The 115,688-nt window shown below is 36.5% G+C and overlaps 23 protein-coding genes and 1 pseudogene across 31 annotated transcripts; 12 read left to right on the top strand and 12 right to left on the bottom strand.

Annotated features, from left to right (window-relative positions):
* Positions 3,660-5,977, top strand: LOC18588272 (RING-box protein 1a). The gene is made up of 5 exons (XM_018126488.1): positions 3,660-3,943; positions 4,044-4,094; positions 4,207-4,266; positions 5,479-5,550; positions 5,656-5,977. The coding sequence occupies exons 1-5, from the start codon at positions 3,808-3,810 to the stop codon at positions 5,691-5,693; spliced, it is 357 nt and encodes a 118-aa protein (XP_017981977.1). The 5' UTR covers positions 3,660-3,807; the 3' UTR covers positions 5,694-5,977.
* LOC18588271 (subtilisin-like protease SBT1.8) lies at positions 11,693-15,304 on the top strand. The gene is made up of 2 exons (XM_007012563.2): positions 11,693-13,471; positions 14,250-15,304. The coding sequence occupies exons 1-2, from the start codon at positions 11,857-11,859 to the stop codon at positions 14,912-14,914; spliced, it is 2,280 nt and encodes a 759-aa protein (XP_007012625.2). The 5' UTR covers positions 11,693-11,856; the 3' UTR covers positions 14,915-15,304.
* Positions 16,407-20,221, bottom strand: LOC18588270 (guanine nucleotide-binding protein subunit gamma 3). 2 transcript variants are annotated; one of them, XM_018127669.1, is made up of 6 exons: positions 20,116-20,221; positions 19,022-19,283; positions 17,691-17,743; positions 17,440-17,484; positions 17,290-17,334; positions 16,407-17,053 (listed from the first exon to the last, which is right to left on the bottom strand). In XM_018127669.1, exons 2-6 carry the CDS (start codon positions 19,166-19,168, stop codon positions 16,462-16,464), a joined length of 882 nt encoding a protein of 293 aa, XP_017983158.1. In that variant the 5' UTR covers positions 19,169-19,283; positions 20,116-20,221; the 3' UTR covers positions 16,407-16,461. The 2 variants fall into 2 exon arrangements, with proteins under 2 accessions (XP_017983158.1, XP_007012624.2); XM_007012562.2 differs by lacking the exon at positions 20,116-20,221 and adding an exon at positions 19,861-20,066.
* LOC18588268 (protein LURP-one-related 6) lies at positions 23,974-25,794 on the top strand. Its single transcript, XM_007012560.2, has 3 exons — positions 23,974-24,382; positions 25,106-25,339; positions 25,469-25,794. Exons 1-3 carry the CDS (start codon positions 24,146-24,148, stop codon positions 25,610-25,612), a joined length of 615 nt encoding a protein of 204 aa, XP_007012622.2. The 5' UTR covers positions 23,974-24,145; the 3' UTR covers positions 25,613-25,794.
* On the bottom strand, positions 26,601-27,341 carry LOC18588267 (copper transporter 5). The gene has a single exon (XM_007012559.2). It carries the CDS (start codon positions 27,173-27,175, stop codon positions 26,753-26,755), a length of 423 nt encoding a protein of 140 aa, XP_007012621.1. The 5' UTR covers positions 27,176-27,341; the 3' UTR covers positions 26,601-26,752.
* On the bottom strand, positions 28,065-30,378 carry LOC18588266 (cation/calcium exchanger 4). Its single transcript, XM_007012558.2, has one exon. It carries the CDS (start codon positions 30,207-30,209, stop codon positions 28,293-28,295), a length of 1,917 nt encoding a protein of 638 aa, XP_007012620.2. The 5' UTR covers positions 30,210-30,378; the 3' UTR covers positions 28,065-28,292.
* LOC18588265 lies at positions 30,991-35,378 on the top strand (annotated as a pseudogene).
* Positions 35,292-36,766, top strand: LOC108663443 (aldehyde dehydrogenase family 7 member A1-like). Of its 3 annotated transcripts, none has more exons than XM_018127384.1 (4): positions 35,292-35,379; positions 35,580-35,677; positions 35,990-36,112; positions 36,192-36,766. In XM_018127384.1, exons 2-4 carry the CDS (start codon positions 35,601-35,603, stop codon positions 36,247-36,249), a joined length of 258 nt encoding a protein of 85 aa, XP_017982873.1. In that variant the 5' UTR covers positions 35,292-35,379; positions 35,580-35,600; the 3' UTR covers positions 36,250-36,766. The 3 variants fall into 3 exon arrangements, with proteins under 3 accessions (XP_017982873.1, XP_017982874.1, XP_017982872.1); XM_018127383.1 differs by having other exon boundaries at positions 35,363-35,448; XM_018127385.1 differs by lacking the exon at positions 35,580-35,677 and having other exon boundaries at positions 35,296-35,379.
* LOC18588264 lies at positions 38,091-39,182 on the bottom strand. The gene has a single exon (XM_007012556.2). It carries the CDS (start codon positions 38,692-38,694, stop codon positions 38,248-38,250), a length of 447 nt encoding a protein of 148 aa, XP_007012618.1. The 5' UTR covers positions 38,695-39,182; the 3' UTR covers positions 38,091-38,247.
* On the top strand, positions 39,650-42,816 carry LOC18588263 (protein STRICTOSIDINE SYNTHASE-LIKE 4). The gene is made up of 6 exons (XM_018127382.1): positions 39,650-40,146; positions 40,281-40,493; positions 40,582-40,649; positions 41,693-41,929; positions 42,085-42,217; positions 42,320-42,816. The coding sequence occupies exons 1-6, from the start codon at positions 39,985-39,987 to the stop codon at positions 42,584-42,586; spliced, it is 1,080 nt and encodes a 359-aa protein (XP_017982871.1). The 5' UTR covers positions 39,650-39,984; the 3' UTR covers positions 42,587-42,816.
* LOC18588262 (proteasome subunit alpha type-6) lies at positions 43,049-46,786 on the bottom strand. The gene is made up of 9 exons (XM_007012553.2): positions 46,567-46,786; positions 46,369-46,463; positions 46,148-46,229; positions 45,445-45,541; positions 44,968-45,026; positions 44,677-44,759; positions 43,988-44,083; positions 43,827-43,886; positions 43,049-43,485 (listed from the first exon to the last, which is right to left on the bottom strand). Exons 1-9 carry the CDS (start codon positions 46,640-46,642, stop codon positions 43,393-43,395), a joined length of 741 nt encoding a protein of 246 aa, XP_007012615.1. The 5' UTR covers positions 46,643-46,786; the 3' UTR covers positions 43,049-43,392.
* On the bottom strand, positions 47,402-50,510 carry LOC18588261 (methylthioribose-1-phosphate isomerase). Its single transcript, XM_007012551.2, has 9 exons — positions 50,260-50,510; positions 50,077-50,132; positions 49,820-49,978; positions 49,516-49,615; positions 49,157-49,299; positions 48,921-49,026; positions 48,438-48,576; positions 48,081-48,349; positions 47,402-47,723 (listed from the first exon to the last, which is right to left on the bottom strand). The coding sequence occupies exons 1-9, from the start codon at positions 50,482-50,484 to the stop codon at positions 47,646-47,648; spliced, it is 1,275 nt and encodes a 424-aa protein (XP_007012613.2). The 5' UTR covers positions 50,485-50,510; the 3' UTR covers positions 47,402-47,645.
* On the top strand, positions 54,211-59,294 carry LOC18588260 (protein trichome birefringence-like 16). Of its 2 annotated transcripts, none has more exons than XM_018127596.1 (6): positions 54,211-54,299; positions 55,384-55,544; positions 56,098-56,247; positions 56,749-56,901; positions 57,393-57,588; positions 57,915-59,294. In XM_018127596.1, exons 1-6 carry the CDS (start codon positions 54,289-54,291, stop codon positions 58,741-58,743), a joined length of 1,500 nt encoding a protein of 499 aa, XP_017983085.1. In that variant the 5' UTR covers positions 54,211-54,288; the 3' UTR covers positions 58,744-59,294. The 2 variants fall into 2 exon arrangements, with proteins under 2 accessions (XP_017983085.1, XP_017983086.1); XM_018127597.1 differs by lacking the exon at positions 54,211-54,299 and adding an exon at positions 54,345-54,864.
* Positions 60,458-66,512, top strand: LOC18588259 (inter alpha-trypsin inhibitor, heavy chain 4). The gene is made up of 13 exons (XM_007012548.2): positions 60,458-61,086; positions 61,625-61,777; positions 61,866-62,078; positions 62,191-62,280; positions 62,468-62,584; positions 62,671-62,940; positions 63,113-63,269; positions 63,450-63,527; positions 64,288-64,388; positions 64,723-64,893; positions 65,362-65,436; positions 65,837-65,944; positions 66,080-66,512. Exons 1-13 carry the CDS (start codon positions 60,694-60,696, stop codon positions 66,428-66,430), a joined length of 2,277 nt encoding a protein of 758 aa, XP_007012610.2. The 5' UTR covers positions 60,458-60,693; the 3' UTR covers positions 66,431-66,512.
* On the bottom strand, positions 66,615-69,826 carry LOC18588258 (protein LAZ1 homolog 2). Of its 2 annotated transcripts, XM_007012547.2 has the most exons (10): positions 69,741-69,826; positions 69,459-69,653; positions 69,238-69,294; positions 68,949-69,057; positions 68,455-68,639; positions 68,283-68,371; positions 67,801-68,050; positions 67,247-67,480; positions 66,965-67,161; positions 66,615-66,842 (listed from the first exon to the last, which is right to left on the bottom strand). In XM_007012547.2, the coding sequence occupies exons 2-9, from the start codon at positions 69,609-69,611 to the stop codon at positions 66,967-66,969; spliced, it is 1,272 nt and encodes a 423-aa protein (XP_007012609.2). In that variant the 5' UTR covers positions 69,612-69,653; positions 69,741-69,826; the 3' UTR covers positions 66,615-66,842; positions 66,965-66,966. The 2 variants fall into 2 exon arrangements, with proteins under 2 accessions (XP_007012609.2, XP_017983087.1); XM_018127598.1 differs by having other exon boundaries at positions 69,459-69,742.
* On the top strand, positions 73,437-75,527 carry LOC18588257. The gene is made up of 5 exons (XM_018127065.1): positions 73,437-74,169; positions 74,299-74,359; positions 74,591-75,123; positions 75,221-75,386; positions 75,472-75,527. Exons 1-5 carry the CDS (start codon positions 74,164-74,166, stop codon positions 75,489-75,491), a joined length of 786 nt encoding a protein of 261 aa, XP_017982554.1. The 5' UTR covers positions 73,437-74,163; the 3' UTR covers positions 75,492-75,527.
* On the top strand, positions 76,686-79,803 carry LOC18588256 (sm-like protein LSM1B). Its single transcript, XM_007012542.2, has 5 exons — positions 76,686-77,101; positions 77,998-78,066; positions 78,195-78,310; positions 78,424-78,486; positions 79,194-79,803. The coding sequence occupies exons 1-5, from the start codon at positions 77,041-77,043 to the stop codon at positions 79,269-79,271; spliced, it is 387 nt and encodes a 128-aa protein (XP_007012604.1). The 5' UTR covers positions 76,686-77,040; the 3' UTR covers positions 79,272-79,803.
* LOC18588255 lies at positions 80,041-82,149 on the bottom strand. The gene is made up of 3 exons (XM_007012541.2): positions 81,733-82,149; positions 80,869-80,990; positions 80,041-80,594 (listed from the first exon to the last, which is right to left on the bottom strand). Exons 1-3 carry the CDS (start codon positions 81,854-81,856, stop codon positions 80,277-80,279), a joined length of 564 nt encoding a protein of 187 aa, XP_007012603.1. The 5' UTR covers positions 81,857-82,149; the 3' UTR covers positions 80,041-80,276.
* LOC18588254 (actin-104) lies at positions 82,425-84,410 on the bottom strand. Its single transcript, XM_018127877.1, has 5 exons — positions 84,116-84,410; positions 83,852-83,948; positions 83,384-83,777; positions 82,698-83,311; positions 82,425-82,602 (listed from the first exon to the last, which is right to left on the bottom strand). Exons 2-5 carry the CDS (start codon positions 83,906-83,908, stop codon positions 82,537-82,539), a joined length of 1,131 nt encoding a protein of 376 aa, XP_017983366.1. The 5' UTR covers positions 83,909-83,948; positions 84,116-84,410; the 3' UTR covers positions 82,425-82,536.
* On the bottom strand, positions 84,509-86,625 carry LOC18588253 (ubiquinone biosynthesis protein COQ9, mitochondrial). The gene is given in 7 exon segments (XM_018127092.1): positions 84,509-84,909; positions 85,009-85,082; positions 85,206-85,377; positions 85,475-85,522; positions 85,525-85,638; positions 86,255-86,361; positions 86,451-86,625. Coding segments are annotated over 6 exon segments (582 nt in total). The 5' UTR covers positions 86,351-86,361; positions 86,451-86,625; the 3' UTR covers positions 84,509-84,831.
* On the bottom strand, positions 87,034-89,790 carry LOC18588252 (pollen receptor-like kinase 3). Its single transcript, XM_007012537.2, has 2 exons — positions 88,308-89,790; positions 87,034-88,031 (listed from the first exon to the last, which is right to left on the bottom strand). Exons 1-2 carry the CDS (start codon positions 89,626-89,628, stop codon positions 87,463-87,465), a joined length of 1,890 nt encoding a protein of 629 aa, XP_007012599.2. The 5' UTR covers positions 89,629-89,790; the 3' UTR covers positions 87,034-87,462.
* Positions 90,131-92,380, bottom strand: LOC18588251 (photosystem I chlorophyll a/b-binding protein 6, chloroplastic). Of its 4 annotated transcripts, none has more exons than XR_001929157.1 (6): positions 92,220-92,376; positions 91,953-92,114; positions 91,592-91,629; positions 90,656-91,170; positions 90,415-90,485; positions 90,131-90,271 (listed from the first exon to the last, which is right to left on the bottom strand). XR_001929157.1 is itself a non-coding variant. In XM_018126521.1 (5 exons), the coding sequence occupies exons 1-5, from the start codon at positions 92,264-92,266 to the stop codon at positions 90,468-90,470; spliced, it is 780 nt and encodes a 259-aa protein (XP_017982010.1). In that variant the 5' UTR covers positions 92,267-92,376; the 3' UTR covers positions 90,147-90,467. The 4 variants fall into 4 exon arrangements, 2 of the variants coding, with proteins under 2 accessions (XP_017982010.1, XP_017982009.1); XR_001929156.1 differs by having other exon boundaries at positions 90,198-90,271; positions 90,601-91,170; positions 92,220-92,380; XM_018126521.1 differs by having other exon boundaries at positions 90,147-90,485.
* On the top strand, positions 93,385-98,937 carry LOC18588250 (probable polygalacturonase). The gene is made up of 5 exons (XM_007012533.2): positions 93,385-94,084; positions 94,628-94,748; positions 95,832-96,080; positions 96,798-96,951; positions 98,031-98,937. The coding sequence occupies exons 1-5, from the start codon at positions 93,647-93,649 to the stop codon at positions 98,554-98,556; spliced, it is 1,488 nt and encodes a 495-aa protein (XP_007012595.2). The 5' UTR covers positions 93,385-93,646; the 3' UTR covers positions 98,557-98,937.
* Positions 106,701-109,359, top strand: LOC18588249 (protein TIFY 10A). The gene is made up of 4 exons (XM_007012532.2): positions 106,701-107,139; positions 107,931-108,434; positions 108,549-108,606; positions 109,018-109,359. The coding sequence occupies exons 1-4, from the start codon at positions 106,983-106,985 to the stop codon at positions 109,121-109,123; spliced, it is 825 nt and encodes a 274-aa protein (XP_007012594.2). The 5' UTR covers positions 106,701-106,982; the 3' UTR covers positions 109,124-109,359.

The following is a 115,688-nucleotide window of genomic DNA, read 5'->3' as shown; positions in this document are numbered from 1 at the left end:
TATTTTAGGAAATAATTATTTTATTTTTAATAATTAATTATTATTTTTTATTAATTAAATTTTAAACTAATTAAATGAAATTGACATGATTAAGATATGATTTATTTGTGACATGATTAATATATAGAATAAGATTAATCTAAATCCAAAATCGTTTAAGTTCATAGTTTACCGTATGCAAAATTACCTTATCTAATTGTAGAAAGGATTTGTCACGTTACAAAGGAGCAACCAAAATCGAATATCATTGGTTGAATAGTCTGCAGATCCAACTTGCCCACACATTTGCTTTTCAGCGGGAAGCAATGGCGGCATTTTTTCCACGTTTTTAATTTGACTCAATTTCAACGAAGTCCCGACAGAAAGCTTAAGCATCACCCCTTGCGAAACAATTATCCAAGTTCGTGGAATTCCCCGTTGTCTTGCACTTCAATATTTGTATTTACCCAAAATTAAAAAAAATTAAAATATTGTTTTATAATTAGACTCAACTTTTGAAATTTGACCCCAAGGCCTAAGTAATTAAATTGGTAAACTTTTTAGGGAGTTTATAAAACGTGGAATAATAAGATGCAATGTTTAGATTTCTTGACTTTCAACTTAAATTAGGTGGTAGCAATTGACGATTTGATCAATAAGACCTCATCGGTTGAACTTTTCATCGTCGATTTGAGAAATAAAACCTAATTATTATCATCATTAATTAATTTTTTTTTTTGCATTTTATTGAAGCTACCCAATCGTTTTATGTTTCTCTATGACAAACCAATAGCAGCCAATCTTAATTAATTCTTAACCAAAAATATCAATGTTTTCTCCAATAGGTGGGTTTAGACCAAAATCAATGATTAGAACCTTTGAAGTAACCTTGTAAAGCGCCCTGCTACATTGTGACTTGTACCTAAACTGCTAAACAATTGACTCCTTCAAATTATGTCCTGCTTCCTATTGCTTCTACATTATATATATATATATATATATATATATATATATNCTCGTCTTCCTTACTTAGTCTTCTACTATATATATATATATATATATATATATATATATATGGCATGGTTGAAACCTCTGTTTTCCGGCTAAAACTTAACCAAAACCTAAGCCAAAGACTTGATGGTAAGAATTCACACGAGGAAGAAGATGTATTAAATATATGCGTTCAGACTTGAAAACGCCTTGAAAGCGTTGGTCAACTCTCAAATCATAAGCTGAGTAAAGTGTAAACCACTTTAAAGGAACCGGTTCCCCTTTAATTAAATTCCTGGAACCAAGCATGGATTCCATTTTTCTCGTACGTACATTCATCATATATAATTAGACTTAATTGGACGACTTAAGGTTTAAAGGTTGTGAAATTGCTTGGTACTTGCTATGAAACTACCTCCAATCAAAATCCATAACTCGCTAGGAAGGGAAAAAAAAGAGAAAATAAATTAAAATTTGTAAAAAATATAAAAGGAAATATTGATACTGTATAAAAGCTGACACCCATCACAATCCCCAGCCTTCTGTTCAATTTGACCAAGTTTACAAGACTCGGTCCTCAAACTCTTAAATTTTGCAGCTACGGGTATCAGCACTCTTAAACTTATATGCAGCGTTGCATAATTATTGCTGTGGAGGGAAAAACAAAGAAACCACATGCCAAGAGACAAAGAGATTGACAAACCCATGCGACCGCTTCGACGTCGCAGGAGAGGGGACAAAGGTGGCAACAACAACAACAGCAAGAACCCTAACCAGGAAGTTGCCCTCTGTTTCTTTCTTCTGGCTGTCATTTTGTTCGCCGTAACCTTGTTCTTCTTCATTCGTCTTTTGATGTACTTCCTTTAACTTTTGAAATTTTTTTGTAGGATGTTAATACTAGGTGGATCGAGTTCCATCCACCTCGATGCTTAAACAAAATCAGGGGAGGAGATCTTCAGATATATATATGGATCAGGGAAGGGCGTTTGTAGGAACAGGCGGATGGAACTCGATCCACCCAGTTGTTGTATTAGCATCAAGTTTACGTAGTTTACAATGTTTAAGTTTATCGTATAGAGGAACAAACAAACATCAGCTTCCATTAACAAGTTAAACTCCCTCGACAGCCGATGAGATTTACGTGTTACTGTTACTAAATATTATAACTATGCATTTGGCTTTGGTGGTTTCAAGTATATTTTGTTACTTACCTCTCCCTCATCTCAAGCAATAAAACTTCTGGTATTTTGTTTCAAGGGGATGAATGAATACAGTTCTTTTTCTTTTCTCTTCTTTTTTTGCACGGATTTGTGATAAAAAAAACAAAAGACAGGTGAAGAATTGAAAAAGGTAAAGAGACTGGCATTCATCTGCCAACTGGTGACTTATCGAAGCAGCATGGAAATGCTCGGTGGTCACCCTTCTCAGTCAACCTGGTTTGCGAAATCGATTTCTCGTTGATTGGCAAGGCATATATTTGATTTTATTCTCCAACCATGAATAATTACCAAAACAGCATCTTCTCCCATTATAGATTATTTTGGGTTCATAAATTTTGTCATGTTAATTTATGACTAAATGTTTAAATTGAGATTAAGCGATTTTGGGTTATTTTTTAATTAAAGATCAAACATTTCAATTATAATAATTAAAAATCAAACGTTTTTGATTTTTTATAATTAAATGTTTAAGTAGAAGCGTTTGGTATGTATAGGACAAGCGTATGACTTAGATACTGAATTTTCAACATGACATATAACAGCTAAATTTTTAACATGAAATATAATATATAAATTTTCAACATTGTGTATAACAATTACATTTTTCAATATGACGTGTAATAATTATATTTTCAACATAACGTGTAACAATAATTTCTAACATGACATTTAACAACTAAATTTTAAAATATGATATGTAACATTACATTTTTTAAAACTGTCATGTCATTAACTCAAACGATTTTCTGTTGTATATGATATATGCTACATCTACTTATCAATTTAACCCTTAACTGTGAAAAATTAAAAATATTTAACTTTTGATTATTATAAATTAAAAAAGTACTTGAATATTTAACTCAAATTTGACCATTTAGCTCTTGTTTTCCTGCCTCAACTTTTTTATATTAAAAAAAAGAGAGAAACAAAGGCTGTTGGGTTGGCTGAATATAGGGCTTCATTGGGCCTTCATATATATATATACATTCCCATACCAACGGATGCTGTTAATTATATGCGAAGTTGCAGACAATTGCTAATTGATAAAAGGCCCAAAGGCATTGCTGAAAAGCCTATTCCAACGAAAAATAATATATTTTTTCCCCCAGAAAAACATATTCAAACTCTTTTATTTTTTGCTTTATTATTTTATATATAATTAATAAAGCATATTGAAACCTAATTTAAATAAAACACATTTTTTATAAATACATAAGCATTTGATTCATTAATTAATGCATTGATTTAACTTTTTCTCTAAATCCAAAAAAAAAAGTCTTTTATAACATAATTTATATAATTTTTTCCCAAAAAATAACAACTCAGTCAATTTAAAAACTCAATCAGTATGGAGATTGGAATAAAAGGAAAGAGGTTTTATTGTTTTCTCATTGTTTGTTTTTTACTCCTTCATTCATAGGACTCTGACCCAAAGCCTATTTGTACAACCTTGTCGAAACCCAAATCCAATACCAACTTTATTTGTTCCCAAATTATATATATATATATATATATATATATATTTGTGCTTATTTTCTTTATTGCTCCTGCTGCGTCCGACTCTGCCCCAAAACAAAAGCAAAAAGATCTTGTGCCCTTTCGGTTCACGATCGCAGCCATGGCTACTCTAGACTCCGATGTTCCGATGGTTCCAGTTGGCGAGGCTTCCAGCAGCACCGCCCCTTCCTCCTCCACTAAGAAGCCCAAGCGCTTCGAGATCAAAAAGTGGAGTGCCGTTGCGCTCTGGGCCTGGGGTACCTAACCCTAACCGTTCCCTAGTTTACTTCCTCTATGTATGTAACTAATGCTTTGGAATTAATTTGTTTTTGGCTCTGATTTTTTTGATAAATGCAGATATTGTCGTGGATAATTGTGCAATTTGCAGGAATCACATCATGGATCTATGTGAGTCTTTCTGTCTTGATTTTAATCTTTTAACTACTTTTTTTTGTTCGAGTAATGATTTTGCCCTTTGGGTTTATTAATTCTGATTGTTTGCTTTAATTTGGTTGTTTAGGTATCGAATGTCAAGCCAACCAAGCCAGCGCCACCAGTGAGGAATGCACTGTTGCTTGGGGTATGTTTTTCTTCACTCACCGAACCTTAACGCTTAGTTCATATACTGTATGCTAATGTCGTAGGCATGTTTTAATGTTGGGATTATAATTGAGTTTTCTAGATATGCTTAACAGTTGTATCTCGGTGTTTTGAGTCGGGAATTCTTAAAAGGTCTGTTAGGATTAAAGGTTACTGGAAAGTGCTCTTAGAACATGTAGCAGTTGTTTATTTTGCATTGTATATGCATTTATTACCTTGTGGAGTAGTCTAGGTTGTTTGGTTTCAATAAACTTAAATCCAAATCCAAGTGTTGAGATTTTAGAACTCAATTTTGAACTTGTAGTTAATTTTACAAAGCCGTGGACTGAGTGTTTGTCTGGTGTAGAAGAGAGCAAATTAGAAAGTTTAAAGTAATTATGGCGACTCTTTTATGTTTTTATTAAGAAGAACATATCCAATAACTATAGCTTTTAATATGCTAATGGTGATGAAATCAATTAAGTTGACGGGGGCTATCCAATCTTGATTTCTAATGCTTTATTGCTTTGCTTTGTTATTGTACACCTGTGGCACCCAGCTGCATTATTTTGTAGGCTGTAATGTAGGCTGATTTACTCAAGCAAGTTGACCAGTGGTGGTTTGATTTATTGCATTCGATGTTTGTGCAGTTTTAGCACAATGTCAGATTATTTTGTATCCAAAATATCTGATTATTCTTTCACTTTTGGGCTGGCCAAGTGGTATGAACTATGTTGGTTGCTCTTCTTTTGTTGTCTATGTATACTTGGCCAAAATGGTTGATCCCTACATTCTATTAGCATCAAATTTGCATGGATTTGCATGACCAAGCTAAGTGAAGTGCACAAGAAGAAATTAGTGGTTAAATTGCTGTTGAGTTTACTTGTTTGTTCAAGTATTCTAAAGATTCATATATAGTTTGGATTGAAGAATGTGGATGATACATAAAGAACAGGATAGCCTTCTTAAACAGCACTAATATATCTGCTTGTCAATTGATATTGTTTTGGCTGATCTTGGAACTTTTATGTCCTTGTCTGTAACAGTGGTCTCATCTTACATATAAATGTCTGTATGTTGTTGAAAAGAGAATGCCTAAACTCATCTACGATTGCCTTTCTTTTTAAGAAAATGCTGAAAGTATAATGTTCTAGACCTGATCTCTAGCTTCAGATTGCTTGATCCAACGTATAATTGCTTTCTGTGTATGTAGGGGTCTGCAACCATGCATTTCACTTCCACTGCATCAGCCGATGGCTCAAGACTCGGCAAGTGTGTCCACTGGGTATGCTATTTGTGTCACAGTGCCTTATCTTGCTTGGATATTTTGCTCCATCTTATTTTTCTAACTGCTTTAGTGTCTGTTTGTTTCATGTTATTGCTTCTGCAGATAACAGTGAGTGGGAGTTCCAAAAGTATGGTCACTAGATCTTTTGGGTAGTTGAACCACCTTGGCCTTGTCACGTGGTGGAAGAAGACTGCCCATTTCTTCAGCTTTCTGTTTATTCGACTGGAGTTACTTTTAATTTTTTATAAAAACATTTGGCTTATATAACTTAGGAATCTGAATTTGATATGCACCGAGTGCAATATGTTAAATGCTATGAGCTTTATTATCTTTTGTGTGTTAATCTCTCCTCTTCTCTTTCTGGTTGTGGGTGCCGATGAATGTCTTTTCATGTGAATAATATTCTTGGCAATCACTTTGTGCATGAAAGGGGACCATGCTGTTTAGTCTGTTTTGTTGCAACATTGTATAAATGGTTTGCCATCATATGCATATACAACAACATAATTTGCTATGGGATGAAGGTGTGTTCTAAACTTTATGCTCGTGAAATTTCTTTTGGTTTCCATCTACTTAAGGCCTGGCCCAAAGGAAGAAAAATACTACTAATGATAGCAATTAATCCCAGATCAAATTCCTTCACGAAGTATTGTAAAGGATATAAATGGGTGGTTAGGCACTAAAAATCCTGGTTGATCTGTTTAAAAACCAGAATCTTCTTTTCTCGGCCAGTTAAACAAGTTTCGTTTTAGACATGAGTCAGTGGCCAGGAGCTTTTATCTAGGTTCGAGATGTTATTGAGCTGGTTCCTCCTTCTGGGCCAACTCGACCATGTACAACGCGCAGAAAGCTCAATTGAAATTGCTAAAAAAAACATGTTGGAAAATTTTGTCGCCAGAGAGATTCAGACTCTCACGGGGAGCCCCCATGTACTTAGCAGGCACACTCCGTAACCACTCGGCCTAAGCGATACTAATGATGCATTTTTATATTTATAATATATCTAACATTGTTTTTCCTTATAATGGTCCCTTTCGTTTCATTCATAGTAATAGCATCCTATATATTTCCTATGCGCCATGGCATGGAGCTCTAATCTGCAACAACAAATTCCCCATCAATGTTAAAAGTCTTCGCCAAACTTCTTGCGGTGCCTGCGCCACTCGACTGATTAGTACCTTTTCCCACTTCGCCGTAAATGATAGTTTGGTGCCGATACTCTATGGTCCATGACTCCATATATCGCCAACTATAGATGTGGCATTGCTTCTGCATTGTTCAGCTCAGGCTCAGCTCCCCCCTCTCCATTACTTAATTGTCAGGATCCAGGCGGAGACAACTTCGTGTTTTTGGGTGCAGCACAAATTCTTAACTCTCATTATGATACCTAAGTTAATTCTCTATCATCAACAGTATTTCATGACAAAATAAAGAAGAAGATAAATAAATAATGAAAACAGCAAATGCTGTTTAGATTAGGTGCAAAGTGAATTTTGAGAAGACAGCTTTCAACTACCAATGCTTTTTGCTGGGCGAGAGAAAAGCATCTCTCCATGTGCAAGTCGCAAGAAAACAAGAGGAAACATGAAGGGAACTTTCTGATTCGTACACATCCTCCCAAGGGATATGGTTAATGTGTTTTTTTATAACCCACACACACTCTGAAATGCTCACTTTCCCCCATAAATATATCAACGAAATACTGCTAGTTGTGTTTCCTTTTGTACTCCAATTAAAGATGTGTCTTATTGTAGTCTTCATATATAAAAAATAAATGTAGTATCCATCACGTTCTAAGTATCGTCCTTGATCTCAAGATGGTGTGGAAAAGCTTGTGCGCACTAGACGCTAGTTGATTGATCTTGTAATCTTATCTCCTCCTTCCCTCTCAATTTTCATCCAACACCCAAATCTTGAAATAATCCTTACATCATCTCTCATATGGATGAATTTGCAAAAATTTTCATCATTTTTAAATGTTACGTTTATGTCATGCTTGAGATACAATCTACATCGCCTACACATAGTTCAAATAGAACTGTCACTATAACTGCAACTGCTTTGAACTTTTCTTCTTAATTAAAGCAAGTAAAGTGCCACGGCTATAGTAGTTGAGTAGGAATGGACAGAAGGAAATATAGGAACTATCCCATTAATTTTAGCAGAACAAACAAGCACATGTGAGCAGGCATTAATTTAATAAACTACCTGCATCAGCTTCAGCAGTAATCCCGGATATAGCCCGAGCTCATATCCGAAATGGCTTGATCCCCCATCTGGCATGGTGGTAGCCTTCATTTCTTCGTTAGTGTTTGTATGGTAGGCAGCCACTGAAAAACTAACACTATGTGCAGGCAATGATGCAAGAGTCTTTTGGGGAGCATATTTTGCCTACTGCAAAAAAGTGAATAGGTCCGGGGCCCCCTATCTCTTTTCCTTCCAGAAGCCAGCATCAATCAATTAGAAAGTGCCATGTTACGTTAAGAGTGCTGAATGGTTTCTGCACATGGGTATTAAGATAATAGAGTTGCTGCTGCACTAGGAGCTGTGCCACTGGCCATGGCCCTCTGCCCCTCTCCTCAAATGCTGCTCAACTTCTTTTCTAATCCGCTTAGCTTTTCTTTCCTTCTTTCTTTCTTTATTCGTCTCTCAATAATTATCCAAAGACCCCATAAGATTAATCCCCTCCCTGGCTGGGCCACCTGCATTGGATGCAGAGTAATTGGGACCACCTCTTCCCACCAAACCTAGACCTTCTTCCAAGTGATACTAGCTAGCCGTTGTTCTTGCGATTGCAGACACCATGCTTCTTCTTAATTAGAAACTCTTGTAAATTGTCACGCCATTGACTTCAAAGCAATCTAGTGCCTGTTCAAGGTTAAATTATTGACCATTATCCTTCTTTTATACCTAATTTGACACATGACCATTTTTTTTTTATCTTCTTTGTAAACAGTTTCTAAAGTAAGTGGGTCTCCGTTACTTTGTCACTATATTAGTTCTTTTCTTTTGCTAAACAGGTCAGCCTCTATGACCGTTAGTAATGCAAATAAAAGATAACTCATTCTCTAATTTCTTAATTCGAGTTAGGATCTCAAACATTCTTTAAAATGGGATATTAGTATTCTAAAAACTTTCGTCAAATGGTCCAAAAGGACAGTATTCTGTAAGCACATTGAACATTTACTGGAACAGAGGTGGGCAGTGAGTACCCCATTCAAACTCCATAAAGTCATGAATGCAACTTTTCTTGACTTGTAATTCACCCACGCTTTTCAAAAAAATCTTACATGTCAATCAAAATCAACTCCCTGTGTTTGTTTTTTACTGTGATTATATATGTTGCCGACGTGTTAAATTTGTTATCGAAACACTCAATTTCATATTCCACCCTGCATAGAAATCACCATAACGGATTAATTTCTCTTTGACAGGATGATGAGTTTGTATGATTATCTTGCACTCAAGCTTTTACATTTTCTTTTTCCTTCTTTAATCCAAAGTTGTTGGCCTTTTGAAAGGAGCCTTGTCCCATCTATCATCGGGATTTCCAAAGCATGCTTTAAGGTTAAAAAAACAGATCAAATTGCGATAATGGCAGACTTTAACTTAAGTTACTGGCTGAGGAAGGTTTTTGGCTTATTGCCAAACTTTAGTTATCCATGGTTTTATATTAGGTGATATTTCATTGCGTGTAATCTTTCTATGCCTCTTGCTTACCACTCCCATGTCTCTCTGTCTCTCAATTCACATGTGCTGTACCATCACTAACTTGCAAAGGCCCTATAAAAAGAGAGAACATATTTTCTACAAGCTGGTCAGATAAAAGCGTTAAAAGCAGTCACACTTTGACTGCTTGAACACAGATGATTGTTTCTTTTTCAAGGCGAGGAGAGCAAATTTATCTGATACAAGAGCAGGTGAGAGAAACTAAAAAGAAAGAGAAAGATGCTTTATAAAGAGCAGAAAACGCGTGGGACATTGGTGAGAAAAAAATGGAAGAAAGCAGTGTGGGCGTGCGTTATTTCGGCAGATTGTTTCAGATTTCATGGGGAGAGTCTTTGTTGCCTCGATTGACGCCATCATCTGCGGCTATGTTAGACTGGGCACCCACAGTTCATGTGGCCCTTTTAATTAGCTTAAGACAATGAGGTACAAGTATCGCTATATTACAAAGAAAATTGATCAGCTCCTGGCATTCCTGCCCCTGCCTTGTTAGTTTACTGTAGTCATAGACGGTTTTTAAAGAGAAAAATTGAAGATTATGTGCCATCGGATTAGTTAATTCCTGTTGTTCAGAAAATAGCACTTTGAAAAGAAAAGAAAAGAAAATGGATAACAAGTGAAGCTGACAATAGCTAGACAGGCAAGTACAAGAAATCTGGTAATTCTGCCTTACTTTGCCAGTTTCATTTCGTACTGTAACAAAGGTAAAGCCAGGGAGATACGCACCAAAAATTAAAAGAAAAAAACAATTAGCCGTTAGCGTTGGATGGACGGCTGGGACATGGACTGCATACTGCAATAATGTCACCCAAGCCTAGCCTTTTGTCTTTTGGTACATGCCAGAATTTGTTGAGTCATTCATTAGTAGTTGCAATTATCTTTTTTTATAGCAACATTATATGTTCTTAGGGAAAACAAAAAACAAACAAATTTGACAAATTCAAACTCTTAAACGTATAGGAAATCTCATTCTTGCCTTGTCTGATACGTGCTTTTGAATCTGGTGAAAATCTTTTGTACCAGAAAAAGAGACACTTAGATAAAGATGGCATTGAATATTTTTGTATTACTTAATTCGATTAAATAAGATTAATATATTTTACAATCAAGTTTGAATACAAATTAGATGGTAGAATATTATCATAATTTTGGAGAATGATCATAAAGAATTTATTATCCAAATGTAAATATAAATAATAATTTTTAATATTAAATTTTAATTTTATAAATTATTTATAAATAATGAAATATTATCAAAATTATTTATTTTTTTAATATAAATATAATTTTTAAATTTTTTTATGAGTTAATTTTAATTTCTTAATTTATTTTTTATTAATAATATATGTAAAGTTTGATATTAAATATATTTTTTTATCTCAAAAGTCATTATTTTTTTGCGAGTATTAATAGTTGAAGTCTAATATTTGGTGTTGGTTTTTTATATAAATTGTTAATAATTAATTTTTAATTAGATTCAGATTGGAGGATCTCATAATTAGTAAGTACTCTACCCACCGACGTCTCTCAATTCAAATTTCCTCCAACTTGTATCTAATAAATTTCATATTTCATATTCAATATTCCCATCTAGTTCTAGTTTGGAGGTACACACTGTTTAAATTAAAATATATACGTCAACTTGGAAGTAATTCCCCAAGAAACTAGTAATTGGATAGCAATGAATAATGACATTAATTTCCCCAACCAAATCATGCAATTCATACTATTTTAATTAACTCTGCAACCTCCTTGTAATGCTGGTTTTCAACTCAACCACAGTATGGCTACCCAATGGCCAATACCAGGTCACTAACACCGCACTCATTTTGCGTAGTCCGTACCCCCAATGATTCCACAAACCTTTCACACCTACCGCTCTGCTGCCCCGTGCCGTCTATCATGTCAGTTGAAGCATAGAGCTGCTAGCCAGTAGGGGGTAGCCAGTTGATTTAGCGAATGCTTGAAAGAGTTACTGTGGTGGAAGACAAGCAGTAAAATACCTCGACATTTGATGAAACAACAGAGAAGATTCAACGACGACCAAGATGGTTGACAGGGAAGCGTGCATTTCCTATGACGTGTCTACTGCGGTACCTGGTCCCTTTTTGCATTCGGTAAAAGACAAATATCTGTAACAATTTCAGTTACATACCATTGCCATTTAGTAGCCGAATACAATAACCATACAAAAAGTAACAATCCTTCACTCTAAATGCATCAAATTACATTTTTGAAAAGCAATAAAAAAAAAAAAACAAACCATTGTTTTCGTTTTTAAAATTCATTTGGGAGAAATAGAGAAGAGTGCAGAGATTGCCAATTATTGGAAGACTAAGCAATTTGAGAACACCGACGAAGTGGCATTGATGTAATACACCAAAAGAATAAGCCCAATTAGAAATGCAAGAGGGTTATAAATCCGACACGAGTCTAATGTTTCCTTCTATCCTTTTCTGACAGTCGCATCTGGTTGTAGCGACTGTCCCTTCTTCATCCACTGTTGTTTCACTCCTCCGTTTTAGTACTACAAATAATCAAATTTTAACACCTCTGTTTTCTCTGTAATCCGCAGCCATGGCTTCTTCTACGTTCTTACTCGGCTTCCTCTTCCTCGTTCTTTCTCTCACAATCACCGCCAAGAAAACCTACATTGTTCACATGAAACATCATGACAAGCCCCTTTCTTTCGAAACTCACCATGATTGGTACAGTTCCAGCTTGCAAGCACTCTCCGCCGCCCCTGACTCCCTTCTCTATTCCTACACCACCGCATTCAATGGCTTCGCAGCCTCTCTCGATCCAGAACAAGTTGAATTGCTTAGGAAATCAGATTCCGTTCTGGGTGTTTACGAAGACACACTATACACTCTCCACACTACTCGTACCCCGCAATTCCTCGGCCTTGACACTGAATTCGGGCTCTGGGCTGGCCATAACACCCAGCAACTCGAACAAGCTTCTCGGGATGTGATCATTGGAGTTTTGGACACTGGAGTTTGGCCAGAATCTAAGAGCTTCGATGATTCCGACATGCCTGACCTTCCTTCTAAGTGGCGTGGCGAGTGCGAATCAGCTCCTGATTTTAGCCCCAAGTTTTGCAACAAAAAACTCATTGGAGCACGAAGCTTTTCGAAAGGTTACCATATGGCCAATGGTGGTGGTGGAATTTACAAGAAACCCAGAGAGGTCGAGTCCCCACGTGACAAAGATGGTCATGGAACCCACACTGCCAGCACCGCCGCGGGTGCTCACGTCGCTAACGCTAGCCTCCTCGGATACGCCAGCGGAACTGCTCGTGGGATGGCAACTCACGCGCGCGTCGCCTCGTACAAGGTTTGCTGGGAAACTGGTTGCTTCGGAGCCGACATTCTCGCGGGTATGGATCGGGCCATCCAAGACGGCGTCGACGTCCTCTCATTATCCCTCGGCGGCGGATCTGCACCGTATTACCGCGACACCATCGCTATTGGAGCCTTCGCGGCGATGGAGAAAGGCATTTTTGTTTCTTGCTCTGCTGGCAACAGCGGGCCCACGAAGGCCACTCTTGCCAACGTGGCACCATGGATTATGACGGTCGGCGCCGGGACTTTAGATCGAGATTTCCCCGCTTATGCCGTTTTAGGAAACAAAATCCGTTATAACGGCGTTTCTCTCTATAGCGGTCAAGGAATGGGAAATAAACCGGTTGGTTTGGTTTACAACAAAGGTAACATGTCGAGTAATCTATGTTTGCCTGGTTCACTCGACCCTGCTTTCGTACGTGGAAAAGTAGTAATTTGCGATAGAGGAACGAACGCCCGTGTGGAAAAAGGAGCAGTCGTGCGCGACGCTGGCGGGGTGGGGATGATCTTAGCGAACACGCCGGTTAGCGGTGAGGAATTGGTGGCCGACAGTCACTTGTTACCGGCCGTGGCGGTGGGGAGGAAAGTTGGTGATCTAATTAGGGAATACGCACGGTCCGATCCTAAGCCGACGGCTGTTTTAGTTTTTGGTGGGACGGTGTTAAATGTGCGTCCTTCACCGGTTGTTGCGGCGTTTAGTTCACGGGGCCCCAATATGGTGACGCCGCAGATCTTGAAGCCGGACGTGATTGGGCCTGGTGTTAACATTCTGGCTGCTTGGTCAGAGGCTATTGGGCCCACTGGGTTAGCGAAGGACACGAGGAAGACCAAGTTCAACATTATGTCAGGTACGTTATAACGGCTATATTTTTGCCCGTTTTCAGTCATTTTATGACATAAGACATTTCAGTAAGCTTACATATCTGTCTGTCTTGCCCCTTTTTGAGTTTAGTGTAACATAGTTGTTCAGAAAAACTAAAAAAAGGCATTGCTGGAAGTAGGGAAGGAAATTACCTAAGGATCTAGTTTGGACTAGAAAATGGTGATTTACATATAATAGTCAACAAAAAAAAAAAAAGCAATTAAGGTCTTTGGCTGCAAATCAATGTTAAAAATAGGATAAATTGACATTAAAAGTTTATTCTTTGAATGTGTGATAAGTTCATTGACATCTACAAAGGGATGATTAGTTCACCTCATGGAGTGATGTTTGTAAAATGCCCATATCTCTAAGGTTTGAAAATTCGCTTCAAATGTTTGGCAGAAATGGTCATTAGTGTTAATTGTGTATAATAATTTATGTGTACCAAGTGGAGTTATCATGTTATCAAGAAATATGATATTTTGCCTAACCTTCATGTGAAGGATTGGATTAGGATAAGCTTTTTCTAATACTAAAATACTCGGTAACTCGTTAATGTGGTAAGATGAATCCAATTTTTGATTGGCGAGCTGTTAAGCATGTGAATGATTTATATAACATTAGAAGAAGCATATGCTCTTTTCCTTTCACCATTTAAACCGTGATCCACATGCCTCCATGTTGTTGCATCTTTACCCATGTTCAGCTGTTCACTTTACCTAAAACTCGGTCCTGTCTTTATCTTTCTGCTTTTAAAAATGTAGGTACATCCATGTCCTGCCCGCACATCAGTGGGCTAGCAGCTCTGCTCAAGGCAGCTCATCCCGAATGGAGCACAAGTGCAATCAAATCGGCTCTCATGACCACTGCTTACACCGAGGATAACACCAATTCTTCTCTCAGGGATGCTGCCGATGGTTCCTTGTCTAACCCATGGGCTCATGGGGCTGGCCATGTCGACCCCCAGAAGGCTCTTTCTCCAGGCCTGGTGTACGATATCTCTACAGAAGAATACATATCATTCTTGTGCTCATTGGGCTACACCATCGACCACGTCAAGACCATAGTGAAGCGTCCGAATGTTACATGTTCCACGAAATTCAAAGACCCTGGCGAACTCAATTACCCATCATTTTCAGTCTTGTTTGGGGACAAAAGGGTTGTTCGATACACTCGGGAATTGACAAATGTAGGCCCCTCAAGGTCCATATACAAAGTCACAGTGAATGGCCCATCAACCGTTGGGATCTCAGTTAGGCCCACGACACTCATCTTTAGGAGCGCAGGAGAGAAGAAGAGATACACGGTTACTTTTGTAGCCAAAAGAGGGACAAGCCCGATGGCTAGATCTGAATTCGGTTCAATAGTCTGGAGTAATGCCCAAAACCAAGTTAAGAGCCCAGTTTCTTTCTCATGGACATTATTGTGATGGTCCTACAGTTTAATTCTGGGTTTTTTCTCATTACGAGCCGAGTACAACCCAAGTTTGCATTTGAAGAGAACCGGCGCAAAAGGCCCTCATCCAGCTAAAACAACCACAGTACATGGACCCTCCAGTCCTGAAGAAAAGGTGGAGTTGGATGGAGTTTGAAGTTTGCAAATTTCGTGTGTTGGTTTAATTTGATTGACATAATACAAATTTCAAGATAGAGCTTTGACTTCTTAATTTGTTCGTGAACTAAGCTTATCCTGATTATTGATGGATATCAGGGATTCGCTTACCCCAGCTTGCCTTTCTTTCTTTACCTAATCTTTGCTATCGTTTTCCATACCTTATTCATTAGCTAAGAATGAAGAGGGCCCAAATGATTTCTTCTTAGCTAACAGACTCCCTCCACTGGAGCCCCCTTTACTGTTGTTTGATGACTCACTGGCAACCATTGACACATATTCATGGTCTATTTACGGGTGAATTCGACAAACAAGCACACAACACAAGGAAAAACAAAAGAAGGGGACAAGGATGGACCCTAGGAGATCTTTTTAAGTGCAGCAAGTCCAACCAATTTCACCAAAGTGAATAGCTTCACTGTTTTATGCCACGGCAAATGTCACAGTCAGTCTCAGAAATCATTTTAAGTTTGATGCTCATATAGAAACTAGGGTCTTTGCCCGAGATTATGGGCCTCTTTTATCCTGACTCAATTATTCGGAAACGATTTAGGAAAGAAAAGAACGACTGAAGGAGGGTGGCAATAACCTGCAACTTGAATGGCTACAGTTTAGAAAAACCATACTGATCGAAAAGACATCTCACCACATAATTTGGTTAAGATTTTGCAGAAAGGATTGCAGAAACCATAAAACCATTCGGAACTTGGCCTCCCAAATTCAATTATTTGCGTCCATGATTGTCAGGTAGTAGGTCCACTGGTTTGAAATTTGGACCTGGAAAAGGTCCATCATCTACTCTCACTGTCAGCAAAGACTGGTGATGCTAACGAGTGATGTCTTATAAAAACTTCTACTGCTGTGCTGCATACTTCGTACGCAATTCTAGCCTAACTCCTAAGCCTAGCTTTGATAAGCCTTGTATTCGCAAAAGTTGTTCACACGTAACCTAGACGATCATTAACCTCATCACTAGCTGATAACGTTCAGAATTCTAAGATCCAACAAATTATTGATTATTTGCAAATTACTCAAATGACTTGGCTGTTTTCTGTGTAATTTTGTGATCCTTGCATCATTTCTACACTTGTTCAAACCAACCATGTCTACTAATTCCATGGGAAATTTTCTGTAAAAGGGAAAAAAAATTACTTCCCCAGTATGACCGCGGCATTGATGGGATGATAGCAAGACAATTCCTTCAATCAGGAAGGTTCCAAAACTGAATCTTCCCTTCCCCATTGTAAACTTTTCTTTTTTATCCAACGAAAGAAAATTCACTAGTTCCACACTTCATAAAAACTATTGCGAAAATTGAATGACATTTTTAGGATTGAGGATTCCATAAGGAATTGCATTAATATGTTAGAATAATAGGCAGCATGGGTTACAACAGGTTTTTGTACAACTGCAGCAAAGGCGTACCTTCGGACATTTAGGGCGAGAGCATCGCCATGTGCAACAACAGCAATCTGTGCATGAAGGAAATCGACAAATGCAACAGTTTCGGCTGCATGAGATCTTTCTGCAGCAATTGGATTTAGGACAAGAGCAACACAGCCACTTTGGCATGGCGCAGCAGCTTAAACATGAATTGCAGTTACATGAATAGCATTTACATGAACTACAGGCACAAGAGCTGCATTTACATGAACTGCATTTACATGAACCGCATTTACATGAACTGCAGCTAGATGGGCAGCAGTTGCATGAACTGCAGTCACATGAGGTGCAATTAGATGGGCAGCAGTTGCATGAACTGCAGTCACATGAGGTGCAGTTGCAGGACCTGCTGTTACGTGAGCTGTAAATGCATGAGCTGCAGTCAAAGGAGCTGCAGTTGCATAAATTGCAGTCACACAGATTACAGTCACTGCAACGTGGGCATTTCAGATGGCAAGAGCACCCAGAATAGCAACAACAGCAGATCCAAGACAAGTTAAAGCAGGGCATTCCACTGCAAAAGAATGAAATTTATGTTATTAAGCAGGACATGTAGAAAAGTGAAATACTTCACAAAAAAAAATTTGGTTCAAATGTAAACTGAAGTTTGCATTAGGCAAAAATGTATAAACAAGCAATTCGATTTCTGTATAATAAATATAATTATTGGGAGTATATCTTCTTGTATTTTAAATATATATACTAACTGATATTGAATAAATATAAAACAAAAGCACAAGAAATTGGTACCAAAGCCACTTCCAAAAGCGACATGACTTTCGATTCTTCCGGCTTCTGCTTGAAGGGACAAGAAAGTAAATAAATGAAGTGTAAGGATTACGTCCCCTTCTAAACCTTATATAAAAATTGGCGAGAAATGAAAACATTTTTAATTCTTACGTTGGTATTAGAGGGTCTGAGTTTGCCATCACAAAATCTGTAACCCTGAAAGGAGGAAAAAATCCCATTTCTATATAAAATAGAATCTTTGGCTAAGGTATAATTTTAGCAATAGACAAAACCAAAATTTCAAAACGCATGGATAAACTACATTTCTGATAGAAATTTTGATTAAGTAGATGCTGTACAAGGTAATCGAAAAACCATGCATACTCTCTTGCCCAAAAATCAAGAAATAAAATTGTGCATACTCTTTGCAGCATCTGGAAGCAGGTTGGAGGCCTTCAACAGATTTTAACTCCTCCTGCTTAAAAATGAAATTGTCAGCAACATATTAGACTGCAATAGAAAGACTTCATACAAAAATTTACTTGAATAAAAAAAAATAGGATTTGTATAATATGCTTAATTTTAATTTGCAGTTGGACCACACAGCATACAGTGGCAAGGGAACATGATTTGATCGTAACATCATCTCTTGTTAAAATAAAACAGGAAGCTCTCTAGCATCGATAAATCCTGGTCTCTTCATTCAGACCATACTATATCTGTAACCACATACTGGTTGTACCATTTTTTCAAACATAAAATTATTGTGCACATTTTTAAAAGTATAACGATAATGCATTTGACAAAAATCCATAGATTGGTGCATATTAGTCGACAGGAACAAACCACCTACAACAAAAGAAAAGGGATGTCACTGCTGCATTCTGTACTGTGCTTCCACCTTCCGGCTTCTGGCTTCGAACATTACTAGTTAAGCTGATTGGAAAGATTTACATAATTTAAAGATCAACCAATACAAATGAATGGCAGGTTATTAGAATCAAGGTGGCTGGCGGGGAGATTTGAGTGTTTGATGAGCCAAAACAGGGGAATCAATGTTGTGGTTGCATCAATAAATAATACTTAAAACTCTATACAGTGGTATGCAGATCAAGAGGCAAACTCCACCAACCAAGTGGCAAGGTGATCTGAACCAGGTCAGTGGTAATGCATGCTTCAGCTTTCTAAAGATGACATTCTGAAAACCATTTTAATTGTTTGCCGTGATAAGCTAATTGTCAGGGGACTACAGTCTCCACCAAAATTTACTAACCTGAGAAAATTTTATGCTTTTCTAGCTGAACGAACACAACTACATTAGGTCTGCTCTTTTTCATGTTTGGAATTTAATGTTAACCGACACCTTTCCTTTTGATCCCATAAAATTCTCACCAATCCAGATATATACAATATCATTTACCCGCAAAAACCTTTTTTTGGGGGGGAATTTGAAATAAAATTGTTCCAATACAGAGAAATTCTTTATGTTGTGTTTGGACCTTTTTGAATTGCAAAGGGAGAGAATTCGATTTTAACACCTAGTTCAAAAGTCTTCGTATCCAAACGCGCCGTTAACCTTCCGTGGAAAACAGGAAACTTGTCATCTTACAATTTGCAGCAGCAAGTTACAACATTTCAAGTTCATCTTTTTCATCCTAATCCATTCAAAAACATAACACGAAGCAATTTACGCATACTAATATCTAGTAGTTAATTTAGAGCAAAACACAAAGCAATCCAAAATAAAACACACCTCAAGAAAACTGATCTCTCTCTCGAGCACCTGAACCTTAGCCGCTTCCCTTCGCTTCCCATACAAATCCGGATAGTCTGGCGGGGATTTCGGACATGGTGGAGGCAGAGACCGCACAGAGGAAGAACCTCCTGCCCTTGCAGCCATCTCCTAGTGCAACAACTATTGACTCTCCGGTCGGAGAGAAAAATGCTGGCTTTGATTTTTCACAATATCACCCTCCCCCTTTCCCCAAGAAAACAAAGCAAGAAGCAGCGGAGTCCTAGAAGCAGTAAGTAAACACAGGAAGGCAGTTACCTCTTTTGTATAGTTAAAGAGCTAGCAAGAGACAAACAAGAAGCGGCAAGTAATGTTAGGTGTGAAAGCTAATACGAAAGAAAAGAAAAAAAAGAAAGGTTTTTTGGGTGTGGCAGTGGCAGTGGCAGAGGCAGTAATTAACGCTTCTGACAAGGATAATTACGACCCAGAACTAAAAAGACTCGGCAGGAGCTGAACACAGCAACAGCAACGGCTGCAGCTGTGCAAGAAATGAAAGTAAATGGGGGTTGGGGGGGTCCGGTTTTAAAACCAAAAAAATAAAACACAGTTAAAGTCTTTGCTGTTGTTGAAGTCGCAGCAGAAGAAGAGATTAAATGGGGATTTAAAGCAGAGACAAAGGAAGATAAATATAATGAGGCTAAAAAGGGCGTCATTATTATTAGATGAAGTCACAGAGAGTGCGTGGAGAGAGGAAGAAAGATCTGATCTTTCTCGAGACACAACCTTTGTGCATGGTAATAATGATAATAGTAATAATGGTAAAGACGGCTGTGAAAAAGCCTGCAAGTGTTTGTACCAACCCATCTAAGCCAAAGTTTCAGTCTTTCCCCAGAGAGATATTTTTCTTTTTTTCTCCCCTGCTCTGTGTTTTTGGGTGGTGAAAATTTTCAGGTTTTGTTTCATAAAACAGTAATAGAATAACTGTTTTAACACCTAAAACACCCTCCCAGCTCTATAAATTTGTATATTTCGTTGTATTATTTGGTCTGAGTCCCTCTGCTGGGTGGGGATGCAGAATTGCAGAAGGCAGAGAAGCGAAAAGCACGATGTAGTACCTCAGATCGCACGTGACATCTGCGTAGGAGAGAGACACAGAGAAAAATAGTTTAAAAAATATAAAAGCTGTGCTTTTTTGGGGTTTTTGCATTGTTCAACGACGAATCAGCCCTCACTTTGAGAGAGTATGTAAAAAAATAAAAATAAAAGAGAGTGGGGAACAATAACTAGTCCAGTCCACTAAGGAGAGATGGTAAAAGTTTCAAGTAATGTAAAATTATTTTTTTTTGGTTTTTCATGGCCTTTTCTTTTTTTTTTAAATAGTATGGCAAGTTTACCTTTTACAAAAGATGTTGAAATTTGGGAAAAACAAACCTTTGAATCACTTGAACCAGAGGGGAAAAACGAGGGGTAACTCTCTCTCTCTCTGACTATCAAAGGAAGAAAATGAAGTTGATAGTGATCTTAGGTAAATTCCAAAACTTTATTCTTTGGTACAATCACTCTGAAATTATTACCTTTACGTCATGTTAATTCTTTCCACTTCCATACTCTTTTCTTTTTTCTAATTCAAAATGAATGCTCTCTCCTTTCCTCAATCTGATTTCCCCTGTACCTGATTTACTTTTTCTTTTTTTTTTTGGTATTTTCCAACGGGATATTTGGCTATCAAGTCTACATGACATTGATGAGAGCAAATTATGGGAGAGGCATTTCTTTATCAGACTTGTATTGATTGATTATTGTTGAAGAAGAAAAGGGTGTGCCGGTGGAAGTGGGATCTAGTTTGTGGAAAATTTTTCTGTCTTTTTTGATCATTGCCCTCCTTAATAGTATTCAGTTCATCTAACTAAAATACATAAATCTTGCTTATTTGTTTGTGATTAAAACTATGGAAATTGATCGTTGCCATTGAAAGTTCAAAATTATTGGTCCTAAACAAGCTTTTGAAGGGAAAGCGTGGATGGAGCTCTCCGGCTGCAACTCAAAAATTATTTCAAAATTCTCATGATGGGATAGGCCCCAACGCTGGCTCTACACGGATATTGGCTGATGGTGCAGGCAGTACATGAACAGTGACCTTTTTCCATAGCGCTCTCGTGCCTAAACTATTTTTCTGAGACTGTGTCTCTGCAGTCTCTGCTCTGCCTCCTCCCTGCTAGATCATATCCAATCCCCATGGCAATGCCGATCTCCTAACAGGGTTTTGATTCAATGTGAACAGTTGGAAAATTTTGCAAGATAAAAAAAGTCAACTCGGCAAAGGAAGATAAAAGGAAAAAAAAAACCAGCAGTGAATTTCAGAGGTACTACAGCTTAATTAACCAATTTTTACTTTTTAATCCTAAATTCGATCACTTCCCATTATTTCATCACCAAATAAGAAAGACCAACAACTTGATCAATATTCTGAATTCGAGCATGTGACTCTTTTCTAGTTCCATTACAACTGTACAAGGTCATTATCAATAGGATTGTCCCTGGAATGAATTTTGAATCTGAGATACAAGCAAAATGATAAGCGTTGTCCCAAAAATCAAGAGTAGGTTTCAATGTTTGAGGGGGAGGGGGCAGTTCCCTTGTCTCCCAATACCTACACACCTACTTTCCTCTCCATTCCACAGTTAGTAGGTATAGCACATCAGGTCTTCCACCACACCCCTGTAAAAACTCGTGGTTGGGGTTCCCATCCCACTCTAACCTCGCTTTCGAATTTATAGCCTTTTTGTTTTAGGCCTAGACTGCCTGGGTTGGTCTCTCTAGGCTTGAATGCATAACCAACCTTTCACTGAATACGCAGGCATTGAAACCTTTCAACCAAAATAGTTTAACCCTTACACAATTCACGTGCATTGGTGTGTATCTAAATCATCCAACAGTCTTTATTTGCATTTATAGCAAATGAAGTCGTAACAAAGTAAATTGCATAACTGTGTTTAACAGCATTACAATATGCAATGCAAGGTTGCTTTCCTTCACGTCCCTTGCTTCATGCAATTTATTCAACAAACAAACTCCATAATCTTTCTTCGTAACAAAGCAAAATCTATGGGACTGCACCCCCCCCCCCCCCCCCTCCGATTTTACGTTTTACTTCCGTACAGGTCTCAACTCAGCCCCCAGCCATTTTTGAGAGAAGTTCGGATAGGCCACGCGCACTCGGGTGGCGTGAGAGCACTCAGCTCGAGGCAGAGGGTCCCACCCGCCCCCACTCGTGGGGTCCTGAATCCTGCCTGGATGAGTGGGCCCGACATTTGGGAAGACAAGTCATTTCACTTCGATGCCTACCTGCCGCTCTTTTCCAAAGTACAACACCAACCGCGTTAATGGAAGAAAATTATAAAATTACTATTGGGGTGATCTAAATCTGTCAAGTTGGCGGTGCATGTTAGAAATTGACAGTGGGGTGAAATTAGCTTGAGCTGGTGTGGGTGTCGTGGTGCTCCAGAAATGAAAAAAGACTCCAAAGAACAATCATTGTCCGATTACTCTTTTCAGACAGTGATGCTAAGCGTACGATTACGACACGTGCATTCAGAGCGAAGCTGTTTTTGGTTATTAGCTTAATAGTATTCGACAAGCCCAAGGATGTGGCCTGCTTCTTCCTTGGGCTGTGCCCATAGGCTGCCTCTGATGTGATCATCTACAGCTAGACTCTTTTGGTCTTTTCTTTTCGAACTTTTAGGACTCAATTATAATTTATTCTTTCTTCTTTTTTCCCTGTGAACCAGCTCAAGTCTTGTTAATTTTGATGCCTCTGATCTCATTTGGGGACGCTATTAACTCAAAAGTTTTAGTATTTGAACGTTCAAAGATATGCTTAAACACAAATTTTAACCAGGTTTAGTGCTCTGTCTTTGAGCCTGAACTTTCTTAGTAGTTTGCAAACTCTAAATTTCAAAGTATCAAATATAATTCCAATCTTTATGACAAGCTTCGAATAATCGGGTCGACTTCTTAGAAGCCAAGCTCTTACCACCACTAAAATTCTTCGACCAACACTCAAATTGAAGTCAGCAGCAGCAAAGTTTTCCGCTGAACTGGAGTCAAGGCAGTCAGGTAAAATCGTGTATGCGAAGCCATGGCCAAACCATTGGCTCTGGAGACAACCTTTTGCATGCAGTAAGTAACCCATTTATTGCCAGCCACGTTAGTTGATTAGCATCTAACTAGACAGCCTTTTCATTCAAGTCAAAAGCAGATCAGATCATACGCACGATGCATGCAATTTTGTAGTAATCCAAACGTTAGTCTAAATCAACTTCAAGAAGACACCTTTAAGTACAGGAAGAAATGGTCCATGAAGTCCTCTTTTATCAATAATAGCACTATGGAAGGCTACTTCATATAAGTATTCAAGATTCCTATTCTGGCTACCAACCTGCCAAAATTTTCAAAAGACTCAAAGCCCTTTTTGAAAATCTTCACTCGACTCAAAAAGCAAGGTAAGGTTCTTTTAATTAAAATTAAGTTCCTAAAGTAATCTATTACAAGCGATTGAATAAAAATTCAAATCCATATAATTGAAAAATCTTGTTACATAAATTAAATGTACAAAATTCGAAAAAAATTTTAATACTCTTTTGTACTTTTGCTAAAAATTGTAAATAATTTCTATTAGATTTTGAATATAAATAGTATGTTAATAAAATTTTTATATATTATTGATTTTTATTGAATTTTATTAATTTATAAATTTTTATATATCAATATTATTATATAAATTCTCTCCCATAAACATATGCGCAATATGCAACATGGAAATCCTCCATGGAGAACTACATAAGACACGTGCTTCACCCTTTCCACGCTCTCAGGTGATTGGCTTGTAGAGTGGCGCGTGAGATTGCAATCCTCATCTTCGACAAGCAAACCACACAAGCCACACCGTTTGCCACATATTCTTGCATGTTCTGTGAATGGCAATAGTCAAACAACTTGCCAAATCTTTCAACATAAAAAGTTTTATTGTTCTTCCTCTAACACTACTTTCTTGAAACTCAGCGTTGTATAAATATATATAATTGTCTCAGACTTGAGAAACCAAAATTCACAACTGAGAATTCTTCTTTGAGAGATTAGGAAGAAATGGCAGCAGCAAAAGCAAGCGCAATGCCGCTTATCAGTAAGCTCTACTGTTCTTCTTCTCAGGTAGTGCTTGTGGTTAGGAGGAGGCCACATGTAGTGAATGGAGGTGGTTTCGTGGTCACCGATTGTAGCCAGAAGGTTGTTTTCAGGATTGACGGTTGTGGGGTTCTTGGTACTAAAGGGGAGCTGGTTCTGAGAGATGGAAATGGGGATGCTTTGCTTCTCATACGTCGAAAGGTAATATTCCTTTTTACCCCGTTAGAAGAGAATTAAGCTCATAGTTAATCATTACCATATACCATACACACACACACCAAGCAAGCATGTATATATAAGAGGCTGTTATAGTCCATGAATTGATTTTTGATGTACAAAAGGGTGAATGACGTGAAGGTGGTGGATCAGGGTTGTTCTGATCAATTTAGAAACAGCTATTGATAAACTGCATCATGATATTATGTCAATTTCTTAATTACATGTATAATACATCATGCATTCATGCCTATATGAATTAATTAATTTCAAAGAATAATTATGCTTGAACTTCCTGGAGTAGTCTATATGAAAACTTGCATATGTGCTAGGAGGAAAGACACAAGAGGAACACGATAGCAGGATAAAATGGGATTGTAAGTGATCGTGGGAATACCTGTTCCCTGAAATAGTTTCCAATTTATGGAGATGGCAATTGGTTCAAGTAACTTTTGTACAGCCGGGAAGCTGGTGGATGAGATGAATCCAAGTATATAGCCATTATATTTGAGATCTCTCATTTCTCCACCAAAGGGTTCATGTCCCCGCGTCAATTATTTTTTTAAGAAGGCGAGGAAGGGAGATGATATTTTATGCATAGTGTTTTTAATTATTGAGTAGGCATATATAGGGGCATGCAAGGGCACCCACAAGCACAAATTTGGTTGCTATGGGCTAAGCCTATGGTTGTTGATTCTTATATTCCAGGGAGGGATGGTTGAGGCCCTAAGCATACATAAAAGATGGAAAGGTTACACTTTTGACTACGAAGGATCACAAAAGTTGGTATTCACCTTGAAGGAGCCCCGGTCCAGTTGTTTAGCAAAAAACAATGCCATCAGAATCGCCACGGAGCCAAAAGGAAGCAGCTTTGAGATTAAAGGCTATTTCCCAGATAGAAACTGCAGCATCATTGATTCTATAGGCAACATTGTCGCTCAGGTAGTTTATATCTATCCTTATTTCCTTTGTTTCCTATTTTTCTCTTTTCAATTAAAATAGAAATGTATATAAAGTTGGCCATAGGCGTCCTAAGTTTGCTCTAAATCATATTAATTCATGTGATGACAGATTGGAGTGATGAAGGAAGTAGACGAGTTGATGGCGAGTAAAGATCTTTATCATGTCGTGGTAAATCCTGGAATCGATCAAGCTTTTGTTTTTGGAGTCATTTCTGTTCTTGATTACATATATGGTGAATCTACCAGGTGCTGAATGACAGAATGAGCAAAGCCTAACTAAGCAGATTTTCCTTTTTGTAACCAAAATGAAAAAAAAAAAAAGAGTCTAAATTTATATGGATAAGCTGATCCTATAATAATGCTTTTAGTTTTGTTCCTTTGGTCAGACTTGTATAACTAGATTGGGAATCAATTAAGCTGCACATTTCAATTGCATTTTCTTTTTCATTTTTCTATGACAATAAGTTGTAAATCTAAGCATCACGACTATTAACAAAGATACTTGGTTGAATTAACTACGCAACAAAATGACTTAAAACCCAAGTCCATTAGCAGACATTCCTGCATTAATTTGCTTGACATTCAAGTTAGTTGGAGAAAGCCCGTAATCAGAAATTGAACCAACATCTCGTATAATTGAAGCAACAATGTTTTAGCCGCCATTAACGCGACACATCTGGGTTGGGTTCCTCGGGCCTTTCTCGATACGGTCTAGAGGTGTATGCCTTGTTCGACCCATTAAAAAGAAACCGAGCAGCGTTTTCGAGAATTTGTACTCTTGTCGTTTTTCTTCTCCGTTTTCTGGCCCTTATTACAATATTGGCTACCGGCTAGAGCCTAGAAATGCAGTGACAATCAACAAAAGGCTACGTTAAAGTAAAAATTAATGATGGGTATTTCCATAAAACAAAGATTAATGAAAGAACCCTAATTTTGTTTGCTTCACAGGTTCGCTGTTCACCAAACAGTCACATAGTTTGAAATTGTTTGCGCAACTGAGCAAACTACCGAATTTTGGGCTTCGTCTCTCTTTCAATCTGTCTCTTCTTGGCCCAACCATTGCGAATATCTCATGTGGCAGTGCCGAAGCAGACTCTGTCTACATTGCATAGCACGCCATTATGGCTAGTTCCCAAGTTTCCTTGCTTCCTTCAATCAAACGCAACTTGATGTTTTCAAAAACAAAAGGCAAAGAAGAAGGCTTCCTCGACAATATCTAAAGAGTTAAAAATGATCAGATCTGAGAAATTTAACAGAAGAATAATTCATTCACGAACTACAAAGAAAATCATATAATTCAAGAAAGAAATATTGATAATTCGTACAGAAAATTCTGGTACAGTATACAACAGTAAAGGAAAATATAGAACTAGAATTGTCGAAAAAGATAGCGTCAAGCACAAGCGCAAGCGTTGTCCACAATCACGGTGTCCTCATCGGCGCACCTGAAGAACAGGTACCCAACAGCGAGTCCCGAAACGACGGCCAAGAAAACGCCTGCGTTGAACGACATGATGGCCAACATCAGGAGATATCCGATCGCCGAGTTGATTCCAAAAAGCACGGCCGTCGCGAATTTAGCAGAGCGGCGCGATTTGGAGAGGAGAGGTACGGCGGCGCCGGTGGAGGAGGGCTGGGATGGGTTAGAGGAAGCGAGGGTATTGAAACGGAGGCGTCGATCTTCCATGTACTGGTAAAAGGAAGAGAAGAGGAAGCAAGCGACTAGAGTGAGGAGGTAACTCAGCCATGAATCGGTTTTCCAGGAGTCGATGAGGAGAGTTACGTCTTTTCCCCAATATAAGGTCATGTGCATCATCTTCGATCTCGTTGAAGGATTTCCAAAGACAAAACAGAATAAAGATGAAGCAAGAAGAGGAAAGTTCGTTGTGTCTTGCTTGAGACAGAAATCTTAAAATTTGACAGAGCGCTTTGGTTTGGACAGGGAATTCTTAACCAATCTAGTTCTAGGAATGCCCTTTGGAGTTTCGATTTACAATTATGCCCTTAATAATAATAGGATATGCTACTATGCTTACCCAAGCCTGAAATAAAGGTTGAAAAGGACTAAAAGGGAATGGGCAACTGCAAAGTTGGTTTTGGGGTTAAATTCTCACCCCAATTTTGATCCAACAAAGGGAAAGAGACAAGGAATAAGAGTGAAATGGTACCTTAATGCATGAAATAAAGTTTGAGAATGAGGGTTCTAGACATAGGTTAAGGGTGAGAAATTGAGAGCTGAAGCAAACTCCAGCTTTCCAAGTCTCGTTTCAGTTTTGGGGCAGAGTTACAGCAAAATGGTTCGGCTGTTGCATTTAATTCTGGTAAAAAGAACAGAATGGTTACTAAATTTGGCTAAGGAACTAACTAGTAACTACTAAGCAGCATTTTTGAGATAAAAACGGTTTGGATGAGTTCAGAATCAAACCCAAAACATGTATTCATATGCTCTATATTCACCAGATGAGCAGACAGAAGAATTCAGTTCATTAGCAAGGAACTAAATCTAATTCCTTATTCACACAGTTTGAATAGCAGAAAAAGAGAGACTGATGAAAAGACAATGCCGGAGAAATATCATATCAGAGGCTTATATCGTATTAAAGGTATGCACTCCATAATTGTCAAACCATGTGGGGGAAAGAGAATGCTGGTAAGATAATCACAATTTTTAATGCCAGCTAAAAAAGCCAACTAAAGAGCAGGGGCAGTCAGTAACACAAATAATTAAATCAAGTCAGAGGGCACACATATGCTGCTTTGCAACTATTGTTATAGACTTGCTGTTAATGTAGAAGATTGACAAGTACAATTTACATGACTATTCCAACCCAATGCTATACAAGAATCTAAGTAAAACTTATCCTCCTATCTCTTTGCTCATTCTTTAGAATGGAATGTGCTAACCACCAGGAGACTGAACTCCGTTGTCAGGCTCAACCTAAACCTACTGATAGAACACCCATGGATGTGCTCACCCGAACAACCAGAAATGTCAAGTAGATCGCTATAAGGCCAACCCCCAGTGTCTTGTTTGGGCGCATATCATTCTGGGGCAACACAATGAAGGACCAAAGAAGCCCTATAGCTAGAAATCCCATTGTACAAAACAAGCTACTATCTCTTGGAACTATGTATGGAGCAGGTTTCTTGTACCAAGCACCAAGCACCAATGAGATCCCTAAACCAGCAAGGGTATTGAACATAGGTCCTGCATAGCATCCTGACATGGCAATCTGTACACTATCCCCACCATTCATTGCCAGTGCAACATTCGACATCAAATCACCCATCGAGTTGCCCCATGCCAATACGGTCAGACCAAGGATTGACGGGTTAATCCCAAAGATCACACCAAATGCCATCAACAAAGCAACAAGCTCATTTGCGATAATATAAAACCAAACAATACTCATAAAAAATCCTCCAACAACCCATGGAAGCAAAAACTGGAGAGGTGGCTGATCAGATGTGGTGTACAGGTATGCAGGAACACCAAGTATACCACCAAAGGTAACACCAATAAAGTATATAATTTCCTTACTCAAACGACCTGCATCATCTTTAATATTCCACAAAAAAGCCAGAAGAATCGGTGCCAATGTAGCACTAGCCACAGCATACCCCTTTGACCATCTCTCCTCTTCAACAATCGGAATTGTCAACCGTCGGGGAAGTGCCAATGGCAACTCCAGAAATGAAAGGAATTTAGAACAAGGAAAGGAAGACTGATCTTTCAGTGTTTCCTCATCATTCCAACCCCATATAGATTTTGTACTGTCTATAGACTCACTCGAATAAATTGCCACCTGAGAAGCCCACATCCAGTGAGGTAAACTATTTTCAAGACATGGTACATCACTTTTCGAGTCAGATGCAAGCAGTGAGGCATAGATAGAATCCCCCTCTTCATTTCCATTAGAAAATGTACCCCCTTTAACAGGTAGCAATGGTGTTAGATAACCCAATTTTAACACCCGAACATTTGTCCTAGCAATCTCATTGAGAGCAACCGCAAGTACATAAATCACATAAAGTAAAACAAATAGCAGTGCAGTTCCAACAGTCACCTCTCCAACAGTTAAAAACAGAAAAAGCCATATTAAACTAAACAGAAAGAAGCCTATATCCCTAACAAAGGAATTCCTATCAATCTGAACCCTTTTCTCAGTTATACAAAGAGAAACAATCCCAACAACAACACAAGTAACAAAAACAGCTCCTCCCAACACACTATTAATACCCACCTCACCTGCATCCCTCCCCACAAAAGCAGCAACGCTAGCAAATACATCAGGAGCTCCATTCCCTAATGGCAACAAAGTAACCCCAGCGACAGTAGGTGACATTTTCAATAAACTCGAAAGCTTTTCCAAAGAACAACAGAAGTAATCGGCTGCAGTGTTTCCCAATAAATAAAACAATGCAACCAACCATAGAGTCAACACAGCAAATCCCAAAAAGCTAAATTTCTCACAACCACAATACAAGAACTTAATATAGTTGAAAAACCCACCAGCAGTACACTCCGGGTGGGCAACCAAGTACTCACATCGGGTTGGATAACCCTTGTGTTCAAACAATCCAGAGCAAAATTTGGGATCGCTAGCTGTCAAATTATTTGCAGCCAAGTCATCAACTTTGACATTGGTATCATTAGTTTCTATAATTCTTCTATGGATAACTCTAACATGATCAACAAACCCAACTCTGGGTTTAATAGAAAATGACTTTCCTAGAACATTTTCATGATTGTAGAACAAGAAAAGTAACACCAAGGCACAAATAGAATGAAATGCTCCACGAAACTTGGAGCTTCTTTTACCCCCCAAAACAAGGCGTTTGGGTTCCATCACTTTTTGGATGCCAAGGTTTAATTGGGAAATCAGATAAAAGAAGGGAAACTTGAAGGGGGTCTTTTGTTACAGGGTTTCAAAAGATGAGGTATTCAAAAGAAATGGGAATTGGAGAGGTGTTACAAAAAACAGGGGTTGGAGAGATGGAAATCGAATTACCTGGAGAGGGAAACAAGAGAGGAAGCTTCAAGGAGGTTTCATTGGAGGAACTGCTTTGCCTGATGGTGGTATTACGGGAAAGGCAAAGAACACTAATAATTAGGAGCTGCAAATTTTGCAAATTTGATGGGAAAAGAAATTGAATTTGCGCAAAACGATAAGCCGTAGTGCATGTGTGGGGGCGGGGAGAAGGCCGCAGGGGTGTGTCGCTTTTCAGTTATCACGCGTTGCGTAATAGGGCCCGGACTGGACCATTGCGATTGGACACCGTCAGAAATCTAGTCCGCAACTGCTTTGGGCTGTCGCCCTTCACGACATGTGATAGGGAAAATAAAAAATAGAAGATTTGACGTATGCATGTGATTATTCTTTCTTTCGTCCTTTGTTTTTATGTCAAAAAACTAGCAGTAATACTTCTTTCTCTGCTCTTTATATTCCTCCTCTAAAGTAACCATAGAGATGCAAGTTCCCAAATGGACTAACCATTTATGAACTATTTACTAGCAGCATTTATGTTATTGTGTATATATATGATGCTTTTAAACCAATTAAACAAAATTTTAACCGATAGCACTTAAAAAATGACACTCAAGATGCGTAAACCATCACGTGCTAATACAACATGCTTGGCAAATATGTATAGAACACGTACGTAGACAATCAAAAGTTGTTCATCAAGTAAACTTTGTCTTTCAAGTACTTATTAATCAGAATTGGCTTTTATTTTCTTTTCCTTTTTTTTTTATTTTTTTCTTTTTTGAAGCCATGAAAAGGGACCCCAAAAAGCCACCTGAAAAGATGTAGAGTTTGAAGCGAATGATCCAAGAATCTGAATCACCTCAGTGTGACACATGATGACATGAAAATCTTGGGATGATGAGTTGGTGACACTGACACTCCCTTCTAATCATTCTCCAACGCCACACTCGCCTTGCCGTCTCTTTTAACTACACCTGGAGTTTCCGACTCAACCCCTTTATCTGCTTTAATTTTTGCCTGAAAGCTTTCTTCTTATCTGTACTTCATTCCTGGTTTGACGATTTACTTTTTACGTAGAATACTTTTTTTATTTTCTGGGTTCATGCTTTCATCGGGTGATCAGCACTTTTTTTTACTCTGCAGGTGATCAACACTTAACAGCTATTGCTTTGCAGAGATGGGATTTGATAGGAAAGAATACGAGTTTCTTGGGGAAATAGGTTTGGGTCCTACTAACATTGGCTGTTTCATAAATGGCATGTGGAAGGCTAGTGGTTCAGAGGTTTCTTCTGTGAATCCTTCAAACAATCAGGTTCAAATTTTTCACCTCTTTGAATATTTTTGCAGATAGCTTATCATGGAATTTGGATTAGTCATAGCATGTGTTATTCTCTGGTTGAAAATAAAAAAATTTATTGAAAGTTCTGAACCTATTAATTTTGTTGACTTAAAAAAACTGGGAATTATGATCATGTGTAATGTTGAATATTAACAAGAACCCTGTGGATGTTAAGAAATGTTTAATCAAGAATGCTTTATTAGCTAATAATTAATCAGAAACTCTCTCACAAGGGTACTCAGTGACTTGGATTTTCTTGTTAGTTTTCGATTAATTTTTCATTAATACTTTCCTTCATCTCGTAATTCTCAATGTAGGCCATGGCAAAAGTTGCAGAGGCATCTATTGGTGATTATGAGGAGGGAATGCGTGCTTGCAGTGAAGCTACAAAGACATGGATGAATGTGAGTTCTTTATTTTTCATATATTTACTGTTTATGTTGGATGCCAACAATAAAATTTTTCATGAAAGTGTATCTATTTAAGAGAATCCAACACCAAAAAGAGGTGAGATTGTAGACAGATAGGGAAAGCATCCAGAGCCAAATTGGAGTATTTGGGCAGGCTTGTATCTCTAGAGATGGGAAAGATACTTGCTCAAGGAATAGGAGAGGTTCAAGTATGTGATTCTATTTCTTCATACGCTGGCTTACAAATACATTTGGAATATATTGTCTTATTGTAGGCAATTCTCCTAACATTTTGAATCAGTCCGATAGGCCTTTCAATGTCTATGTTAGCCGCTCCATGTAATATAATGAAAGTCTCTTGCCTCTTTAGTGTATTTCTTGGTTCCTGTTGTATAGCCTGAACCTGGATGCACTCTGGTTTTATTTCTTTCTGAAAGGTGTACTGCAGTTATATTGCTTGCAGAGCATCAAATAAGCTTAGCAGCTTTCCTTTTTTCCATGTTTAATCTTAGATTAACCTTTTAAGGTTAGTTTTTCTCACTCTATCTCTATCCTTTAATAAAACTCTAAAGTCTTACATTTTGCTGGAAATTATTGATATGTGTGATTATGTTGTGGGATTAAGCCGGCAACTGAACGGATCCATTGTACATTCAGAACGTGAGCCCAAACATCTCTGAGGCATTCTAAAGATAGTTTAACAAACTACTAGAACATGTTAGGAATAATCAAGAAAACTGATCTTGCCATCAAGATAGTTAATTGGGACTTAACTTTGCCCTTGTTCTTCACAGCTCAACCAAAAATTGTTTTATGTACTGGTGTATTTCTCTCTCAAGGGAGTTAGAAGTGTCAGATCTGATGCTTTCCTGTTTTCTGTTCTGTTTTGCAGGTCCAGAGCATATGATGTTTGAGGTGTCCTAATAATCAGATAACTGCATGGGATAATTTGGACTGAGCTACTCTTACCTTTGACCATATTTTTAATTGTTATGTGCATGTTTTATGTGTCACAGGTGTGGAATCCCCTGGGGATCGTTGGTGTAATTACTGCTTTCAACTTCCCATGTGCTGTTCTTGGTAGGTTTGATTGTGTAAGACTTTAGTAGCTATCCACTCTTTTGTGTAAAAGCACCATTAGTAAATGGTAATCTAACACTGTTGCATCTGCAATATGCTATCTGAGCCTGTTGTAATTTTATATCTAGATGACTGGACAGTAATATGTTAATTTTATCTACTATTTCTTATTTCACTGTGTTGTAAACAATTGTATGGAATCTTTTTAAATGTAAATTTTCATACTCTTGAAATTGTTGTTTTGATTAAATTTATGAACATCTACTCTGAGATCTGAGGTTTCTGACTTCTATTAGTCTTATGTTTTGCTCTTTAGGGTGGAATACCTGCATCGCACTCGTATGCGGTAATTCTGTTGTATGGTAAGTCTGTCTCTTGTAAGCATCATCTATTAGATCATCAGATTATTCCACGTCTTCATTCTACTATTTTTCAAGTACATAGAGTATGGTTTTTCATACAAGTTTTCCTCTGATGTTGGGTTGTCTTTGGGAGTATGATAATTCTTTTCCTAATTTTGGTCAGTTTTTTTACTGACATTAATTGCTCAGAGAGAAGGAAAGAAAAGAAAAAAAAAAGTTAGGTTCTGTTTTAGAGAATCAAATAATTTCAAAATCAGTTTGCTGCAGAGTAACACATTCTTATACTTTGAAGATTATGTGTGATATTTCATCAGCTTTTGAGCACTTCGACAATTTCATATTTTTAAATACAATTATAGTTCTCTCTTAGGAGGCAGCTACTTACCATGTTAATCCACTGTAGGAAGGGTGCTCCAACAACTCCATTGGTTACTATTGCAGTGACAAAGCTTGTGTCTGACGTTCTAGAGAAAAACAACTTGCCTGGTGCAATGTTCACCGCCTTCTGTGGAGGTGCTGAAATTGGTCAAGCTATTGCAACAGATACACGCATCGCCCTGGTTTCATTTACTGGAAGCTCAAAGGTAAATTCCAATGTATCACTATATTATCTGCTTGAAGGCATGCGGTCATTATCAATGTAAAGAATGTTTATATGTCTATGATCTGCTTACTTGATAGAAAGATACTCCTCCATGAACGTTCAAAACCAAAATAATTTAGCTCTTTATAATTGGATGAAGCTGAGGGGTCATGATTCATGACTCATGAGACTGTGTTTAAATTTATTGGTGACCCTTTGTTATTTGATGCCCACTTCATAACGACTGTAGTATATTGGTCCCACCTTCCGAGTTCTGATGCCATAGAGTCAGTTATATGAGTTTGTTTCTGAGTTTGATTGGTATCAGTTATACTGGTACCAGAGCATATATGTATCTGGAGATATTTGCAAAATTTGTATGCATGCACATATTTTTGGTTATACTTCTTGTCTGTGTTTCTATTACCATGACTCCAGGCATATCTGCGCTGCATTCCAAATTGTAGGTGGGTTTGATGGTTCAGCAAACTGTTAGTCAAAGGTTTGGTAAATGCTTGCTCGAGTTGAGTGGAAACAAAGCTATGATTGTCATGGATGATGCTGATATTTCGCTAGCTGTGCGTTCTATATTGTTTGCAGCTGTTGGTACAGCTGGTCAGTGGTGCACGACATGGTCGTAGATTAGTATGTACCTCTCTTTACAATTTTAACTTCAGAACTGCAATGGTGAAGTCAAATCTAAGAATTGTCCTTTTTCCATATTTCTTCATGTAGTATCTTCATGAAAGCATATATGAAAATGTGCTGGATCAACTAATTGAGGTATACAAGCAATTCAGAGTTAAAGACCCTCTGGAAAAAGGGACTTTACTTGGGCCCTTACATGCCCTTGCTTCACGAGAGAGCTTTGAGAAGGGGATAGGAATCATAAAATCTCAGGCATGTATTCTGTCTGTTTATAGCTCTCTTTCTCTCTCTTCATCTGTGAATTTGTGCGTGATGGGCACGTCTTATACCATTGTGCAATTACTAGCATTATACATTTGTTGTAATGGTCTTTATCAATAGGATAAAATCTCAGGCATGTTTGCACGTTTTTCCTCTTTCTGAAAAAGGACCCTGCTCACATGTGATATTCTATTATTGAACGTTAAGATATATCTTAACTGCTTTTATCTTTTATCTTTTTTTGTTTCTGTTATGTAGACTTGTTAAGCTGTATGATCTAAATGCTCAAGCTGATACTTCTAGGGAGGGAAGATTCTTACTGGTGGAACTGTTATAGAGTCAGACGGTAGTTTTGTGCAGCCAACAATTGTTGAGATTTATCCAGATGTCTCTGTTGTGAAAGAAGAATTATTTGGTCCAGTACTATATGTTATGAAATTTCAGATATATATTCAATTTACAATGTCCTTGTTGATTCATATTGCCAGTCTTTTTAAATAGATTACTCTTCCTGTGTTTGAACTTTGGAATGTACCATTTGTGCAGAGTCTAGAAGAAGCAATAGAAATGAACAACTCTGTACCTCTAGGACTAAGTAGTTCTATCTTTACACGCAGACCCGAAGTTATATTCAAGTGGATTGGGTGAGTTCTCGGATGTTTTTAGTTAATGCTAGGTGGTCATGGGCTTGAATTTCCACACAAGAAGATTTGTTAGATCTTGGATGATAGTTACCAACTGCATAGCTTACCATCTGTCTTTTTGGAGTCCACTAGTTGATCCTTTAAAGATTTGTTGTGATCAGCTGACCTTTTTCTTTACAAATTCGGAGAACATATCTGCTATCCATCGAATAGCTACCCCATGAAATGATATGTTTGATGAGCATGTTGCTCTTCTTTCCGTGACAAATAATTTTCATGTTACGTGCTCATGCATTTGAGTATTTTATGCAGTCCATGCGGAAGTGATTGTGGCATTGTCAATGTAAATATACCAACCAATGGAGCTGAGATCGGTGGTGCCTTTGGTGGAGAAAAAGCAACTGGTGGTGGTCGCGAAGCAGGAAGCGACTCATGGTAATTTTCATTCTTCTTGCATAGTTGTATTCATGTGCTATTCTTCATAATGACTCAAACCGATTATTGTCCATGGCAGTGAGATCAATTATGGAAAGGAACTGCCATTGGCTCAAGGGATAAATTTTGTCCAATAAATTGGCTTGTTGTGAGGTGTGCATGTTCTGTCATTTTGTGTATCCCTGATCCACGTAATTGGTCAAGATTACCCTGTAAAATCTGCTGTAAAGATTGTGCTTCCGCTGTGCTGAACCAAAAACCATAGGCTCCAATGTTGAAACCATGGGTGGTTTTATTTCCAGTTCCAAATAAATACAAACAGTTAAAGCAAAATTGATACGAATAGACATGTCAATTATGGCCGCTGTTTCTTTCTGTTTTGTTTTCGTTTCTTTCAATTTGTAAAAGCTCAACTGGGGCCATAGGAATGATCCATGATGACTCGAGATAAGGGAAGAAACAAACACTTGCAACCTGCTAGTTTCATTGATTCAAAGTTGTCAAATCCATATCCTGACATGCCCACACTCCTTGGGTGAGGGAGAGTTTGGACTTGATAGGGTGGTGCATCTAAAGCAAATGCTCCAACCTCAGGAAAAAATCTTGCCTACGAGTCACTTTGGTGCCGATAGGGACTCTAGCTCATTAGTCCAACTTTTGACCTTTGAAACTAAAAAAACTATATAAAAGATAATTTATCATATTCCTTTCATATATGTCTTGAATCTATGTTGTTCGTCTCCATTGCTTTCAATGTGGGTTCCCTTAAAATGCAGAATGACCAGGAAGAGAATTCTAGCTAAGCTCTACATCTCAATCAGAGTTCCTACAGGCTTTACTTTCGATAATAATTTCATTGATGGGTAGAAGCCGAATTTATTATAGGGTGGGTAAAACTACTACTAAAAAAGTGCGAGGGATTCCTTGATCCATCAATTTAGGGAACTGCAGAAAGCAATTCCAAGTCCAACAGAGCTGACTAGCCGAATCAGCAGCAGTTACCTGGCCGAATGCTCTTCTGCCACACATTAATACCCTTGGTCTTGGGGCAAAGATATTTCAAAAATGTCAGGCAAAACTCTGGATATCTTTTTGAGGGGAGGGTTCAAATTGTTGCCAAAGAAAAAGAGAAGAAAAGGGTAGGCCTGGATATTTTTTATTTGATTGTACATTTTGCTAATTGAGACTGCAAGCTACTGTACCAGCTGGCTAACTGCGCTGTTCCAGGTTATAATATGACAGGAAACCTTGGCCTAATCTACTCAAATCGAATGGGCGTCAAGGGAGCCTGTCCCACCTTTGGTTTTTTCATCAGGTTTGATAATGTTTTAAGAGTTCAAACCAATGTTGGCTCGACATGTCTGGAAACTTCTTTGTTCTAGCACATTGCTAGAATCTGTTTAATCAGCAACCAAGATTTGTACTAGGACTGTTATAGGGCGAGACTCAATACCCCCAAATTAAGAAAATAAAAAAAAAAAAAAAAGGAAAGAGGAGAAAATCAGCAGATGAGTCTAAGCATGGTCCAATCCTTCCTTTGTTTCTAGGAATTTTCCTTGCACGTTCATGTCTTGTCTTCATATTCTTTTGTAATTACCTTTAATGCCACAATTTCTTTATCTGCATACCCCTTCCATCTAGGGCATTTTTCACAGCTGGCCAGGCTGGTATTTGACTCAAAACCAGCACAAACGCCACCATTTTCATAAAAAGCTCACATGCTGTAAGATTCTTTTCTCCTAAACGTGCAAAATTAAGACAAATCAAACCACCGTTCATTACTCAAGAAAAGTGCCACTATTCTCTTTTAACTGTTATCGGCTTCAGCTGCCAGAGTCATTGTAAACTGAAGGAGGCATTAAGTTATAAATATGCCTGGATTATACTCACAAAAAAAATGCATAAAAAAGTTTGAAAGAACACACGCTAAATATAAAAAAAAATTAAAACTTGAAGCAGTTCATCAGATATATATATATATATATGCTATATTCACTGGAAGGTCCATAAATTCAGATAGCTAAACATTAGAGCAACAAAGACCCTATATATAGTCTATATAACAATCTGACATTGAAACAGAGTTCCCCTGTTTTCTTCTTTCATATTTACCTTTAAACTCGACAAGAAATAATTCAGCCAGAAAGAGCAGGGAAACAACTCTCAGATCGAGGAAGAGTAGAACCCTTAACTTCTCCAAATGCTGGCAAGACACTACTTGAATTAGACCTAAGAGCTCGCGGTGAATCCAGGCTTCGGCGAAGAATCCTGCCCATGACAGAGATGGGGTGCTCCGTTTCATCCGAAGGACTCGACGCCCTAAACTTCTTGCAGAAGCTGATGTGTCGGTCCAGTGCTTCCTCCGTGGAGATAAGCGTATCCGATCTCAGAGCCTCATCTTTGACCGCCTCGATGCAGAGTCCACAAATCCAACGGCCCTGGTAACGTTCCCTGACACGCAGGATATAAGTAGTGGTGCATTCCTCTGTGAAGCCGCACGACTCACATTTGACGCAGTGGATTTCAATCGGAGTAGTCACTTTGCTCGATGGGGTTTGAGTATCTGAGCCTGAAATTGCCATTGCATGGAAACAAACATTGAATATTCGGTCTTTTGCTCTGTTTTCTCTGCTTTTAAACTCTGTTTTTTATGTTTTCTGTTTGTGTTCTGTAGTATGGTGAGGAGCAGGGGAGTGACAGAGATTTATGTCATGTGGGTGTGATAAAAAGAGACAAATAAAAATTGAAGAAAAAGGAATACAGTGGCTGTGTCATGGATTTTATGTTAAACCAGGGTTAAGCTGTGGGGTTCCTAAACTTTTGGCTTTGACGTGGATGATGACAGGGTTTAGATTTATGGGGGTGTGTGAGACTGGGGGTAATTAAATTAAAGTCCTCTCCATTTTGGCATGGTTGCTATGACTCCCAATGATTGATGCCTGGGTTTTGTGTGTTTGTTAGGCATATCTAATATCTGGCATAGAAATAATGAAATCCTGCGGCTGCTAAAATTGCTGTCGCTAATACAGAGGAGAGGAGACCGGCCAGATGCGACTCTAGAAAGGATAAAGAAGAATATTCTTCAAAATAATAATAATAATAATAAAATAAAGATAGAATAGAGTCTCATTATTCATAACCAAATCCATAGAACTTGCATTAACTCAGTGATGAGATACTTAAACTTTATGAAACTGAGTTCAACACTGGATTAAACGCAATGATTAGAGAAGGGAAATATACTCATATAACAACAATAAAAGAAATAAATACATGAGTATTCGATTTATTGATGGATTCATAATTTTTTATTTAAAAAATAAATTTTAAATTTTTTCTTTGAATTATAAAAAAAAATATTAAAAAAGTAATAGTCCTTTATAAAATTCTCATATAAGCTGACATGTTTTGCTGATTTACAAGTTAAAAAGGGAAAAAAGACTCGAACAATGCAGATTTCGTATAAAGTTTTCTTATCAATGAAGCTCAAATTGCTCATTTAAAAAAAACAAATTGAATATTTTGCTTGAGTTATTTGTTGGAATTCAAAGGTTTTTTTTTCTTTTTTGGGTGCATTTATTCCATGATTGTGATGCCGCTTATCTTCTCCCAATGCTGCAGACATTTTTCTATTCTTTGGCCGACATACTGCTGACATTTAATGCAATGTCGTTTGTTATGATTTTGAAGCTTGATCTTTGATTGATTGGAGCCAAGTGCAAGTCCCATACTCTCTTCCGACTTCTTTCCTTAGTAATCCGGTTGAAAATTCAAAGTATAGCATTTACAGCCATTCACAATCACATTATCTCTTATCAGATTGGTTTTTCTCCCAACCAAACAACCTTTCTGAAGCAGCATTTTCCAACTTAATGGCTCTCAGGATTCTCCTGCAAATTTGCTGGGCGTGTTGCTTGGGTTTGCTGATAGCCACGGCACTTCAAATCATCTTCTTCTCACCGATATCTCCAGACTTACTTGAACTGCCACCGGCATCTTCTTCTTCTGTTTCTCCACCGAACAACCAGTTGCAGGTAAAAAATACAGCTCTCTTTTTATACATATTTTTGAATGGGAAAGAGAAATACAAGAGCTCGGGAAATCCACCTCCTAAGGGAAGGCGAAGGCCAAGCCCCAGGTTCTTTACTTGGTTTGTTTCTTTTTGTAGAGGGTGACTAAACTTGGAGAAGGATTGTTGAAAGGCCCGGAGGACGTTGTTGTGGGTGAACATGGTGTGTTGTACACAGCAACAAGAGACGGCTGGATCAGAAGATTGCATAGCAATGGCTCCTGGGAGAACTGGAAGAGACTGCATAGCGAAACTTTGCTTGGAATCACAGCAGCAAAAGGAGGTGGCCTTATTGTCTGTGATTGCGACAAGGTAAAGGAACCCACTTGCCCTGCCATGCCATACAGCCATGCATGATTAATTTACAGCTTGAACTCTCCAAACTACCATTTTTCCTCAGGGCTTGCTTAAGATTACAGAAGACGGTATAACAGTTCTTGCATCACACTTCGCTGGATCCCAAATCAGGTAACAATATTTCAAATCAGCTAATTGTTACTTCTAGGCACAGTTCCTCAAGCTTCCTCATTTTTGTTTCTCTTCCAATCCAACATGATGGAGGGCTATAGACATACCTAGAACTAAAAAACGTGATGAGCACGTATTATAGGCAATACCCTTCAATTAATAAGCAATAATAACTTAATTAAGAAAAAAGAAATGATCAAGAAGAAGCTAATAACCAGTTTTTTAAGTAGTTTAATTGAGATTTCGTGTATTCAATCTTGTTCATGCGAAAAGACAGAATGCGACGTCAGTTAAGGTCAGAAAGAGACGTCTCTGTTAAGGCATCATCACTTAAAATGAGCCATGTGCAAGATTTGTTTACTCTTCTGATGCGACAAAGAGTGCTCGGCGCGTACCGCCGAGAGGGAGGTGTGGCAGCTTCCTTGTGAAAGGAAGACCACTCCTCAGTCCTTTTAGGCGTTTAAGAAGGAGCTACCGCAAGGGAATCTTTATTTCTCTTGCTGTTGGGACCCGATAACTACAGTTGATGCCTCATGGTTTGGTGGCATGTGATACTAAAGAGATAGATACGTAACTGTTGCTATCTAATTCTTGTTTTCTGTTTTTGCTCTTCTTTTTATAAACGTTTTAATCCGAATTTGTTTCTTTCTCTGTTGTTCTTTTCTGTTTGGGTATATCCATAGAACAAAGAGAAAAACTGCAACCTGTTTGTTGTCGTGAGAGGAAAAACAAGACCAACCGGCCACCACCAGGCCACTTGACCATCATTATTAATGGCCCAATAAACATATTATAGGACAAACAACGGTATTTTCAGGAAACGTTAACAACGACTGGAGGCGGTGCATTTAGACACTCTGCCACCAAGGTTCATCCAAAACGATGGATCGCTGTGATTCTCTCTGCCCATTAAACACATGCAAGTAAATCTGGAAGCTGCTACAGGACAAGAATACTAATCCTTTTCAACTAATGACAAAAAGAAGAAGACGTGTAATTACCACCACTGATCTTTTTCATAAATGTTGTTGAATTTTTACTAGGTTTGCAGATGATGTGATTGAAGCATCAGATGGCAGTTTGTATTTCAGTGTAGGAAGCACCAAATTTAATCTCAACGACTGGTATCTTGACGTGCTGGAGGCAAAACCTCATGGGCAGCTGCTAAAGTATGACCCATCAACGGGGGAGACGTCGATGGTGCTAGATGGTTTGTGCTTTGCCAACGGTGTCGCACTCTCAAAAGATGAAGATTATCTCGTGGTGTGTGAAACGTGGAGGTAATTTAGTCTAGCCATTGTCATGCTATGAGATTCATATAATAATTCGCTGACAGTGAAAGAGGGTCGGATTTGATGTGTTGATGTCTGTCTAACCTCATTTTGCGACCTAATTGCTGGCCCCCCATCCTCTATATGTTCTTCTGGTGGGGCAGATTCAGGTGCCTGAAATACTGGTTGAAGGGTGAGACAAAAGGACAAACAGAGATTTTCATTGACAACCTTCCCGCTGGACCTGATAACATTAACCTGGCCCCGGATGGTTCTTTCTGGATCGCCTTAATCCGGGTATTTTAACTCATGCAAAATAAAAAAAACCAGGAACATGTTTGATCAGGTAAAACCGCATGAGACTACCTGGACCTAAATAATTTCCATAATTTGCTGCAGATGAATTCTGAGGGAATGGAGTTCGTGCACACCTCCAAGGCTTTGAAACATGTTATAGCAAATTTTCCGAGACTGACCAAGCTAGTAAATGGGGCAAGCAAAAGGGCAACAGTCATCAATGTGGATGCTGATGGCAACATAAACAAGAGGTTTGATGATCCCAATGGATTAGTTATATCCTTTGTGACATCGGCTGTGGAGTTTGAAGACCATCTATACTTGGGTAGTCTCAGCGCCGACTTCATCGGAAAATTGCCACTGAAATGATGTACGGTAATAAAGGGGATGCAAAGGGAAAAAAAAAAGGTCAGCCAGGACATTCAGGTCTAAGTGGAATTTGCTTAAGATTGACGGAGAATCAAAGCGTAATCGAATTAACCAACAACTACGTATATTTTTAAGTCGTTCAATTGATTCAATAATAGAATCAGTTATATTGTTAATTTTATGTCATTTACTATTAAATTGAAGTAATTACATCAATTTTCGCAACTTAAGTTGATGAAAATACAAGTTTCCATGTTTGACTGAACCAAATAAAATTTCAATTACTTGAGTGCGCATTAAAATTTTTTTTGAAAAAAATTGATGACTACAGGTTGGCTACGACAGAAATAGGCAGTATGCTACAGCAGCAAATGCTCGTTCTACCAGCAAGATTATGGCAGAGCTAGAAACATTGGGAATTCACCTTTCAGCCTCCTCCAAAATCAAAGCAACCGTTCCAAATGTCAAATAAGATTTGGGTGCATGCCCTTGTAGAGTTACCTGATGATAATTTAAATAGTAATTCGCAGACATGCAACATTTTTGGACAATTTTAATGTAAATAGTCGCTGCTGACATAGTTTCTTCAAACAACTATCCCGTAACATTTTGATTCATCTTGGAGAAACTCAATCCCAGAAATAACAAGAATTCAATTTAAAGTCTTATGCAGTAATAGGAGACAACATAATTTGAAGCTAAAACCCTCTCCCATCTCTCTCAAACTTGATGATCAACTAAAGCACGCTTGTTGTTTCAAATGATAACAGAAAGGTTCTGCAGCAGCTATTGTTAGTCCATGCTCACTAGTCACGCTCACTAATAGCTGTCAAATGTTCATCTATTTCTGCAGTTGACAACGCTCTGAAAACTGGATTATCAGCTTTCACCACTCCCACCTGCCAAACATCAAAAGATTAATGTCAATTACATTTGGAAGCGAGGGAAAACAACAATAATTTCAGCTCTTGCCATGATTGGGAATATATCTCTGTGATTATATTAAGAGAAACAGAACCAATAAGATTAGAGTGAGGATACACTATATGCAGCCTCTGGAAACTAACACAGGATATCACAGATTATCTACAGCTTGTCTTTAGGGAAAAGCTATTATATATGGCAGGAGCACCAAAAATATTTAATCCATTCAAACATTTAGAAGAAGCAAACTCACAACGGCAAGATATCTAAATGCTATAATCACCAACAACTAAGGAGATCAGCTGATGTATTATACCTCTATCTCAGTGGCCTTGAAATCCTCTTGAAGAACAGATTGCAGAGCAGAAATAGCAGTCTGCATAAACATTAGACAAAGGTGATTATTTTAACTCACGTCAAACATGTAGTCTTTAGCAATATTCTTTACCATGCATAATGAAATGCAGATATATATACCTGCACTGTTTCCTCATAAGTAAAAGCAGGGTCATTCTTCATCTTCTTTTCCAAGAAGTTAATTGCCTCTTGTTCTTTAGATCCAGCACTGGTTGCCTGCAGCATATTATGTCAAAATTCATTCCAGAAACAAAATGCTTAACCTAAAATTGGTCAAAAGAATTTTGAATCCATGTTCATTGCACCAATACTGATCAGAGAACAAACAAGCTACTTTCATTCCTAAAGGGATGGATAAAGAAAACGAAATAGTTAATATAATTAAAATTTACATATGCTATTCATTTACTAATCCAAAATAAATAAAAAAATATGGCATTGCTTTGTGGTAGCAAGGAGTCATAATATATGGTTGGTAGCAGGTACTGGAAATTATTGGATCATTTTTTTCCCATTCTCACAACTTTTTCTTTGGGTGAGCCACCTTCTGAAATTCCTGGTAATTATAGTGGTTTTTCATGATCATAAGCACATTGTAAACAAAAGGAAAAATCACCAGCAATTGTATTTTTAAACCCATAATGTAAATAAAGGTTTTGTAAATAATATGGTCAAAGAGAACTATTAGAAAAAAACCAGAGATGTATCATAACTATAATAATAATATATGGCTTGCAGAACCAGGTATTTAGAAACCAGAATCAAGAATCTTCAGCGCAATGAGCAATAACAATTAATTTGCAAACTACCTTGTGACCGTAAAAATGGCCAGCTGGATCACACTTGTAGAGTTGGGGTCCCTTCTCTTCATCAATACCCAAAACCATAGCAACTACACAAAAAGAAAAAATAAAAAAGATAGGAAAGACATTAATGGGAGAATAGGGTAATATTAGTGACAATTAGTCGAAACATACAGTAGCATATGTATGCATGAATGTCTTAACAAAATAAAAAATCTAAATCTACTATGAGAATACAAATACAAATAACTAAAAAGAAAATTATATTTGTAACATTTTGAAGAATTATAGACTTACCAACTCCAAGAGGTCTCATATATGCATGTTGAGTATAAACCTGTGATTTGTCTGCAATCCTAAATCAATAAAGCATGTCATGCTAAATTAGTTATATAATCATCAAAATGCACAAGAATCCCAAATATCGAAGAAAAATCAATGAAAATAATAGTAACATAAAATGTGGTCAATTGGATTTATTAATTTTGAACCAAGATTATATCCGTGAACTAGAAAATAAAGAAAACATTGACTCTGATCTTGATTTTAGGAAGAGCAGTAAAAAATCTGGGTCATCTAACTTTTCCAATTCCTAGTGGCAAACTAACAAGTGCATAAACTTACACCTAGATTACATCCAAATGACTAGTCCCTTGAAGTCTCTAAACTTGTTCAAACATTATCCACATGAGCTCTATAGATACACAATTAACAGCCATCAAATGAATCCAACTAAACATGAAGTTCCACTGAATAAGATATAAAAAACCATACCATTTGGCCAAAACATCCACAGGCAACTCATATCCATATCTGAACCGAAACTCGGCTGCTTCATTCCTTGCTTGCTGGACCAAGGTCCTTGCATCAGCTGAAGAGTGACATACCAATCTTATCAAAGCATCCCTCATAAAGTATTTTCATAACAGTAAATTGGATCAAACTTCCAGCTTTAATCTAATGAAATCAAGTTAACCAAATTCAAGCTCTATGCTAAAGTTAGACAAGTAATTAAAGCAGCCAAACATAAAGTTTCTTTTCATCTTTTCACTTCTCTTTTGGAGCTTTCTTGATATTTGTTAATAAGCATAATTTGTGATTTGGTAACGAAGAATGACGGTTACTATGCTGAATGTCAGCATCAATAAGAACAAAATTATAAAGAAAACCATTCTGTTTTATCCGATATTTCCAGCACTTGTATACCCTAGCATGCAGATTAGGCATTTTTTCAACCCTGATTTTGACTGATTATAAGTGTGAAATGAGGTAAATTATCATAACTCAAAATTGGTAGTATCCTTAAAACCCTAGTTTTTGACTGATTACAAGTGTGAAATGAGGTACATTATCATAACCCAGAAAACTTAATATCCTTGAAACCCTAGTTCACTGGCGAACACGGCAAAATCTTCATAATTCGAATATATAACATCAAAGAAAAATATAAAAAAGGGTTTATTGAACAAAAAGTAACCTGTCATGCCAGTAGCCAACAATCCAAGGAACTTGGTAATAGGAAAAAGGTGAGTGACACTAGTCTGATCCAAAAGCTTGTCCTGCATCGCATTATTCAAATATTAAATACCCAAATCGAGCAAAACCCTTAAATCAATTGTCAATACCCAAAAAAAAAAAAGAAATGAAAGAAAGAAAAGACACCCAGATGAATAAAGTAAGTTAAAGAAGAGCACGGACGGGAACTTTCTTCTGTGTAACAACGCAGACGGAGTCTTTTCCTCGAACACCAATCGATGTAATCCCAGCTGCTTTCACTGCCTTAAACGCATACTCTGCTCATATCATTCAAAAATCAAAATTGAGTGAAATAAATAATAATAATTCTTTAGGAACAAAAAATGAAAAAGGGAGAGGTGGGAGAGTGAATATACATACCGACTTGGAAGAGACGACCTTCGGGAGAGAAGATGGTGATGTGGCGATCGTAGCCGCCTCCACTTCCTCTGCTCATTTTTTCTTGTTTTTTGGAATTAGTTTTTTAGGTGTTTCGAATGCAGAGATTTGATGTAGAGAAGAGAGAGCTTTCTCTCCAAGACACCAGATGCAAAGCGCTTTATGACTCCCACGAGCTAACTCGCGGAGGAAGAAAACTGAGTGACTTGTCCAAAATACCCTTTCTTTTTTACTTATTTTTTGTTGGTTTTTTCTCCCCTCCCACAACGCTTCGTTTCGGGCAGGTTATGCCAAAAAGGTGCGCTTGCTTTATAGGATAGGTTTTGGGCCAAATCGAGAAAACAAAGATAGGGTTTGGGGTTTTTCTATTATTATTTTCTTGGGAAAAATACGTTTGGAACCTCGTGGTTTAATGCCTGTTTCAAATCAAACCCTGAATTTCAAGTTGTTGCAAAATTCTGTATACGGTGCTTTTGGTAGGAAGGGATTTATAATTTAATGATCAGTAAATTAACTATTGGATGAGACAATTTTTCTTTCTTGATGCTACAATTTTGATACAAAACCGTTCCCAAATATTTAAGGTCTATTTAGTTAAGTATGGCTTTAAATTCTTGCTGTCTTGTCAAGAATGTTAGCTTGGCTCAGGTTTGGATTCGGGTGCTTAATCTGTGCATTGCCGCTTTTTTGGAGGTAATATGGCGTATGCACAGATGCATTGGTTATGTACTTGTGTATACGTAAGAACATTGTCCACCATGTATATCGAGATAACCTGAAAGCATTGCTGCTCCTGCATCTTAAACCCAAAAAGAGGTATTGCCAAAAGGGCTGAGTTTGCCATCAAAGCCCAACCAACTCCGTGATGTTGCTTTATTTAATTATATTATTGTACTTTTACAACCTCAGAAAGTCAGTAGTACAACAATTTGGCATCAAAAAAGCAGAAATGATTCCCACAAGTCTTATGACATAAGGCTCAGTCGGCTCACATTTTCACTTACATATCAATAACCTCCATTTTTTGAGGCTGGAATCTTTTCCACCTGGAGATACCTTCTTCACACAGTAGACTTGCCCGTTGCCTTCTCTATGAAATTCTTAATGTCAAAAGCATCAGTATTCTTTGTAATGACACCCTGCTCAAATAAAAAGTAATCATCAGAATGTAGTACAACTGCGTATTTTATCATTTTTTATTTCTTTTTTCCGGGTACATCAAAATTTTCTCATTAATGACAGATGTAAATCCATTGGAAAATTGAAAATTACATACAGGATGAAATAATTTTTAGTATCCTCTCTAATAATGAATCATTTATTTGACAAAACTACTAATAAGATGGATAGATCCTTCTCTTCAGTTTTCACCTTAGGTTGATGGCTTTCACACCTGCTAAAGCTAGTAGAATACGGCACAAAAACAAATAGATTCATATGCACGGGTGTGATGTGTATTTCTATGCACACACACCAAAAGAGAGAGAGAGAGAGACCTTTTCTGTTATGATACCAGCTATTAGATTGGCAGGGGTAACATCAAAAGCTGGGTTCCAGACAGAGATCCCAGATGCAGCAACTTGCTCTCCCAGTCCTCCCCGTGTGTGCAATAACTCCTTTGCAGATCTTTCCTCGATGATAATTTCTTGTCCAGAAGAGAGAGATAAATCAATGGAAGTAAGTGGTGCAGCAACATAAAACGGAATGTGATGATACATTGCACATATGGCAAGGCTATAGGTTCCAATCTTATTAGCAGTATCACCTGCGATTCAATGAATGACATGACATTAGTTAAATTTACTTCATATAAAGCATTAAAGGGAAATGCATCAGTAACAGCCGTGGAGTACCATTTGCTGCCACACGATCTGCTCCAACAATAACAGCACTCACACGGCCTTCTTTCATTAAAGCAGCTGCAGCAGAATCTGCTATTAGAGTAGCAGGTATCTTTTCATGCACCAGCTCGAAAGCTGTGAGTCTGGATCCCTGTAGTCAGAATCATATATACAACTAAAAACATAGTTTATAAATAAAAGCTAGAAGTAAATAAATCAATGGCTAACGTCAAGAAGCTCGATGACCTATTCAGGTTTAACAAAGCCATCATCCCAACCACAAATAGCATATAGCATAAAAGCTAAACAGGTACGTAAGTATGTAGAAGGAATCAACACTCAGCCATTTTTTTTTTTTGGAAGATTTAACACTCAGCCATTTTTCATACAACTAGTTCACTGAATTCCAGTACCATAGATGTCCTTATGTTGGTTAGTTGGACCAAGTTTGAGACAACTACTTAAATACTCAAATAACTTCAACAGAAAGATTACCTGATTGAATGGACGTGTTTCTGTGCAATATGCTCTTTCCAACACTCCTTCAGCATGAAGTGCACGGATTACACCAAGCGCAGTACCATATCCAGCTGTTGCAAGACTGCAAGACAGAGTAAATGACTATTATAATAGTATTATATGCAATTAGACCAAGAATGAACTCAAACTCTTTCTTGCTGATGTTACTGTTACTACAACAAAAATAATAGCAGGTAGAAAGACTAACAGACCTGCCAGTGTTGCAGTGGGTCAAAACAGAAAATCTCTTTGAATTTTTCTGTTGGTGCTGGAGAAAACTTGCTCCAGAAGACCCAATGGCTTTATTTGAAGCAACATCATCCTCAAGCATAACTTCAGCAGCTTCTATGTAAGCCTATAAAGATTGACACCAAAGCAACATATAGGGAGGACAAACAAGACATGCTTCAATATCCAGAGAGAATGAGCTAAGAATTAAAATAAAATATGAGAAATAAAAGAAGGTTACTGTGAGCTTGAGACATTATGCATGTCAGCAAACTTTAAGGAAGAGCCACATTCATACAAGTCAACTACAAATTGTTTGAAGAATAACCATATGAATACCCACCTGGAAAACATTCCCGGGCACTGTAGCAGTAGTAGCAGCCTTTGAAATAATTTTTCTAAGTTTTGTAGCAGCATCTGAAAGATTCACCGCTGTTGGTCGACTGAAAAGGAAATAAAAGACAATCATGTAATCAGCTACACTTCAAAAAAAGGCAAGAAAATACAGTTAATTTCGGTCTAAAATACCCCTGGCAAAATACAGAGTACTGCAATTTTTAGTACATACAAAAAGAATGCTAAAGTCCCAGATAATAGCAGCTGCCATGACCAGAAATATTAAGGAAAATAAATGAATAGATAAAAACCTTGAGACAAGATATTCCAATTTCATTTCAAGGAAAGAAGCAGCATCTTCACATGTCCCGTTAAAGTCCTTTAAGTTGGCAACTTCTACCGCCAGGGAAAGCGCTGCCGCAATGGCAATAGCAGGCGCTCCTCGAACCACCATATCCCGAATTGCGTTCCTGAAATCATCAAAGAAGTTATTCAAGTTGACTTGCACATTTCAATGCAAATCAAAAAGTGAAAACACACTTCACAAGAAGACAGAACTACTCATTACCATCCATCTGTTGCATCTTGAATATCTAAGTACACAGTTTGCAGAGGAAGTTTTCTCTGTTCAACAACCAATCACATTTAAATAAACAGAACAAAAACCAACAACTAGAAAATTCCTAATAATATAGTATCGAGATAATCAAACTTCAAAGATCTTCGGCTTTATTAAGAATAAAAACTAGACCTGGTCGAGCAGCTGGAGCGAGCCGCATTTGTAGCAGATAGACTGGAGAGTGTTGTCAACTACGAGCCCGTCACTCGACTTAGAATCGGGCGCCATCGATTGGGTTTTTGAGAAAGCAAGATATTTCTGAGGTTTATGAAATGAATGGAATGGGGCTCCGCCTTTTGAGCTGGCTGCAGTTACTGTGTTTTCGTTCCTTGCGGCTGCGCCACGCGAGTGACACATAGGGCGTGAGGCATGGATAGTGGAGCGTGGAATGAGCCGCCACAAATTTGATAATTAACTTTTGGTCCCTTGGTTACGTATTATTTGCGCAAAAAGCACCTGCTCTTGTGAACCTTTTCTATTGAGACCTCTCTTTTAAAAAATATTAAAATTAGATAAAAACTGAAGCATAAAAATAAATAGGGTTTTACTAATTAGTTGCGATACTCAACATCTCATATTTGATGTAAATATGATTATTAAAATTTATATAACAATTCAAGTCCACCACTATTAGCAATTTAAATTTAAACTTTTGAAAATCACGTGATTTAAATAAAAAAAAACTATTGGATCAGTCATTACATTAGTGTTTTAGAAATACATTTTACGATTACTTAAAATAGTATTTATAGTTATATTTTTTAATTACATACCATAATTGATAATTAATATGATGATTTTTAATATATTATAAGAAAATATTACATAATATAACAATTTTACAAAATATCTTAAGCCACTTGTTGGTAAAATCTTAATAAATAATAATTAACATATTATTCATATATTTTCGACACAATTTTGGTCATTTTCATGGATATTTCTTTTCATTTTTAGGAATGCACGCGGTCAGCAATTAGGTGGGACTGTACGTTGTTGGCAGTGCTGATACGAAGTTGAAGAATGGTTCAATTCAAAGTAATTTATTGTATTGAAATGAAATTTAATATAATAATTATTAGAAGTTTTATTGTGTTTTGAATTAAACGATAAAAACTATAGATTTTATTGTATTTTTTATTGAAACAATATTGTATTGACAATTACTAGTCTGTTATGATTATAATAGATTTTATTTTAGTTTAAATGAAATAGTTACTATTGGGTTTTTTTGTGTTAACAGTTATGAGTTTGTAACCATTAAAAGTTTATTGTGTTTTGAATTAAATAATAACTATAATGTTGATGGTTATGAGGTTTTATTATGGTGATGGTTACAAATTTTTGTTGTGTACAAATACCTTTTTTATTGTATTTATAATTTTTACTTAAATAAGATGTCACGTGGTACACATCACTTTAAAATGTTACTAGACTCATAATTAATTGACATTTTTTGAACTCGTGACTAGATATAATTTTGGCGATTTTATAAAACTGGTTGAGTAGAATAATTTCTATTATTTAACCTTTTTAAATACTTTTTTGATACCTTTTAATGTAATTTTTAGTAATAAGTAAATGAAACATTGCATACAATATATGAAATTCTTGATCCTTATTTCGTCTTTTTAAATAATTTTCAAATAACTTTTTATGTGATTTTAATAAATTAAAGTTACTCATAAGTATGATATTTAAAAAAATTATTAAATTAAAATTTAAAATAAGTTTTTATATTTTTATTATGTTTAATCAGATTTTTATATTTTTATTTTTGAACAAAATAAGTTCTTATATTTTTATTTTGAGTTAAATAAACCTTCATTACTAATAATTTACTTAATCAAAATACTATTTGTCATTGTATAAAATGTGACGCTAATTTACATGCTAACATATCATAATTGATATTGATATGACATGATATATTAATACGATATGATAATATGATCATGTGATATTTTTATTATTCATATTAATATTATATTAATGTTATGTCTGTGCTATATGAATGTAAAATGACAATTGACATTTTAAATAATGACAATAAAATAATAAAAAATTATTTAAATAGTTTAAGAGCTTATTTGAACATTATATTATTATTGAAATACACATACAAGTCTTAAGTACTTTAACCTTTTAAATATTATTTTAAGTACATTTTCAAAAAATTTCATGTGATTTTGTTAATTTAAAGTCATTAAAATTTTAGATAATATTTCAAAAGTATAATGTTTTGAAAAAGATCTAAACTATTTAAAATTTGTAAATAAACTCTTATTAAATACTATTTCAAGTATATTTTCAAAAACTTTCATGTGATTTTAGTAATTTAAAGTCATTCAAATTTTATATATATTATTTCAAAGGTATAATGTTTTGAAAAGCCTCTAAATTATTTAAAAAATTCAAATAAACTCTTACATTATTGCATTCAATTAAACTCTTATACTTTTATTTTGACTAATAGTTAACTAATCGTCATTAATTAAAATGTCAATTGTTATTTTATATCAACGTGATACTATCATATCATTAATATAAAAAGTGAAAATACTAAGTAATAATGCCATCATACCACATCTACATATTAGTTTATCATTCATCTTGATATGTCAAGTGTCATGTACATCAAATGATAAATACCCCGTTTTGATTAACATTGTTACTCTCAACTATTATAGATAAGAGTTTATTAAGTTTAAAATAAAAGAATAAAGACTTTATTGAATGTAATAAAACATATTTTTTAAAAATCAAATAGTTTAATGATTTTTTAAATATTATATCTATTTTAAATATATTAATAATTTTATGTGATTTTCACAATTCAAATTAATGAAGTATTATATACAAATTATTGAAACTTTGAATACTTTTTAAATTTTAAATATTATTTTAATAACTTAAATGATTAAAAGTCTTAGGTGCTTTTAAATATAATTTTTTTTAAATACTTCTTTAATCTTTTAAAGAATTATTGGTTATTGAGAATTTGAGAAGGCCAATGTCATTGATGTTTTCTACACTTTTATAGATACTTGATTACATCATTCTTTAAAAAGAAAATGATTACATTATAAATTGCGAAATCAACATTGTTTTATTGTAACTAATCCTACAATTAGCTTCATCATTGGAAAAGGATTTAGTACTAATTTTTATTGTCAACTTGCTCATACAATTTCGTTACTTTTCCCCCTGACCTCACAATTTTTTTTACACTAAATATGGAAAAAACAAATTATCCAAAAAAATACTTAATAATTTAAATTTCCACAATATTCGCAAAGCTCCCTTCTCCGTATGGTCTCCATGTCTTACATTGGTCAATGCCATATAGGCTGTGTTTGTTATGATTCCCTGTAATTTAATTAGATGTAATTACTTTACAATGAGACGAAGAGCTTATCACCATAAAGCAGCAAGGATGGAGACAAAAATGAAAATAAAAAGAAGAAGAGCCCACTGGAAGAAATAAGAGAAAAAAATGAAAGAAAGAAAGCGGTGAATTGTGTGACAACTTAATTAATTAATTAATATGTTTATAAAATAATTTAAAATAATTTAATTATTTTTTAAAATTTAACTAATTTATTAAAAATAAATATTTAATAATTATATATCTTTCAATATTTAAATAATTAATATTCAAATATTATATTATTTTTATTATGCTATTATTTATAAATTTTTAAAAATAAATTAAAAAAATAAAATATTTACATTAAAAAAGAATGTAAATTATTTAATTTTATATTTTCATAAATAAAAATAATTTTATCAATTTATTTTATATTCTTAATAAAATATTTTTAAATCAAACATTACAATATAATTACTTTCTGTACAATTATTATTTTTTTACATTCTACTAAATACTATAAAATTATCTTCTTTAACAATTTCTGGTAATCGTATCCTCAACAATAATCACACTCCAGTTAAATATCAATCACAACCTTAATGCCGACACGTCCCATGTCCCACAAACCACCTTTTTTCCCTCTACTTTTTTATTTTTTTTATTTACTTATTTTACTCCCCCACTAACCTTTTTATTTTATTTTTCAATTTCTTTGTGTTTCTTCTTCTTTCATCACAATAAAAATAATAAAAAGAAAAACTAAAAACATTCGTTTCTTTCAGATATTCATGCGCTTCAGGTACTTCTCTCTCTAATCAAAGCTTTTCAATTCAATTTTCCATAAACATTTTCAAATTTAACTATAGATCAGAACCGTTGGATTTTTTTCTGCGTTTGGATCAGAATCGTTCATACTCAATCGTAGATTGCAATTTTGTTCATGTTTAATTTCGTTTTCTCGTGTTTTTGTTTAGCTGACTGTGACTTCAATGACGTTGCCTGTTTTCGTTTTCAATTATATTGTTGCCTTTAAATGTTCTTTCATTTTCATTCATTTGATCTGATGTGCGCGAAGATTGTTAATTTCGCTTTGAGTTCACGAGGAAAATTGATTTTAAAACTTAGCATTACGATTAGAAAATAAGGAAATCCGTGGTTAATTTTGGTTATGATAATTTAATTGTTGAAATTTGATTCTAGCGTAAAATTTAACATTATGTTTAGAACTGTGCTGCTCCTGTTTAGTAATGTTGGTTGTGAGTTAGAATAGGATCTGTTGGCTTCCAAGCATGCGATGGAATCAAGCTTGTTTGGCTTAGCTATTTGGAATTTCTATGCAGATGGCGTGGGAATCTCTGTTGTGTGTAAGTTTGATCGTATGGTTTTCGAATGTTTGTCATTGAATGGCTTAGATAAGGGAGTCTTCTATCCCCTAACAATGGGTTTAGCATGTTTCGGGTGCTCTGAAGTCAAACATTTATGTTCATAACTTGATTAAGCTTATCCTTTTGTGAATTTCATGCTCACTCCGCGGATTTAGCAGTTGTAATAGATGGCTGCATAAATTTGCAGAAATAGGATCTCTGGCATATAACTTTTGTTAAGTAAATCAGCATAAAGTAAGCAAAGAGTTTCTGAAATAGCTTTTCTAATAATTGCGTCATGGTTAGTTGTTTTGGATGCAGGAACTGCATTTTTTTCTTTCAACCTTAATTCTTGGTAGCTATATTTTTAATTTGCTCAAAGAGAGAGCTGCAAATCGACCTGAAATTTTGTTTCTTTTAATTTCCTTGAGTTTTGAGCCTCTCTGCTCTCTCTCCCTGTGCTAATTGTTTTCTGCCTTTAGTGAAATTTTGACAACCTTACTTTTCATGTTTATGTAGGATGAAAGGAGGCCCCTACAGATTAAGATGGAGGGGTAAAGAACTGTCTCTCATTCTCATTGTTCTTGTCTGTGCAACCATTCTTGTTTGGACATGGGACAGAAGTCCAGTACTTACTTCCTCACTACCATCTAAAAATCAGTTATTGCAGCTCTCTCCAGGTTTGCGTGAAGCTATCTTATTTCTTCACTGTGCTATATATCAGTTTTTCACTCTGGTTATTGTGGTAACTAAAGCATTTTTCTTCTATTCATATTTTGGCTGTGTCTTGGTTCATAGGCTTACACAACTAGGCCTAATATGAAGTTATATTCATATGTCATGTTTTCCTTTCCCATGCTACTTTTATCTTCTGCATTCTGTTAATATTCCTGGTTAATGCTATACATGTACATTTTAATGTCAAAGGAGTCAGTTAGTTGGGGTTATCAAAAGTGCATTGTCTGGCCTAGTAACTTTCTGCATAGGATTACAACATTGTTTGGCATACTGGAAGACAATATAATTATCAGCATCTGTTACTGCTGTTAATGCCAATTGCCAAGTAATAATGATATTTGTTTTTTATTCTGGACATGGCTTTTTAAACCTTCTAGAAAATAGAGATATTTGACAAGCATTTGAATTTAGAAATGTAGAAAGCATGTCTGGATAAGAGTACTGCTACTTACATGCTCACGAGAGCTTTCCTTCCTCTCATAATATCTGGTGCAGAACACAAAAGCCATGTGAGAGAAGATATTTCCACATCGATACAGAGGGAAGTCATAAATAACGAAGAGGAACATCATGTGGATAAAATGCCTTCTACTGATACCGCCGAAAGTTCTTCAGAATTTGAAACATTTCCTATTCAGAAGAAAGGCAAGCTACTTTTCTGTCTGTCTCAAGAATAGAGATCAAATTTGTGAATATTGCAGTGGCTAATGTTTTAGAATACTTTAATGGTAAATCCTGTTTTTGTGAGCATTACCTATACTTTCATTGCCTCATGGTTTAATATTTTGGCCTCAAGCTGACGTATCCAGCTTCCAATCTCAATACTCTTTCTCTTTCATAGATCTCTCTGATTTTTATGAGCATTTGGCTGGTTAGATGAAGCATTTTCATTGGCATGGGAGATCCCTTGTTTCCCTGCTTCCTATCTGTCTGATTGTGAAGTCATCAGTGATTATTAGAGCAAGATTTTCTATTCTGTTTTCTTGAGTTCTAATGTTATTACTATGCTGAATGGTTTTGTCTCTCAAGTACACTTGTTTTACCATGAATATTATTAGGATCTTGCTGCAGCCTATTTCTTCATTTTACTCTTAGAGGTCATGGTATTTTGGGAATTGACCTTTGTAATTTGTTATGGTGGCACAGAAGAAGAAACAGAAAAACACAAATACAGTCCAAAAAGAGAGAAAACTGGTGTTGTTAAAAGTGGATCAAGTTCAACACAGATAGAAGAAACAAACAATGTAATTTTAGGAGAAAAAGCTTCAGAACAAGAAGACAAGAAAGTGGAGAATCAAGGTAGAATCTATGCATGATAAGAATTATTCATCTTTTGCACATTCAAATTTCTGTAGGAGTTCACTTATGGAAATTTCAGAGCAGAAATTCTGCTGATAGTATTTTGTTGTTATATATATTATGCTTGGGGAGAAAATGCATTCGTCAATGTGACTGATATGACCTTGTCTGACCAATCTATGTTGATCAAGGTTTTTAAAGCAAATGTTGGAAATCTCAGCTATTTTGCTTTTGCTACCTCTTCCAAACCTCACACATTTGTTTTGCATGCTATTACATGGATGTAATATCATCTATTCCTTGTAACAATTTCTATTGTGCACTTCATTATTTAGTCATTTTCCTAGTGATGTAGTGGGTGTTGTGCAAGCTAAGTGTGGTTATGATGTTAATGCTCTCTCTTTCTCACACCTGTAGATTTTGGATCTGTAAGTTCCATTTGTGATAATATTAATGAGTATTGATTTTCATTTCATCTGATCCTTCTCCAGCCTGTAATTATGCAAAAGGAAAATGGGTTATAGATGATAGACGGCCTTTATATTCTGGGTTTGGTTGTAAACAGTGGCTAGCACCAATGTGGGCTTGCCGGTTGATGCAGCGTCAAGATTTTGCCTTTGAGAAGCTAAGATGGCAGCCAAAAGATTGTGAAATGGAAGAATTTGAAGGGTCAAAGTTCTTTAAACGGTATTAATATCTTGTCCTTGAATATTTTTTAAATAATTGGTTAGCCCATATATTGTTTGAAAATGATTATAGCTCTTCACTTGGTCCTTCCAACTTCACCTTAATCAGAAGAACTGACATTTTGACTGTTCTTAAGTTCTAAGGCTTGGGTTTTCATAGATTTGGCATTTGACTTTCTCCTCAATAACTATGCACTCTCTTTTCCTTGCAGAAGTTGTGTTTTTCTTTTTGGTCAGAGTTTATATGAGTGGTCTTCTTATTTTTACTTGTTCAAATATGATCAATATTTGTGGGACCATTTACATATTCTTCTGATGCATTTCCAGGATGCAAGACAAAACTCTGGCTTTTGTTGGAGATTCACTGGGTAGGCAGCAGTTCCAGTCTCTAATGTGCATGATCACAGCTGGTAAGGATAGCCCAAATGTCCAAGATGTGGGCAAAGAGTATGGCCTTGTCAAACCACCTGGTGGTAAGCGTCCTAATGGTTGGGCGTATCGATTTCCCAGCACCAATACTACTGTCCTTTACTATTGGTCTGCAAGCCTCTGTGATTTGGAGCCTCTTAATGTCAGAGACCCACACACTGAATATGCAATGCATCTTGATCGACCTCCAGCATTTTTGCGCCAATTTCTCCACAAAATTGATGTCTTGGTTCTAAACACCGGGCACCACTGGAATAGAGGGAAGCTTAAGGCCAACAGATGGGTCATGTATGTTGGGGGTGTTCCCAACAACAACAGGAAGATAGCAGATATGGGAGGTGCCAAGAACTTCACAATCCACAGCACTATTAAATGGATAAACTCACAGCTCCCAAAGCATCCTCATCTGAAAGCCTTCTATCGGAGCATCTCCCCTAGGCACTTTGTAAATGGGGACTGGAACACAGGAGGTAGCTGTGACAATACTTCTCCTATGTCCATAGGTAAAGAAGTATTACAAGAAGAGTCTAGTGATTATAGTGCTGCCAGCGCTGTGAGGGGGACAGGGGTTGAGCTTCTAGACGTAACAGCTTTGTCTCAGGTGAGAGATGAGGGTCACATATCCCGGTTCAGTATCACAGCCTCTCCAGGAGTCCAGGACTGCTTGCATTGGTGTTTGCCTGGTGTTCCTGACACATGGAACGAAATCCTCTTTGCACAAATTTAGTCACACGTTGTTGTTGCTGAATGAAGAATTCTTGCAGCATGCTCTGAGACGCAAAAGTGGCGCCTCTGCCTAGCATTGGTTGAGTATACTTTTGATGGCAGCCTTGATCATGATCTTGGAGAAGAATTCCATGTCGCAACTATGTCAATCATGGGCTCATTCTTGTGTTATGGAGCCACATATATTTTTGTGGTTACTGTATTTGTAGATTTAGTCTCTAGACTTTTTTGTAGCTTAGTTGGCCATAGTTTTTTCATACATTTTGATCTTACACTCTCTGAACATTGCTGGAGGAAGCACCCGGAATAAAAGTTGGCCTGAATCTGGCCATCTCTGCAGCCTCCTATGAAAAAAAAATGCTTACAATGGAGGGAAAACAGCAGGAAAAAGAAAAAAGAAAGAAAAGAAAAGTTTGTAATACAGGGAACAATGTAGCGTTAAGAATTGGAGAAGCGGTGAGTGAACAGGAAGAATATATGAAATTACAGATTTTATTCGCTTTGCAATGTACAACCAAATCCTCATAAAACGGTATACATTCTTTTCCTATATTTTCCGAAGTGCGTTTGTTTGATCGTGTCACCACCAAAATTTGTCGAGATTAATTGTTTTTTTCTTCGTGCACATATGCTTCTTGCTTACTCCTGTACTCTCAATGGCTGCTTCGTGTTTGGACCACTGCCCGTGACGCTAACAATGTCAGCGGCATCCAGACAGCTATGGGCTTTCCAAGTCTTCATCATTAATTAATCTAGTTACTCCCACGCAGCTATGGGTTCCGCATGGACCCCATAGGAAAGTGAAAGTCGCTTTTCTGCTAGTATTATGAGATTTGGATGAGACTTCGTAAGAATAAAAGAGAAAGGACAAACCGACAACCTGCCCTCATTAAAGTTAGCTTAATCTTTTTTTTTTGTTTGTTTGTTGATGTACATACTCTGGTCACCCCATTTCCAATGTGAACCCAAAAATGAGAATTCCCGTTAGGAAAATAACCCCATATCTTCTTGAGTTTTAACTCCATATTTGGAGTACTTTGACGGACCGAAAACAAACCTTTATCATTACTCTGGCAAAAGTCCAAATAATATCATGGCTTTTGGTTCCATTTCCATTGCAAAAAAGTTGTGGATGAAGTTGGATTCGCCTTCAAGCCAATCGTCACATCATCAGGGGTAATCTATTAACTGACGATTGGGACATATCCGAATTCCAATATGCCAAATCCATGGTAACTGCTTTCTTATTGCTTTTATTACATTTCTTTCTTCCTTGCTTGGATTTATCTTATACTGTAGTCGCCTTTTCCAGGTTTTTAACTGCATTCAGGTCAGCGAAATCTGCTGACTTTTCCAAAAATTAACTGTCAAATGCCACGTGGAAGAGCCGGCAGCGCCTGGGTCCCATCTTCACATAGCCAGTAAACCGATCCAGAGAGCCGTTGGTCAACTGACCGTTGGAGATTTACTATTCTGTGCTTCGCGGGAGCATCGTAAATCTCCTTTCCCACTTGCTGGTAGACGTCCATTAACTGAAGGAACGAACCCACCATTGCCTACGAACCAGGCGATCATTCCTCCACGTCGGCAATCTTTCATGTTATTCAATCACGTGCCACCACGTACCCATCGGGCAATCTCCCATCTTCTTCGACCCTAACGCAACGAAACATTTACAGCATGCATTATACTATTAAAAAAAAAACATACGCGTCCCTCTCTCTATCCCAAAAATAAAAAAGTAATTTTTAATTAAAAAACCCGAGATTAATTGACCGAAACGAAAAGCAGGTGCTGACGCCAATTGCAAGAATCCGATCACGGAAGTAATCCCATCCCTCCAAAATTGCTCCTTGTCTGATTCTCTAAATAATCTGTTTCTTGTCTTACAAAAAGAAGAAAAAAGAACTAAAAAAGTGACTCTTTTTTTTATCGGTTTTTTACTTTTCAAATGGCGGAGGATTTTGCTCAGGCGGTGGAGGACGGGCTAAAGCTAGCGAAACGGATATACTTAGGGAAAGACAGGGGAGCGGTGGGGCCGCCAAAGCCACCACCGCCTATGGAGAGGTCACCGTATAGGTACTTGCCATCGGCGCCGATGGTTTATGCGGTTATATCCGACCCGAGGATTGTCGACAACCCGGATATTCCGAGTTACCAGCCTCACGTGCATGGCAGGTGCGATCCACCCGCTTTGATTCCTCTCCAGATGAACGGGGTGGACCTCGACGTCGATTGTTACGCCGATACCGCTTTTATTCAAGTTTCCGGATCGTGGAGAGTCCATTGCGTTATGGGTAGCCGTTCCTGTGATTGTCGCATTGCTGTTCCTACGGGCCCGCAGGTTAGTTCTCAAAATTTTACTCATATATAAAAAAAAATTGGAAAAAAGCTTATTTTTGTAAAGAATTTTTTACTATTTTTGAAGTCTTTATCTTAGTTTAAAATTCTCCACTCTTCAGCTCAAGAAGTTTTATTTACTATTTGATTCTAAAATTTTTGTTTTTTTTCTTTTAATCATTTGAGAACTGAAAAATCATGTGATATAATTTTTGTTTTTATTTGACTTGTACCGAAACAAAGAATATTAGATTAGTTCCGATCAAACTGCATCAATGAAGCTGTAAACTTTAACTAAGAATTATAAGGGGGACAAGAATAACTTAAGAAAACTCTAAAATGGGTTCTTTTTGTTGACATTTTGAAGAAAAAATGATTTTGTTGTCTTTTTAATCATCTCAAGTCTTGATGGCATTAAAAAGGGATGTGCTCTTTTGAAAAGAGAAAAGTAACGAGTGTTTGGTTAGCTTGATTATGTGTTTGATTTGTTGGAATTGTGATTATTAATGGTCTCAAGCAATAATATATTATTTGGCTAACAGGGTTCAATTCTAGGTGTTGAGGTTGACCTTCCTACAAAATCATATTCTACTGAACTGATTGGAGTGGAAGACAGTAAGGGTATTGAAAAAATAGCGCTTCCAGAAGATGGATGGTTTTTGAAGCCTCACATATTTACTTTAACAATACCACAGGTAAACCGATGTCTTAAAGTTATAATGATTTAACTGGATATACTTAAGTCAATTGTATCTAATAAATGTTTTTGTTTTATTTTTCCAGATCGATGGGGGTACTAATATTTCAATTAAGCTTCGTTGGTCTCAGAAATTGTCATATAATGATGGCCAGTTCTCCTTGACTGTGCCCTTTACTTTTCCTGAATATGTTACTCCTGCTATAAAGAAAATCTCAAAAAAAGAAAAGATACAGTTGAATGTGAACTCTGTTATTGCAACTGGAATTTTGAGCAAGGCAACTAGTCATCCTTTGAAGGTGCATATCTTGATTAAGGACCATTATGCTTGTTTTGTTTGACTTAATGAATGAAATTACTTAGTTCCTTGTCTTATCCTACTTACTGTTCTTTTCACCTCAAATTTTGCAGGAAATAAGACGCAGTGCAGGGAAGTTCGGTTTCTTATATGAAGTAGAAGTTCTGACATGGTCCAATACTGACTTCAGTTTCTCATATAGTGTAAGAATCAGACTTATCTTACTGTCACGCTATCTTTTCTTTAGAACTATAAAATTACAGTTTATACAACATGAATATTACTAAAGTTTTAATTGAACTAGAGATTAATTGATATTTTTATGTGGAATACCTCAATTTGTTATGATCAGGATACTTATAATTGCATCTTGTCTACACTTTTTTATAGGTTTCTGCCAGTAACATATTTGGAGGGGTCCTTTTGCAGTCACCATCTTTATATGATTATGATCAAAGGGATATGTTCTGTGTATATCTTTTTCCTGGGAGTCAGCAGAGTAGGAAGGTTAGTCTGGCATTTATTCAACCTGTAAAGTTCTTCTAATTTGGTTCTTTGTTTGGTATGTATACTCATCTTATTGAATTTGATAGGTGTTCAAAAAGGAGATCATATTTGTTGTTGATATAAGTGACAGCATGGAAGGGAGGCCACTTGAGAGTACCAAGAATGCAATATCTGCAGCACTTTCTAAGCTTAATCCTGAAGATTCGTTTAACATTATAGCTTTTAGTAGTGAGACTTTTCTATTTTCAACATCCATGGAGTTGGCTTCCGAGGAAGCAATTGAAAGGGCCAGTGAATGGATTAGCACGAAACATAGTGAGGGAGGCGGTACAAATATTTTTATTCCACTAGAAAAGGTGTGTACTCATTTCCTTTGTTTTGGTTAAACTTCTCATGTTTTCTGTATTGATTTAACAAATATAATAAGGCTAGCAGCAAGCTTTCACTTTGTCATGACAAGATGATTTGAGATAGTATTCTTTTCTCATGATCTATTGCACGTTATTAACTTTTGCTTATTTCTGTCAGGCAACTGAGATGCTGTCAAACACACATGGTTCAATTCCTATGATTTTTCTTGTTACTGATGGGGCTGTTGAAGATGAGAGGAACATTTGTGACTGGATAAAAAAGCGTCTAACAAATGGAGGATCATTATGTCCACGTATACATACTTTTGGCATAGGTACAATTCTAGGTGTTTAAGCCCCATTTATTTTCAGTTATTAGCATATTGTTCGATTGCTTTTAATACCATTGAATTTATTTCTTATCATTGGTGAGGGATGCTAAACCTGGCTAGTCATGAACTCAGGATTATGTAAATAGTGATGGCTAGTTAACTTGTTGTGTGGAAATGTTGCAGGTTCTTTCTGTAATCATTATTTCCTGCGCATGCTTGCTATGATTGGACGGGGGCAATATGATGCTGCTTTTGATTTAGGTCTGTATGTTATGTTTGAACCTCAAGCCAAAGAATTGTGTTATATGAGGAAATTTTTGGTGCATTAAATATGGATTGCTACCCTTTAATAGAATTCTTTTGATTTTGCTTTCTTTACTTTTAAAGGAAGGGGGGGGGGGGGGGGGGGGTTGTGGGCCTTTCTTTAGAGCCATCTTTTTAAGCATTTTTGCCTACAATAGCAGCATGTCATTGTTTTGGTTCTTTTTCCCACAGCATCAAGGGAAAGTTTATGAAAGGTGTAGGAACTAAGCTAGAATTTGGAATTTGTACTAGATCTATGGTTAATATGGGAACTTGAATGGTTGTGTGTTGGGCTAAGTCAAGTTTTAGTTTTGTGCAAATATGCTGTGAATGGTTTAATGATGTTGCTTTAAAGCATAATTTGGTGGTCAGTGACTTAGTTTATCTTTCTCGTGCTCTTAAGTTGAGTTAATATAGTTTCATGTAGTTCCTTTCCTCAAATCTTTAGGCTCTTTGTAAGGTTATGAGTGTTTTCTTATCCAGGTTTTCTTAGAAACAATAGGAGCCTTCTTCGGGTTCTCCTTGCTTAGACAGCCTCCTTACAAGTCCTTTAACCTATTTCTATTTCCCAAATTCTACCTTGAGTTCTGAAACCTAAGCTCATCAAGTAATCTATGAAAAAAAGTAAAAGCTATTCTTTTTCTGTTAGGATATGTGAAAGTTTGTGGTCCTAATATCCATTATTCTTACTCTTTTTTTTCTTTCTGTTTCTTGTCAGATTCAATTGAGGTTCAGATGCAAAAATTATTTAGCAGAGGTTTATCTACCATTCTTGCAAATATAACCTTTGATGCATTTGATGATCACGAACAAATAGAGGTATGTTTGTCTGAACTCCTGTACCAGGTTCATCTATGATATCTTATTTTCCTTATCTCTCCTACCTTTCTATGTTTTATTTCCGAATTGTTTAGTTATTTCTATTTGTCTATCTATTCTTGTGATTTTAAGGGACCTCGTTATATGATATCATCATATATAGTGACATATAGCATCAGTTGAAGTTGCCTGAATATCACAACAAACATCTTACAGTGCTTATCTTGTCTGTTGTTTTCTTTCATTCATGTTTTTTCCACCTGGATAGTGATCATCCTGTTCCAGTCTTTGAATACTGACTTGACTTGAGTTTCTTCTACAATGTCCCTGATAGGTGTACTCTTCATTTATTCCTGACCTTTCATCTGAAAGCCCGTTGACAATATGCGGGAGGTACCAAGGTAGTTTTCCTGACACTCTTAAAGCTAAAGGTGTCTTAGGAGATCTGAGTAGCAATGTTACAGACTTGAAGATAGAAAGGGCCAAGGATATACTTCTTGACAGAGTAAGGCATCTACTATTCAATAATTTTTTCCCAATTTTTAATTTTACAATCCAGTTAGGCTGTACTCTCTTTATTTTTTCCTCTGGGAAGGGGGGGGGGGGGGGGGGGTGAGAGGGGCGTTTGGTGTATCTGGTGGTTTCACAATGCTTTTGGGATATTCTAATCAACAAAAAAGTTTACCTGTTGTATTTGAACTTAGATGTCTATGTAACTTTAGAATTCTTTTGTGGGTTAAGATTTTTGTATTTGGAATATTGTGCTAATGCTATATCTTGTTTCACCCAGTTGTTTATAATTACTGGTTGCACTTTTTATTCTAATTGCATTTTTCATAGATGGTGTATCTCCTCCTGGGATTCTTCTCTTTAGCTTTTATTTTGCTTCATTGCTCTTAACATCTAAATGTTTACCTGTATACCCCAATGATTTACACCTGGAGTATTTTATAGTTTCCCTTTTCTCTAATAGGTGTTAGCAAGGCAGCAGATTGATTTACTCACAGCTCAGGCATGGCTTTCAGAAAATAAACAGCTTGAGGAAAAGGTTTGTTTCATTGTATTCTGACGTTCTTTTTTCCAAAAATAAGTGGGACAGCAAGGTTCCATACTACTACATCTTATACTTGAATGTTTGCAATAATTAAGCCGGCACAGGTGTAGCAGAATGGGCTTTGCCCACGCATTCAAGTGGGTATAGATTTCCCTGGTCCACTACTCCTTACTTCCACTTTGTATTTATGAAATGGGAATAATGGTAATTACCATATCCTTGCTGTGGGGATATGGAATAGCTATGATGGACCTATCTTTTCCAAATTGCTCAGTGGCCACGTTAGCTGGACTGCTTGATATGGAATGTGTTGGATCTTTTTCGCTTGTCCTGACCTCACCACATTTCCTAGTGGTAAAAACCATTGTTGATGCTATTGATTTGTTATTGGCAGGTTGCAAAATTGAGCATACAGACTTGCAATATCTCTGAGTATACCCGTATGGTCCTGCTTGAGAAAAATAAAATATACCAAGCCTCAGAATCTTCTGGTTCTCTGAAGGTATGCTATATTGTTTACTTTAATAATGCCACTAGGTCCAACTAAGTCATACTGTTTTTTGTTTAAGAATGCACTTAGGATCTTTTCGCTTGAAACATTGCTGAGGCAGCCTAAAGTTGGCTTCTCTGAATACAGGTTCCGTATAAAGGTGATCCACACGAAATTGGGGACTCCGGAGCGCCCAAAAAGATGTTGCTTCAAAGCCTCACAGTTGGCTTTGGTGACCTGATTGCAACTGCCGAAAACATCCGTCCAGGATCTCAAGAACCAAAATTGCCTGAAGTTGCCGAAATTCTTGTGAAGGCAACTTCAAATTGCTGTGGTCAGATATGTAATCAATGCTGTTGCATGCTCTGCATCCAGTGTTGTTCAAAGATGAATAATCAATGTGCCACTGTATTAGCACAGCTATGCACTGCTCTGGCATGCTTTGGCTGCCTTGATTGTTGCTTACAATTATGCTGTCCTGGACAAGATGGTCGATAAACGCATTCCAGAATTTGATCCGGTTGGTGTATATTATTGTTTTTAGTGTATAAAATTGATATATTATTTACATTCGTTCTCAGTTGAATTTGCTTGTTTGCTCAAGCTAGTTTGAACTTTGAACTGCCCAACATACACAGCTACAGCCTTTGCAATTGTTAACCTATAAAACTGCGTTATGGCATCCCAAGATTTTAATCTCATACATAAAGATCCGGAAATTTGTTCTTAACTACTTGGTACATGCCAACATCACGACATGTCAAATAGAAAAAGAAGAACGGCGGTGATATTCCTCTGTTATTGATCTTCCAGAAGAGGTACATTCTTCATTCCATACTATGAAGAGCTGCACTTCGCCCAGAAAACGTACAACTTCCAGCCACTTCCAACAATGCCCAGCACAGTGCACCTAGATGATGCAAGTATCATGCACAATCACAAACCAAACAGCAATAAAGTCATTGACTGGAAACATGATAAAGATTTGGATTACTTCAAATGCTATTTTCATCACTACTATTAACTAGCAACCTTTAGACCTGGAGCTCTGGGTGACTATCATTTTCTGAGAGATGCTGCTCAACATGTTTCTCCACTTCCAACTCTGACTCTTCATGATCGTCATCTGAATCTGTTTTCTTGAGGTGGAAGGTCTCCTGGATTTTTGTCACTCCTTTCTCCATTGGTCCTACTGCTTGATTTATAGTTAATACAACATCCTCCACAACCTGTTTATCCAATACCATTTCCATGGATGTTTGAAGTACTAAAATGTTAATGTGAAATGCAGTGTACTAGTGGGACATGACTTACCCGTTGACCACCTTCAAGAACTATGTCTTGAACACTCTCCGTGATTCTTGTTCCAGGAGCCTTAACCTGTGTTTCTGTTTTTTCTAGCACAGCTGGTTTCTCCTCATTGCCTTCCTCTACCGTCAGTGTTTCTTTGGTTGTTTCAGTGGTGACCTTTCCGTATTCAGAAACAGGGAGAAAATGATATGATTCCGCAGAGAAGACAAATATATGAGCAACAGCTGCAATGGCCATCTGCCAAACCACATACAGAAAACCTTTATGCTCATGGCTATGGAACTTACAGCCTATCATCATAATGCTTTTCAGGCTATGATTGGTAAAAAAAATTCATAATATCTTCATCCTTAGAAAACAAACCACTAGTTGAAAAAAAAAAAAAAGGCTTTGGAAAAGTAGTAGTAGGCTAAAAAGATTTGCATTTTGAGCATTCACTGCACGAAAAATGCCAAAAAGACTTCATCCATTGATCAACAAATTAGATTTCATGCCCAGTCTTGTCTGAAGGTGTCCAAAGTCCAAACAGAGATGTTGATCACAAACAAGCAACTTACTTCACTACAAATCAGAAAGTCCTGCAATGCAGTCTGCAGTTTCCCTTCTTTAGGCAGAACTCCAAATGCACAAAGCAGAGCAATGCCTACCCCTTGCCACCAAGTGGCAAAGACAATGGCCTTGAAGCTGATAAACTTTGCAAGTGGCTTTATAGGTTCAAGCCTTTCATGAGTTACATTATAGAACTGCACAAGGCAAAAAAGTGCCCACATTTGGCTGAAGTTTATAACTACTGTTATGTATGGATACCTGCAAGAGAGCAGGATTAGCAACTATCATTAGAAAAAAGAGGCAGAAGCAGTAAAAACTTTAAATTCTCATTTAACGGGTTAAACAAAATAGAAGTACTTTTTCATAAACACAGCATTCTAAATATGAGAAGATTCAAATATGGACATAACAGCATCTATTAAGAGCTTAGACTTCGTTAGGCTTTATACCAAGGCATATACAAGATTGCACAAAAAACCATCGTACATACCCGTAGTACCATTTGAATTCTCCATCACCATAAACACCAAAGACCTCCAACAATAGTGCTAAGAATGCACAGAATGTCTTCAGAATCATCTGATTTAACTATCAGACATCAGAATGCAAGGAAATGATCACAACCAAAATCAAATGATGGGATCATATTAGTTTTTTCTTACATATTGCACAAGACCAAATTTTTCTATTGTGAGCAGGTCTTTTCCAATAACACGTGGACGGAAGAAGAAGTTGCTGAATGACTTTTGATGTACTTGTTGGTCTTCTTCTGCTCCGTCTAGGAATGGCTTAGCCAGCTGATTTCTAGATTCATTTTCAAGAAGCTCAACAACCCTTCTTTCTCCACCTGGCACAAATTTTCTTCTGCTGAATGAAGCATGTTTCGCCGTGTATGAAGTATATAAGCTAATGGAGTTCTAACTTGCTTGAAACATCTATCAAGTATCATAGTTGAGTCAACATGAACTGTGCTAATAATTATCTTGAAGCAGTAGTCTTACATTTTCCCAAATTTCTTTCAATTCCATGGAAGCATTTAAAGTTAGTACATTTGATTACTGCAGAACTGCGTGCAACCATGGCATAAAAAATTCAATGTATATCGAATAATAAATGTCCTCAGGAGTCAAGACAAGTCATAAAAATGTTGCTTTACCTAGACAAGCAATCAAATAGCTCCCAAAGGAATATAAGGCGAAGGCTTCATAGCAATTTCTCAAAATGTCACAGACAAGGGAAAGTCTTGGGTTCCCCAATGATATGATCTGTGGAAGTCAAACAAAAGCTACCTCAAATTCCCACCAAAGTAAGCAAGGATCAAAAGAAAGGAGTAGAGATGGGCTACATATGAGATATGAAAGTAGAATAGTATGTATACTTTCTGAGTTTGTAATAAGAAAACAAATTAAACATAGATTAGTTGTTCCAGAGAGATAGAACCGTACTGACTCAGCAGCATAGACAGGAACCATGAACAAAACCGCAACAATCCATTTTTGTTCCTGGGAAAGCAATTAGCATTCGACACTAAGTAACATTTCCCCATATATTTAATTAGCTTCACAAAAGGTCAGCAAAATTTTGCATTCCCTAATTTCTTTTTCCAAATTAGCACACACCCTTTAGCAAGACAAGAGAGGATTTCCAAATGAGAAACGAAACTAACATGAGGATTCGTATATGATCTGAGATGTTGAAGAATGAGATAAAGAGAGAGAACCACTGCTACAAGTGCAAAGGAGCCTGCTATGATAACTGCTGGATGGTGAAGATCTCTATACGTGTCTCCGTAGGCTAAAACGACATCGCTGGCTGCCATTCCCCCAGCATCTTAAAAACCTTACTGCATATGTTTGCTCATCTTGAAACCAAATAAGTAAATCCCCACTTAAGTATCAAACAGATATATCCATATCCTGGGAAACTAACAAAAGAAAGAGAGAAAAACCTTTGCCTGCAATGCTGAACAAGTTTATCTTGGTTCAAAGTTGAACAGAACAGCCTTGCTTCGTAGATTACTAGCAGGATGGGGATGGCCGCGTCAGTTGCGAGTGGGGACTTACATATCCTTGCCCCGAAAGTTGCCACGTAACAGTTTACACCGAGGTAGTCGTTAATCCGAAGACACGTTGCGCGGGAATATCTACCACTTCCAAGTTTTCCAAATTTGATTTTTAACCCCAACTATCTTTCTTTCTTTTCGTTTGGGGTGATTGATCATGGGCTGGCATTACTCGTAATTTTTCATGATTATTATACGATCATCATCTCATGCCGCAATGTAAAACCTGAGGTTTGGATCTGAGTGGGCAAGAAACCAAGGCTTATGTTTGCCCTAGTACGAGTATCATGGAGAAGTGTGTTCCTAGGCCTAGCAGGCAGGCTAGCATACCCACATTCTTGACCTAAATTAAATTTTGAAAAAACCAAACCAAAATAGTAATAAAAAAAAAGGGGGGGGGTAACACAATTTGGCTACTTGTTACGTATCGAATATGGGTACTTGTACTTTCACATATAAGCTTGATGTGATTGGAAGACTTGTTTATATATGTCTCAGCTCTCAATCACATGTCCACATGTTTCGGGTTTAAGTTATCAATTCAGGTAATGTGGGTTACTTTCCATTTTAGGTAAGCCTCACGAAGCTTTCCAAGTATGGCATGGAAGATTAAACAAATAGCCAACATCGTTAACTGAGTTGAAATTTTTGGATTGGGATTTTTCTTTCTTTGCATGGTTCAATTGTGAACCTTTCGAGGTGAGTCCTCGTGCTTGCCTTCCACTTTGCATCACCAAGGTTTTGGTTGGGGATTTATCAGGCATGTGGATCTTCATCGAGGCTTACTATCCTACATATAAATAATTTAACACTATTTTTATGCTTTTAATTTTTGCTGTTCATGGCGTCTGAAATGCAGCTATAAATGGCTACAATCATAATTCACTACCGTATTAAACGGTGGCAATTTTATTCAATTGTTCTTAATAGTATTGTAGAAGAAAAAAAAAAGAGACCAAACCCTTAGAGACACGTGTTGGTCGGTACGGTCGAAACTGCAGTGACCAAGGTCTTGTGTTGACATCTGGCAGGGCCCACTCACTTTGGTTTGGCATGGGCTGATGCCGGATGGGCGATGGACATTGGGCATGGACTCACGTGATCAACAGGGACAACTTCACGTGCCTGGGATGTTTTCCCACGTATGAATATCTAATCTTGACCAAAGCTAAAATCATCATTTCTTTTTCTTAAATAATTAAAAAAAATTCTTGAATTATGATAATTTACATAAACTAAACTTTTATTTTTAATTATAACTAACGAGTTCTTATTTTTGATTTGTATCTAAATAAATTTAGTATAATATCTAAAATATATATTTTAAATTTTTTTAAAAAATTATTTTTTAATTATGTTCAATCAAGTCTTTATATTTTTATTTTTAATTAAATAGATTTTTATGATAATGGTTAATTAACTATCATTAATTAAAATAAAAAATTATTTTATGTCATGTAACATTAATATGTTAATATATTATAGTAGATAACGATATAACAAATTGATATGACATGATGATATAATCATATTAATATTTATACTTTTCATATTAACATTACTCGAGTATAAAAATGACAAATGTTATTTTACTTATTGATAATTAATCAATTATTAATTATAAAAATATATTTAACACAAAATAAAATATAAGAGTTTGATTGAATGTAATAAAAAAAATTTATTTAAATTTTCTTAAATAACTCTATAATTTTTTAAAATATTATACTATTAAATAACTCTAATAAAAAATTAACCATTCAAACCTAATATTAATTAATATTTTTTATTCGTAAAACTTAACATGATAATATGTACAGCTTAAGACTTCCAATTTTCTTCTTCCTACTCCACTTTCTACCTTCCTTCTCATTGTCTCTCTTTAGGATCTACCAAAATTTTTTTTTTCTATTTTTTGGTTCCTTATGCCTCTCTCTATATATCTTTAATTGGTTTAGTTTTCCCAAATAACTCTCTTTCTTTCTTTTTTTTTTTTTCTGAAAAAATAAAACCTAAATTTAGTAGTCGTGGGATTTTACTGCAATCAATCTACTTTATTTTCTTCCTCTCTTTTTTCTCTACATTTTCATTGATTGATTTTCACCAAATTTCAAAAATGAAACCTAAATCTAGAATATTTTAAATCTTCAATTTTTTTTTTATATTTGAAGAAAAAAAGGGAGGAGATTTTTGAAAAATTACTATAATTAAAAGAAAAAGAAAAGAAAAATTTAATTTAATTTTTGTTATGATTCTAAGTTGGTAGAGGTAACGATTAGTGATTGACAACAACAGAAACAATGAATGTGGTTCGTTAAATTTTAAGTTTTAAATTCTATTACGTTAATTGAACACATGGTAACATAATTAAGTCCAGTAGACAAAAAATATTAGATACTATTGAGTCTAATAATTATTAATTTTTTATTAAAATTAAGAATTTATTTAAATACAAATCAAAAATTAAAAGTTCGTTTATTGTGCAAAGTTAAGAGATTTTTCATTATTTAAGCCTTTCCTTTTCTTAATTCTTGCACATGCCTCCCTGCCTCTGCTTGATCTGCTGATTAATTCCAGCTGTAGCATTTTGCTTTTATATTAAAAGGGAGAGACTAAGATTTATAGAAAATACTAGAAAACAATTTGACTACTACATTTGCGTTAAGTACCATGTAACAACAGAATGCAAAACATAGAAATGCATGCAGAAAGATTAGCACCTTAAAGGGTTGGCAAGAGTTTAAGACGATTGGGAGCGAGTTGTCCTAAACTAGTCCTTGTCCCGGTGAACGGTTTCCCAGGATTGTTTGGGCACAGTGGTCCGAGCTGATTTCTTGTTTCTTAAATCACGTATGATCCAGAATTCAGGGATTTGCATGGCAAATTTGTCATAAGATCTTGTAAATTGTCCCAGAACAGCTCTAGAGTTTTTTTTCCCCCATCTGTTCCTTCTTTAACATAAGCAACACATTTCAAGAGAGACAGACTTGATTTCCTTGACCCTCGTAAATTGTAGATCAGCATCCAGGTTTGACTTCAGTTTCAATCTTTTGATAGTTTAGTTGCATGGGATAAAACTCTCGATTGACGATAAATAATTAAATTGGTTTAATCACATAGTTTGGCTCTAATATAGCCAAATCTTCAGTTATGTCATGGTCATGGAGAATCAATATATCTGATTTTCTCTGAGTACGTGAGGTGGAAAATAAGTCAAGTATGAGTAATTATGACGAGTTTTAGAGGATTTTGTGGGGAACGTGGGTGGCCTAAATCAAGTATTCTAGCGGTGGAGGTGCTGCTGCCGGTGGTTGCGAGATGGAGCAGGTGCTTGGTGGTTCGGTTAGTGAGAGACATAACCACGCGAACATGGCTTGTATGCCCCCTGTTCTGCCCCTCTGGCCCATCTCCTCTCAGCTCCTCTTTTGATCTCTCCTCCCATTTTGTCCTCCACCAAAGTTGTTTTCTTTCCATCCTTTAATATTCAATTATAAATTTGGATATAATCAAATATAAAATCCGATGGTTGTAATCTAATAATGCAACTCAATTACAATGCCAAACAGGCTTCGGTATATTAATTGTTTCTTATACATTGAAAAGCACTCATCTTGGTGCAAACGAACCAAAAATATAGGTACAGACAGTGTTTTCTGTTACCGACACTCTCTTCATTTGATACGGGCGGTGAAAATGCAACTGCCATTGAGGGTAATTGACGGAGCGAAAACTCTCCTTTCGTGCATGCCATTGTCTCTGAATTAATGAAGAAACTGCTATATATGAAGGAGCTAAATCAGGGATGAAATATCGAGGAGGAATAATGTCATAGACTCATGTTATTAATCACTAGTTTCAAGGGGCAGTGCCGGCAGGTCTAGAGATGCTCGAGATTCAAAAGGCTTTGTGACTATAGGTAGTACTACATGGTGATTTGTATATGGGGAGACAAAGGTGCCATTTTTACTTTGTGTTGATTACAAAGGAAGAAATATGGAATTAAACTAGTGGGGACAAAGACATGGTAGTTGGAAAAAAAGGTGACAGAGAAGAGAGAGGGAAGAGAGGCGGTAAAGTCCGTGTTTGGGAACTTGAACCATGTAGCAAGTAGCATCCACACCAGCTTGATATGATATGGAATTTCTCAAACTCCACTCTATTTAACTCTTTATGCAGCAAAGCTTTCACTGGCTTATAGGATTTCTTTGTTTGCATCTCTTCAAGTCCAAATTCAATACCATCATCAATCGCCTGCCATCTGCATTTTGCTGTTTCTGAAAGCTGCAGTTTTGCAATATTATTTCACCAAATGAAGGTGAGAACTAAGAAACTGATAATTCAAAAGCTAGATATATAGTAAAGGAATTAAGAGAATGGATTTCTTGGTCAGTTTTTATACTTTGTTAAGGTGTTTTTTTTTTTTTGGTCTTGTTTGATATTCCAGATATTCAGCTGGGTGCAAAACAAGCTCACTAGCAAGAAATCCAACTCGATTCCAGCTAATTGTAAGTGTGTTCGTATCTTTTCTTGACTTCTACTTTTCAAGGTTTCAATGAACTTTTAAGCTTTTCTCCCCTTCCGGCCTCTCCAGAATCCTCGTAGTAATAAAAAGCTATCCTGTTAACGGAGTGTAACGTGTTTGATCTTCAGACGGCATATGTTTTGTTTGCATACATTTGTTGGTTTTCTAATGAAGTTATCATCACTGATTCTAAATTTTCATTCCTCTGATCTAGATCATATCCAACAGCCTTGCAAAGAAGAGTTCAGCGACTGGCCTCATGGACTGCTAACAATTGGAACGTTTGGAAATAAGATAAAGCAAGAACCAGATCAGAAGGCAAATCTTCAAGAAAATTTCCCTTCGGCACAAGATCATCTACATGGTCTGACGCCTGAAGAAGTCGGAAAGCTTCAAAAAGAGTTAAACTTAATATTTCAGGAACATGTTGGAGTTGGACCGACATCAGATAACCTGGAAGCTCCTAATCTTCCATTTGAAAAATTTCTCGACACCAACTCAAGCACGGAAGCTGAAGAAAGGAATTGCAGCGCATGCTCCCATGATTCAAACAAGAAAAACGACCACATTCAATGTAGCACCAGTTTAGTTCACAGTAGAGGGAAAGATATCTGTTTTGATAATTCTAAAGGCGCCATTGGCAAAAAATCATTGTCATTTCTTCTCAAGAAGATGTTTGTTTGCAGAAGTGGATTTTCACCTGCCCCAAGTTTAAGGGATCCAAACCTGGAATCACGAATGGAGAAGGTACGTATATACATCAATGAACACACACAGAATTTCACTAATTATATATTTATTAAGTAAACATGTTGTTAAAATATTTTGATATTGGGACTTGCAGTTGTTGAGGACTATACTTCACAAGAAAATATATCCACAAAGTTCTAGTCCGAAATTGTCTACCAATAAATCCCTGGAGAGCAGCTATACCCCCAAGACTGCCAATGGGGATGAAAAGGTTGAAAAAGCAGATGATGGAAGTAAATGGGTAAAAACAGACTCCGAATGTAAGTTCATATGGTATCAATCTCCATGTTTATATGCAGGCATATTGACAATGAATGTTTAACTTGATTTGTTTCTTCATTGCAGATATTGTTTTGGAAATATGAAGTACCTTATCTTGCTTGGATGACCGGCTATGAAGATACATGGTAACTTTTTTGTGTGCATATACACATGTTTAATACTATTAATTAATGTACACTTTGCCACTATAACTCATAGGAAGTGAACTTCAGTCTAGAAGTGAATCAAAGTTGAATTGGCTGATACGTAATCTAAACTTGATTAATTGATAATAACTTATACTAAACTTTACATGATGTTTTTGCAGAAAAAATATATGCAATACGATTATATATATATATATGATTAAAGGGTATGCTTTGGATGAAGAAATATTTTCATAATCAGTTGCGAGAAAAGAAGATCCAATGATGTGTCGAGATACAAGGATCGATGAGAAACAACATGATCAAGTAGTTTATTGCATAATTATTTTTCAGATTGCAAGGTTTTTTTTTTATTAAAAGCCTTGGAGGAAGACAATGATTCTTTGGAAATGCAAGTTTACATTGATTTTCTCTCCAGTGTTGCATTTTCTAGGTCCTTAAACTTTGTTTTTGCTTTTTTGAGGATGAGAGGCATATAAATTTGACTTAATAATATCAACTAGTTTATGATCTAATTACATCTTTTATCATCTCCCGTATGTACCAATGAAAAAATCCTACCATATTTCTTGGGACAAGTCTTTTGTACCCTGGATTTTATTTGTTTGGGCTGAACTACGGACCAGAAGTGAGAGTGAGATGAACCAAACTAAATGAGAACGGTCCTGGTCTGCAACCTAATGAACTTCAAGTTTGGGCCAAGGGCCAATTCTTGGTCAATGTACCATTCATCAATTTTCATTATATTATAATCTATCCAAACTATTTGCAAAATTTGACCATATGAAGTGAATTATATATTAGTGTTTAGTTTCTTTAACAACAGAAATTCCAGTTTGGTCAATTTTTTGATGCAACCTGCCACTCGTTGACATCAATATCGACAATCATCCCTAGTCCAAAAGACAGCTTCATTATCACAGAAAAAGGTCATGATTAAATCTAATCCAACGTTCCAAAACCAATTAATTAAGAGCAATAATTCATCATAATTAGAAAAAGAAACCCCAAATTCAATCCGAAATTACTGTATTAAATTGTTTCGTTTTCCCCAAGGTCAAAGGGTGTTGAGCTGAGTTAATTTGTTTTTACTCTGTCGCAGTTAAAATTATTCAATAAATAATAAATTGAAGATTAGAAAAGAAGGGAAAAAACAAAAGATTGAATGATTGATCCACCAAGGCTTTTAATTTTGCTTCTTGCCAGGAAAAGCTCTAAACCTAAACCTAACTCTCCCTTCTCTTTCTCTCTCTTCTTCGTCTCCCTCATAAAAGCTTCCTACAATTTGGTCAATAAAGCTAGGGTTTTACAGCTTTGGAGGTGATCTCTTCTGGGTTCACTCTTTTTGAGAGAGAGGTTTTGCGAAGATTTGAATTTTTTTCTTTGTTGGTGGGGAAGAGTGGTTTAAACATTGGAGGGTTGATTGGGAAGCCAATGCCATTTGTTTGGAAAATTGGAATTGAAGTATCAAGGAAGAATAATTTCCATGTCTTGGGCTGGCCCTGATGATATCTTTCTCTCCACTTCTCTTGCCACCTATCTTGACAGTAATCTCTCTCTCTTCCTCTCTCTGTGTTTTATATGTAGTAGATAAGCCAATGCAATTGGAATTTTTTGATGTTTTATTTGCAGTCTTTAAATTACCTTCTTTGGGTTTTCTTTTTCTTTTTCTTTTTTAAAGTTTTTCTTAGATGTTAGGTTCGGTTTGTTTAATGATACTGTTTGATTCAGGGGATTCCTGTTTTTGTTCTTTCTCTTTATGAAGTTTTGTTCGTTACTGTTCTTGGATTGTCAGTATTTTTGTGATTTTGTTTTCTTTTAAGAATTGGGAGGAGGTGGTTTTGTATTGTATGTCCAACTTGTTTTCTTAGCTTGGAAGATATGCGAAGTTTGGTGAAAAGAGTTTGTTCAAGGAAAGAGGACCTCTTCCATTTGTTTTTCCAATCATGATGGAAATGTCAATTGGTTTTGTGCTAAAGACTTTGGGGATCTTCACAAGACTCACTTTGTATTTAAAGTTACAAGCTTTCAACTTTGCTTTCGTGGAATTTCATAATTGAATTGTTTGGAGAATATTGAATGAAAGATGCCATCTTGGAAACTTGGGTGGCATCTCAAATTGCTATGTTGCAATCTGACTTTAGTTCCGAGTAGAATTTCTGTTATTGACGCATGATAATTCTCTTTCACAAGTCTGAGAGAGAGAGAGAGAGAGAGAGAGAGAGAGAGAGTTGGTTAGCATAAGCTATGCATCTGAAACTATATCATATTTTGATTCCAGACTCCCTTGAATGTTTTTGTTTGTAGTTGTCTATCTCCCTACATTCCCATTTTGTCTGCTAGAGGTTTCCCTTCATATTGCAACAGTTATTTAGTAAATTGTCTGTGATTTAGATCTTTAATGATCGTAAAACGTTCCTTAAAACTTTAATCTATTTTGCAGAAAAGCTTCTTGTCTTGCTGAGAGATGGCAGGAAACTTTTGGGATTACTGCGTTCTTTTGACCAATTTGGTAGTTTGTCTTGATCTTATTCTTTGCTGAGTTCTTTCTGCTGTCTGTGTTTCTGTTAACTTTTCTTTCTTTCTTTGTTCTGACGTCTGACGTCTGATGACTGATGTGCTTTTCTTTCACATTAACAGCTAATGTTGTTCTAGAAGGAGCTTGTGAGCGCGTTATTGTTGGTGATCTGTACTGTGACATCCCCTTAGGTCTATATGTAATCCGTGGGGAGAATGTTGTCTTAATAGGAGAGCTGGTATGCTGTTTTATGCTATATTTTTTTCACCCTTTTTCTTTTGTTGGCATGTGGAATTGTTTTGTTGTACAATGAAGGTTGTTTCTTATTTATAATTGCTACTTTCTATAAAGGACTTGGAAAAGGAGGAGCTTCCCTCACATATGACTCCTGTATCGGCAGCCGAGATAAAAAGGGTAAGTGGCTTCTTACAATTCTTTATTTCTTTGCACGTTTTGCATGGTTTGCAATAAAAAACTATGAATGAATTTGCATTTGTAGAATATGTGTGCTATAGGTGGATGATAACTGTTATCCTGGAATGTTGTTATTATCTCATTAGGCATGGCTGGGAAGCTAGTTAAGTTAATGTCATAGGCTACTTCTTTCAGTTTGAGTAGAAATGCGTGCTGGACTTTATGAAAGAAACCTTCTATTATTAAATTTTGTTTTCCCAGACAAGCAGACATTTTTTTTAATTTAATTCATGAAGGAACTTCCATAATTTGTTTTTGAAACTTTGATCAATATATCATTTATTAACAGAGAACTCTAATGTTACTCTACACGCTATGTTGAGCAATTAATCAAATGACCAATTGACCAGGTCATTTTCCAAGCTTCCCATCATTGAATAGGTGGTGAAATCTATTTGACCGAACCCATCTTATGAAAGGCTAGGTGGATATTTCCACTTTTAAGGGGTTTTTTGTTTACCATGCTGTACATGTCTATTTTCTCTTCTGGTTTTGGCCACTTTTAAGGGGTTTTTTGTTTACCATGCTATACATGTCTATTTTCGCTTCTGGTTTTGGCAAAGAAAGCTAGTAATTATTTTCTCTTCTGATATGATTTTTTAAAATTGTACACATCATGAATTACTTGTCTCTTTATCCTTTTCCAGGCTCAGAAAGCAGAAAGAGAAGCTACAGATCTGAAGGGCTCCATGAGAAAAAGAATGGAGTTCCTTGATTTTGATTAATAGGTCCTGCTATTTTCTTAGAGTTCATGCCATATTCGCAAATATTAGTGCGATTGTGACCCAAAATTTGAACAAGGGTGGGATAGGCATGAAAGATTCTTACTTCATCCCTGTTATTGGAGGAGGAAGCTAGAAGAGGGGGAGAAAGTTTTAACCATTCTGAAGACCTTATCTGCTAAAAGGTTGGGAAGAGGAAGTTAATTTTTCTGTCTCTTAAGAGGCAACGATGATGATTTCCTTGCACCTCTGTAGCATGGGCAATAGCACTATGTGCAATACCTATAATTAGGTTCTTCAGTGATTTTATTGTTTTGAGAGTTTTCTGTTTATACCAAAAATTATCTTGTTTCTCCTTGTTTTAGTTTCTCGTTTCTTCCTTTCTAGGCTCTTGCATTTCATTCGAATAGAAATTGTTTCAGAATTGCTGTGGTTTGTTGCGTTGGTGCCGCAATCTGTAATGGCAGTCACGTACAATTTATTTGTAACGTGTTTAGTAATGTTTCATGATCTTTACATGCAGAAGTTTCTCCTATGGCGTACTTGTGCCTTTTTCTACCTTGCCTACTCTAGAATCATGATATTCTCAGCAGTTTCTTTTATCTTTTCTTGTAGGAGCTAATCTAGTATATGGAAAAAGACAAAATGCTCTTTTTCTTGAGCAATAGATTTAGGTTGAAAATTCACAAATTGATATGGACAAGCATGTATGTTGACAATTAGCAAATTGATCTACAAGCATCTCTCACATGACTTGTTTGAAATTGCTGTAAGCTAGTAGAAAAGTGTACGAATTTTATTAGTAATTTGTTACACATGGACAATAACATTCGACACACAGCTTAATGCTTTCGATAGTACAGTGAATATAAATTAAAAAACTAGTAGCAACCCAAGAATCAGAAACCTGAAAACTTGATGCCACTTGCCACTCAAGTTCCTCACTAAAGCATTGAAACCAGCATCAGAAGTCTGATTTCTAGATAACCAGCACTTATCAAACTTCTTTCAATCAGGATAGGTGAGTAAAGAAATGAGGCGCTCGTGATTCGGAAAGTGTGCTACAAGCTCAGAGCGTTTGGCCAGTTCAAAGTCTTGAAACTGAAAGGCAGGTGCGCAGGTGCACCCGACAAGGGAGTAGTGGCTCTCAGCATCCCTTGATTCAGTTTTTGTCACTGCCCCATCAGTGGAAATCTGAAAATCCTTGGTTGGAAATGCACCAAACCAAACATTTGGAGGCACCGTATACTGCACCTGCTGATTATCTAGCAGATCAGGTCCAAGACATGTTAGTTTTATCTGCCCAATCTCATCCAGCTCTAGGACCTGTATGAAACAAGCTGCATCAAGAACCATAAATCGCAACATTGATATTGTCTGGGATAGTATTCGGAAGTATAAGAAATTTCTACACAATTAAGCTTATTTTTAGTATATCCATACCTGTGTTGACATAAATCAAGAACATTTCCAAGTTACCAATCAGTTTGTGTATCATGATTAACAGGAAGTCGCACTATTCTATTTTGGCTTGAACAAGGTCAATGCATGTAAAGTTGTTAACTTTTATCTCTGTTAGTCCAGTTTATGTAGCCATTACCGTAAGAGGTTCTCCCAAATAAAAATGCCAGGTCTCAGCACATGGTATACGATGGAGGTGAGACACACACCCGGATGGTAGCAAGAAGTAAATACATGAGCTAACAGCACGATCAACCTTGTCTGCAGTGAAGCTACTGTGATGTTAGGACAATAGATACTACTAACAAATGACTAGTAAATGGGATGAAGACAAATCAAACTTGAAACTAGAAAGAAATCAGTTTCATTAGAATTTCATAACTTTGAATTGCAGACATGGACCCTGCGATTTAAGCTGAAACTTCTGACCGGAACAAGTCCGATCAAAGATAATGGCAGTGGGTGTAATTGAAAGTCAAAGTCAATTTTTTCTAATTTGGAAGGTAACCAAAGCCAGAATGTAAAGCATTTCCCTTGCAGACACCACAGGCTTATGCAGATAACCAAAATCTTCTGCTTCCTATTAATTTAACTTTCAAATTTGATTTCCCATATGTGACTTTAAAAAAAAAACTGTGCATTCTTTTTATCCATAACTCCTTTCATTTATTTTTCTCACTTTTTTATTTTACCTATTTTTTTCTCTTCCATCCACACTTGGAGTGTGCCCAAAATCTAGTCAAAAGAATTCTACATGTAAGCAGCGATAAGAAAAGGAAAGAAAGGATTGGACAATTCCTTTGAATTCAACAAGATGTAGACCCAGATCCCAGAGATAGAAACTTGCACAAGTAAAGAATCTAACAACAAAATGGAATCATAAGCCAAAAGAACAAGCTATTCCCAAATCAATAGATTTGAACTTTACTGCAGCAGAAGCGAAAACCGCACAATCAATGAAGAAAGAAGCAAAAAAGACAAGGGGTTTAAACCAAACACTTACATTCAGGAGGAAGTTGAGACTTGGAGAGGAAAACGGAGGTGTCCCTGAAAGTTTCATTATAGAAGCCACCTTCAGGGTGGGCCACCAGATTCAATTTTGCTGCAATCTCAGATGCAGAAGCCATGCTGCTCCAGTTTTTCCTTACAGTGGACTTAACAAACAAATGACAATGTTTCAGACTCCCAACAACCCTCCCTTTGTGTTTTTTATGACACTGTTGGCGATGAGGTCACTGTGTACATTTGTATAACCTAACCTAAAAGTGGGATCCACATATTTTACTTGTTTTCTTCTTTGGTGCATCACTTTATTACATGTTAGCGCTGGAAATCTTTGCTCTCTGCTGCATTTGGTCAGACCTTGGTTAGTCTTGGATTCTGTTTTTCCTCAAAGTACGGTGCAATGCTTCGACCCCTACAGTACACAACAAAAATGTTTTGACTCAGTCTGGTGCCCCTGTTTTGTGACATTTCATGGTAACTTGATAATTTTCAAGATTTTATAATTTTTTTTTCCAAATTAATGGTAACCTGATATCCACGTTAATTAACACGTGCATGCGGCATAAATCCGGAGAAGCGGAATTTTGTTGAGGCTACGAAGTGATGCAATCAAATCCTTTGAATTCTCGTCAGGTAAGGCGGCTTTTGGGGAAAAAGTGTCAATAATGAAACATCGCAATTATGGCCACATATCAAAGAGGGCCTATCAAGGTTGGAGTTTGCCCTTTGTATACATCTGTGATTTTCTTTACATGCTAATGTACAAAGGAAAGAAAATTAGAACGCGATGTAATGCTGTTGTTCAGAAACATTTCATGTGAACAATAGAAGAGCCAGACTCCATGTAATCTTCCTGAGTGATCCACATCTGCAAGAAAAGTCACCTCTATCAGTTACTTAATCACCAAAAGATCCGAGCCTTGATTGACCCTAAATGAATTTTTTGAGGAGTAAATTAGTTACCCGTTCAAAGGTGCTTAGAGAAGCCAAAATGGACCCACCAATCCAAACGCTATACTTTCTCTCTGGCGGTGCAATCACCCTGACCCTCACCCCGGGAGGAGCCAATGAGCTCACCTCTTTGGCCAACCTATCAGCCAGGCCTGGCATCAAAGTGGTACCCCCGCTGAGCACAACATTTCCAAACATCTCTCTTCTAACATCCATGTCACTCCTCCTGATTGATCTCACCAAAATCTCATGGAGACCACCTGACTCCATTCCCACCCTGCTTGGATCAAACAGAACTTCGGGGCACTTAAACCTGCTAGCTCCAATAGTTATGACTTGCCCATCTGGCAATTCATATTGCCTGTCAAGCTCTGAGCTTTCCCTTGATGTGACAAGTTCTTTATTGAAATCCATTGCTACAAATGAAAGTCGTTCTTTTATGTCCCTAACGATTTCTTTTTCCGCTGATGTTGTGAAGACGTAGCCCTCTTGAGTCAGGATCTTGGTGAGGTAGTCTGTCAGGTCCTTGCCTGCTAGATCAAGCCGATTGATAGCGTGAGGGAGTGCATAGCCCTCATAGATGGGGACTACATGGGTGACTCCTTCACCAGAGTCCATCACAACTCCTGCATACAATGTAATAGCATGCATAAGTTTGTGTGTATCCTATAAGGGGCATGGTCTTAAGATCGATTTACCTGTGGTTCGGCCACTGGCATAGAGGGATAGGACTGCTTGAATAGCTATGTACGTTGCTGGGACATCAAAAGCTTCGAACATGATTTCTACCATTTTTTCTCTGTTAATTCTGGGATTTAATGGAGCCTCAGTTAAGAGAACAGGGTGTTCTTCAATGGTAACTCTGAGCTCCGTATCAAATGTGTGCTCCCAGAGTCTCTCCATAGCTTCCCAGTCTCTCACTATCCCATGATCAATAGGGTAACTCAATCTGAGGATTCCTCTCCTTGCTTGTGCTTCATCTCCGAAGTAGATGTCTTTCTGTCCAAAGCCAACCATGGCATGTCTGTTTCGTGGACGACCTGTTATGCTCGGAAAAAGCACACTTGGAGCATCATCACCACCAAAACCAGCCTGCATTAAGGAAAGCACTTGTCAAAAATTTATATATTAACTTCCGAGAGATGGTGAGATGATGGATCACTAACCTTGACAGAACCTGATCCATTATCACAAACGATTGGCCGGTTTTCAAAGAAATCCATACTGTAGCCTGAGATTTGGATGAGGAATTATCTGGGAAAGCTGAAAAATTTTGGAAACTTGGAATATAGAATTATGAAGAGAAATGAAATGGAAGATTCATATAGGAGGTTGGCTTGTATAAGATATCTAATATAGAGAGGTAGCATAAGAGGACAAAATTAAATGTCGACGCCTTTAACTTTGGCATGAATTTTAGAGATCCTAACTTTGGTTGCTTTTGGAGAATGTCCTCGCATATTGGAAAGTCACTCTAAAAGGGCATCTATATTCCCTCTGTTATCAGTTGGGCGAGAATCGATTCCGCAGTTAACAAGAAAAGGTTTTGCTTAAACAGGGGGGCATTCTGTGATCCACAATACCACGCCGCTGGAAAAGAACTCCAAAAGGTTAAAAACGAAAAATGAAAATAACACCTGACGCAAATATTTCAACGAAATTTCACTCCTTTTACTCTTAATGGCTGAAATTTTGGTCGTATTAGAAGCAAGCATCGTTTCACATGGACTCTCCTATGTAAACTTTCCAACGGATCAAGTCATGTTTGTCGAGTTTGAGATTGGACTTGCCCTTAAGCTATCAACAACTTATAATATATCATGTGAAGAACAAGATCCTGTTAACAAATGATTATTGTGCGTGCCTGCATTTATCAAAAGAAATTAATGTAATCACATTGCCAACAAGATGAACATGCTAACATAATTGTCAGGCATTCGGTTCAAGCACTCAAACCCCCGCCAGGAACATACTTTGAAACCTAATCTCTGGAGAACAATGGCTAGCACCAAGGTAAACATTGAGAGCCCTTGAGGGTCCATCAAAATACTACCAACTACCTTGTGACAGCTCCTAGTTTTAATAGCTCATCGAGAGAAATTTGAAACTCATGCTAGTTATAAAAATATCATGAACCATCCCAACTTTAGCTTTCATCTCTGCTCACAAATCCTTGCAAAGAACTCCCCATTCCAGCACCAACAGCTTCTGCCAAATACTTTGCCTGTAACAGTGTAACTTCATTCAGAATTCTAAAACAGACTCCCATTTTTTCAATAAAGTTTTTAAAAAGAAAACGAAAAGGAATGGAGGGAAAAACCACCTCCTGGATTGTCTTCTTCAGATCAAAAGCATCTTTCACCAGATCATCCAAGAACAGCCATGTATCACGAAACTCTGCCAGAAAATGGTGAGTAAATGAAATGCTATCTAAAAGGTTGCATCTCCACAAGAAAGTCACTGATGAGACAAAGATGTATACGCATCAAATTAATCACATAAAGGTCAAGGGAAATGAACCTGGCAAGCCGTCAGTCAGCGTGTAAGTCTCTGTTGTTGAGTATATCCCTCCAAGGACAGTGCATTTCACATAACAATCTACATCAGAGGCCTCATAACCAGCAGCATGCCGGATTTCATCAGCCAGCATTCCCAGCTGCTTGATACTTGTTGAAACATTCAATTGATGTGCCTACAAAAGAATGTTAGAAAATAATTGTCTTGAAGAGTGAAGGCTTTGATAAAGTAAACTAGTACTTTAACAAGAAAAAAGGTATAGGGACTGGTACTTGAATGCTGAGAGCTTGAGGCCATTTTGATATTTAGGGCGCTTGCATTTTTCTAGGTGAATCCTTACAAGCTTTGAGATGTGCTGGCTAGGAATCAAGTTTTGTAATACCTCTCCGGAGTCAGTTTTATCAATAAGCCTTTGTAAGCAGTCATCCATAAAGAACTGCAGAGAGAAAAGAGATGAAGTCATTGTCGAAAAATGAAGGAGAACAGATCATACTAGCTGAAATTAGCAAAGCTAAGTACGCATCAAACAGTGAGATTCTTAAACATACAACTAATCAATAGCTTAGCATCAGGAAACCAGTATTCGGTAGATACAACAAGATATGCCAACTTGAGAATACAAGACCAAAAGAAATAGACTTTAAAATGTTAAAGACAAATTTTGAGCAGAGTGGTCTAAACAAAGTATAGAGAAGAACCAAATTAACGATCCAGGAAAGAGAAACCAAAATTTAGTCCCTTCCTAGAAGAACAGCCTTCAAAAATACTTTCAGATTGATTTTGATTAACGCATTGCCATGGACGAGAGAAACATGACAGCATGCAATAATAAGACAAACACTACTATGAGATTGTTTGACCAATTAATTCATGCTACGGTTTATCTGCAATTCCCTACCTAAAATTTCCATATCGGAACTGATAACAATCACAATTAAAGAATAATTTGACATATAAATAAAGTGAAAGATTAAAAGAAGAGCTTATGAAAAGATTGAAACTTTTCTTTTTACAGCCAAAAGAGTTGAAACTTTGTTCACCCAAAAAATTACCTGACAAGGGCTGCTTCTTTTCGGGGGAAAGATCCAACAATTGAAGGAGAAACCCCAACATCTTTTGCACCTGCTACCATTGCTTCTTCGCTCCATCCCAATCTCATCTGCATTTAAAAAAAAATCAATTTTTATCCCTAAAAAATCGTAAATAAAAATATAAAGTTTTTAAAAAATATTAATTGAATGTACGTACGACGTGTCGTAGTGAGGCTGGCAGCACCCGAGCTTGCTCCTCCTCGTACGCAGCTCTCGGATTTTTTCTCTTGTCACGTGGACCACCCCCAGATGTTGATGATGTCGACGAACTCGTTGACGATGACACCGTGGAAGAATCAGATGGACTAAGGGTCTGATTAGGGAACGGTTGTGGGTCTACAGTAGTGGAAAACAGTGAAGAGCTAATGACGGTTCTGAGGTTAGGAAATCGAAGAAGGCGGCCTTCGCCGCCGTTGTTAATAAGAGTGGCGTCGTGAAAGACGTGATTCGCCGCCGTTCGATACATATCATCCTGCGTTCACCTTGAGTTCCGACTCCGAGAGTGCGTTTAGGTCCTCTTGGTAAATAAAATAATCTTTAGTCATGTCAACTGTCCACGAAGACTCGCTCGATATGATTTATCAACATGAAATTACAATAGTCTTTTGTCATGAATGTGTAAGAATGATGAACCCCATGGTGGGCAAGGCAAGGCTGGTATCAGCCTTCCTCTTACCCTGAGGCTTAATCTGCGAAGACTACTGCAAAGAAATGGAAATATGGAATTAATATAACAATCATTCTATGAAAATGGCTCATTTTTGCATTTACAAACAAACATATCAACAATATTACAATGCTATTCAAATTGAGCGTTCTTCCAAAATCAAAATGGAAAAAAAAAATACATGACTAAGATTATATCCTAATCATTTTTTGAAAACTTCTTCACTTTGAAGATAACTTATCCTAAGTTTTTAACAAAATGAAAATGCGATTTCTTTCGGGAAAAAAAAAATTGCTATGCACAAACGCTCATTGTTGGGTCGTTATGAAGATGCCAACGACAAAGATCATTCTTGTTTATTCCTTGGGACTGATATTTCTTCGATGCCTCTCTGTAGTGTTTCATGATGAGCGTCTGAGCGTGGATCTTGATCTTTGCTGGCAACCTCAGCTACCCTTTTCTTTTTTCTGACTCACCTACAGCAAACAGGCCTGCCTCAAGATTAATTTACCTCTTCTATCCTCCTAATGGCTTCCTTCATGTGTAGCCGCTGATCAGGGTTACCTTCAGTGCAAGCAGCTCCAATTTGGAGAAGTTGCAGCATCTGATTGAGTGAACCTGTATCCTTTGCTATCTCAGGATCAATCAATTCTTCCACTTGGTTCTGATCAGTTATTGATGTTTGTACCCATTGCACGATATCAGTCCCACCCTTGCCATTGCTTAGATATTGAGAAGGGAATTTCCCTGTGATGATTTCCAGAATGATAATTCCTAGGCAATAAACGTCTGATTTTGGAGAGACTTGCTGGTACTGAACATATTCAGGGGATTTGTAAGCAAACAATCCTTGGGCAGCATTGCTGGAGTTTGTCAATGGTTGAAAGGCATAGTCACTTAGTAACGGATCATAATTTTCAGTTAAAAGAACATTACTGGATTTTAGATTTCCATGGGGGACCTCGTATGTTGCAAACTCTGTATAAATGAAACTGAGTCCACGAGCGATTCCGTGGATGATCTTCAGACGGGTCGGCCAATTCAGATTAGCATGAATGATTCCTCGATCACCTGAAAAACCATGTTTTCGAGTTAGAAATGGGAAGAAAGAGAAAAACAAACCTGTAATCTGTAACGTTTCAATTTGTTCTTCACTCTATTCTTTGTAATGTTACATAGAATGTTATCCTCCAATGTAACTGACTTGAATATGATGCCAACGCTTATTTCCATTGCCAGGTGAAGATATTTAACCATTAATTTTAGAATTTTAATCAGATTCAGAGACGCAAAAGCAATTACATAGTTATCTAAAATATAAATTAACCAAGATGATGATAGTCATACCATGCAAGACGTATAACAAGCTGCCCTTAGGCATGTATTCGGAAACAATAAGCTTCTCCTCTCTTCGAAAATGGTATGCCAATGGCGTCAAGATATTCGGGTGCCTTAATTTCCCAAACCGCCTCATTTCAGCATCAAACCCATCTTTTCCCAACCTATTCATCTCCCTCATTCGCTTCACTACCACGGCCAATCCATTTGCCATCACAGCCTTGTATGCAGAGCCTAACCCGCCATTTCCAAGCACCTCCGCGGCTGCCTTCATCAAATCTTGCAACCCAAAGGCTTCTTTCGCATCATTCACCATGACCAAGTCAGTCATCCCATTCTTACTGCCATGATGCGAGGAGCCTCTCTTCGAGTCAGAACTACCCCTGCGGCTTGACTCTGAAGGCTTTCGGCGGGTTGATTCAGGTACGTGCACTTCCACTACCTCCTCTCTTAGAGGTTCCTTACCTAGCACGCTGAAGTCATCGTCCCTCCTACGCCTTGCGGAAATGATAGAGACTATCACAAACAACAGTAAAATAATTAAGGTTGCGATGCCAATGACTACCTTGGCGCTGGAACCAGATCCTTGGTTTTGGCCTGATGGTTTTGAAGCTCCTGATTGTCGAACTTTGTCGCAATCTATCCCCAGTGGTTTCCCACAAAGTCCTTCGTTTTCTTTGAATGAAGAGGCATTGAACTTGGAGAAACTTGCTGGGATTTCTCCCTCCAGGTTGTTACGGGTTAGGTTAAGGGAAGTAAGTACATTCGGAAATTTCAATGGTGGGATTTGTCCTGAGAATTGATTGCCCTCTAGATGGAGTTCTACGAGATGGGGTAGTTGCATTAAGGACTCGGGAATTTTTCCTGTGAGTTTGTTATCATTTAGCCAAACTTTCTTCAAAGATCCCATCGATGCAAAGTAATCATTTGGTATCTCACCGCTAAACTGATTGTGAGATAAGTATATAGCCTTTAAAGCGCCAAGTTTATTAAATTCCGGGGTTGGACCTGTGAAGGAGTTCCTAACTAAGCTGATGGTTCTCAAGCCACGAAGTTGAAGCAAAGCTTGAACGTCGACTGGTCCTGCAAGATGTAAGCCTGTCAAATGAAGGCCAACAATGGTCTGTCCAGAACACATGACACCAACCCACTTTTGCTGGCAAGGAGAGGACCCTGGTTTCCAACTATTCAGATCACCTTGTGACAAAGATCTCTTGAGCTTAATGAGATTATCTACATCTGATTGAGAGAAACAAAGGGTGGGAAGAGAAAGGGTTAAGAGAAGGGGTATCAAAGGGAGGAAGGGGAGGAGGAAGCGAACAGCGGCCATTACTGACCGGAAATGGTAAAGCTCCGGATAGAAACGAGCCGCTGCTCGGAAAGATGGTGTGGTTCGCTGAGTCTTTGTTTGGGTTGTTCTGTTTCCTTTTGCTTAATTCGGGGAAGACAAGAGGGTGGTGTGCCATGTTGGTAAGAGTATGTGGCTTTGAGAGAAGGAATTGAAGGATGCAGCTGGCAAGGTTACAGTAGATTCTAAGAATAGAAATGGAATAGAGGCTTGAGAGGGGAGAGAGTTTATGGGATTGAAAGGGAGAAAGAGAGGCGTGAAACTTCTTTTGACCTTGTCAGCGTCAACGCGGGGCCTTTACCATTAATGGGTTGACGCCATTACAGAACTGACTTCAATCTCGTACAGGAAGAAATTCTATGTTGAGTAATGCCATACAATCTAAATTGTTGGTATCGCAGACAAACATCTCTTTCGGAAAATCCATAAATGAGTATGAATAATAAACCAGTATCAAATGGTAAAAATGACTAGATTAAAGGTGTTGGTCTAGTCAAAAGTTGTTAAAAGAGTATATTATTTAAGCTCATATAGATTGTCTTTTAGCTGTCTGACCATGAAACTATGACTTCTCTGATTTAGTCAAAGCAACGACAAGGCAATTCCATGATAGCAAAGTATTTTTCTGTAAAATTAAAAAAGCATAGTAATGATTAGAGTCAAAAGAATCAAATTCTTGCGGTTTTCTTTGTTCCTGCTATGTACAATTACTTGGTATGCACATGAAAAAACCGAGTACAATTTACAGAGACGATATGATGGCGGTACCTAGGTTTTGGATCACGTCCCTGCAATCCCATTTCTCGAGTCTTAAGTGAAAATCAACGTGTTGTGAAAGCCTGCAGACACAAACATGCAATGTTATATATCACCCTACTCTTATTGGCAGCTTTGCTTTAGTCACTATAAGCTCAACGAAAATGAATGAGTGAAATTCATGGTGTAATATATTACCCCATTTGAATAAGTTAATGTAATTTCAAAGCTCAAACAAGAAGAACAGCAATACCGAGAAAACATTGCAGTGACCAGGGTCTGCAATATGAGCCATCAAGTTCTCAATTGGGCCTTCGCCGGTATAGATAGCTTGGAAGCAGAAGCCAACAAATGCTAGCATCGCAATACGCCCATTCTTGATCTCTTTAGTCCTCAACACCATCACTGGCTCTGGGGACCCTCTTCCCCACATCATGGGGTCAAACCACAAGCCACCTGGGTAACCAACATCCGGCGTTGGGTTCTTCTTGTTAGGAATTTTCAATTGAATATCTACACTCCCTGGGTTAATCATATCAACCCACCTTCTGCCTTCAACCCAACCCATCAATGCCATTTGCACCACAAACAAGGTTGTAGGGTCTGCAAAGTATTCTCGAGCACCAGCATCATACCATGAGAAGTTCTCAATGAAACCCAGCCTTTCAAGGCATTCTGGTATGAGTATTCCTGCCACAGCCAGCATTGCCCACCTGGCATGCATTAGCTCAGCTTGTGCAAACCATTTAAGTGTTTCTGGATCAGATCCTGGAAATAATTTATTTTACACATAAGCAAATGTTGAATATGAGAGTGGTGCCAAGCACCTCAGATAATAAAAGTTTTGCAAGCAACTTCAAGCAACATTTATTTTAGACCATTGCTGATATCTTGCTCCAGAAGAGAAAAGGGGAGGGTAATCTTACAAGTTGGTGTCAGAAGTAGGCAGTAAATTAAGCTGAATGGATCCTGTTTTCCCTCAGAAATCAGAATTAACTAGTTTAGGTTGAAGTTTTTGGCTCATCTATGATCAACAAAATCGGTACAAATGCAACTGCGAAAGCGGGTCCTAACCAACAAATTTCACAGGATTGCCAAACTTTTACCAGGGATAAAAAATTCCTCCTGGCTTCAAAAACTAAAAGTGCAAGTTTCATAATGTCTAACTCAATGCAAAATAAAGGCATACCTAATCCAAGTGGGTCGAAGCCAAAATCTCCAGGAAGGCTACAACAAAAAAAATGAAGAAATTTATAATAATATCATGCCGATCTTATTTCAACACAAACATTAGAAATTGCACCACTTAGTAGTTTCAGAAAACTAAATTCAGGATATTCTTTATGGCTGCAGAAAAGGAAAAGAAACTAAAAGACTAAAAGGGATTGTTGGACCATCTCAGACTTTTTCTGTTTAAGCATTAGAATGCATTTATAAATACTGCCAAAGAAGAGTCTTATGCACAAGGGAATGATAGAGACAAATATCAGATTTAAGGACATTTATCTGGTATATGACTGCCTACAGGAGGAGAGATAGATCGATGCTACCTGCCATCGAGCCACTCTGGAGGTGTGCTACCAGGGAACCATAATGGTCTATCAGGAGGAAGGGGTTCACAAACACTCGACACTCCTTTCGTTGCTCTCAGATGAGTGCTCCCTGGTAAGAAAGTTGTAATTTTTCCTGGAAATGGTTTTTGAGGTTTATCCCTGTGTATGGGCAAATTTACTTGGAATCAGCAAAAGCATTTCGAAGAATGACAACTTTATATGTGCGTAGTTAACAAAGCAATGTATTTTTTAAATCTCAATTACCTGATTGGAAGGCTTGACAGTGCGGTGGAAGCAATAGCTAAGGCCATAGATGACACAACACAAATGTCCTTTGGAGTTGGCAAAGCCTTGCTTTGCAAGGATGACTCCCTTATCTGCTAGTAAAGTACGGGAAACACTGAAGAAGTCATGATAGACTCTCTGAGGTGGAACAAAAGGGGAGCCAGGAGACCAATGCCAGCTGTACATGTGTAAAAGACAGAAAGTTTGCAACACAGTTCTGGTTAGTGGTCTGGGTAAGGACAATGTGGCCTATAACATCCGGGCCCAAGTTGAAGATGGGTCTGAACTCTGATGTCCTGGACCACCCTACATGGTCACATCCAGGTTCCCGAAACCAGCTCAGAAAAGTCAACAACAGAAAAATTCCAATTACCAAGCGTTTGGTAGTATGCAATCTTGACAAAGACTCATAGATTCTTATTTCAAATGCAAAATGTTAATTGTTGAAGCCTCGAATCCATTACTCAGTCAGCTTCATCATTATATCATGACATGAAAACATTAGCTCTGATAAGTACATTTCATCTTCTGTGTTTTTTAACATTCCCTTTATTAAACTGGACAGATTGCAACCCATCAACTGTTCACCTACTAAAGTGACGTGCATTGCTTCTCGCTGCCGTGAAAGAGGCCTCAGATTTTGAGATTCTTTTATCTCCTAGATGGAGAATCGGAGACGGAAATTACATTTATGTACTTGTTCACCGTTTTTTCCCCTTTTTGTCATTCAATAAAGGGAAAAATGAACTTTGGATAGATGCACAGCACAAGGAAGGAACATGTAAAGCTAACAACCTATGACATAGGTGCCTTTCCTTCAAGGCCAGGGCCTTTTCTTGATCATCTTTCTATTCATTCTAGTCTGACTCTTTTTACTTTGTCCTCGTTAGAAATTCATTACAAATAGGTATATTCACTAATTGCCAAATCCCAATTTTTTTTCTTACATTAAATTACAACTCAAAATCCCATCAAAATGATAAGTATTCACCTTTTCATCAGGTAAATAGATTCCCAAAACCAAACTACTCCCCTAATCACTTCAAGCTACACCTAATTTTAGTTTGAGCCAAGCTAGTGTCAGAAAATCAACTAAGCTGCATGATAATACCCTGCAGCCTAGTGTCACTCCAATTACTAGCCTTAAAAATACCGAACTGCCCAAGCTAGAAACTACAGTCTCTCTCTTGCCTTCTACATTACAGTCTTCCCTTGAAATGTACTCTTCCGTTTCTAAACAACAAATCCACCAGCTCTCGATCGTTAACAGCCCACCCACAAAATATACGCTCTTTTTCCCTTTTTATTCTTCTTATACAAAAAGATCCTTCTTTTCCATGTTCCAAACCCAAGTGAAGAAAACCATTTCTTGAACCAAATTTATCAAGCCAAAACAAAAACCCGAAATGGTGGAGACCTTGCCGGTTGGGCGGTTTCAGTTACAACAACATAGGCTGGAACTTAAGAGATGGGCTCCGGCATTCCTTTCTTCACATAAAACTCTATTTTCTGTCCTCTGGATCGCGGCTTTCGCTTCGGTCTTTCTATGGCAACGGAATATTGTTGGGGATGGGTTCTCGATATTCGGCAAAGCTGGACCTGGCCGGCCGATGCCCAAGACGCGGCCTTTCGCGCTTAATTTGACTGATTTTGGTGCGGTCGGGGATGGGGTCACGGTTAATACGGCGGCGTTTGAGAGGGCTGTCCTGGCGATCTCGAAGCTTGGGAAGAGAGGAGGTGCTCAGCTCAACGTGCCGCCTGGGAAGTGGCTTACGGCGCCGTTTAATCTCACTAGTCATATGACTTTGTTTCTAGCTGAGGATGCGGAGATTCTTGGAATCGAGGTTGGTTTTTTCAACTAAACATCATATAAGATGGCGTAAGTTTTATTTATTTTTGCTTAAATTGATCTAGTTGTTAAGTTCATGAGCTTAAGTATGTTTACCATTGGGTACTTAAAAAACAGTGAAAATGAATCTCAAACATGGTTTATTAACTAAACAAGCTAAGTCAAGCAAGCCTTTTTGTCAAGACAAGATTGGGGTTGTTACACTTATTATTTAACATATTAGGTTGATAGTTTGTTAATTGTGATGAAGGGGAACTTAGTGTGAGCATGTATAATTAGGAGAATATATAATCGTTTTCATGGTATTTATGTGAACCTTGAGGCTTGAGAGTATTATATTGCCAGTAATTTCTAGCTTGCGAGACATATTGGTATTAATATAAGTTTTTGCCATCAGGTAATTTCTTGTGTTGAAGTAGTTATTTGGCTCTTTTGATTAAACTTTTGGATTTTGGTGGCTTCATCTTGTGATTGTTGTATCACATTTACAATGTCTATTGCTAATTTTGGGCGTGTTCTCTTTAATGGTATTTTACAGGACGAGAGGCAATGGCCATTAATGCCTCCATTGCCTTCATATGGATACGGAAGAGAGCATCATGGACCTCGGTACGGGAGTTTAATCCATGGCCAAAACCTCAAAGATGTTGTTATAACTGGTTAGTTTATTCACCTGCATCTGTAAGCAGAAATTTTAGTTTTTAAGTCATTTTGAAATATTTTCTTTTAAATTCATAAGGTGGCTTACACAATAGACCCTTTTTTATTGGTAAACTGTGGCCTCTTTGAGCTCAAGCATTTTATGATTCTGAACTGTATCAAACTAGTCTCTATATGGTCTTTGGTCAAAGAATCACAGGGAACTTCATAGAATCTCTTTGACTGTATTCATGTTCTCATGTTTTAAAAATTCGAAGTCATTCATTTTAGCAATATAGTTGGTTGTTGTATAAAAGTATTTTTTATGGGTCCATTAAGAACCTTAAATCAGTAAATCTATAATGGCCAATCATCTTCCCTTGGACTGCTCATTGAATTTTCAAATTTTAAGTCATTAAGAAATTGTCCTGCATAGCTGATAAACTATACGTAATGTTGGTGAATATGACAGGAGATTTCAAGATGTTATTATTACCAATTAGCTATCATACAACAGAATCAGCCATTAACTACTTATAAGGTTTAAGCAATAATTATTGCAAACAACCTATATTTTGGATGTATCCATTGTGAATGAGGCAATTTGGCTATTCAAAGTAATAGCACATGAATTATTAGTGGCAGGTTGATGTCTAAACCTGTTTTCTGCATTCCTTATCAAAGTTTATAGTCTAGTACGTTATGCGACAACTTACACAAAACAGTTGCAAATTGATTCTTTTTTTTTTTTCTCTTTTTCTAATGGGAAATAAGTAGGAAAGAAACAGTCTTGTTAAGGTTTTAGGTGAAGAAAAATTACCAGCTTGCTCTCTTTTGCTTCTTTTCTGATGCGTCTGTTATAAACTGTGATGCCACACGCCAAATTGATGAAACAATCAATCAATCATAGTTACTAAGGAAATCTAATTGGCTGCTAGCAACGCATATGATGTAGATTTGATTATTTGACTCTAAAATCTTAGAAGTTGGTTGAGTTTCTTGTGTATGTGTGCTTCTGGTAAATGAACACTGAGACCTTTGTTCTGTGTAAGACATTCATCGCTGGCTGAGTCTGATTTACCCTTGTTTTTACAAATCAACAGGGCATAATGGTACCATAAATGGACAGGGTCAATCATGGTGGAAGAAGTATCGCCAAAAGCTACTCAATCACACCAGGGGTCCACTTGTGCAGATAATGTGGTCAAGTGATATTGTGATCTCTAATATAACCTTACGTGATTCTCCCTTTTGGACTTTTCATCCATATGACTGCAAGAATGTAACAGTCAGGAATGTTACCATCCTGGCTCCCATTTTTGAAGCCCCAAATACTGATGGAATTGATCCTGGTAAGTAGTCACTAAATATAAGATTTAAACTTTGTTAAAAAAAATATATAAGATTTAAACTTTGGTCTTAAGAGAATTTATGGTAGCTAAGGCTCTGGACAGAATTGTCATTCATACTATGAATATTTTATTAGATATGTCCGTTCGACATGTAAATAGGAGAAAAAGGTGGATAGAGGGTTTCCTCTTTCCCTCTTTTTGGGGGAGAATTTGACCTCTCTCTCTCTCTGTACGCACACATAAAAGTCACTGATAAAGAAGCCTAGTAATGATCTATACATTTTTTGTGATTTGGCCAACTTACTTAGCAAGCTTGGTTGATAATCTGGGGAATAAATTCAAGGCTTTGAGGAGTAGTTGAAGCTGGATTGCGAAAGCTTAATCATGTCACAGAAGCAGGAAGCTGAAGATTTAGATATAGAATGTACAAATTTAGTATTCTGAACTGAAATCTATGAAATGTGTGGGCAAATTGCAACAAATTTGCTTTCACTGTTTTGTCTTTTGTCTCCTTCCCCCCATACCTTTATGACACAGACAAGAAAATTGACATTGTGTATACATTTTTATAAATGGAGTGAACATCATATAATGCTGGCCTGCTCAAATCTTCACCTATGTACACCACATTTCTGCTTGTTGATTTGCTGTGGGGAAAAAAAAAAGATTAGTTCATTCTGAATGTGACTAATTTCAAATCATTTATGTCATAAACAGATTCATGTGATGATGTGGTAATCGAGGATTGCTACATAAGTGTTGGGGATGATGCAATTGCAATAAAGAGTGGCTGGGATCAATACGGCATATCTTATGGACGACCTTCAAGGAACATTCTTATCCGAAACCTCATTGTCCGCTCCATGGTCAGGTGAAGTTTCTTAAATTAGTCTTCCCCCAGCATCATGAACAATCTATTGCCTAATTGTTCTCATGTTTACAAAAAGTGGGGTTTCAAATAGCATGCATGCATAACATTTCTTGCAAACTTTTGATGCAAATAGATTCTCTGGTAAATGATTAAAGTTTCTAGATTTTTCTATTCATGTGTCCTTCCCCTTTTGTTGCATCACCGGACTTTTTGAATGTTTATCTGTGCATACGTGGTACCTCCTTTACTGATGTTCCCAGGGAACAGCTCTGCATTTTGAGTCGTCCCGAGTCTGAAATGGCTTGAACTCTTGCTTTCTAATCTAACTTATGAGAGAAACTATTTAGATTTTGTGATACTTCATCCAAACCTTCCTCTTGTTTTGCCCTCTATCTTTATTTCTCATGTTGTTAATAAAAAAGGCCAAATTTGTGCACTGTGGATGATTTAAAGTCAACAACCATAAATTACGAAACAACTAGGATAGAAACAAATCATCTTCTTGTGATTCATTGTTTTTCCTAAGCTGACTATTAGTCAATAACTATATGCTCTGGGCCAAATTTTGCAACATGTTTATACACAAGGGATGAATCATGATTTTGCTGTAGAGACAATCCCTAACATTATTGGAAAAAAAAAGAACCTGTAATTAGTTACTGGAATCTTGAAGATGTATTTAAATATTATTTTTATGACTTTGGCCCCATTTAGGTACAACATTTTTTCCCCTTTTACATTCAAGCAGGTCAAACTGTTAGAGTGGGGAAGTGATTCTCTTGTAACCCCTCTCTCTTCCAATTTCTTTGTCTGAATAGGACATGTAATCTGCTCTTGCTCCTTGTTCAAGGAAGGTACTGCTTAATTTGTGGTATCAGCCCTTACTACCATCTCAGGGTGGTAAACAGTTGAACATACTTCATAACAAATCATGAAATGGAAAATTATCTCTGAATCACCATCTAGAATGTGATTTGTCTACTTTTTATCTGCCCCTAGCTGTGATTTGCATTTGGTAATTGCACATCTTCACTCTTCAGATACTAACTAAGATCTGCCTTGGCTGAATTGTGCCACAGTGCTGGCGTATCAATAGGCAGCGAGATGTCTGGTGGGGTATCTAATGTCACTGTGGAGAACCTCCTTGTCTGGAGTTCTCGGCGTGCAGTTCGAATCAAGACTGCTGTTGGAAGAGGTGGATATGTTAGACATATAACATACCGGAATCTGACATTTGATAATACCCGAGTTGGAATTGTTATTAAGACAGACTACAACGAGCACCCTGATGATGATTTTGACCGAAAGGCTCTGCCAATACTTGAGGACATAAGCTTCATTGGGATACATGGTCAAGGAGTTCGTGTTCCTGTTCGTATACATGGTAGTGAAGATATTCCTGTGAGAAACGTGATGTTTAGGGATATGTCCGTGGGGATAACATATAAGAAGAAGCATATATTCCAGTGTTCCTTTGTTCAAGGCCGCGTAATAGGGACCATCTTCCCTGCTCCTTGTGAAAACCTTGATAGATACGATGAAGAGGAAAGACTTGTGAAGCGCTCAGGATCCCAGAATGTAACGGATATAGATTATGACATATGACAAGGTGGCAGGTCACAGTCTGCTGGGCCATTCTCCCTGGGATCAACGTTGAAAGGCTTAAAATTGTACGTCTGTAAGAGGTAATCTTGGAAAAACAAGGTTGGAGCAGTGGGGCTTGTTATTTCCTTCCATGTCCTTTTTGGCTCCACTTCTGTAATGTTTGATTGACGAAGTTTTGTACAGAAAATTTAAAGGAGCTTATACATTTCATCAGCCTACTGAGATTCAAATTCGTAGCGTGCTTTTAAGTTGTATCTTACATTCTCGATAAAAAGGCAGTCGAATCGGGAAATTAAGAGCAAGGTGAATGATAATATGCTGGACCACTGACTTTATTGTTATGTCAGGCCTGTGGTCAATAGTTTCGATTGAGCTATGTTATATTATTTACTCTACCCTTTTCTATGCTATGGCATATGAATATTCCACACACAGGCCATGGCAGAACACTTTATCTATTCGGACAAAGACAAGTCATGGAAATGTTTTAGCTCGGTAAGAGATCATTAAATTATAAATATAAGAGTTTATTATAATTAATTTAAGCACTACTCGAATTTGCAATTTGTTCCTAAGCCCTTCAGTTTTGTTATTCGGGGACAATTGACACATTAGTTAAATAATTAAAAATAATGCAGGATTATATTATATTTCGTTATGTAACTTGGGGAAGTAAATTATTTTACAGAAAAAAATTTCATGAATCTTGACGGTTTGAAAGGAAAAATATATCTTCTGTATAAAATCTTTTACGGATCAACAAATTGATAATATCTTTTTAAAGGTTAAACTTATTAATTCAATTTCTATTTTGCTATTAAAAAGTAGTAATTATAAGCTAATTTAATTACATCAAATTAAACCTATCCCGAGTTTGGTAGACCAAACATTAGACTCGTGTAAATCCACCAATTTAATTATCTTTCCATGTGGATGAATCGACCCACAGACAATCAAACTTATCTTGGTCTTCAACTCCATTATATACAAATTTTATAACATTATTACACTTTCAGGAACGATTTGGTAAGCTGTCATTTTCCAAACATTTTCCATGCCATTGAGCTGTTTCCCCATACCAATACCTAAGTTAAATATATTCAATAAGTCAAAGCAGAAGAAAACAGAAAGCTCTTAGTTTCTCAGTCTATTTTGTCGACTTCATAATCAAAACCGTATACGTTGGGTAAATTATTTTTTAATTAACGTCTCAGACATTGTAGCTAGTATACTTAAATTAGTTATATGCTCCAACATAAATATTTTTTCCCCTTTTTTTTAATATTATTTCTCTGACATTTTATATTGTTTCTGCAATGACGAGGTGGTTTCAAAGACATGTTTATCCGGCTCTTAGTGCAGTTCAATGATTCGCTCCAGTGGTTGGTGTTTTGCAATAAGAAGCATTCAATCATTTTTGCATATTCAAAGCCCATAATAATATTGTTGATTGTAAATGTGCAGTACACGTTTTTAAATTGACAAACGAAGTTGCTTAGAAGGAGATATTTCGCTATAATTAAATGCTGGATTAGCTCATGGCTCAGCCAAAAACAAACCTGCAGCATGCTTAAACAATGACAGCAAATTACCTATTTGCTCATTTATATATTTAATTTTTTTTAAACAATTTTTATCTTAATCACTCAATCATTAAAAATTATCCATTGTTTGACGTGACTTTTCAAGTTAATTGATTTTAATCATGAGGATAGTATCATATAGTCGATTAATTAATAAGGATATGTCACATAATTAAAGTCAGTTGATGTGAAAAAATCATATTAAATAAATATGTTTGTCAAAATATAATTTAATTACTACTAATATATATATATATATACACATATTTAATTTTTTTATATTTTAATGAATTTACATATATAATTAATTATGACTGTATTATAATATGATTTTTATACGTTGAGACACTTGTAATGGTTGGATGAAAATTTCATATACTTTAATTGATAACATTTCTTCTTCTATTTTTTGATTCCTAAAATAGATTTATAGCTATATTGTACCAAAATAATGGGAAAAAAAATGGAGAATTACAGGTTTAAAACTATCAGGTATCAACCGCTTCTCTAATTACATAAAAAGAGAAATGCGTTATATATAGACATCACTCACTAATTAGTTCATATGCGGCTTGGGACTCAAACTTAGTGTATGGGTTTTCATTTTATTAAAATCAGAAATTAATAAGAACAGTTAGCGAATTGATTACCAAATTGGATAATGAATGTAGATACTAATATTATATATTAGTATAGATTATATAAATTAAAAACTTAATCAAAATGCGTATAGAAGGCTCTCTTAATAATTTCATACTATTTTTGTATGTAAAAATATATACAAATAGCCATTTTTCTAAAATTAATATATTTTTAAAAAATAAAATTTTTTAACAAAATATTCTGTCGATAATGCTTACTTAATTAATCTGTCAATACACTATGAAAATTTCATCGCAAATTCAAACCACCGTATCCCTACTTATTAATGTCGGTAATAACCAATTCAAAATGTTCATAAATAGACTGACATTTAAGATATGGAACAGTGCCTCTCCAATGAATGTCCAAATCTCAACAAAACAAAAAATGGAACATGCGGTAATAAGTTTGATGTAATCGGAAACCTACTACGTACTATTACATCTACATGAAGGTGTAACAACCGCCGCACGTCTCCATTACAACCTTATGACCCCCACACTCTTTTGTAGTCACGTGCGAAGAGCAGTAAGCTTCCATCCATAATTAAAGATAAACCCAATTAGAATTTGGGGGAAAAAAACCAAAACAAAGGGTTTAAGGTGGCTCATCATGAAATCAAAAGCATGTTACATGTTTTACATTTCCTATACCAATAGTTGACCACTTTACGTTTAATGTTGATGGACCACTAGATTGGGACAGACAATAATCTTTTCAGTTTTTAGAGCAATGGCTGGAAGTTGGGTCAAATAACTATGTTGTTCTTGTTATAAAAAATTATACCTATTTCAGTTTCTCCTACAGCGACTACCTTCAATTTCTTGCATGCCACATCTAGCTAACGGCATATGTAGGGAAGGGAGCCTTTTTTTTTTTTGGGGGGGGGGGGGGAGGGGGAACCCCGCAAGTTTTACATAGTGAAATTGTCTTTTATTTTTTTTACCAATTGAACAGTGCATGGGGTTGGTAATATTTTTTTTTTAGAGATGTTATTTGATAGAGATGAAATGTGACTATGACATTGATCTCACCTGACCAGTGACCAGCCCCCTTGCTTGCATGCAGCATTGATTTGGTAATCAAATTGGGGGGGTTATGAGCCGATTAGGTGGGTAAAGGATCAACAATTGGTTGATGACTTTAATTAGGGAGAATTAAGCTGCATATCTTTTAAGATTATGAGAAAAGATTTTGCCATGATTAGCATCATTTGATGGCAAAACTAGTGGGTAATGAGAGGATATTATACCAACCACTAAAACTCACATGTAAACAACAATCTTAAAGAGGAAACAAGCACAAAACCAACAGCTTGCAATTAAGTTAAAAATATATACCCCATGCACTGCAGAGAAACATCATTGAAAATCTTTGGGTGTTTGCCTAATTGCACCTCTTTTTAATTTTCTTTTTAAATAAAAGGTTTGTCCCCAGGTGGCCCATCAACCTTAATCTGGATTTCTGTGGGGGAGGAACATCACATGGGATGGGAGTCTTTCAGTTCGAGCCTACCGTTTATATCTTTGCAATTAAAGTTTGAATGAATGTCACTCTCACTTAAATTTGACAGATCTGACCCTTGCAAAAGCAACGATTACATTGAAGGATTGTTACTCTTTTTTACTGGGATTTACGAATCAGGCTCTGGACATGCACAAATCTCCTAGATTTGAGTGCTTTGAAGAGTACAGCATCCCTGGATTTTCACACTGAGCGTCCATCTTGCTTTTATTTGTACTACTAGCTTTTCAACATAGGACTACTGCTATCCTTCTGCCCTGTAATTAACAGCGTACTTCTTACTTCTCTCTCTCTCTCTCTCTCTCGTTGTTGCTTTTCAACGTACGAGAACTTCTTACTATATGTTCGTTGAATTTCAAGCAATTAAGATATTATCTCTCATTATTTTTGCTTTTATTTAATTGTTATATTAAAATTTTAAATTTTTTTCTTATAAAATTGATGTTTTATGTCTATTAATGTCAACAATAATAAAAATAAATTTGAAATATACAAAATAATACTATTATTAAAAAATGTATGTAATTTTAAAATGTCTAAAAACAATAAAGACGAACAAAAATGATAGAACAAAAGAAGTTCTAAGTAATATAGAACTTAAACTTATCTAATGTCATAACTATGTAAGAGACATTACTAGTATGTTTCTTTAATCAGACTCCCAACTTTACTTCAAAGACTTTGAGAAAATTATAATACAATTTTGTAATATTCACTTGTATTGGTAGATAAATATTTTTATTTAGACAATTAGCAATTTATTTATTAAAGGAAAAAAAAAGAAAACCCGTTATAAAGGCAAAAAATTAAAAAAAACAAAACAGAAAAATGGTGACAACTACTAATTATAGTTAAATGTAGTTAAACTTAAATTTCTGACTACATGATTAAGAGTTGAAAAATGTTTTGTGTTCAAATTACACACTTTTCTCATATAATAAAACTTAAGTTCAAATAATTAGATGTATAAGAATTTGGATAAATTTAAGTGCTACTTGATAAACTGAAAAAATCAAATATTGAATATTTAAGTACAGAATTTTATATTTTGGAAAAAATTAAATATTGAATTGTTATTGGAAAAATCGTTTGACATTCTATTGAAAATTAAGAACTAAATAGATTTTTTCTTGATTTTTTTAATATTCTACGTTAACAAAAGTTAAAAAAATATATAGTTGAGAGGAAAATTTATCAGGTTTTTTCTTCTTTTTAAAGATTGTTACCTATCCATGGAGGATAGGATAGACCCACCCTAGCTTGTTCATCCATGGAAGAAGGAAAAATTATAAGGTTAATGTAATTAAATCACAAAATTTTCCTTACCAAACTCATTGAAAAAAAGTTTAACTATATAAAATTTTCATTTTCAATAGTTTAAAATATTTTGATAGTTTATCAAACACACCCTTAGTATATAATTGAGGTGCATTGTTTTTGAAAAAATAAAAAAGGATAAAATTCACAACTTGTAAATGAAAAAAAATAAGATTGAAAGTAAATGGAGAGCAATGTTTTAAAAATTGAATCAAATGGACTGGCCGGATCGATTCAATTGAAAATTGATGGTCAATTCAACTCGAGAGTAGTCGAAACATTGAAAATAGCTAAAAAAACAAACGAGTCATTTGAATTAAAAAATTGATTGAGTTAAAAAAAATTTATAATAGATATTTAATCGACCACAATTTTAGACCTTTCTGGACCAATCCATGAATCCCGTAAGCGCACTCACAATAATTAACTAAAAACCCAATCCCAAGATTTAATTTAGGGTATTGTACTATTATATTGAGTTTTTATGTTTGATTTGTCTTTTAAATATGTTTTTCTATTAATATCATATCGTTTTCAATTTGTTCTGATTATTCTGAAAATATATGGAAATTTAATATTTGTCAGCATATTGGACCGAAGGGTTGAACCGAAAACCGGTTACCTCAACCGGCTGAGCTGTGATGCGATGATTAAAACGTTAATGGAGACTGGAGAGAGAGAGCTCACGCTTTTAACATGAGGGCAGTCCCCTAATAGCCCAACTCAAAAAGGATTTTTGTTGGTATGATGCCGTAATTTTCCACAAATAGAAGGGTGTTTCGTCAGTAAGCACCAGAGCCGACACGCCAATCACGTGTTCGGTACTCCACCCCTTTTTTTACAGGACGTCGGGAGTCGAGTCGCCCGTGACTCTTTCCCCCGCCCCCTAAAATTTCTTCTTCGTGTTTTGCTCTTTATGTTTTTTTGTTTTCCGATTAAATATATTTTACATAATTCTCGATTACTGTACAAAAACGTGGGGACCATTAATGTCAAAGAAAATAAAAAAAAAAAAGAAAGAAGAAAAAGGCGGCAATTCTCATGTCACCTTCACGAGAAAAATGTTCTCTCGTCGGCCACGTGTATCTTTAAGCTTTGCCAAGCGGTGTGAGTGCATGTGCACCCACAACCAACCATGTCCTTCTCTCTCTATCTCTCCGCGTTTCTCACACGAGTTTGACTCTTCCCTTTTTTAAAAAAAAGAAATTCAAAATTGTTTGTCACAACATCCCAATTTTAATTTTGTTTTAAAAAAATACCAAAATTATCAATTTAAAGTACAATACAATTAATTTGTAAGAAACATTACAATAAAGACAAACTTTTATAATTAGGAAACTTCACTTAAATTATAATCTTATCTTATTCACTCGTAAAATAAAAAATAATAATATACTATAAAGCAACATGCCAAATGAGAAAAAAAAAAGAAGTTCAAAATTAAGCACAATAAAGTCATTACCAATTTGTTATTGATCAAAGCATTACTGTCACATGATATAACTTTATGTCATTTAATTGTCAAGAAAGAAAGAAAACGACTTTACACTATTTAATTATTGATAAATACCATTTATTAATGTTGTGGTAAACTTTAGTGGTACCCTTGGAATGATTAAATTCTGTGACAAAAATAATTGAATTCTGAATAATCTAAATGCTCCTAATAGATCAAATTAGATTAGCTAGCATGTCCCAATGCATTTTGTTAATTATTAACGGCACTAAACTTCATTTATTAAAACATTAAATATTCCCTTATCCAAAATAAGAAAAAAAATATACGACCAATAGTCTATCGTATATCTTATAGATTTGTAAAGATATTTACTTGTGGTGGGATGACAATTGACAATGATAAGAAAAGGGAAAAAAAATCACATGAAAAATGACTAGAGATACAAAAATGGGAATAGGAGCAGAATATCCTAGCTCCTTCCCACTCAAAGTTGCACCCTCCAATTGGGGAAAGGGAGAATCCCCACGCGGGATTGCCATCGACTGGGGATTTACGCGTGTCGGGATGTTATTGGGAGAAGGAACGTGCACTTGCCGCTTGCTTTTCTGAGGATCGAAGGAAGGGGAAGGGCGGTGTTTTTGTGGTTGCATCTGTTTTGTGGCGCCCACTTTGGTCGTATTTCTCACCTGCGCGACGGTACGTAAGAGAAAGCATTTGTTGAAATTTAATTAAAGAACAAAAAGGCAAAAGGAAAGCCACACCTAACGCCGTTTTCTTTAACGCCGTTTTGGTGAGTGCTATGGGTATTAGTTTATTGTTTATTCAACTTTTAATTAAGGTGCTTATAGAGGTGAGCGGTTTTACAGAAATACCCTCGTGTGACTTTACCACGTTTCTTATGACCGTGTTTGGCTGATGGGTTAGAAATGGTACAACAAAGGTGGTTTGGGTGTTGGTCCAAAAACAGAAATGTTGAAATTGAGTCAATAAATATGGGCTAAGGAAAACTTAACCACTTCTAGAATAAAAAAAAAGCATGTTTCCAGCATGAGACAATGGTTAAATGGTAAATGTATTAAATGAAAACTTAACATGAAAAATGGGTTACATTGGTACCTTTTCATGTAAACATTTGTATATTTATAATAGTATTTTGTTTTTGTTTTTGTATATAAATTTATACATTATTATCATTTTATTGAAAGATTAATCTAAAAAATTTAATAAGCACTTATGATTTTAGGTATTTAATTAATAATTAGGGACCACATGGAAATAATAAGTCACATTTTTTAATTTATGAAATTCAAGTTGATTGAAAATCTTAAAACTAATAAAAGTAATTTTTTTGCCTTTCATTTTTATAGAAGTTAATTAGGGCCGCAAACAAATACGCCCCTTTCCGTATGCGGACAAAAAGGTAAATTCACGACATGTATTAAAAGTTATCTTGAAATATCGGACAACATGTTGAAAAGGAACACGGACACCGGCGATGACGAAAAAATACACACAAATGTAACAGAGGAGAAAAGAAAAGAAATAAAAGAACACGTGTTTGAAATACCAAACAATCGAGACAATAAAATATTGAAGCACCCTCTCGAAGCTGCAAAAATCAAGCTTAAAAAAGCCCCATTTATTCCTCGTGCTTTTAACTCACCTCCCTTCAGCTTTTCAGAGATAAAAACCATATCTCCCTTCTTCTTCTTCTTCTTCCCATCCTCCGCCTCCTCCTCATATAAAATAAAATTTCTCTTCTTTTAGCTAAACGTCACAATTTCAAACAGATCCTTATTGCAGCTCTAAGTTCAAAGATTGAGGTATTCGGTTCCGAATCATTCTCTGAAAACCCAAACGAGCAAAAGGGGTAAACAGTTGAATTTTGTTTTTCCGAAAGTATGTCTTGTTCACCGGAATTCATGGGTCAGAAATCGGCTAGGTCACCGGATAAGCCAAGCTTTACTCAAACTTGTAGCTTGTTGAGTCAGTACTTGAAGGAGAAAGGTAGCTTTGGAGATCTAACTCTGGGAATGACATGCAACGTGGAAGCTAATGGTAAGTTCCTTATTTCTTTGCTTGTCTTTAATTTTTTTTTCTTCTTTGTGGAGTTTTGGGCTGACGAGGAACACAGAAGAGCTGAGAAAGAATAAATGAATTAGAATTTCGGGTTTGTTTTTTCATATATTTATGTTTGTCTAAGTTTTCAAAGACGAAACTTGATTTAAAGCTGGCTATATAAATAAAACTCAATTATGCCTTGTTCTTTCGCTTTTACTTTTACGTCTCTTTTTACCTGGATAAGCGTTTTGAAATTCAAATGCTTGAAGCGGTTTAATCAAATTAAGCCTCGACTAATGATTTTTTTGTCTGTAATTTTAGCAAAATTTGTTTTTTTTTTGTCTAATTTCAGATCCGCAAAATCAGATTTGCAAATTGACATATTCAATCTTTAATTTTTCAAACAGTCAGAAAACGTGCCCTTTATTCTCTCGGTCTCCCTGGAAGTTCTCACTTTGAAAATTTGTTTTGAAAAAGAAAAAAGATATGTAAAGAAGAAATATACCATGTGCGTGATCCAAAAAGTTCCAATTCTTGGGGGAGGATGGGGATTTGAAGTTTGTGTTTATATGTTTTTGGAGCAAAATTCCGTTGAGATAATCCCTTCGATTTATATTCTGTTGGCAAAATACCCGCTTTTAGATCTCAGTAAACTGGACAGGATCATTGAATTTTCATTATAAATAGCCACTACTTCTGTTCCTGAAACACAAGTGTTTAAAGTATTAAAGGTAGTTTTATACAGTGTTTCACTCTAATGTATCATCTTCTTTATGGATATGTTGTAGGGACACCGGAGACCCTGCGTCCTACCATGAATTTGTTTCCTGTCAATGAGAACTCAGGTGATGTTAGTGGCCGAAACCTTGCAGCTGCTCGGAACTTGAGATCCATGGATTTGTTCCCTCAGCAAGCTGGTTTTTCATCACCAGCTTCTAAGGATGATGGTCTGAAAAGGGTTGATTCTAGTGTTAACAGCATGAACAAATCTACCGCAGGGGAGCCTCAAACTGCACAGATGACTATCTTTTATGGTGGACAAGTGATTGTGTTCAATGATTTTCCAGCTGACAAAGCTAAGGAAATCATGCTTTTAGCTAGCAAGGGAAGCTCCCAAAACAACAGCTTCAACCCCAATCCTGCCAAGACAAATGTCTCCTTTACTTCTAGCATTGCTAGAAGTCCAGTTGAACCTGTCGTTGGAGTTCCTCCTACCTCAAATGTGGTTCCTAATTTCATAAACAATGCAACTCAAGAATGCATTCAATCTGCTCAGCGACCCATTCCTGGTGGTAATTCTCATATTCCACTTTAGTTTTTTTCAACGGAGAACATAGGAAGATGAAATCATGCTTCATGTTTTCATGCTTTATATAGGGGTTCTTATTAGTTTTTGTCTATTGCAGATCTACCAATTGCAAGGAGAGCTTCACTCCATCGGTTCCTAGAGAAGAGAAAGGATAGGTAGGCATCCAGAGATCAATATAGGAAATTACATTTTAAAATCTATTGTAACTTCTGTTGACGTAGGTGATTGGAGTCAAATTTTTTTTGGTGTCCTGACATATAGGCCATAGCTTGATTGCTTGTGATTCATGTACGGAGGGCTGAGACAGTCCTGCTATTCTTTTATTTTTTATCAAAATCTTTCAATTTTATCAGGAAATTTGAGAAAAGAAGGGGGGTTGTAATTGGTGGGTTTATAGGATTGAGTCTTCCCTTTTGGGATTGGCACCATAAATTGTTGTATTGACTAATAAGTTAATAAAATTAGAGCCTATGTTCCTTTGTCTAAAATTTTTGGGCCAGAGAGATAGTCCTCTAAACTTTTTGAGTTAATTTATTGACGTTGATATCCTTTATGATCATTTACAGGATCACCACAAGAGCACCGTATCAGATAAGTAGCTCCAGGGCATCTCCTTCCAAGCCAGGCGACAGCATGTCTTGGCTGGGTTTGGCCGCTCAATCACCGCAGTAGTCTGTCAAGTATTCATTTTTGAGGCTTTTCTGAAGCCTGCTATCCCTTTTTTTTTTTTCAGCAGGTTCAAGCCTGCTGTTTCCTTAGCTGTCTATTTCTGCTTCTAGTTTCAGCTCTGACGAGCCCTCTTAGATCCTAACTGTCAATCAAATCTCACTATTAATTAGTTTCTTGTAATTATTTTTTATTAAGAAAATTTTAGTTGATGTTAATTTTGAATGAAAATTTTGGTGTTACATGATGGCTATGTTACTTCCTTGCATGAACAATTGCTGCTGACGAGTATTTGATAACTCGGACCAAAAGAATGTGTTAAAAATTTGAGCTATGAAATGTTGCAAGGTGTGAACAATGAACTTGCTATAGAAATATAAGCAGCAGAAGTTTTTTAATCTGAAATTTTAGTGTAATGTGAATGGGGAATTGGGGATACAGCCGACGTTAACCAAGTCTTGAACCCAATATCAAATCACCATGACAACCAAAGTCTTATCATCACTACTTTATTACCATAATCATGCTGCTTTATGGATCCTGCTCTGTGTATTATCATATGCATCCACTCTGGGTTTCTGTTGTTTGATTGAAAGCTATTCTGAAAAAAGACTCATCTGTTTTCAGACAAACCCAAATGACATTGCAAACTTTCCAATTCTACCAGCTAAGCAATCATTCAGCTAAAAGACTCTGAGATAATCCGATTAGAAACCTGTCTCCACGGTTGGTCGGTCGGAGAAACTGTTCCTCGTTGATTTATGTTTACTTGAATTAGTGAATTCTTGACATTATACAACTTTGAAAGAAGCTTTTACCATGTCAAACCCATGGCCATGCAATACCTGTGATGTGCAAATTTTCCTTTTCTTTTCCTCAAACAAGAGTATCTTCCATTTAAAAATCTCAACAAACACGCGTATTGAAGAGACTTTGAACACGCAAATGACACTAAATAATTAAAAAAATTAAAAAAAAAAAGAACCCAAGGGGTCTAGTTGTATCTAGTCCACATACAGAAGGCAAGCAGAGAAAAAGATTATAGTAGCTTTCAAGATTGTGTACCTCCCTTGTGAACCCCCGAATTTTAACTATAAATATTCAAAAGTAGACTCCAAAATTCTTCACGTTGTTCACGACTACTCACTCTACATTATACAAATATTTATAGTATATTTATTCAGTATTTAATATCATCACGACTGAAGAGAGAGACAGAGAGAGAGAAAAAGGGCAACCCAGGTGGTGGTGGTGGACAAGTACACTATTTATACCTTGTTTTGGCATCACATGCCATGTTGAAGAATGGTAGGGTAGGTTTATAATTTGACTCGTTCAATTCTCTTTCAAATTTTTCGGTTTGTGATTTCAATATTTCACACACATATATTTATATATTATCACGCGTTTGCTTTGCTTGTTTCCCTACTCTTCAATCACACAGAAGAGTCAAGTGTTCCTTTCTGGTGGGATCCCACGTTTACAGGTATTGCATTGCAGCAGCCGAGGGAGGGGGGGAGAGAAATCAGAAAAAATTAGGTGAGTGGTCCAAAAGATTATTCAATCATGATTTTCTTAGCATTTACTTGACCACTGCTTCCCCAAGAAGGGAGCCATTTTTTGATCAGGTCGTTTTGTATTATAATTATAATTCCCATAATAAAATGATGAATGAAAATGGGTTTTATGTGTGGTCAAAGATTCAGGGGTAAAAAGGATAAGAGTTTCTTCTTTCACTTGCATTTTTAATCTGAAACCCTCTTTGCAACTGCAAACTAGGATAGAAAAGAGTGAAAGAGTATCATTCCGCTCTCATGATCATTGGCATTTCGTAATGATAAGAAGAAACTTATAATCAAATATGCTTTTCCTGTCCTTGAAAGGGTGTAATCTGTGGGCTTAGGTAATGAGAAACAGGGGCAGTTGGACCTTTTATTCGTTTCCTCACCCGGACAAGACAAGGCATTTTTTGGTTATATATATATATATATATACTGAATATTGATGTCTANAAAAATGTTGAGAAATGATATTTTTTGATAAAGATATTTTAAAAATAATTATCAAAATAAATTTAATTATTTTTAATTATATTTAGTTATGACTTAACGAAAATATCTTTTAAACTATTTCAAATAAATTAAATCATTCATCACAATTTCTCTTTATTTCTCTCCATTTGTGCTTCGAATTTCTCTCTCACCATCCCAATCTCTCAAATTTTATCGATTTCTCTGTTCGGCATGCATCTGCTATTCTTTCGATTTTTTTCTCTCGTGTTTTCAGATTTCCCTTTCTTACGCTTTTAAAACACCAAGCAATAGTTTTGACGTGCTTTGGTGGGTGGCTGTTTGGAAAATTTATTTTTAGATATTTTGGATAATACTAAAACGATAGAAATAATAACAAATGTATGAAATAATTTTTAATTGAATCAATTCAAGACCTAGATACCAATAAACTCAAAATTTTGAAATTTATAAATCTAAGTTTTCAAAATTTTTTTTTTATTTTTAGTCAAAGTAGGTGTTTTAGATAAAAAATATTTGTATTTTGATTTATGAAAACATGTTATAAACACTTTAATCTGTGCCAAATTATCAAAAAAACAAAAAAAATTGAGAGGATTTGAAACTTTGGTTCGTAAGTAACAACAACATTTTAGGTATTAAAGTGTAACAAAATATTTTTAAATATGTCGTGTAACAATAATATTTTTTCAACATGACGTGTAACAACAATATTTTTTTTTCAACATGGCGTGTAACAATATTTTTTAACCATGACGTGTAACATATTTTTTTACATGGTGTGTAACGGCAGTATTTTTTTTCAACATGACATGTAACAACCTAATCATGACTTATCACAAGTTTTTGTACATGACGTGTAACAAATTAATCATAACTTGTCACAGGTTTTTGTACTTAGCTTATCACATATTTTTGTACATAGCATGTAACACGCTAATCATGGTTTGTCACAGGTTTTTGTATATGCCGTGTCACATATTTTTGTACATAGCGTGTAACATGCTAACCATAGCTTGTCACAGGTTTTTGTACATAGTGTGTAACAAACTAACCATAGCTTGTCACAGGTTTTTATACATGACTTGTCACATATTTTTGTACATGACATGTAATAAGTTAACCATGATTTGTCACATATTTTTGTACATAGCGTGTAATATGCTAACCATGGCTTGTCACAGATTTTTGTATATATAAGTGTAATACGTTAACCATGACTTGTCATATGTTTTTATACATGGCATGTAACATAATAGTGTATAATTTCATTAAAAGTAATTTTGTTCAACTTAATTAAAAATAATTAAAATTATAAAAAAAATTATTTTTAAAAATATATTATCTTTAAAGATTATTTTTTAAAATGTCCCTATAATGTGTGAATTGAAGTCTAAACACCTTTTTCCTTCGTTACATTTAGTTGCTTTCTTACTGCAGTTGGCCGGCGGCTTTTTTAAAAAATGAATTTGTCACACTTGAAGCATTAGCCACAAATAGTCAAAATTTAGATGATAAACTTTCTGACATTTTGTGAAATTATTTTCCTCTATTGCTTTGATGGTCTCTTATGGCAATTTGCTACTGTTTCTGTCCCCAGTGAACTCATTTTCCCAAGTTGCAAACAATTAGATCCCAGAATCATATGCATCCTCAAAAAGCATGGCGACTTACAAAAACAAACATGGTTTAACTGTTGAAACAATTAAAGTCTTTGACTGGTTTGCTTAGTCAGAGGTAGAGGATCACTTATTCAATTGATAGTTTTGCTTGGAGTGGAATGGAACAGGGCCTTGGAACCACATAAAAAGCACATAAATAGCCCATGGTGTCAACTGCCAAGATGGTCAGACATTAACATGTTGCAATGCTTCTGGAAAATGGACAGTGAATAATTTCTGATAGACAGCAAGGAGGGAAAAAACAGAAGGAATGAAATGAAAACACGAACACGCTAACCAGGGATTGCAGCTGAAACCATCTCACCTGGTCCATGGATCATGAAGATGGAGTCAATGGGTTGCGATGGTGCCGACTGAAACAGGCTTAATGCTGAGTTGTGAGGACAAATAATGGGCTAAGAAAGCCAACCTGCATAGACCCATTCTGCTTTTCTAAAGTCGACTATACAAATTTACTTGTAGAAACCCAAATCACCTACATGGCTAACTAGGCCCAAAACAGATTGATCGATTACCCATACTTGAGTAGGATTGAGTTTCACAACATAACCCAACTCTTCAGTCTTTGCTACTTTTAAAATGGACGTTACCAATGTGCAATTTTTTATTCATTTTTTTTAAAAAAAATTGTATTAAATATGGAATCAAATGTGGTTTTTGACATGGCATCACCTACATATTGAGAATTTATTGAAGCAATTTGTTTATAGAGTGCTTCTTGTTAAAAGTATAAAAATTTTGAAAGTAATCAATTTTTATTTGATCTTTACTTTTTAAAATAAAAGATTATGTATTAATTATTAAATTCCATGTTGACTGCAATAATGTAAATAACTTCTTCACGTAACAACGTCAGCCACTTTGGGTTTTGGCATGGTATTACCTAAATAATTTGAATTTATCAAAACAATTTGTTTATTGAGGGATCCTCGTTAAAAGTATAAAATTTTTAGAAATAATCGACTTTGAATTGATATAATAAGGGGTGAAAACACATGCTATAATTGGAAATTACGTAAACGGTCATTTGTGTTGTTTTATTTTATGACCTTTCTTTTTTTCGAACGATTGCTTAAAAATTATTGATGAATAATGCTTGGGATATGCAATCTCTGATATATCGTTCAATAGAATAATTGAGACTCCTGGTGGAGGAAAACTATACAAAATAAAATCAGGACCTAAATCAAAGCCTAAACTAGTATATGGCCCTTTTTAATCTTTATATTTTACCATTTCATTAATAGAAAGGGTCACTTTTGAATCAAGTGGTTAATTTCTTTGGTCATCATCATACCTAATGTTATACTAGTATATTATAAATAATTAAAACTATTAGTTCATATACATGCTTGCTCAGTGAAACTAACGGAATCCTAGCCAAAAGTCAAAATAAAAATTATTCACATGACTCTCTAGAGATCAGATAAAATTATTACTCTACTTTAGCTGTAAAAGGAGAACAGATAGAATAAATTCTCCATTGTAGACACCAAGATTAGTTCTTTTGCTAAACCAATCATGCCTCTTCCATACCTGCAGGGTTTTTTAGATGCAGCCGAAGAAAATTTCAGGTCCCAGAATCTTGAAGGAGCCATAAAGCAAGCGAAAATGGCCAGAGGCTACATCGACCAAGTCTTGATAGCGTACCGTGTTCACTTGGCCTCACAGGAGAAAACCAATGATGTCCCCGATTATTACGCTGTTCTCGGCGTTCGAGACTGCAACGCTGATAAAGATGCTATAAAAAAGGCCTTCAAGCAACGGGTCCTCAAAGTCCACACCGACAAGAACAGCTCTGCAGCGGCTGACGGTGCATTCAAGCTTGTTTCCGAGGCCTGGGAGGTCCTGTCAGAACCCTCTTCAAGACAAGCTTACGATAAAAGACGAGGCTCAACTCGTCCACGTAAACAACATGAATGTGGTGAACAAGATGACACTGCTCCAAAATCATCTAAAGGGCGGGCCTCAACGAGTACAAGAGATGAGAGTGGTGCAAGTGAACAAGCGGGGCCAAATTCTGGGTCAAGAGCTGCGGGTCAGAGCAATACAGGCGCAACCAATAATCAACCTTCAGCTCATGGCAGTTCAGGATTTCGAGCAGAAGCAGCAGGACGATATGGTGCAAGTGCTTCAAAAGATCAAGCTCCATTCTATAACAGGACAACGAGATCAGCCAATTGCAGTGGCACGTGGCCCATAAATAACCCGCCTCCTTTCTATTATACTGTTGAAGGAGCCTGGGTGAATAGTTTCAATGCTAACCAACCTTTTAATAGAGGAGCAACGGGTTTAAGTGGTAGAACTAGTGCTACAGGTTATCAAGCTCCAGCGCCAGAGAATACCGCCAGAGCCTCATGGGCAGAACGGCAGATGTACGAAAGACCAAACCAGTATGGTCAAAGTCCACCTAATTTTGGAGCAGAATATCGGATGAGGTCGGAAAGACCGAACCAGTATGGTGAAGGTCCATCCAATTTCAGAAATTTTTTTGTTGGTGTTTTAATTTCTTTTGGTTTTCTTTTTTTACTTTTTTTCAATTATGTATAGTATAGGTATTCATATCTACATTGCGATTTCGAAGATGTTAGAATTTGGTTTTTCTATTGAAGATTTTGTTGCTGGCTTCAGTGGTGCGTTGAAGAAAATTGTAAATTTCTTTTTTATTTTTTTAGTGTGTTTTAATTGTTTTGAAATAATATCTAAAATAATTTTTAAATTATTCTAAAATATTCAGATTAATTCATATTTTTTAATTACGTTCAATTAAGTTTTTATATTTTTATTTTAAATTAAATAAAACTAATGTTCGATTTACTGTTGTTGATCAAAATAATATGTCACTTGTGATTTTATATT

The sequence above is a fragment of the Theobroma cacao genome, chromosome 9, assembly GCF_000208745.1.
Source record: "Theobroma cacao cultivar B97-61/B2 chromosome 9, Criollo_cocoa_genome_V2, whole genome shotgun sequence".
Taxonomy (NCBI): domain Eukaryota; kingdom Viridiplantae; phylum Streptophyta; class Magnoliopsida; order Malvales; family Malvaceae; genus Theobroma; species Theobroma cacao.
The sequence above is the reverse complement of the archived record's forward strand: the minus strand, read 5'-3'. Positions and strand labels throughout refer to the sequence as shown.

Excerpts from the sequence above, each read along its gene's own strand:
- LOC18588272 (XM_018126488.1), top strand. The coding sequence starts at position 3,808 with ATGGCTACTCTAGACTCCGATGTTCCGATGGTTCCAGTTGGCGAGGCT. Across the intron at positions 3,944-4,043 it reads CGTTGCGCTCTGGGCCTGGG|ATATTGTCGTGGATAATTGT; the intron begins GTACCTAACCCT and ends TGATAAATGCAG. Across the intron at positions 4,095-4,206 it reads GAATCACATCATGGATCTAT|GTATCGAATGTCAAGCCAAC; the intron begins GTGAGTCTTTCT and ends TTGGTTGTTTAG.
- LOC18588271 (XM_007012563.2), top strand. The coding sequence starts at position 11,857 with ATGGCTTCTTCTACGTTCTTACTCGGCTTCCTCTTCCTCGTTCTTTCT. Across the intron at positions 13,472-14,249 it reads CAAGTTCAACATTATGTCAG|GTACATCCATGTCCTGCCCG; the intron begins GTACGTTATAAC and ends TTAAAAATGTAG.
- LOC18588270 (XM_018127669.1), bottom strand. The coding sequence starts at position 19,168 with ATGGCTGCAAGGGCAGGAGGTTCTTCCTCTGTGCGGTCTCTGCCTCCA. Across the intron at positions 17,335-17,439 it reads TCAGACCCTCTAATACCAAC|AAGCCGGAAGAATCGAAAGT; the intron begins GTAAGAATTAAA and ends CCCTTCAAGCAG. Across the intron at positions 17,054-17,289 it reads CGCTTTTGGAAGTGGCTTTG|TGGAATGCCCTGCTTTAACT; the intron begins GTACCAATTTCT and ends ATTCTTTTGCAG.
- LOC18588268 (XM_007012560.2), top strand. The coding sequence starts at position 24,146 with ATGGCAGCAGCAAAAGCAAGCGCAATGCCGCTTATCAGTAAGCTCTAC. Across the intron at positions 24,383-25,105 it reads TGCTTCTCATACGTCGAAAG|GGAGGGATGGTTGAGGCCCT; the intron begins GTAATATTCCTT and ends CTTATATTCCAG. Across the intron at positions 25,340-25,468 it reads TAGGCAACATTGTCGCTCAG|ATTGGAGTGATGAAGGAAGT; the intron begins GTAGTTTATATC and ends ATGTGATGACAG.
- LOC18588267 (XM_007012559.2), bottom strand. The coding sequence starts at position 27,175 with ATGATGCACATGACCTTATATTGGGGAAAAGACGTAACTCTCCTCATC.
- LOC18588266 (XM_007012558.2), bottom strand. The coding sequence starts at position 30,209 with ATGGAACCCAAACGCCTTGTTTTGGGGGGTAAAAGAAGCTCCAAGTTT.
- LOC108663443 (XM_018127384.1), top strand. The coding sequence starts at position 35,601 with ATGAACAACTCTGTACCTCTAGGACTAAGTAGTTCTATCTTTACACGC. Across the intron at positions 35,678-35,989 it reads GTTATATTCAAGTGGATTGG|TCCATGCGGAAGTGATTGTG; the intron begins GTGAGTTCTCGG and ends TATTTTATGCAG. Across the intron at positions 36,113-36,191 it reads GAAGCAGGAAGCGACTCATG|TGAGATCAATTATGGAAAGG; the intron begins GTAATTTTCATT and ends TGTCCATGGCAG.
- LOC18588264 (XM_007012556.2), bottom strand. The coding sequence starts at position 38,694 with ATGGCAATTTCAGGCTCAGATACTCAAACCCCATCGAGCAAAGTGACT.
- LOC18588263 (XM_018127382.1), top strand. The coding sequence starts at position 39,985 with ATGGCTCTCAGGATTCTCCTGCAAATTTGCTGGGCGTGTTGCTTGGGT. Across the intron at positions 40,147-40,280 it reads CACCGAACAACCAGTTGCAG|AGGGTGACTAAACTTGGAGA; the intron begins GTAAAAAATACA and ends TTCTTTTTGTAG. Across the intron at positions 42,218-42,319 it reads TCTGGATCGCCTTAATCCGG|ATGAATTCTGAGGGAATGGA; the intron begins GTATTTTAACTC and ends AATTTGCTGCAG.
- LOC18588262 (XM_007012553.2), bottom strand. The coding sequence starts at position 46,642 with ATGAGCAGAGGAAGTGGAGGCGGCTACGATCGCCACATCACCATCTTC. Across the intron at positions 46,464-46,566 it reads AGGTCGTCTCTTCCAAGTCG|AGTATGCGTTTAAGGCAGTG; the intron begins GTATGTATATTC and ends TGATATGAGCAG. Across the intron at positions 43,887-43,987 it reads CTTATGAGGAAACAGTGCAG|ACTGCTATTTCTGCTCTGCA; the intron begins GTATATATATCT and ends ATGTTTATGCAG.
- LOC18588261 (XM_007012551.2), bottom strand. The coding sequence starts at position 50,484 with ATGTGTCACTCGCGTGGCGCAGCCGCAAGGAACGAAAACACAGTAACT. Across the intron at positions 49,616-49,819 it reads TTGGAATATCTTGTCTCAAG|TCGACCAACAGCGGTGAATC; the intron begins GTTTTTATCTAT and ends TTTCCTTTTCAG. Across the intron at positions 49,027-49,156 it reads ACCCACTGCAACACTGGCAG|TCTTGCAACAGCTGGATATG; the intron begins GTCTGTTAGTCT and ends TCTGTCTTGCAG.
- LOC18588260 (XM_018127596.1), top strand. Across the intron at positions 56,902-57,392 it reads CAAGAAAGTGGAGAATCAAG|CCTGTAATTATGCAAAAGGA; the intron begins GTAGAATCTATG and ends ATCCTTCTCCAG. Across the intron at positions 57,589-57,914 it reads GGGTCAAAGTTCTTTAAACG|GATGCAAGACAAAACTCTGG; the intron begins GTATTAATATCT and ends ATGCATTTCCAG.
- LOC18588259 (XM_007012548.2), top strand. The coding sequence starts at position 60,694 with ATGGCGGAGGATTTTGCTCAGGCGGTGGAGGACGGGCTAAAGCTAGCG. Across the intron at positions 64,389-64,722 it reads ATGATCACGAACAAATAGAG|GTGTACTCTTCATTTATTCC; the intron begins GTATGTTTGTCT and ends TGTCCCTGATAG. Across the intron at positions 65,437-65,836 it reads ATAAACAGCTTGAGGAAAAG|GTTGCAAAATTGAGCATACA; the intron begins GTTTGTTTCATT and ends TGTTATTGGCAG.
- LOC18588258 (XM_007012547.2), bottom strand. The coding sequence starts at position 69,611 with ATGGCAGCCAGCGATGTCGTTTTAGCCTACGGAGACACGTATAGAGAT. Across the intron at positions 68,051-68,282 it reads GAATTCAAATGGTACTACGG|GTATCCATACATAACAGTAG; the intron begins GTATGTACGATG and ends GCTCTCTTGCAG. Across the intron at positions 67,481-67,800 it reads ACTTTCTGATTTGTAGTGAA|ATGGCCATTGCAGCTGTTGC; the intron begins GTAAGTTGCTTG and ends GTGGTTTGGCAG.
- LOC18588257 (XM_018127065.1), top strand. Across the intron at positions 74,360-74,590 it reads CAACTCGATTCCAGCTAATT|ATCATATCCAACAGCCTTGC; the intron begins GTAAGTGTGTTC and ends CCTCTGATCTAG. Across the intron at positions 75,124-75,220 it reads TGGAATCACGAATGGAGAAG|TTGTTGAGGACTATACTTCA; the intron begins GTACGTATATAC and ends TGGGACTTGCAG.
- LOC18588256 (XM_007012542.2), top strand. The coding sequence starts at position 77,041 with ATGTCTTGGGCTGGCCCTGATGATATCTTTCTCTCCACTTCTCTTGCC. Across the intron at positions 78,311-78,423 it reads TTGTCTTAATAGGAGAGCTG|GACTTGGAAAAGGAGGAGCT; the intron begins GTATGCTGTTTT and ends CTTTCTATAAAG. Across the intron at positions 78,487-79,193 it reads CGGCAGCCGAGATAAAAAGG|GCTCAGAAAGCAGAAAGAGA; the intron begins GTAAGTGGCTTC and ends ATCCTTTTCCAG.
- LOC18588255 (XM_007012541.2), bottom strand. The coding sequence starts at position 81,856 with ATGGCTTCTGCATCTGAGATTGCAGCAAAATTGAATCTGGTGGCCCAC. Across the intron at positions 80,991-81,732 it reads GTCTCAACTTCCTCCTGAAT|ACAAGGTTGATCGTGCTGTT; the intron begins GTAAGTGTTTGG and ends GCTTCACTGCAG. Across the intron at positions 80,595-80,868 it reads ATTTGGGAGAACCTCTTACG|GTCCTAGAGCTGGATGAGAT; the intron begins GTAATGGCTACA and ends TGTTTCATACAG.
- LOC18588254 (XM_018127877.1), bottom strand. The coding sequence starts at position 83,908 with ATGGATTTCTTTGAAAACCGGCCAATCGTTTGTGATAATGGATCAGGT. Across the intron at positions 83,778-83,851 it reads ATGGATCAGGTTCTGTCAAG|GCTGGTTTTGGTGGTGATGA; the intron begins GTTAGTGATCCA and ends TCCTTAATGCAG. Across the intron at positions 82,603-82,697 it reads CTCTAAGCACCTTTGAACGG|ATGTGGATCACTCAGGAAGA; the intron begins GTAACTAATTTA and ends CTTTTCTTGCAG.
- LOC18588252 (XM_007012537.2), bottom strand. The coding sequence starts at position 89,628 with ATGGCCGCTGTTCGCTTCCTCCTCCCCTTCCTCCCTTTGATACCCCTT. Across the intron at positions 88,032-88,307 it reads CTTGTTATACGTCTTGCATG|GTGATCGAGGAATCATTCAT; the intron begins GTATGACTATCA and ends ATGGTTTTTCAG.
- LOC18588251 (XM_018126520.1), bottom strand. The coding sequence starts at position 92,266 with ATGGCCTTAGCTATTGCTTCCACCGCACTGTCAAGCCTTCCAATCAG. Across the intron at positions 92,115-92,219 it reads CTGTCAAGCCTTCCAATCAG|GGATAAACCTCAAAAACCAT; the intron begins GTAATTGAGATT and ends GCCCATACACAG. Across the intron at positions 91,630-91,952 it reads CCAGAGTGGCTCGATGGCAG|CCTTCCTGGAGATTTTGGCT; the intron begins GTAGCATCGATC and ends TTTTTGTTGTAG.
- LOC18588250 (XM_007012533.2), top strand. The coding sequence starts at position 93,647 with ATGGTGGAGACCTTGCCGGTTGGGCGGTTTCAGTTACAACAACATAGG. Across the intron at positions 94,749-95,831 it reads CAAAGATGTTGTTATAACTG|GGCATAATGGTACCATAAAT; the intron begins GTTAGTTTATTC and ends ACAAATCAACAG. Across the intron at positions 96,952-98,030 it reads ATTGTCCGCTCCATGGTCAG|TGCTGGCGTATCAATAGGCA; the intron begins GTGAAGTTTCTT and ends ATTGTGCCACAG.
- LOC18588249 (XM_007012532.2), top strand. The coding sequence starts at position 106,983 with ATGTCTTGTTCACCGGAATTCATGGGTCAGAAATCGGCTAGGTCACCG. Across the intron at positions 107,140-107,930 it reads ATGCAACGTGGAAGCTAATG|GGACACCGGAGACCCTGCGT; the intron begins GTAAGTTCCTTA and ends GATATGTTGTAG. Across the intron at positions 108,607-109,017 it reads CTAGAGAAGAGAAAGGATAG|GATCACCACAAGAGCACCGT; the intron begins GTAGGCATCCAG and ends GATCATTTACAG.